Below are 144179 nucleotides of genomic sequence, written 5' to 3'. Positions count from 1 at the left end.
AATTGCCATATTGTAATCACAGCTCCTAAGATCATTTCTATTACATGCCGTAATAAGATCATTAGGTGATTTCTTAGGTTCCTATGATTATTCAGCTCAAAACGGAGCAGCTGTTATAACATAGCTGCACTCTGAGATTAATCTGTTTCTTACTATACACCCTTTACCGTGTGGACAACATAGCTCAAATAACAGGCGTAAAATAAATGGATTTATTTTTGGCTGATATTCAAGCACGACAGACTCTGGAGTCACCTTATGTTATTATAAAGTGGCTGTACTCAAGTATCTTTTTTCAAGATTCTGCATTTCGTGATACGTACAGGTTTTCTCTATACTCTAAAGCAAACCAAAAACTAGGGGCTTTTGTTAATTAGAATCATAGGATGGTTTTGGTTGGAAGGGACCTTTAACGATCATGTGGTCAAACCCTCCTGCAGTAAGCAGGGACATCTTTCACTAAGTCATGTTGTGAAACCTGACCTTGGACAATTCCAGTGACAGGGCATCCACAACTTCTCTGGGAAACCTACTACAGTCTCACCACCCTCATCGTAGAAAAATTCTTCTTTATGTCCAGTCTAAATCTACCCTCTTTCAGTTTAAAACCATTCCTCCTTGTCCTATCACTACAGGCCCTGGTAAAATGTCTCTTTCCATTTTTCTTATAAGGCTCCTTTATATATTGAAAGGCCACAGTGAGGTCTCTGGAAGCCTTCTCTTCTCCAGGCTGAACAGCCCCAACTCTCTCAGCCTGTTCTCACAGGAGAAGTGCTCCAGCCCTCTGACCATTTTTGTGGCCCTCCTCTGGACACGCTCCAACAGCTCCATGTCTTTCCTGTGCTGAGGGCTCCAGAGCTGGAAGCAGGACTCCAGGTGAGGTCTCACCAGAGCAGAGTAGAGGGGCAGAATCACGTACCTCGATCTGCTGGCCATACTGCTGGGGATGCAGCCCAGGATACAGCTGGCCTTCTTGGCTGTGAGTGCAGACTGTTGGCTCATGTCCAGCTTTTCATCCACCAGTACCCCTAAATCCTTCTTGGCAGGGCCGCTCTGAATCCATTCATCCTCCAGTCTGCATTGATACCTGGGCTTGCCCCGACCCACGTGTAGGGCCTTACACTTGGCCTTGTTGAACCTCATGAGGTTCACATGGGCCCACTCCTCAAGCCTGTCCAGGTTCCTCTGAATGTCATCCCGTCCCTCAAGCATATCAACTGCATGACTCAGCTTCTTGACACCATTTGACCTTACATCACAGCAGGCCTGAATTTCATCCCAGATTGAGGTCTGTGGCAATTTTAGAGGGCCAGAATGCAAAAAAGTCATGTGTAGAAGGAAGCACAAATGTCCAAGGGGTCAGCTATACATTTTCTGACTATTCTTAGGCAGGCCTCTGAAATTTATGTGCCTCACATCCCCACAGGGAAATCATATTGCTGCGGCTTGATTTGTCTGGGCTGGAGGCTCTTTAAGGCAGGAATACATTTTACCACATGTTTAGAGTTTGACCAAGTGTCACTCTGAGAGGTGGTGAAACTCTAATCCCAGGACTCATGCATGGGAAAACAGAGTTCACACAGTCTCTCCAAGCACTGGCTGCAGAGCCCCACCACAGCCAAAGCTGGGTGTCATCAGCTGATGAATCAAGAAGGTGCTAAATCAAACACTATGAGGACCTAATCTGGCTTTGGGCTTATATGTCCTCCTTTAGTATCAATTTTAAAAAAGATTAATGTAGGATGTAGACAGAAGCATGAACTGGGCTTTTTTCCTAAAGCTTATTTTAGTGGTTTAGAAACAGTGTTCCCGAAACAGTGTCATGGGGAAAGAACCACCTTATCTCCCTTCACCCCTTGCACTCCAACACTGCAGGGAAACACTTAAACAGTCATCTGAAAAATAAACCCATTATTAAATACAATCACATTGCTGTTAAGTGAGGGCTAACATTTGTCAAAGCTTTTTGCTAAAATGCAATCTTAGGTGCAATCCAAATGTTGAAACTGGTTTTTCAAAGGTACTATTAGCATTTTTTCTAATTTGAAACACTTTATTTCACCCCTATTAAGTGTTGTCAAACAATAAAAATATTTCACCAGAAATCATAGAAATAATGTCACAGACATCTTTGAAACTACAGATCAGCTCAAGGTAGGAGAAAATCAGAAATTCAAGGATGTATAAGTTCTACTCTAACCTGGAGTTTAGGGTCCGTCTTTAAAAAGCGAATGACCTGGAGCCCCATTATTTTTTTTTTTCCCTTGGCTCATAGAAATTAAATCAAAACACAATGTTTGCTCATGTCTTGCTCTCACGGTTACATGGGATCTGTCTATGAAGAATACATGACATTTGTATTTGTCGCTGTGCAAACAGGCACGAGGTCTAAATATTGTTTGTAGACAAAGAGCCTTCAGTCAGCGTTCAATCATGGTATTGCGAAACAGCATTGCAGTTGTCTCAGAAGTGGGTTTGCAGTGACCTCTGTAGGACAGACCTGAGACAGGGTCCATTCACGCTCCAGACTCACTTCTAGGAAGTCATAATCATGTTGGACACAGCTGTAGCTTCTCCAGCCTTTTCAGGGTGCAGATCTTCTACCTAGCCATACCAGGACAAGAAGCTGCTGACCTTCAGTCCATGATACCCCAACTGCCTGACAGCTCTGCTATGGCAGTGTAGTAGAGACCTCCCCACTGGTCTCTGGAGCCTTTAGACATGTAAGTTCCAGTTGTGACTACACTATGGTTTCTGAAGAATAATTTCGGTGCAACCACATGTTTTGCTAGGTTTCAAGGCTTACAGCATGCAGAGATCCCCCCCTCTGATGGCTGAGCCATTACAGGGAGATACAACCACCAACCACACAACATTCAATTCAGTCTGCCTATTGGGATTAGTTCTTTCATAACTGCTGCAAGACAGGGACAGTTTGTGTTGGATAACGAATATTTTGATCTCTGGCCTGCTGAGCATTTTTAACAGAGCAACAGTGTCTACTTGTTCCTCCACGTAAAAGTCAATGGGGAGAAAGCAAAGGTGAAAACATTGAGTTATGACTACACAGACTTCCAATCCCAGTCCTAGTTTCTAAACCAAAGATACAAAATTAATTCCAATGTGCATTCTTAGGCAAAATCTCTTTGACTAGTTCAGAATTTGTGCTCCTCAATGATCCAGACAAATTGCAGTAATTTATAATTTTTCATGACTGCCCTATGCAGCAGTACAGCCTTAGGGCCAGTCATCTGGGAAACAGCACTGCAGCAAAGAAGCCCAGCTGCATCCTTGGCTGTACTGGCAAGTGTTAAGGCAGCACATCCAGGGAAATTATCCTGCCCTGCTATTCCCTCAGCATTTGTGAGATGGCTTTGGATTGCTGGGTCGTTTTGGATCCCCAGCAACATAGGGAGGACACGGATACACTGGAACAAGTTCAGGAGAGGCCCCCAGCCCCCTGTCAACCTGGCAAAGGGATGGGAGATTTGAGGAAATTGGTTGCTTCTTCAACTTCACAGAGTCATAGAATAGTTTGGGTTGGAAGAGACCTTTACAGGTCAGCTAGTCAAAGGCCCCTGTAATCAGCAGGGATGTCTTCAGATAGGTGAGGTTGCTCAAAGCCCCATCCAACCTGACTTTCAATGTTTCCAGGGATGGGGCATCCACCAACTCCCTGGTCAACCTGTGCCAGTGTTTCACCAACCTCATTGTAAGAAATTTCTTCTTTATATCCAGTCAAAATCCAGCCTCTTTTAGTTTAAAACCATTACGCCTTGTCCTATTGCAACAGGCCCTGCTAAAAAGTTTGTCCCCATCTTTGTTATAAGCTCCTTTAAGTACTGAAAGTTCGCAATGAGTTCTCCCTGGAGCCTTCTCTTCTCCAGGCTGAACAGTCCCAACTCGCTCAGCCTTTCCTCACAGCAGAGGTGCTCTGACCATTTTTGTGGCCCTCCTCTGGACCTGCTCCAACAGGTCCATGTCTTTCCTGTGCTGAGGGCTCCAGAGCTGGACACAGGACTCCAGGTGAGGTCTCACCAGAGCAGAGTAGAGGGGCAGAATCGCCTCCCTTGACCTGCTGGCCACACTTTAGATTCAGCCCAGGATACAGTTTGCCTTCTTGGCTGCGAGTGCACATTCCTGGCTCATGTCCAGCTTTTCATCCACCAGTATCCACACATCCTTCTCAGCAGGGTTGCTCTCAATCCCTGTATCCTCCAGCCTGCATTGATACCTGGGCTTGCCCCGACCCAGGTGCAGGGCCTTGCACTTGGCCTTGTTGAACCTCATGAGGTTCACATGGGCCCACTTCTCACGTTTATTCAGGTCCTGCTGGATGGCATCCCATCCCTCAGGCATGTCAACTGCACCACTCAGCACCCTTTTGAAATATGATGGAAAGTGGCTTGGCAACTATGTCAGCCATTTCCCTCAGGACTCTGGGATGCATCTCGTCAGGTCCCATAGATTTATGTATGTTCAGATTGCTCAGGTGGTGTCAAACCTGATCTTCTCTTACAGTGGAAGTGACTTTGCTCCCCAAGTCTCCATCTTCCAGTCCATCTACTTGAGAGGGATGGGAAGAGAGATTGCCAGTGAAGAGTGAGGCAAAAAAGTTGTTGAGTACCTCAGCCTTCTCCTCATCCACTGTTACCAGTTCACCAGTCGTATTTATGGGGTTCAGCTTCCTGAGGATAGAGTGGTAGCATACAGAGAAGGCAGAGTGAAACTCTTCAGAACTGCACATCAATAGATGAAAAAGCAAGAGACACAAGCTGGAGCATGGAAAGTTCACACTAGAAATATGTAAAATGTTTTTCACCATGAGTGTGATCAAACACTCTGGAACAAAGAGATTGTGGAGGCTGTCTGCCTGTACAGGGCTGTTGACCATGGAGGATGGACAGGGTAATCTCCACAGGCGCTGACACGCTCCAGCCACATGTGGTTCTTTGAAATAGTTTCTACACAAGATCATGCCAAGTAAGTCAACACTGAATTTTTGAATTTGCTGCTGTTTTGCACAAACAAGCAAAAATCAGTACCTATGCAGTTCCTAATTCTAGATTCTCAGAAAAGAAATGCTACACTGGCAAGTACAGTGTGCCTTATGTTTGTGAAATGTAAAAACTTCAGGCAGCACTCAGAATTCCGAGGTTATGAATGACTAAGGGAAAAAATGTTGCATACTTTTTACAGTCGTAGTTACCATGAGCAGGCACTTGGTTTCCATGAAGATACCATCAAGATATAGTGAAAATGTGTACTGAACTGAGACATCTATATCAATCTTGCTTTTACTTCAAACAGTATCAATCTTGTCAGTGCTGAAAAACTCCACAGTTAATATTTAGTATTTAAGTGCTTTTAATGTTGAATTCACATTAATTAATGGCAATAAGGTGTTGAAAGGATGACCTCTATTTATAGATTAACAGCCTGGCTGAGCCTGGCTGTATTTATAGCCCCTCTCAGCAACCATAAGGTCAATACTGCAGTCTTTGCCTTGAGAGCTACCAATGAGCAGCACTTAAGGAGTCACCTGGAAGATTAGCAAGAACAGAAAAAGCTGTTTTCTTGCACTAGCACTTATCTCGCAAGTTCACATCATCATGCTTCACAAAATACATTGCTATTCCCACAGCAAATTGGGTGATCCTCTTGTGAAACCAGGAAAAGGGAGCATACCAGGAAGCAGGGCTCCTTGCACTACACAGTAAACTAGTGCCTGAATCTTGTTAGAGAAGACGATGTATCTGTTCTTGAATCAAACTCTCTCTCACCACCTCCACAGACAACCGCAGCAACACCAGCACTGTCCACCCAAAAATCCGGATTTCACAGCCTACCTTATTTTCCTTTCTGCTCAGAGTTTCAACTGGGCATTACCAACATAGCCCAAAGACTTAGGTCATCAAACAACTCCAGTCTCCTAACCAGCATCAAGCCCACAATGACATTCACTGAACACAGACCGCTTGTGTGGCTCGTACTGCATGAATGGAGGTGCTTAATGCCATTTTGCTCCTCTCCAGCCACTGTATAGAACATTACGTAGTCCCTGCCCAAGCACATCCCTATCCACTCTCGCACTGGAAGCAGAAGGTGCTGCACCCAGCTGCACCACTGCTGAACAAACAATAAGCTCTTCAGACAGCTGTTGCTCACCTACATTGAGACTTACAGGCCAATAGGGTAATAGGGCTTTTTATCTGAATAAAATATAGGCCCATGCCACCCCATCCTTTCTCACAAGTTAGTCAGGGCTCCACATACAAGTGCTGACTGGTGTACAGAGGTGTCCTAGGTTCCATATGAAAAAAGTGACTCAGGGACAACCAAGCTCTAGAAGACTTTGGCAGGGATGCCACGAGGACTAGTGAAATAGAGGCAGGACAATGTGCCACAAGAAAAGATGCCCTGTACAGTACATAGTGTTAACGTGACTAGGGTAGCATGGAAGACTTCAGTGGCTTCAAATGTGAACACCAATTTAATTTCTAATATCTGTTATCCCAGTTAACATAAGACTGCAAAAGACAGATTTCAGAAATCCAGTCACTTTCACAAATACTCCTTTAGTTTGTTTGCACACCGCTGATTTTTAAAAGCCATTTCTCTCAAGAGCACCTCTTTTTTTTTTTTGGTGAAAACAAAATGTAGTCTCATCAATAAAATGAAGTTATTCAGCAGATAAGGAACTTCTTGCAAAAAGGATTTGGACTTCTAAGCATAATTTTCCACATTAGAACAACAGATCCACTAATATATTATCCTACCACAGCTGATATTAATTAACATATTAAGTCTCTAATAAAAAGGCTATCCTTTGGCATTCAGATAGCCTGCAAGTAGGAGTGCCTCACAAACAGCTTCTGGTGACCGTGGTGTCTAAGACTGGGCAATGCCTTACTCAAAGTTCCCACCGTGGACTAACCACTCAGCTAATCCTGCAGAAATATTTCACATTTAGTTCACGTCCTCCTTCTGAGTGGTTGCGTAGAACCCTGGAGAAGACCAGAAGCCCTACCTGGCTAAACATCAGAAGCCTGTCCCCTAGTCATCATGCCCTGATCATATTTGTGTGGTGTACAGGTCGATGTTTCAAAACAGTGTATTCACAAAAGGTGTTTCTCTGCTGCTTCAAGCTACCTGTGAGACAGCAGTAAAGCCTTCTCTAAATGCTGATAACTATTTTTGAGCATCATTGTTCCCAGAGACAATCTTACACCTAATGCTAATTTTCACAGCAGATCTCTATAAAAATCTTTGTAAATTGTCAAACGTTTAATAGAAAAATTTCTATGACTTGTTTTAGACTTTTTAAAATATTTATTTTGTATGGAAGGTCTGTACTGACTTAATGGCTTTGAGGCTAGGCTGTATTTGTGTGAACAGATTAGAGGTGAGGTTAAATTTTCTTTACGCAAAAACCGAGTTACATCTCAGATGTGGCATGAATACCTGCATGGACAAATAGTGATGACTTTCAGTGGCAGAAGTTTGCGATGGGAAAGACACTTCTGGCAGGTGAAACAGTCCCTTTGGTGAAGTAGGATGTGGAAGATATCCAGCCTGAAGACACGTTAGTACTGCAGCAGCTGCCCTGACATTCAGTATGCTTCAGTCAAAATTGTGTTGTTTCATTTTAGTTTGTTGCTGTTCCCCTGTTATTTTCATAGATTTTTTTTTTTTTAAAGGAAAAAAGGAAGACAAAATTTTATATAAATCAGTGTTGAACAGCTGGGGAGGGAGGTAAGAGTTTCCTTATTACCGTAAAAGAGTAGGAAAGTAACATGAGAAGACACCAGAATCTGCCGTTTAGCTAGAGATTTCTCACTAAAACCCTCAGAGACACTCCTTAAGTTGTGTAAAAAGTAACAGGAATGCAGGTGTTCCTGACTCATTCCTAGCTCCTAGCTCTCTTAGGTAGTCTAGAAGGCAACATCTAGTACCTGGCTTTGTTCAGTTGCCTGCTAGGCAGAGTTTTCCCTGCCCTGTCTCTTCAGAGGTGCAAAGAGCAGGTAACCACAGAAGCAATTGCTTTGCAGCTGTGCGCCTGTTAGCAGGCCTGACTGACTAAACAGGTTTGGAAATGAATCTATCAGTTCTCAGCTGCTCTGACCCTGGAAACATCTTGAGGTAAATCCAAAAATCCTGCATACGTGGTGCAGGTGATTGAGTTACTGGCATGTCTTCCCATTTGAATGGCACTGAGTGAGACACTGCTGTGGTATCTATTGGTGTCAGCAGCCAGTGTAAGAGAAATGCTGAAATCTCTACATGGGGTAACATACGCTGTTGTTTGCAGTGTTACATCTTTGTAGAGCTTCAGCTCTACAGCTTTAGAGAGCTGCTGTCAGGCAATGAGGAGGTAAAGGGAGCCACAAGGGTGTGGTCATAAGGATGTGGGCCCAAGGAAGCTCTAGCAGCTTCTAATGAGCATCATCAGCTGCTCTTGACCCAGCATGCTTGAAGACTTTGTTGCAGCAGTTATTTAGGCGGGGCTAAGCAGCCTTTTAGCTGATGCTCAGGAGAGGCCCATGTAAGAGCCAGGGCTAGACCACAGGTCCCAGAGTGCAATCAACAAGTGGAGGAGTTTGTAAAGAAGGGGGCCTCAGTTGAATTTGTACCACTGTAACAGCCTCAGACATGGTACTCACATGCCACAGAGCACTTTCTCCAGCAGGTGTTGGAGCAGTTGTCCCTGCTAGGGTAGAGGCCTTGACACATAGATCATGCCTGGATCATAGGCTCTGGGAGAAGTGCCCAAAGACTGGAGGAAAGCAAATGTTACTCCTGTCTTCAAGAAGGGCAAAATGAAGGACCAGGGAACCAAAGGCTGGTCAGCCTAACCTTGATCCCTGGGAAGGTGATGGAGCTGCTAATCCTGGAAACCATTTCCAGATATATGAATGATGAGGAAATCATCCTGAGTAGCTAGCATGGCTTCACCAAAGGGAAGTCATGCTTGAACAACTTGATAAACTTCTACAGTGTAATGACTGGCCTGGGGGGTGAGGGGAGAACAGTGGATATGTTCCACCTGGACTTTAGAAAAAGGTGTTTAACACTGTCTGCCATAAGATCCTCATAAAGAAGCTGTTGATGTATAGCGTGGATGGGTGGATTAAAAACTGTCTGAATGCCTGGTTTCAGAGGGTGGTTATTTGTGGAAAATCTAGTTGGAGGCCAGTAACTAGTGGTGTACCCCAGGGGTCAATAGTGGGTCCACTCCTGTTTAACACCTTCATTGATGATCTGAATAGTGAGGCAGAGTGTGCCCTCAGCAAGTCTGCTGATGACACATAGCTGGGAGGAGTGGCTGATGCACCAGAGGTAGTGCTGCCCTCCAGATGGACCTCAGCGGGCTGGAGAAATGGGCTGACAGAAGCCTCATGAAGTTCATCAACGAGTGAAGGGCAAAGTCCTGCATCTGAGGGGGGAAGAAACCCATGCACCAGTGTGTGCTGCTGTTCATGTTCAACACCAAGTTGAACGTGAGCTAACAATGTGCCCTTGTGACAAAGGCAGCATATGGTATCCTGCATTGCATTAAGAGGAGTGCTGCCCGCAGGTCGAGAGAGGTGATCCTTGCCCTCTCCTCAGCACTGGTGAGGCCACACCTGGAGTGCTGTGTCCAGTTCTGGGCTCCCCAGTACAAGAGAGACGTGGACATACTAGAGAGAATCCAGTGAAGGGCCAGTAAGATGTTGAAGGGACTGGAGCATCACTCCTATGAGGAAGGGCTGAGAGAGCTGGGAGAGTGCAGCCTAGGCAAGAGAACGCACAGGAGGCGATCTCATCCATACACATAAATACCTGAAGGGAGGGTGCAAGGAAGGCAGAACCACGGTCTTGTCAGGGGTGCCCAGTGACAGAACCAGAGACAGTGGGTGCAGACTGAAACACAGGAGGTGCCCCTTGAACATCAGGAAACACTTTTTCACCATGAGAGTGACTGAGCCCTGGCACAGGTTGCCCAGAGAGGTTGTAGAGTCTCCCACCTTAGAGATATGCAAAAGCCACCTGAACAGGGTGCTGGGCAACTGGTTCTGGGTGGCCCTGCTGGAGCAGGAGGGTTGAACCAGATGACCTGCAGAGGTCCCTTCCAACCTTAATCATTCTGTGATTCTGTGTGTTTCATAGGGCTGATCAGTTATATAGCTTGAAAACAGAAATGACAATAACTTCCATTTCTTTTTCAAACTTAGGCCTCACATAGCGATAAATTGTGTAATGCTCCTGCTGAAAATGTCTCGAGCAGTGAAGAACCAGTAGCAACCAGGGTAAAGCTTTTTAACCAGTTAAAGGTGGTCTGTAAGGGAGCATAATTAGGCCAGTGATCAATCTTTATCAGATGAGTTTGCCATTGCTTTCAACAGGCTAGTATTTTAGATAAGCATCTCTGAGAGCTTATTTTGTAGTTTGCTTCTGCTGTCAGACCAAGATCAGATTCTTCTAAACACAGGCAGTTCAGACATTTAGTATTCTGTGCACAATATCTTAAGATATCAGATGTCAGAATCCCTGACTTTTCTAACACTTTTTTCCTTGTGGTCATGCAAAAGCTTTTGTGCAAATGTGTATCTTAATCATTCCCATGTTCCCAGAGTAGGACAACGTGCTTGCTCATCATATTGTGTCTGTATATGATACACTGTCTTACTAGTAAGGCTAAAGTATTCCAGCCCTAGATTCAGTGATGCTTTCTTTAGTGTTATGATGCTGCTGGTACCAGTGCAGACTGCCATTCCTACAAACGCTGATGACTTGCATTGTTTCTGCCCTGAGTGCTTGGGCTGTGACTTGGTAGGGGAATCTCCAGAGTCCTTCTCATTAAAATTTCAGCACCTAACTCAAATCCAAGACTGCACTGATGTTACAGGCATTACAGTTCCTGTGTTGCGAAGCATAATGCATCTGTGGGGCTCTTAAAAACACTTCTCAAAACCACACTGTTTGCCCTTCTGTTGAGCAACTCACAGGATCAGGTTTCCTTGGCCAGCATTCCTGTGAGCTGTACCTTACTACCCGTTTCCATTGCTAGCACTGCCACATATCTCTCTCTTTAAACAAAACAGATTGAATGCTAGAGAAAATTGGCTGGAATAACAACAAAAAATCTCAACCATGTGTCCTGAAGGGCCCCATAAAGCTGTACGTGTCACAAAGTCCATGCTAGGCAGCCACAAAGTTATCTGTGTCACTTGAAAATTTGGCCTACTCACTCGCTTACCTTACAGTGACACTTCCTTCCAGGTTAGTGACCAGGATAATGTGTTTTGGTCTAAAAGGGCAAACAAAACTGTCAGATTTTTACAGGCTTTGTCGGCTGATTTCTTTGTAATGTACTAATGCTGATAGTTCTAGTTTAACATTGGACTCACACTCTGACTTTGCGGAGGACAAAATATCCAAGCCATTTTATTGTAGCCAGATCACACAAGAGAGGAGGCTTAGGACTGTGACATTTTCAGTCCGCTTGGTCTGACAGTTACATAAATACTTCTCCATCCATCCCATAGCTTTATTAACCAGTTCTCTTCAGCAAGAAGTGTTTAGCTTTCCAGAGGTGAATCATGAACTTTCCAGTACACACTACTTACAACTATAACAGCATTTTTTTTCCTCCTTTCTTTCTGTGGCTAGAGTATGAGATTTCTTTTGACACTTAACTTACGCAGAGCTATAACAAGCTAAAGGAAATTTAGCAGCATAACAGACAAAGAAAATATATTTTTTCCGAAGAACTGCTGTCTACTTAGTAATTAACTGGCAGACAGAAGGATGACAGTTTTTGCCTAGACTGGGGAAGTAAAGATGCAATACTCATTTAGTCATCCCATGCACTAAGTGATGTCCCTTGAAGTTATTTTGGTAGTGCCACAAGCTGGCAGACTGCTGACTGACTCAGCTGACTTCCAAACCAAATGCAGTTCCTGTTGACTTAGATGGGAGCTGAATGAAGGTGGTGCTGAGGTCGTGCATCAGTGTTCAGCTGATAACCAGAAGAAGACAATCTTTTGATTCTCTTCTAACGAAAACACAGAGATCTACACAAGTCTATTGGCAATCACATGGCCCATGTTAGTATATTAATATGTTTATACTAAAATGCTGACAAGATTTCTGTCCAGGAACATAACAAGTATAAAATCTTAGCAGTTTTCACATTACTACCACTTTTATCTTACACAGCTTTTATACTATATGTAGATAATGCATCCTGGAGGGTGAATGAAGCCCAAACTATGGAAGGACAAATCTGAGATTCCAGTTTTGAATGCTTTCCACTAAACACAGTTACTTCCCTGTTGCTTATTCTGGAATTAAAAAAAAAAACATGGAGAAGACTGCAGGGTGCTTGTTAATACAGATGTCAGAAATTGGCTATGATGATTCACAGACAATAGAAAGAGCTGAAACTTGACATATGTAACAAAAAAAGCATACTGAGACACCTAGCTGGGTCTTTTTCTTGGCAGTGACCTAAACCAATTTTACTCTAGTTTAATTTTGTTCAAGTATGTAGTATCTTGGCAGTGTGAAGTTACACTCTGCAGTTTTACCGATTGCAGAACTCCATCACACAACAGTCAGCATGTCTCTGCAGAGCAAGGACAGCAAAAGCAACAGGTGCTGTTTACTGTGAGTCAGTGTACCACAAGATGTCACCAGTGTCAGGTGTCAAATATAAGAAAGTACAAAAAAAAACTTCATAGACTTACTATTCAGGAACTGTATTTGCAAAGCTGATTTACAAAATACACAACTTGTCAAAATCATCACTGTTGTAAAAATTTGGCCTATTAAAGCAAGAATTTTTATAATACATACAAGTTACTTATGCGGCACCAATGTATAATTTTTCTAAAATCTCATCTACCACTCTTACCTGTTTATTAAGTCAAAATGATTATAAACATGGTGGTTTTTATTTATGCCTCCTGCTCAGTATGTGCACATTGTGTCAATGATACCGTTGCTGTGAGTAAAACTAGAATAACCAGAAACACTTTTTTTTTTCCTAGAATTAATTTTGAAACAGCAAAGTGTATTCCTAGAGCAATTTTTATGGATGAGGTGTGAAACAATTTTCAGTGGTGCATATTGGCACGTCCCGTTAAGGTAAGCAATGACTATTCACAGTACTTATCCAAAACGAACTAAATGGTGCTATAAGTTTGTGGGGTAGTAGTCAGTCTCTTTACAGTTCCCTGCTTCCTCTTATATTGCTCTCAAATGGGAGCAAATTCCATGAAATAAATGCAGGAAGTTTTAATAACAGCTGTTAGCTCAAAACTGTACCCAGCTACAGCATTGTTAGATATGAAGAGTCATCATCACAGTTGTTTTAGTGGCAGGCATCTCCATTTATATAAGAGCAACGAGGCTGGTGAAGGGACTAGAGAACAAGTCTTATGAGGAGCGGCTGAGGGAACTGGGGCTGTTTAGCCTGGAGAAGAGGAGGCTGGAGGGGGGACCTTATTGCTCTCTATAACTACCCGAAAGGAGGCTGTAGTAAGGCAGGTGTTGATCTCTTCTCCCAAGTGACTACCGATAGGATGAGAGGCAATGGACTCAACTTGTGTCAGGGGAGGTTTAGATTGGATATTACAAAAAATTTCTTTACTGAAAGAGTGGTCAGACATTGGGATAGGCTGCCCAGGGAAGTGGTGGAGTCAGCCATCCCTGGAGGTGTTAAAAAAATGTGTAGATGTAGCACTTTGAGATATGGTTTAGTAGGCATGGTGGTGTTGGGTGGACGATTGGACTTGATGATCTTAGAGGTCTTTTCCAACCTATGATTCTATAATTTGTCTTTGCTTTCATACAAAAATAGGGAAAATAGGGTAAATTGATCCCAGACAGATATAAACAGGACCCTGTCCCCAGCACTGACCTATCAAATTATTTGAAGGGGGGTTGTCTTGTTCTTCAGTAGGCAAGACCAACAAAGTTAGAATGCCAGGAATGCAAATTGTGCTGTTCTACATCTAGTCCATACTCTCTTCTTCTTCCATACTTTAACCGTATCCACTCATGTTCACTTCAACAAGCCTCAGTCTTTTCAGATGTCTCCTTTTGATTCTTACCATACTCCTCGGAAAGCAATTTGGAAAGGAACTTCCGATGCAGCTGTGCACTTCTTTCCATTAAGACTGTTGTCAAAAGGCATTTGAACATTGCAGCTCAAATGGAGGTTCAGACATACACATTTCCGCCACCAACAGGGGATGTCCCTGCGCCCCCGTTTGGGTGACATGCTGAGTTAATTGTCATCATATGACTATGTTGATCCTCAAATGTAATGGTTAAGACTTGTGATATTTGTCCTAAGTTTAGAGCTATGTGAACCATTCAGAGAAGATGATCAAAAGGCCAAAAGCCAGGGAAGCTTCACTGAAGCAGGGAGCAGAAATTTATTACCAGAAAAAAGTCGTGAGGCTACAATACCAGTAATCTTCATATCTAACTGAAGATCCTGCAGTACCTGACTGGCAAGAAGAGGTAATACAGATGCCTGATTTCATAGTAAGACACGGGGCAAAGCCTTACCTGAGCCAAGAGCCAGGGAGGGACCAGAGCTCTAGGCTATGGAGGACTTAGAGTCTTTTGACTCTTTCATGCCATATACCTTTATGGCATGTCTCCAGCGTGGGTTCATCTGCTCCCTGCATGAGGGATGGAGGATAATCTTTCCTGTCCTGAGCCTGGAGTTGTCAGTTGGAACTGAGCTCACTGGGGATTGGGCTGAAGTGGACGTAAGGATGGGAAACCCACGTACACTTCAATCACTGCCAGAGATCTTCACTAGGAAGAGGATTTTTGGCAGTCATGTGTGCTAAGTCATGCCTCAGTGGCTGTCTCATTTCGTATGGGATTGCTGCATGCTACAGTCCTATTGCTTTTCCTTGTTGTTGCCATGTCCATAGAATCACAGAATCACAGAATGTTCGGGGTTGGAAGGGACCTCTGTGGGTCATCTAGTCCAACCCTCCTGCCGAAGCAGGGTCACCTACAGCAGGCAGTAGAGGACCTTGTCCAGGCGGGTCTTGAATATCTCCAGAGAAGGAGACTCCACAACCTCCCTGGGCAGCCTGTTCCAGTGCTCCATCACCCTCAGAGGGAAGAAATTGTTCCTCATCTTCAGACGGAACTTCCTGTGCTTCAGTTTGTGCCTGTTGCCCCTTGTCCTGTCGCTGGGAACTACTGAAAAGAGCTTGGCCCCATCCTCCTGACACCCACCCTTCAGATATTTGTAAGTATATATTAGGTCCCCTCGCAGCCTTCTCTTCTTCGGGCTGAACAAGCCCACCTCCCTCAGCCTTTCCTCGTAGGAGAGATGTTCCAGTCCCCTCACCATCCTCGTAGCCCTCCGCTGGACTCTCTCCAGCAGCTCCTCATCTTTCTTGAACTGGGGAGCCCATGTTCTTCTAAAGTTGGCGTTTTATTCTGCGTTTCCATTACTGCAGAAAGTGTTGCATCTCAAAGAACCATACAAAATTGTAAGTCTGCTGCAGTAACTCTGCATGACAAGCCTGTTTGGCTCTTATGGTGCCTGGCAAAAGTTGAGAGACCTGAATCTGCCTTTTATTTTCCTTAACTGCTTTCCATTCACATTTGAACTTTAATTATTCATTTCATTAGCTATTACTAAAGAATATTTTATCCACTTTATTGCTGTGCTTTATTGTTACAAGCACCTAAAAGTTCTTTATAAATATATATACAAACACACGTACACAGGTGTGTACATCTATAGTGTATCTAAATACAAATATAATACATATTTATACTTTTCTATATACTCCATTCTATAGACACATTTCTATATAGGTATATATATATCTTGGGTGCTCATGTGTCTGATTAAGGGTGCAGGTGAACAGTAGCCCCTTGGTACATAGTCATGGCTAATTTGGAAAGACCAGGCTTTACTGCAGAGCATGATGTTCTATGGCATGGAATAGGCCTTTAGTCATTGTGGGTTGACTGTCCCTGGCTGACCCTGGCCCAGAGATACACTGGCGGGATAAGGAGGGAGGATGGCATCCGGCAGGGCGGCAAAAGCAGAACGAAAGCTGCATTGGCCCCATGGCCATCTGGGTCCCTGGAGCTGCCTGGCTGCACCCGCCGAGCAGGCAGTGACAGGGAGGATGCCAGCACCTTGCCCCGGCCGCAGGACTTTCCCCGGGCCCTGCTGTCCCCGCACCAGAGCTGCCTGCCATTCTCTCTGAGGTGGGGCACGGGCGTTCTTTGCCACCTGGGTGGGAGAAGGGAAGCAGGGAGAAGCAGCTGCCTCAGCCAAGGCAGGAGCTGGTCCCAGAGCAGGGGCCAGGCTGGCAGAGGAAGACACGAGGACCCTCCTCTCACTCTTTACACCCCAGGAGTGACACTGCTTCTTGCTGTGGTTTCTTTGCAGAGTGGCATCCCCAGAGCCTTTCTCTTTTTGCAACTTGGCATACGGAGCAACTGGGGAAAACCAGGGTACACTTGCATTTATCGAGTGCAGGTGCATGGGAAGATCGTGGCAACAAATGCAGTCAGCCAGACACACGTGGAGACCTTCCCTCACTAAAATTAAAGAGGAAACTGAAGAAAGACAGCCGAAGGATGTGGATGTTAGTCTGGGGCAGAGCAACGTCATTTCAGAGGCCCTCTCAAAGCAGCCAGCTTCTGCCGTTCGCAGGCTGAGGCCTTTCTCCAGCTCTCCGCTTTCTGTGCAGCACGGGGATGTGTCCTGATCAAGCAAAAGGAGACGACGCTCCTGCAGCCTTTCCTTGCCTAAAGTCCTTGATGAAGTCCTTTGGCATGAAGGCCGCCCCGCCACTTTGCCCGAGGAAGGAGTTGTTGAAGTCAGGATCTCCAAAGCACAGTCCCATTCCATTCAGGGGCCACCTTGGCTCTGGGGACTGGGATGCAGCCATGTCTGGGACCCTTGAGGAGTCTGGAACTGCAGCAACAAGGCTTCTGCCAGTGTCACAGGCCCTGCATCTATACCATTTCCAGGCCACATCGGGTCTACGGTGGCTGATTGCTCATGGCAGGTGTTCCCTTGGCTCTTGCCTGACCATCCCGACCTGGCCAGCCAAACTTCTTGCAGTGGAAGAAGGGGACAGAAGCTCAGAGGAGGGCTTCATTTCTCCCCAAGACGAAGAGGAGAAAGGCTCCTCCAAGAGCACAAGGGGCATCACCAGAAGGAGAGGAGCTGGCAGCAACCTGGCAAGGTGTGCAGCTGGGCCCACTCAGGTCCTAGAGAAGAAGTACGAAGGTTTGTTACTCCTGGGGACATGAGCTGGTGGGTAGGACATGCAAAGCCTCCTGTGGGGTTGGGGGTTCAGGATGGGGAAGCTGGCAAGCGCTGTAGGCAAAGTAAAGGCCATGAGGCTTGAAAACCTTCAGCCCTACAGAACCAACGTCACCCTGCCCCGAGGGAGGCCTGCAGCCACCATGCCTACGTGACCATGTCAGAGCTTCCTGCCACGTCCCTGTCTTTGTTGGATACTACAGTAACGATGGGGTACCGCAGGACTCGTGCCACCCTCCTGCCCAGCTCCCCGCAGGGATCTGGCATGTGCTAAACTGCTGTCCTCAAGAAGGGTGCTCAGGCTTTTCTCCAGATTCTTTGCCCAGGATTGCTCTTCAGTCTGGTAGTGGCTGTGCACTTGCTTCAGAGATGCTTCAGCACAGGCCGCAGATGTAGCACGTAAGATTCTTCCTAATGACATCTTCCGAGTAGACACTGGGTTATGGTGTTGCATGTCTCGGAGCACTAGTTAGGTTTTGACTTCATTGAGAAACCAAGTCACCCAACCTGTGCTTGGGTTTTTTCTTTTGTTTTCCTTTCCCCGTACAAGTAACCCACCCAAATGCTCTGGAATTTTGAAAAAAAATGCATTTGTTTCTACGACGGGTAATTTTTCTCCCTTCTGCCTGAATATCTGCCAGGCTTTGATGAGATTTTTCTTCATGGCCTTGTCGGCCCTGGAGGTGGTCAGGCTGCCAAGCTATGAAGTTGCCCACTGAGCTAGCTCTGTGGCCAGAAGGGAAAAGACATATCCCATCGGAGGTGGTGAGCCCAAGCAAGAAGGAGCTCTGGACAGTGATTTGGCACCAGCAGCTTCCTCAAGAAGGCAAGCAAGAACTTTGTTTCCAAGGCTTTTTGGATGCTGTGTCTCTGTCCAGGAGACCTCAGTCCTCGGAGGAGCAGCAGCCTGCACTGGCTGTCTGAACAGTGTCGTGCCTAGTTCTTGTCTTGTAAAGACTGCACACTGCTGCTCTCCAAAGTGAGCCACTCGAGACCGAAGCTGCCTTCAGTGACAGCCTGTGGACATGAGGGGTCTGAGATGCAAACGTGTGCAAGCCATAGGGGGGCAAAGCAAGCCTTCACTCAAACATACATGGATGGGGAGCGAAGTGGGGAGAGACAGGTTGCAACAGCTGGGCCTGTGCTTGTTTTCAAGGTGTGAACAGCTGGCCGCTGCATCCAAGAGGCTTACAATCCATCGCCCCTCCAATGTGCTGACACTGTGCTTGATGAGATTTGACGCTTTCTCTGGCAGAAAGATTAACAAGGTACGTATACAAGTGCACTGCAACTTTGGTTGCTTGGAAGGAGACCCTTCCCAAAGGAGAATCCTTCCTTCATAGTTGTTACTGTCTGCACGCGATGGCTGTCGAGTGCAGCCATCGAAGAAAAATCAGTGCAATAGCTTGTACTATTGCTCTTTCCCTCGTGGTAAAAGGAAAGTTCCAATGGGAAGATCAGCACCTACTGTGCGCGAAACGGGCTGCTTTGGCCAGCAAGAGTTTGCTGCTGCTTCCAAGATGAAATAGCCACACTTTTTTCTGATGAACCAAGATTGTCTGTTTCTATTGCGCTAGTCTGTATTTAGTGACGAGATTTTCTCAGACTGCTTCCCAAAGAGTCTGAGGAGAATTTTGGAGTCTTCTTGGTCACTCTTTAGGTTGTGCGGTATCCAGAACACTTGGACATTGGCACATACTTGTCTGAGGTGGCTGAGGAACCACTCCTCTATAGCTTGTATGCCGTCCTGGTGCATGAAGGTTCCAGCTGCTGCAGAGGGCACTATTACTGCTTTGTAAAGGTAACAGTCAACTTTGTGATTTGCATTGGTGTATTGTGTCCTTCAGTTGTGTCCTGCCTGTGCTTTTGTTTTAAAAACCGTGCCGCTCCTCTGAAGATAGCATTGCCTTTCTTTGCAGGCCAGCGATGAACAGTGGTACGAGATGGATGATGAGTCTGTGGTTCTTTCTGACGTCAAGACGGTTCTCCGCCAGCGGGCGTATTTACTCTTCTACACCAAGTAAGAGCAAGGGCAAAAGGGTGTTCAGAACACACTGCCTCTCCTGTTGCTGATCTTGTAGTTGCTCTTCTTCTCTGGTGGGCTTTGCTTTCTGTCCTAGCAGAGAATGCCTCTTTGGCCAGGGGAGTGGTGTCTCTTCTGCAGTTCACCAGGTCCTTTCTTATCCCTCCTTGTCTAGAACGAAACTGTGGCACTTGTGTAGATTGCTAGCCGTCCGCTCTCTGAGACTTGCTAGCTGCGAAAAGGGCTGGAGGACCAAGAGGGTATAAAGATGAACTACTGCTCTGAAAGAGACAGACATGGCTGCAAGAGCAGGACCTAATTTCTTGCTTCTCGTGCTGATTCAGTCTCCTGTGTGTCGTATCAAGTGCTGCCAGAAAATGACGGGATGAGACTGAAGCCAGCAGGAGGCTGCAAGAACAACCCTAGGCTAAGATCACTGTTGTTTCTCCAGGCACCAAGATTTGACACCTGGAGCAGGCACGGAATGCCAAGAGACAAAGACCATTTGCACGGCAAAGCTGGGTCAGGTGCTGAAGAGTCCACCTTCTGGAGGCATCGTGGGACTGAGAAATGACGAAGGTGGAGAAAATCTGCAGAGGATCCAAGGGAAGAGAAAAGCTCGAGGCTCTGCAGGAACCCCCCCTCAGCACCGCAGCCGCAAGAGAGCTCTGACTCTGAGGAGTGGGAGAAGCTGACCAGAAGATGACCAGCAGCCAAACTGAGCGTCCGCCTCCCAGGCGCAGGCACACTTGCCGTGTGGAAAGGCAGACGTGCACTCACCATCGGCGGGTGTGTGGCAGGGGCAACCGGTGCAGCTCTTCCTGCAAGGAGAGAAACAGCCCTGGGGAGGGCAGAAGCTCTGGAGGGGAAGGTGTGCATGGCCTGAGCGGCCACGGAGCAGGCTCACAGCGGGTGTGGTAGGCGAGCAGCAACCGGGGAAACACTCACTGGAACAACCCGTGCTCCCACCACTGCCAGTTCACCCGGAGGTTGCAGGCTCTGTCCAGGCAAAGGAAAAACAAACATGCAGAAAGAGGAAACAGAGCTGTGCAGACGGGGGTGAAAGTGCACCCGAAAGAAGGCGGCGAAAGACAGAAGCCAGCGTTCTGGTGATCCGAAATGGAAAAAGAAAGGCAAGGAAGTGAAGAAGAAAAAGAAATCCAAAGAGACCTCGGGAGAGGAGCACCACCGAGTAATCGGCGTCTGCAGGATCACCAGGAAATGTTGCCACCCTGCCCTCCGCCAGGTGTTTCAGGTGCTTGCTTTACAGAGAGACGCGATCAGCGCTTGTGACTGAGCTTGCCATTCACAGCCTGCAACTGACTGTCCAAGGCCGCAGACAAGCATTCTGGAAAGAATGCAAACCATCAAACTTGACATTGATGAACAACAATACAATTGCTGTCATAACCAAACCCAGTTCTGAGCGGTGCTTCTGATTTCTGTAGAGAGGTTGACCGTGCAGGAAAGAGCAGAGGGGTCTGGGGTTTTATTGAAATGTTTGAACTTGAGACTTCCTTGTTGAAAGCCCCCCTGTGGTCCAGAAGGGTGGAAGCTTTCTACAGCTGCCGAGTATATTAAATTAGCATGTGGAGATCTCAGGGAAGCAGATGTCTGGGAACAGAACACCTCCAGTGCTACTTGGTTTGAGGCTCAGGTCACTTGTGTGTGATTCACGGTGTCTTCTCCCAGGTGCGACATTTGGTCCAAGAGAGACAACAAAAACAAGGCCTAACAAACATTGCCACTGAGGGTCTCCATCAACAGGGTCATCTCGTTAAGAAAATGGGTTCCCACTCTTGCTTCTTCCTCGTTTCCGTGAAGAGGATGGTTTCCTGGCAAAGTTGGGCAGTGGAGTTGGAGTACAAAAGAAAACACTTCACCTTGAAGATGCTTCTGCAGTGTCCCACAAGAGCTGCACTTCACACATCTTCTGGCCTCCGCCTGAGCCTGTTGCAAGGTGTTCGAGATAGGCAGGAAATCGGTTTCTGAGGCAAAACCAAGGAATACATGTGTATGCATTTCTCCTCACAGAAAGCATAAGAGACACAGCTCCCAAGCCTACCACAAGACTCACTGCAAAACGAGTGAAGACGTTTCTCCATCGGCATCCTCTTTCGTCTCCAAATGGCAGCGCTTGGGACTAGTGTGCCCTCTCGACATCGAATCCCATGAGGGAGGCTTTGGAAATGGGGAAGTGAGCAGGAACAGGGTCCAGGTGAGCAGCCAAGCACAGGGACCTTTCCTGGCAGCAATCCTGCTCTGGTGACCAGTGTAAAAGTCAGTTCCTCGCCGGCCAAGGAGAGAGGCAGGGACCCTTTAGCACAGAATTGCCAAGGGAATCTATTCTTTTTATCAAGCTATGCGAATAGCACCTGCCTAAAACAGTTCTCTGTGCCTGCCCTATCCTCTTCGCAGGCACGTATGGCATCAAAAACCACCTTCACAAATCACAGAGAGACTCCTGCCCTATCACCTACTCAGCCACCAGTAACACCACAAGCACCTGAGAGAGCAGCAGGCTAGTTCCTGCCAAGAACGACATCACAGACACCTCAGCAGGCCACGTGTCTTTTCTGCCTGTCTGCTACTCCGTCACAACTGGTATTTGCAGCATCCGCACAAGTAATGTCAAGACTCCTGCCCTGTCAGTGACACGTTTATCTCTATCTATACCTGCGCCTGTATCTGTATCTAAATTCCTTCATGGACGTTCAGTTCCTGTGTCCAGATCCTTCAGAAACAGGTGAAGGAGCACTGGCAGTAGAACGGAGCCCTGGGGAACCCCAGTGGGGACTGGCCGCCAGCCTGATGGAACCTCATTTCCCAGAACCCTTGGAGCCCTTTCGAGTCCCCGAAGGCTCATCTGGAGGGCCAAACCCCTCCTTTTCAGTGACCAAGCCTTTCTTTTGTCCCCCACAGCCTTCTTTAGAGCCCACAGTTTAATTGGGAGGATCTCAACCCTGACTATTAGGGCAGAAAGCCTTTTCTTAGGTCCCATAGCTACTATCTTGAGTGTCCACCCCCTCATTTTCATGGCGCAAACCCCTGTTTTAGGGCCTAGAGCCTCCTTTTCAGGTCTCATTTTTGGTGTCCAAGCCCTCATTTAGGAGCGCCAAGACACACTTTTCAGGTTCAGAGACTCATCTGAAGCATCCAGAGAGTCATTTGTAAGGCCTGAAATCTGATCTGGTAGGTGCAAAGCCTCTGCTTTCGAGTCCAAAGCTGCCTTCATAGGGTCCAAAGTCTCGTTTTCAGGCACCAACCATCATTTTTAGCTCCCAGAGCTGCCTTTTCAGGGACGAAATCCTTTCTGAGGGATCCCGGCTCCTCATTCAGGCTTCAAAGCCTCATTTTCATTTCCAAAGCCCCATTTCAGGGCCCAAAGCCCCATTCTTCAGGCCCAAACTGTCCCTCGGAGGGTCCCAACTCTCCCTTGGAGGGTCCCAAGCTCAAAGGCTCCACTCGAGTGCCAGAGCCCTCCGTTCGGGAGCAAAGCTCCACTCCTGGGGGCCACAGAGGCACCAAGAGGTTCTCTCCTTTGCGGGGAGGGGCCCAAAGCCACCTTTGTTGCACCCAGCCCGTCCTCTTCCCTGCCCAAAACCCCATTTCTAGGGCTGAAATCCTCATTTCGAGGGTCCAAGCCTGTCTTTCGTCACCCACAGCCCTTCCTCAGGGCCCACAGTCTCGGCTGAGGGGTCCAAGCCCCAGAGGCGGGGCCAGTCGCCTGGCCATGCCCAGCCAGACTTTGGTGGGGAGTCAGTCGCCCCAGGACAGCCAATCGCATTTGAGGAGGCGGGGGAAAGGCATGTGGTTTGGTGTGCAAACCACCAATCAAGCTTCGAAGCGTGCAGGAAAGGTGGGAAGAGTGGAAAAAGGTGGGCAAAATGCAGGGGCGGGGCATGCCACCTCCCCCAATCACAACTGGCAGGACAGCCTCCGAAGGGATGATTGGTAAGCTTTCTGATCTATCATTTGATGGGAGGAGCAAGGGGGAAATCTGAGTCAACCAATCAGAGGAAACATCACTTCAGGGAAGGCGGGCATTGGGGGGAAGTTACTCTTTCAGACAGCCAAAGACCACCTCCGGGGAGGGCAGGCTGCAAAGCATGGCAGAGTGACGGCCCAAGCGGCCAATCAGAGGCCATCGCCGCCAATGGAGGACGGGCACTGCAGCTCAGCAGCCTGAGCCCCTGGGGGCCAATCCCAGGCAGCATCACCTGCGGGGAGGAGACTGACAGCCCTCCCGACCTATGCCGGAGAAGGGTGGGGTAAGAAGACAGCGGGCTCTGCCGGCAGCCAGGCCGCGCTTCGCCATGGCGCCCATGGGGCCTGCCCTGAGGACGAGCAGCCCCCGGCCCAGCCCCCTCTTCCCCCCTCCCACCAGTGTCCCCTCTCGGCCCCCAGCCCTGGCAGCCCCCATGCTGTGGAACCCCCCATCTCCACGGAAGCTGACGGCTCACAGACAGTCAGCACCCCGTGGCTGCGCCACTGGAAGGCAGCCATGGGCCTGTCGCGTTAAACAGGGCGGGAGTAAGGGGAGTCTGATATTCAGCTCCCAAACTTGGACTGAGGTGTCTCTCGACTGAGGTGTCAAGAGCCGCAGAGATAACCAAGGAAGTAATTAACTGGTGCTTATCTTATCAGACAAAAGTAAGGGGGGATAGCCCATCACTGTAAACTCAGTGATCTGTGGGGCGCCGCGAAGGCTGCGCAGCCAGAGATTGCTTCAGAGATTGCTTTGGATAGAGCACAGATGGCCCCCAAATACACATACCAAGATGCCCGCTCCAAAGGCGTGTCACACTGCTGAGTCCCGCTTCTGACGACACAACATTCCATGCCAAGAGCCAATCGATACACAATAATTGACTTAGTCCCACCTCGCAAAAAGATTTCCAAACATATAAAAATTGGCACTTGAAAACTGTCTTTGGGAGGAGGAGCCAAGTGAGAACTTCACCTGACGGACGGGTCGACGGGCCTGAAGCTCTCTTCCCCCCCCCAAGAAGGGTCGCCTTTTTGGTAAGAGTCGCGCCTCTGACTTTGTCAGATGTATCCCCGGGAACACATTGTTAACTAAAGCGCTAAACTATTACTTTGAGCTCAACTTTTGTAGACAGTGAATTTATCAACGGCAATTCCGAACCTATGATAACTGTCGCTTGAATAAATTACCTGTTGTTTCAACTTTGTGAAACTGTTTCGGTGAAAGTCCTTGGAAGGGCTCTGCAGGCAAGTTGAATATCAGACTCCCCTTACCCCCCCCTTTAACGCAACACCAGCGAAGTGCATGAAGCCGGCGCTAGACAAGTAACAGGCAACGACAACAGACCCTGAAGTTCCTGCTGAAGCATCAGAAGACATTTTGAGTGATAACACACTGTTTGATGGGAAGTGATTCGTTTGAGACTGTAAGAAGTGGTGTATCAGGCCTCACTAGGCCGCAGGTGTCTATACGTTTAGTCTGTAAGCACTGTTGTGGATAAATTATTGCACATGATATATTTTGTAAAAGGTACTTGAGTTATTTTAATGGTAATCAACACATTTATCTGAATCGTACCTTAACACCATTGTGCATTTGCTGTAAAAGAATCAATACCATAAATAAGATCTATTCAATCTGCTATTTTTGCTGTAATGCAGATCAGTATATAGGATGGAAATGATAACGATCCTCTGAAGCTTGATTGGGTGTATACAAGCAATATGGGTGCCACCACAACCAAATCAAATGTGTGGGTCACGCTAGCAAATCTAACAGGACAAGATTCAATTTGCCTGTCCATTGCATCTCCAGGAAACCCCTTTTTCAACATGCCTTGTTGGTGTCCCTTTGGATGCATGGCCCATACACTGGCACTGACCAGTGTGGTCCCCCCGAACAACGGCACGGTCACTGATATGTGGGACCTATGGACAGTTCAACTGCCGTTGGCACAATTAGAGCCTCAGGAGACAGAGTTACTTGGCTCCATACGAATGGACTTTTGTTTGTTTTTTAACTCTACAGGGAGAAATCAAACACATGCAGGGAGCATTAATACATCGAACATTCTATATTGCAATGCGAGCGCTTGGTGCAACTATACCACAAGCAACATATCTAAATCGATTAATCAGCCACTTGCTTTACCCCATGGAGTATTTATCATTTGTAGGGACCATGCTTGGCTGGCCATCCCATCCCATGTAAAGGGAGGTCCCTGTAGTCTAGGGAGATTAACGCTTTTAACACCAAATCAGATCATAATTGGCCACTGAAATACATGATACTGAGGGAAAAGAGCAATTCATGCTTTTACCTCAGATTGCAAAGGCAATATCAGATTTTGGAATAGTGGTGTAATAATCTCTGCATCATTTATAGCTCCCAGGATTGCAGCCTCTCAGGCTCTAGCTACCCCAAAGAAACTGGGATGTTAGCTAACCAAGAAGACTAATGCTACTTCTCAGGCCTTAAGTAGTTTGCTTTTAGATGTTGATTTGCTTAGACACGCGACTTTACAAAATCGTGCAGTAATTGATTTTTTACTTTTAGCGCAAGGGGATGGATGTGAAGAATTTGAGAGTATGTGTTGTATAAATCTCTCCGATCACTTGGAATCTATTCATTGTAGCCTTCAATGACTGAAAGAGGAAGTTAAAAAGCTGCAGATTGATGATGGATGGGGTTGGAAAGTCTTTTTAGTGATTGGGGAATTAGTGGTTGGCTTAAAAGTTTGATGAAGATTGGGTTAATTCTATTGTGTGTTATCTATGGCCTCCTCATCATTCCGTGTTTGCTATTGTGTCTGCAAAAAGCCCTGCAGAGCATGGTAAACATGGCATTTTTGGTAGAAAAACAAGAAGGGGGAGATGTGGGAATCGGCTGGGCCGCGGGCAGCCTTGACGGTGTTGATGGAATAGAGCCATATCTATGAGCTAAATATTATGTGCACGTGCAGTTAAAAAACAGGAGAAAAGGAGCGAAGAAACAGGATGGTTTTGACATAGGTGGTAGCGCTCGCCCAGCTGAAGCCACAGCCCTCTGTGAAGCTGGAACAATCTTCTGCATCGCCACCACAAAATCCTTTGCTCTTATTTCAATAGAAGCGACATCTAACTGCAGTTTCTCACGACTTTGGTAGATCTGAGGATAGTGCCGGCGCAAAGCACACAGGGCAGCTTCAGCACACAAGGCTTTAATATCAGCGCCACAGTATCCTAATAAACAAAACAAGAATCAAAGGTTACGTTGGTCTCAGGCAACACAGAAGCCAAGATTGCCCAAGTGCAACACTGAAAGATTTTGTATGCAGCCACAAATTGAGAGGTTCAGAGAGAACTGACAGAGTTACTGCACTGCAGAGAAGTTCTGTTACGGGGCTCGCAGCCTGAGACCCAGCACCTTGGAAGCAGCCTCCTAAGCAAAGCTCTGCTCCTGAGGAAGATGCCCAAAACCCATTCAATGTTCTGAGAGACAAAGAAAATGAAAAGAAAAGAAGCGTCTGACTCTGCCCGCAGGGCGAGCCAGCTGCCTCACTGCCTCGCCCTGCGGCAAGGCACAAGAGCTCGGGGGCTGCCCAGTAGAAGCTCAGGTTCCTGAGGACTCAAGTCACGCGCAGCAACTCACTTGGTTTTCCAACTTACCAACGCATTTTTCAGCTAGCTCTTCCAGAAACGTGTCCAATGGTTTAGGGGTCCACTCTCGTGTGTGAATCTTGAAAATCTCTTTTCTAGCCTGGAAACAAAATGGTTGCCTTTGAGCTTGTCCTAAGTTTTCTCTTCAAATCCAATCATTCTCAACTTGTTACATTCAACTTTTTTCCTGGGGGCCTGCAGCCAAATAAAAGGCATTTATAGCTTCCACAAAAAGTTCGTTTCCACAGGTATCAAACCTAATGATCCTGAGGAAAAAAAACTGTAGTCCAAAGCTTCTCTGCAATCAGCGATTTTTCCTCACAGAAAATTCTCTCACATTTCTCTGATCTTAACAAGACTTTCACTGAAGGATTTCTTGCTACACAGATTAATTATGGCAGATTTCTAGAATTCTTCCCCGGCAGGGAATCACACTACTACATCTGTTCCATGGCACCTCCTCTGCTGTCCCGGAAACCAGATAAAAGCCGGAGACAAAGGTTTGTGTTAAATACACTCCTTGGTGCACTTCTACTGGCCTTCAACCCAACAAGCATTTTATCCTTTCCAAAAAGCGGTAGTAAAACAAGTAGCAGTGACAGCCAGAGAAAAACCACAAAAACAGGGTTCCGGTTTCGCACAGTATCTTCTCCCCCACACGTATTTTTTGCTTGCTTGATACATATTTTTTCATTGCTTAGCTGTCGCCATTGAACTAGAAGCTTCCCAAACCCTGCACCTGGGCAGTGTACCACATCCTTCTCCAACTCCCTGTTAGGAAGTGCCAGTGAGAAGGTCAGATCCGACAATACATGATTGGGGAATGAAAAATTTGAATTTGCTCCAGCTGGACCAGCCTCAAGAAGAGTTTTTTGTCAGCAAAAAGGAATTCTTGTGCACGCACCACGCCTTTCATTTTCAAGATGAGACTGCAGTAATTGATAGCTAATTCAGACATTCATCCTTACTTACACATTTCAGGGACTAGCAGCATCCCATTTTCCTGGCTGGTCCCAGTCAAACCAAAACTAGTTCTAAAACCAACTCCCTGTTGAAATCAGCTGAATCCTACATACTCAGTACCAGATCTCCCCTCCACAGTACGACACCGTCTCTCCAGATAGCCCTCCTTTGCCCAAGTTGCGCAACACTGATTGTGACTTTAACTGCTCCATGATACTGCATTGTCAGGTAGCTCTAGCATAAAGGTGGACTTGGCCACGTCAGCATTAAGGCTGAGCTGAAGTTCTGACCTCTTTATTCGGCAAGCTGAAGAGGAACTCTCGATCAAAGCGTCCGGATCTTCGCAAAGCCGGATCTATAGAATCCAGTCTGTTGGTGGCTCCGATGACCACAATTTCTCCTCTGCAGTCTAAGCCATCCATAAGTGCCAGAAGTGTTGATACAATAGAGCTAACAGAAAAATTACTAGTTTAGTAAATTTTGTTCTGTTCTACACACCACCTTCTCCAGTGATCTCTCAAAAATGACAAGCTTTTATTGATGAGACGCTGATTAGTGAAAGATTCATTTTAGCACTTGAAAAAACCAGACAAGGTAACACAGACCGCATGCTGTTATCAAGCTTAGTGAATTGTGTTCGATTATTGCTTAAAAATCATCTGACATTTTGTAGCACTCAGTTACTAGTTTTCAGGAGAAACGAGTGGGTCACATTAAGCTAAATAGGTTGGGGGCTTCTTTTCACAAAGATCAAGCAGCTTCTGTGTAGATACAAAAAATGTACTACCTGTGAATGTGGTCTTGTTTACTGGACTGCACTGGAGCAAGACCGTCTACCTCATCAAAGAAAATAATGGAAGGTCACATCTGGTAGGCCTAGAAGGAAAACACAGGAATATCGACTCCAGTAAAACAGCGCCATTTGAAATAGAAAATGCATGGAATACATGATGGTTGGAAAGTCATTGGAGCTAGATTTTTCACACTAGCATCAGGGATCTCTACTCATTGAGCTAATGCAGTAAGTGGCACGAGTAACACAAGACAGCAGCCTCTGTCAGCCCGCTGAGACGGGGTGACAGGGAGCAAATCACACCAGCAGTTCTTACAGCCATTTGGCAACCGCCGAGAACAGAGCCGGGACTTCATTCAATTACAGCTTCTGGAAGCAACCAAACAACCCTGCTTTCAGCCTGCATCTCTTTCCCTCTGATCTAAGGCCACCATCTCCTGCCTCCTGCAGCCTTTTTTGTGGCTGGACTGTTGTTTTTGGGTTATTTTTAAGGCTGGGGGAGGGGCTTGCTTTGCGAGGTTTTCTCATTGGTTTTATTAACCTTTCCCAGTACATCTGGAGATTTCAAGCCCCTAAGAATTCACTGAAAAACAAAACCCTGACAATCCCCTTTCAGTGACAAGAACCGGCGAAACACAAAAAATGAGTGAGTTCTCCTTAAAAACACTGACCGCAGAAAAGGACAGTTACGACTTGGACAGAACACACAGCGCATTTTGGCCTTACCTGATCAAATAATAAACGAAGCTGTCGTTCAGATTCTCCCACCAATTCATTCAGGCAGTCGGCACCATTTCTCATAAAAAAGGCTATTCTCCTGGCACCTTGGCTACATTCATTAGCAAGGGCACGAGCAACCAGTGTCTTTCCAGTCCCTGGTGGGCCATGGAATAGACAGCCTCTGCAATTGAAAGAAAAAAGATTCACCTAGGAAAAAAGCCTCGTGGAAAAGTAGCTCTTACTACCTCCACCCCTAAAACACCCAACTCTTCTCTCCTAACCGAAGCACTTCATGCATTAGACAGTGGTAGCAGCTCAAGTGTGAGAAAAGTCAAAACAGATGGAGGTTTTGTGTTCCTACACAATTCAAGAAGGCAGCAAACAAAAAGAGCACAGAGGACAAGGCAGACGTAGAAAACCTCGAGAATAGATGGCAGTGTCCCAGAAGGACCCTTCCAGAGCTGCTGACAAACTAACAGGGGTGCTTACAGCACCGCGGAGCCAAACAGGAACAAACGGCAGCACAGAATCGGAGACTGGGCTAACTCGCGAATCAGCAGCTCACTCTTCAGCGAGACACTGCCCATCCATTCGTGTGTCACAAAAGGCATGATCTGATAGCGAAGCATTGAATTCTCCCTTGAAAACTTGAAGTTGCTGGATTTGGTTTCCGGGGAATTCTAAAGCTGGGAAGGTATTCTGCATTTCCAGATAAATATAGCCATAAACTGGAAAAGCCAATGCACTGCTGTTTCAAAGAGCATTTCAACCAATAACGGAGCAAAACACAGATTTCATTTTGTTATTGGCAATACCTTGAACGTTACTGAAAGCAAAGAATTTAAAGTTGCACCTCAATATACCGTGATTGAGTTTTGCTGAGCAAGAACCTATCAAGTCAACAATTAAATCTCTAAAAATTGCATTTCATAATGCATAACGAGTTTAGCTGGGTAAGGAGCAGACCGATTCCTACTCAACCCAAGCACAACAAACACTACAAGATCCTATCCATTGGAAATCTGATACTTCCGCACTTCAAAAACAGAGTTGGTGGGAGAGCCAAGTGGACTTCGAAGAAACCAATTACAGTTGACTAGCAGGAGATAATTCCAATTAGAATTTTTAGGTTTAAACAGTCTCTGTTACCTTGGAGGCTGAATTTTGAATTTCTCAAAGACTTCCGGGTGAAGCAAGGGAAAAACGACCGTCTCTTTTAGAGATGAAATGTAGTCAGAAAGGCCACCCACGCCATCAAATCGTACCTAAAGATAAATTCAACAGAACACATTGGATAAGTTAAAGAAAGCTGCAACCTCGATAAGGTTCCATCAGAAATTATCTGTCAGCACAAAGGAAATGTCCTGGGCAATTTTCAAATTGCTCCAGAGAAAACTGTAAACCAAGGCATCTGTAGGCAGCACGCTACTGAAGGCTTTCACCAACACTGACACAATGAACTAGAAATACTTACCGAACAATCTATTTTCATTGGATGCACATCAGCCAAACTTGCTCCGATTTCCATTTGATCCTGGTGAATTCCCTTTAACTCCTCTTCCCCAAAGTTAAGTGGAAGACACCTGATTTCAATGAAGGACAAAGAGAAAGGCACTTTCTAACTTCAGATTTTTGCTTTCAGCATCATGGCAAGGGAATGCGGAAGACCTTATAAATGAGCATAAACTTCCCAAATAGTTAAATATACCTTCAGACTCTCTTGCATTTGATGTCCATGAGTAAATGCAAGAAAATAAAATTGTTCCAGACATTAAACTGAGTTAATGATTTTAACACGAATAGCCATGCTAGTCAGCACAGCACACGCATGAATGCAAGCTTAGAACAAGTTCTTCCGGATGCGGAGACCGTGAACTGACATTGCTTTGTGTGATGGAAGAACCCCCCACCAAAACACATCGACATCTTTTAAAGATTTTTTGCTCCTCCATTCAAAAAGTTACAGCCCGAGTGGATACTTCTTTCATGCGGATTAACATCGTACAGGCTGCCAAGCACTGCTGGTGCGTCCTGAGAACTCTGGGGTGTGTGTGCCAGGGGACACACGTCAGAGACATCAGCCTGAAAGCTTCTTTGTTAAGTCTGTTATCAACATACTTTTTCTAGAGCATTTGTTAAGTAACAAAACCTCCATCATTTCCTCTATCACATTTTCTGTTATGGTGGTCTTCTTTCTGAACAAACTCAATCTAAAGCACAGGAGCAGTAGAATTTCACATTAAAAAACTACATAAACATTTTCCTCCCCCTATTGCCACTTATCAATCAAACTGCTGATTATTAATCAATTCTAAAAATCCAATTGTAAAGAGTCCAGTTACAGCTGTCAGTGCTGACAGGTATGATTAAATATTGCCACAATGTAGAAAGTGTACAAGAGGAAAGTGTACAAGAGGAAGAGAATAACACACAGGGTTAGGCAGATGCAAGCTCCTCCCAGGTAGACCCCTCCCTCCCCTGTTCTCCAGTTTCATGAACCTCCTCAAAGCTCTGCTGCGGCTGCGCTTCCTGCGCCTCTCCAAATGCTCTTCATCATCACATGAGGAAGAGGATGTGGAGCCACTGTTGTGGACTCTGTGTCTCTGTCCGCAAACATTTAAACAAACAAAACTTAATTTTTCTTAGGAAGGTAGAACGCTTCACTGTTTCCCAAAGAAATTTCACAAAAATACCTACTCATTTTGTCCCATCCCTTCCTCTCACACACACACACAAATACAGAACCACAGAATCACAGAATGGTCGGGGTTGGAAGGGACCTCTGTGGGTCATCTAGTCCAACCCTCCTGCCGAAGCAGGGTCACCTACAGCAGGCTGCACAGGACCGCGTCCAGGGGGGGTCTTGAATGTCTCCAGAGAAGGAGACTCCACAACCTCCCTAGGCAGCCTGTGCCAGGGCTCCGTCACCCTCAGAGGGAAGAAGTTCTTCCTCATCTTCAGACGGAACTTCCTGTGCCTCAGTTTGTGCCCATTGCCCCTTGTCCTGTCACTGGGCACCACTGAAAAGAGCTTGGCCCCATCCTCCTGACACCCACCCTTTAGATATTGATAAGCATATATTACGTCCCCTCGCAGCCTTCTCTTCTTCGGGCTGAACAAGCCCACCTCCCTCAGCCTTTCCTCGTAGGAGAGATGCTCCAGTCCCCTCACCATCCTCGTAGCCCTCCGCTGGACTCTCTCCAGTAGCTCCGCATCTTTCTTGAAGTGGGGAGCCCAGAACTGGACAGAGTACTCTAGATGGGGCCTCACTAGGGCAGTGTAGAGGGGAAGGAGAGCCTCCCTCGACCTGCTGGCCACACTCCTCCTAATGCATCCCTCGCCCACCCCAGCCTCCCCCCGGACGCATACTCACTGCTGGCCAAGACTGTACTGGGGCAGTGCCGTTGGCTGGTACCCTTCTATATCCACCCCCATTGTGACGCGTCCCCTGTGATGTCATGGGTGTCTTAGCGCATCACAGTCTCGCCCGCCGGCCATTGGCCCCACCCCGGCTCAGCGACCCACAGCTGCCCTGGTGTACTGGTTGAGGCTGGCCTGCAGATCATGTTCTTCACAGGAGCTTGCACCATGCTTCATTCTGGAGATGTTATCACCTGCCTGCCACTCGGAATCTCCTAATCATACAATATCCTGAGTTGGAAGGGACCCACGAGGATTCCGAGTCCAACCCCTGAGTCCACACCGGGCAACCTTAAGTTTGATCAACGAATCGTAGAACCATCGCATCATTTAGGTTGGAAAAGATCCTTCAGATCATCGAGTCCAACCGCAAACCCGACACTGCCAACTCCATCACCATACCGTGTGCCAAAGCGCCACGTCCACACAACTTTCAAATACCTGCAGGCATGCTGCCTCAAGCACTTCCCTGGGCAGCCTGTTCCAATGCTTGGCAACCCTTTCAGGGAAGACAGTTTTCCTAATAGCCAACTGGAAAAAGTCTCCTTCTCTGGAGATATTCAAGACCCGCCTGGAGAAGGTCCTCTACAGCCTGCTGTAGGTGACCCTGCTTCGGCAGGAGGGTTGGACTAGATGACCCACAGAGGTGCCTTCCAACCCCAACCATTCTGTGGTTCCGTGATTCTGTGTGAAACCTCCCCTTGAGGGAGTCGGTTGGGCCGAGGGCGGCCTTGATGGTCTTGATGGAATAGAGTCATATCTCTGAGCTAATTATTTTGCGCACCTGTGGTTGAAAAGCAGGAGGAAAGGAGCGAAGAAACAGGATGGGAAAATCCACCTCTTTGATAAGCGTGAAGGTCGTGTGAACGGACACATGATGACCAATCAGAAGAACAAAGGAGTGTGACATGCCAAAAGACCCTCACCAGTGAGACTCTGGGGGTGGGGAACAAGGGGATATAAAACACTGTGAATACAGTGTAGTTTGTAATGCTGCAGTATCACCTCCTGTTTCCAAAACAACATTTTCAATTTTCTTGTGTCCTGCACACTCCAGAAAGTGCACGTCACGATGAAACCCGACGTAAGGAGCAGGTTTTCTTGTGCTTATGAGCAGGCTGGAACTCACACTGCCTTCTCCTCAAGCCTGCCAGGAATTCATAGCCTAGCCTGCTATTCGCACCGACCTCTTTTCACAAAACCCGCGGGAAATTCACTACCTTGGTGAAGATCCTCTCTTCTCACCATTTCAGCTGATTTTGGCTGATGAGGTCAGCAGTTTTGGGGGCCAAGTTAAACACACAGTGACCAAACGCAGCCCTTCTCAGAAACCAGGTTAAAAAGGCAATCCCTAAGGAATTACCAGTACTTACCTTCTCGATAGTCTTCTTTTTCTTGGCCTGATTTCAGCTTTGCCAGCTGCCTCCATGAAGAAAGAGGACAGAGGAAAGGAGAAAAGAATTCTTGTACAGAAGTATTCTATCGCATCATGCTGTATTGCATTGCATAGTTCCCCCTTAAGGCTGGGAACTTCACCAAGTTTACAACCCGGTGCTCCAGGTCATCCCAAGAAAAGCCTGGAGACAACAAAGAGGGTTCAGATCCCAAGTCTGCTGCGTACCACACACACAAAGTTTTCTCAGGACAGACATTCCCCAACCTGCGTGTCTTCAAGTCTCAACAGGGCAAGTAATATCTCTGTACCCAAAGTGGTGGAGAGATCTCCAAGCAGTTGGGAGAAGATGCATGTTTTTTATACAAGCACAAGATTTTGATGAAGAACAGTGATTCTTGTTCCGAGACACTGGCACTGACATTAACATAATCGTACTCCCCTGCAGATTTTTAGCTGTAGATTTATCACCATGTGACTCCTTGGGCACGCTTTCGCTTTTCCTTTTCATTCTATAAATCCAACAGAGATTAAACACTTAGAAATACCTTGTAAAGTGTCTTTGCTGGACATTTTCACTTAATATTTCCATGCTTTTGTCAAAGCTAGAGTCTGTACAGGGTGGCATGTTTTTTCTCATTGATCTTAAACAGCGTCCATTGAAACATTCAGTTTTGACAACGAATGTTTGGACAAACACATGAGGCAGAAGCAAAGAAAACGGAAACACACCTCCAAAACCAAGCCCACACGGAGGGATTGCACAGTTTGGCATTCAGCGTCACCGCACCTTGCGTATGGGAGGTGGCCTAACGCAACAGCCATGGATCCTGCCACACAGTTTATGGCAACTGAAAGAAAATTTGATTCTCGTAAAATTCAACTTTGCTTATGCTGTTATCAATTTAAAAAACAAAAATAACTGTCAAAGGAACTGAGAGACATTTTCTCTGCTCAAGAGGCATGCAGACATCTTCAAAACAGGGTACTGCTTTGCTTTGACTTAAATATAGGTATCACGATCCTCCAGCATCAAGAAGATTGTCACCGTTGCAAGCCAGACTCAACTTTACCTGAGAAAGTTACAGCAGTCAGTCTCGCTTTGTTTCAAGTCTGGTTGCTTGGACAGGCAAAAATATGCCATCGCAAAAGCTCTTCTGTTGGTGGAAAAAGGGTTTCTCCGAGATCTCGTCTTGAGATGGTGGATTCTGTGAAAGCCACCTGAGGTGCTACCAGGTCATTAAAAGAAATCACCTCTGAACTGCATGAAGAGGTTTCTAAAGCATTTACTTGTCACAAGCCTAAACGAGATTGCTTGAAAACTTTGATTTAATATGCAGTGGACTGTCCAGCACCACAGACCACTTCAGAAAACTCTATCGCCACAAGCTGAAAACAATGATAAAAGTTCATCAAGTTTTCCATCGTCTCCTTCTAAAGAGAGGCACTGAAACGTCTGGGAGATGTTCAGGTCTGCAGCGTTCCAAAGGCAATCACAGAGGGATGTCTCATAAAAATATGTACCTAGCTGTTGGGCAAAAATATCAAATAAATGCAGCCAAACGTCTACAGCTTTCTTAATAAATTTTAATATATATTTGGTATCTGTATAAATAAATATGTAGCAGTAATCTATTGAATTCTGCAGACAACAAACAGTGCGTCACGAAAAGAACACCTTCCAGAGCTGAAGTCAAGTCTGCTGAAATCCAGTGTCACTGTGTGCGCGTGAAGGCTGCAATTTCTTTCTTCATTTCCTAGTAAGAAAAACAGACAAGCCAGCAGTCAGCGTGAAGAAAAGCTCAAGCACCCTGTTTATTTCTTCATCAAAAGAATAGAGAGTCTGTACATACATACAACTGTTAGAAGCATTTAGCAAATACGTGTACTCCCACCACCAGCACAGTGTCCTTCCAGCGTCTCTCTAGCTTCAAACGCGTCCTTACGCATCCAAACTAGAGAGCAGGCCAGAGGGAGTGGAAGGATCTGTATCAGCAGTGGCTTCAACAGTTGGAAAGAGGAGCCAGTTCCTGAAAAGCCACAGCTAAAAGCTGGAAATTCTGTTTTCTGCATTCTGAATAATAATAAGAGAGACTTGTTCAAGTCTCTCTCTTTGTACGCTACAGCTTGCCCCTGAGCGACTTGCGCAGCCAAGGATCTGAGGATCCTGAATCGGCAGGCCGAAGATCGAACCCATCTAAATCGACTCAGTACTGGGAATGCCTGACTGGGACCACGGGTGCCTCTGCAAGATTTCTGCCACGTTCTGACAACTCAGAAAACCTCTCTTAGAGGAAGAGATCCGAGCATTTGACTCATCAGCATTAAAGCGGCATGGTTTTGCAATAGGGACCAACTTCTTCCAGACTGAAATGAGAAAGTCTTGAAACACAGGCACCTGAGCAGTACAGCGGAACGCTACATAGGCGTGACGTCCGGAGCGCACGCGTACATACCCGTAACACACACATGCGTCACAGTGATGGAAAGGGCTAGAAGACAAAAAAAATTTACCTTCACCAATTCAGTTTTGTCATCATCTTCCCGATGGCGGTAAATGCACTGACTGAGAATAGCGTACAGTCTTTCCAACTGAACTAGAGTGAAGTTGTTTGTTGTCTCAGTGACAAAATGCAGCAGTTGCTGAAGAAAGAAAAATGGAAACTGCAAGTTTAGAATAGCACAGGATCCTTTGAACAAACTCGTCATGTTTTCCAAAGCTAAACAATAACAGTACAACACAAGGGACATCCTGCTTTCTTATATTGCTAAATAAAATAGGAGTGACACTTCAGAGAACAGATGAAATCTCTCACAAGCTGTAACTGGAGAAAATGCGTTCATTTTTCGTGCTTCAAAGTGGCTCTGCCTGTAGCAGATCACCAGCTCTCACACAGTCCTTTCTGGGCCCAAAGGTGTGAATGGCATCGCCTCTGGGAAAGCAACCCCAACAAGCCAGCGGCAGCACCTGCTTCCACTGCGGCCGCTGTGCAGTGGCCACGTGTTGTGTGAGGCCGTAAAGACGGAGCTCAAGAGAGCAGCCACTCCAAAGGAAAATATTACTGCCTCGCCGCTGCCTGTCATCACACTCTGCCTCCCTCACATCAGCCAGCACAGAACCGGAGTATTCCCCTCAGCTTCCTTCTACACAACATGCAGGTTAAGACGCACACAAAACACGCAGCGTGCTTTCAGCTGCTGCAAACAGAAAAGGCAGGCTGTGACAGAGGCTTATGGTCAACGTCCCGTGGGAAACTACTTCTAACTGCTGCCACACAGACGACCGCATGCTCTTCTCTATCTTCCTAAAGTTCTAGTCCTACTGCCAAGCAAAGAAACAAACAAAACTCTCCCCCCAAAAAACCAAGCCGCTCCATTTGGGAGGTTCACCTCGCTTATTCACTGCAGGCAAGTTCCAAAGAGGCTGTCTGGTACGAGCAACTAGTTCCAGCGGCACCCATGTTAATGAGCAAAGTTTTCTAAAAGACGCGTTTCCTTACTGTAGCTCTGCTCAGAGCTGAAAGCTATAGAAGCTGAAACATATATACGGGCTCTACCGTAGCATTTCTCCAATGCAAAATTCTAACACTGGATTCTGAAAGAATTTCAGAAAAGGAGATAGCAGTATTTTCTCCTGCTGACTTCAGCGTTGAAGTCACCACTGCTAGAAATAAAGGTCCTTTTCAGGTTCTCAATACATGAAAACACGCAAAACCCAACCCAAACCCCCAAAGCCATCATAAAAACTGTCACCACATTAATAACCAACACTACTAGTACTAGTAGGCTGTCAGTGGGCTCTTTGAAAATTCAACAAGCCCTTCTAAATTAACAATCAGCAAGACAACCCAGTCTCCTCAAATGCAGTTCTCCAAAAGCCACAACAGCAGTCTGCACCAGGTGTGCAAACACAACACTCATAGGCCATTACAGGCTGACTTCTTTCACAAGCTCTATATCCTTCCCATACACTGTTTTAAGTGGCATTGGTTAACAACTGGCTTCATTTACAACTCTCCATGGAGCAAGAAAACGTTCTTCTTCAGTATTAACAAAATTGAAATGAGACTTACTTTCAGCTGGGTGAGAATTCCCTGTGCTTTCTCCACACCCATCACATGTTGCTCTTCCATGCAAGAACGTCTCGCCCGAGCCACACAGCGTACACACGAATCTGGAATGACACACAGCTCTTAGGCAGGGATTTTTGTTTCTCTGCCATACAGCATCAGTAAAGTGTCCTGCACCTGGAATGCAGTCTCTCTCTGCAATGACAGACACAGACCCCTTTTTTCCGCTGAGAAATCCCTGACTTGTACTTTCTTTCTGGTAAAAGTCCCTGTTCCATCAAAATTCCAAACTCGGACACAAAAGAAAACCCACCAGAGAAAAAGGCAGGGCAAAACCAGGAAAAAAAAACGACAGTCCTGTTGCCATTACAGCACTGCATGGTAAAACTCCAAGGTAATTTCGGTTAGGAGACACACCCTATCACAGAATCCCAGAATGGGAGGGTTGGAAGGGACCTCTGTGGGTCACCTAGTCCAACCCCCCTGCCGAAGCAGGGTCAGCCAGAGCAGGCTGCACAGGACCCCGCCTGCAACCACGTGGACATAAGTCTCCTATTCCACAGGCGACTCTGGACCCACACTGCTGCTGGAAGGACGTTTCCATTTTCTTCCAGAGAAGAATCCTGGGTGGACCCACCTTCAGTGAAAGTGATCTTAGGAACATGTTTTTCTGAAGGCTCTTCCTGACTCTCGGCTTCGTTTTGGTCTTCCGCAACATTCTTCTCTTTCTTGAACTGAAAATTCCTCCTCTTTGCTGCAATACCTGAAGATCTTTTGTTCATTCTGCGCTTTCTTTTTGACCTATCTACAAAGAGATATCAGAAAAAGTAAGCCATCACATTACGAGAACAGTCCTTCCTTCAAAATCCACCATCCTCATCTATGGTAGCAATTTAGAAGCCTTTAAAAGTCAGCTAGGCCGTCAAGGCCAGGGTCTCACACCGTAAAGCAACCACGGCACTTGAACTTCATAACCATCTGGAATGAATCGCCTCTGGCTTTACCTCACATTTTGAAACTTTTAGTCAACTTACGGTAGTCAGATACAAGCATATGAAAAAGTATTGATTACCACCAAAGCATGTACTTTCTAGCTGTTAAGTCACCATTAGCGAAGTTTTATACGTGGAATAACCTCACCTGCGTTGCTTTTTGACGCAGGACTTTTAGCAGCTTGATTGATAATGATGTCCTCAAAAAACATTCTTCTTTCTTCCTTGGTAGGCAGCTGGATTTTGAAAACTTGTCCATAAGCATTCATAAACAATTCTTTGATCTAAAGCATGAGGAGAAAATGTATTTCAGATAGAAGGCCACACAAATTCATATTCTATTCCAAAAAGATCAGTATCTCTCTACGTTAAGCTGAATAAACATCTGGATAAGACAAACTGGGAACAGTTATCTTCTTGGCCTCAAAAGGTGAATTAAAATATCTTCTCAAAGGAACACCTCAAGAGAACACGCTGCTCTGAGAAGGGACCTTATCATACACTGAGGAAGTGGTGACAGTCACCACCTCCAAGACTGCTTATTTTGTGTTTACCTGCCTCGCTGTCCTTTCGTTTCAATCGTTATGGCGGCTACAGAGGGAAGAGGCAGGCTTCAAACAAGTGCCAGGGCCTTTTGGTAAGGTGGCTTTTTGGTCTGGGCTTTGTTTTTTCTTTTTTCAATGCATTACTTCAAATGATGTGTCTGAAGTTGCATACTTCCAAGTTTTACTCCCATTTTTCAGTCTCTACTACCATCAGGTCTGGAAGGAATTCCAGTACTTAGATGATAAGGCATTTATTAGCAGCATGAAGAACTTCTGCAGAAAGTTAAGCTAACATATCTTTCACTTTTCAGAAACAATATTTTCGGTCCAAATAGCTTTTTCCCATTTCCATTTCAAGCACCGTGTATTCCTGACTAAGTACATACCGAACCACCTTGAGGTCACTGCAATTACTGTCTCAAGTCAATTTAGACATTTCTCTCCGAAGCATGACGGTGTGAGAAGGGGAGAAAGTTGGGTCAAAGCCAATCTCTTGACTCAGAAAACACTTCAGACACACGCTTTCAGCACTCTTTTGGTTAAGGAAATTTGAAGAGACCTGGTGAGGGTGCTTGAGTAATAGCAGCATGAATTTGCTGAAGAGTGCACCGTACTCCAATGCTTAAAGGATTTCTCCACTAACAGGAAGTCGAAGAAAAAAGCAAGAAAAGTATCGACAGAAATACCTCTTCTGGGAGATCTGCGTGACACACATCAGATGTTGCAAGCAGCAAAACCGGAGCAGAAGTCGGGATGTTCTGCAGTAGTGTCCTAAAAGTAAGTCTGAGTGGAATTCCAGCAGCCTCCCACCACAAATGGATATGGGGGATGTAAATTATACTTGGTGTCGTTCTTTGAGCATCTCGCATCATCTGGGAAAGTGAAAGCTTGGATCAGAACACTAAACCGTGTAGAACAGGACCTACGTATCGGTCAGATCTGAATCTCTGCCTGGTTTCAAAACTGCTTAGGAGGAAGATAACTCCTGGAGAGCCTCACAACTCAACCGGTGTGGTGGTCTGCCTGAAAGGACAAGACTGACCCTTCAGCAAGACCTAGACGTGGTAGTTACGTGACCGCAGATGCAAGCATCACAGAACAGAAAAGGGATTACTCCTCTGTGTGACAGAAAGAGTATCCAGCCATGTCATGTGTCTGTCCTTACTTGTACAGCTCTCAAATGCTGCTACAACAGGTCAAAATATTTGAATACAGTGATGCCATCCAGGGAAATGCATTTCCTGCCTAACAGGAAAAAAGAAGACAGCACTAATTCTGCTTCGATTTCCTTTTCCTAGTTAAGAAAAACACACCCGTGTACAAAAGGTCCATCAGTTTTAATGCATTTACTGCATATACTGCAGCAATACCAGCTGTACATTGTTCAGATAAGAAACACTTCTTTTCCCCAGAACCTTGATTGCCTTAGAAATACAACAAAAAAGAAGGCTACCAGAAGTGCCTGACCCGCAGTCAGGCTGATGCACAGCCATCTACTGGGAGCACAGAGCCTTAAAAAGCAAGGAAAACAACCTGCTGGGTCCCAGCAGGATGGGCAGCATTTCTTGCCCATGAAGAGCGGATTATCAGCAGCACCTCCCAGCTTCCTGAGCTGCTAGCAGCATCCTCACCGTTTCATTTGGAATGGAAAAAATGCGCATGTAAAGCATCCTTACTGGGTGTCATTCAGTCTAGAAGATAAGCGGATTCCCAGGACTAAACCTAACGGCACACTCAAACCAGGCCAGCTCCATGAACAATGACTTTTCCTTACTCTACAGACAGTTCATTCATCCCATGACATTAAAGAGAGAAAAAAAGATACCTGTGCACATGTTTCTTCCGGTGATGTGGTGCTAGCAAACAAAATGGATAGGTCTAGCGTATAAACGGGGAACTTCTCCAGGGCATGTATTACTGCAGGTGCCAGATGAGACGCTTGCCCATATCCTGCCTCTCCAACTAGTAAGAACCGTGGCTTCCAGGACATTGGCTGGTAATAAGCGTTTCTAGAACAACAACAAGAAAATACGTCTAAAAATGAAGTGGAAGTGATCAATAGGCACACAGATCTTCAAATGTTTTTCCTATCTATCTATCTATCTATCTATCTATTGAAATACTCTCCATATTCCAGCACCATATTAATATCCAGACGACTCTCAGAGCCCATTTTGTTACAAACTTGTACCATACCTCCCCGAAGAAATCCTGCCTGGGTGAAGTAACAGCTCTCAAATCACACAGGGGGATTGTCCAGCTAAACACACACACGACAAGCGGTCAGGAGCCTGAGATGGGCAAGAATAACCACTCTCTCTCTCTCTCTCTCAACACACACCAATCTGGATCTCTTCAGCGCCCGTACACACCAATTTTCAGTAGGTCGTGAGCTGAAGTAACTGTGAGATCTCTACACCTGTCAAGTGTAGCTCAAATTTGGCCATGGAGCTAGTGGGAAGAAAGGAGCAGAACAACATTTCTAGAGAAAAATCACCGTGGGCACTGAAACACGCTTGCTGTATCTGAAGAAGTACACAAATGGATTGGTTGAATTTGAGCAGTACTCTAAATAGGCAGAAGATTTATATCTATTCAGTCAGAAATTCTAACTGCTTAATCTTTGAAGCGTGTATTCATTTCCTACTCCTCTTGCTTGACTAGCATGAAACACATTTGTGAAGAGCACTTGTTTTTTCCACCACAATACTGTTGGACATTTGCTGGCTGAAATCCAAGATCCTACAGACCTATTCAAGCTCCGCACGTCAGAAGATTTTCTGGACAGCACAGCAATAGATACTGAGAAAAAGAACTGACCCAACAGTGATGACAACATTCTATTTCTTCAACCCTTGGCTTATATGACTTCCACAGTAAAATGTCAAAAGATTAACATCAGCTTAGGAGGCTAAAGGCACAAACCACAGACATGGTTTAGGTTTTTCTCACGCTGTTGTAACAAACCATTTCTCTATTTTGTTTCTGCTACAGAATTGACGAATGCTTCAACGATCTTGGGAGGCAGAAGGGCAGAAGATGGCTACACAAATCCATACAGCTTTTATCGTTAAAAGGACAGACAGCGCACTTCTTTGGTCATGAGTCTTTCAAGGAATACCATGGATCAAATCAACACGTTAGAATGGTCTGTGGACCACTCTGACTTCGGAGGAGAGGGCTGGGCCGTTCACTTGGATGGTTTCTGGCCATGTACTCCATTAGAACGTTAGCACCCAGCTGGATCTCCACACTTACTTCTTACAAATAGTGATCAACGCACACGCACACATTTTACTCCTTCAGCTACCACCCATCACACCAAAACTGCTTTCAGACCCAGCCATCTTTCAAATGGAAACATACAGCTGACAAATCTTTACCTGCTAAAATGGAGGCATTTTTTCTGCTGTGTACCAGGCACTTGATGTGTTGCCTGATCTTCAAAGATTGATGGTGATTTCTCATCACTGTCAACTGCACCGTTTCTTAAAACATCATGGAAAGTGTCTGAAAGACAAGAGAGGTTGGTTAACTTTCCTGAATAGTCTGTATCTGGCTCCTGCATTAATACAGCTTCTCAGTCGGTGCTGGAGACCTCTTAGCTTGTAGTTCTTCATTTGAGGGCACATGTTGATTGCTGAAGAGTTCATCCTACCACAGATCTAAGGAGACTGCACAAGTCTTTACAAAGCTGTCCTGCATCCCGTGATTTGCTTAAGGTGTATCTCGCTGGCGGTGAAAACTTGGAGGATTCTTCCTTAGAATAAAAATGACTGCGGACAAGGTCTGTAGTTCCTAGACACCTGAAAAACTCCACAAGGCCACTTCCTTCTGGAGCAGGCTCGCCCACTGGAAGTCGGGGAATTAAGTGAAGGTGATGGCCGCAGACTTCCATTTGTCTGCGACTGGCGAGTCAGAACATACAGACCAACCCATCTTCTAAAGAAGGCTCCTCAAAGATCACCGGGCAGGGAGATAACGGAAGGCGGACAACGGAGAGGGGACACAGTTACCAATCCGCCGGCCTCTCTGCTTTTATTTTGCTGGTGGATTTCTGCCTCTCTTTTACCAACGCAAACCTGTCTCCCAGCTCTACTGCGGTTGACACTGGTAGGATATTCTAAAGGGATCAGCATCCGAACTCCTCAGGGATCTCCACTAATCAGCAGTGGAGTGAGCTAAACAATTTATTTGCTCTCACCAACAGATAGACTAAACCTGATCCCGGCTGATGCAGTTAGGAGCGTGAACTCACATGTGCTATGCAAGCCAAGCCCCAGAGTACGCACTACTAAAACATTCGGAGCTCACATGCAAGTGCACAGTGTGATCCACAAACATCTAAACGACGAGAATGTGGTTAAAAATCATGAGAGCTAAAACAGTATTTAGCTGAAGCCATTTAGATTTGTATTGTGGTCCTGACATTCTCCAGGCAGGAATTAGAAGCATTCCTGGGAAGACGCCCTTCTCCCCCCCGATTTAGGTATTTGTTTTGAAGGAGGTGCCTCTCCTACACGAAGCCTTAAATCCCTCTCTACAAATGATACATCTCAGCTGCTGTCAGAAACAGGGTGCTCTAGCACAGAACGCATCCTTCTCTGCTGCTTTTTGCGAGGCATGCACAGCTCCCACCCAGCACTTCAGTGCAGAATCCAGCATAAAAACTACGCACGGTATTCCTGAAATAAAGGCGTGCACACGCACGCGATAGAATTCTACTGTCATCGCGCCTGGGAGGTTTGTGTATGTCAGTTGCACCAGTCAGAAGTTTTTGCTCTGGCAGAATTTGAAAGACGTGGATGTTACTGGTCTACCTTGCTGTTGGTTCTTCTCTAGCGCAAGCTCTGCGTGAGGAAATACTTCCTGCAAGGCTTCTAAAATTCTTGCTAGTGTGTTTTCCAGCAGTGGTTTTGACATAGGTGGTAGCGCTCGCCCAGCTGAAGCCACAGCCCTCTGTGAAGCTGGAACTATCTTCTGCATCGCCACCACAAAATCCTTTGCTCTTATTTCAATAGAAGCGACATCTAACTGCAGTTTCTCACGACTTTGGTAGATCTGAGGATAGTGCCGGCGCAAAGCACACAGGGCAGCTTCAGCACACAAGGCTTGAATATCAGCGCCACAGTATCCTAATAAACAAAACAAGAATCAAAGGTTACGTTGGTCTCGGGCAACACAGAAGCCAAGGTTGCCCAAGTGCAACACTGAAAGATTTTGTATGCAGCCACAAATTGAGAGGTTCAGAGAGAACTGACAGAGTTACTGCACTGCAGAGAAGTTCTGTTACGGGGCTCGCAGCCTGAGACCCAGCACCTTGGAAGCAGCCTCCTAAGCAAAGCTCTGCTCCTGAGGAAGATGCCCAAAACCCATTCAATGTTCTGAGAGACAAAGAAAATGAAAAGAAAAGAAGCATCTGACTTTGTCTGCCCGCAGGGCGAGCCAGCTGCCTCACTGCCTCGCCTTGCGGCAAGGCACAAGAGCTCGGGGCCTGCCCGGTAGAAGCTCAGGTTCCCGAGGACTCCAGTCACGCGCAGCAACTCACTTGGTTTTCCAACTTACCAACGCATTTTTCAGCTAGCTCTTCCAGAAACGTGTCCAATGGTTTAGGGGTCCACTCTCGTGTGTGAATCTTGAAAATCTCTTTTCTAGCCTGGAAACAAAATGGTTGCCTTTGAGCTTGTCCTAAGTTTTCTCTTCAAATCCAATCATTCTCAACTTGTTACATTCAACTTTTTTCCTGGGGGCCTGCAGCCAAATAAAAGGCATTTATAGCTTCCATAAAAAGTTCGTTTCCACAGGTATCAAACTTAATGATCCTGAGGAAAAAAAACTGTAGTCCAAAGCTTCTCTGCAGTCAGCGATTTTTCCTCACAGAAAATTCTCTCACATTTCTCTGATCTTAACAAGACTTTCACTGAAGGATTTCTTGCTACACAGAATAATTATGGCAGATTTCTAGAATTCTTCCCCAGCAGGGAATCGCACTACTACATCTGTTTCATGGCACCTCCTCTGCTGTCCCGGAAACCAGATAAAGCCGGAGACAAAGGTTTGTGTTAAATACCCTCCTTGGTGCACTTCTACTGGCCTTCCACCCAACAAGCGGTAGTAAAACAAGTAGCAGTGACAGCCAGAGAAAAACCACAAAAACAGGGTTCCGGTTTCGCACAGTATCTTCTCCCCCACACGTATTTTTTGCTTGCTTGATACATATTTTTTCATTGCTTAGCTGTCGCCATTGAACTAGAAGCTTCCCAAACCCTGCACCTGGGCAGTGTACCACATCCTTCTCCAACTCCCTGTTAGGAAGTGCCAGTGAGAAGGTCAGATCCGACAATACGTGATTGGGGAATGAAAAATTTGAATTTGCTCCAGCTGGACCAGCCTCAAGAAGAGTTTTTTGTCAGCAAAAAGGAATTCTTGTGCACACACCACGCCTTTCATTTTCAAGATGAGACTGCAGTAATTGATAGCTAATTCAGACATTCATCCTTACTTACACATTTCAGGGACTAGCAGCATCCCATTTTCCTGGCTGGTCCCAATCAAACCAAAACTAGTTCTAAAACCAACTCCCTGTTGAAATCAGCTGAATCCTACATACTCAGTACCAGATCTGCCCTCCACAGTACGACACCGTCTCTCCAGATAGCCCTCCTTTGCCCAAGTTGCGCAACACTGATTGTGACTTTAACTGCTCCATGATACTGCATTGTCAGGTAGCTCTAGCATAAAGGTGGACTTGGCCACGTCAGCATTAAGGCTGAGCTGAAGTTCTGACCTCTTTATTCGGCAAGCTGAAGAGGAGCTCTCGATCAAAGCGTCCGGGTCTTCGCAAAGCCGCATCTACACAATCCAGTCTGTTGGTGGCTCCGATGACCACAATTTCTCCTCTGCTGTCTAAGCCATCCATAAGTGTCAGAAGTGTTGATACAATAGAGCTAACAGAAAAATTACTAGTTTAGTAAATTTTGTTCTTTTCTACACACCACCACCTTCTCCAGTGATCTCACAAAAATGACAAGCTTTTGTTGATGAGACGCTGATTAGTGAAAGATTCATTTTAGCACTTGAAAAAAACAGACAAGGTAACACAGACCGCATGCTGTTATCAAGCTTAGTGAATTGTGTTCGATTATTGCTTAAAAATCATCTGACATTTTGTAGCACTCAGTTACTAGTTTTCAGGAGAAACGAGTGGGTCACATTAAGCTAAATAGGTTGGGGGCTTCTTTTCACAAAGATCAAGCAGCTTCTGTGTAGATACATAAAATGTACTACCTGTGAATGTGGTCTTGTCTACTGGACTGCACCGGAGCAAGACTATCTATCTCATCAAAGAAAATAATGGAAGGTCGCATCTGGTAGGCCTAGAAGGAAAACACAGGGATATCGACTCCAGTAAAACAGCGCCATTTGAAAGAGAAAATGCATGGAATACATGATGGTTGGAAAGTCATTGGAGCTAGATTTTTCACACTAGCATCAGGGATCTCTACTCATTGAGCTAATGCAGTAAGTGGCACGAGTAACACAAGACAGCAGCCTCTGTCAGCCCGCTGAGACGGGGTGACAGGGAGCAAATCACACCAGCAGTTCTTACAGCCATTTGGCAACCGCCGAGAACAGAGCCGGGACTTCATTCAATTACAGTTTCTGGAAGCAACCAAACAACCCTGCTTTCAGCCTGCATCTCTTTCCCTCTGATCTAAGGCCACCATCTCCTGCCTCCTGCAGCCTTTTTTGTGGCTGGACTGTTGTTTTTGGGTTATTTTTAAGGCTGGGGGAGGGGCTTGCTTTGCGAGGTTTTCTCATTGGTTTTATTAACCTTTCCCAATACATCTGGAGATTTCAAGCCCCTAAGAACCCACTGAAAAACAAAACCCTGACAATCCCCTTTCAGTGACAAGAACTGGTAAAACCAGAAAATGAGTGAGTTCTCCTTAAAAACACTGACCGCAGAAAAGGACAGTTACGACTTGGACAGAACACACAGCGCATTTTGGCCTTACCTGATCAAATAATAAACGAAGCTGTCGTTCAGATTCTCCCACCCATTCACTCAGGTAGTCGGCACCATTTCTCATAAAAAAGGCTATTCTCCTGGCACCTTGGCTACATTCATTAGCAAGGGCACGAGCAACCAGTGTCTTTCCAGTCCCTGGTGGGCCATGGAATAGACAGCCTCTGCAATTGAAAGAAAAAAGATTCACCTAGGAAAAAAGCCTCGTGGAAAAGCAGCTCTTACTACCTCCACCCCTAAAACACCCAACTCTTCTCTCCTAACCGAAGCACTTCAGGCATTAGACAGTGGTAGCAGCTCAAGTGTGAGAAAAGTCAAAACAGATGGAGGTTTTGTGTTCCTACACAATTCAAGAAGGCAGCAAACAAAAAGAGCACAGAGGACAAGGCAGACGTAGAAAACCTCGAGAATAGATGGCAGTGTCCCAGAAGGACCCTTCCAGAGCTGCTGACAAACTAACAGGGGTGCTTACAGCACCGCGGAGCCAAACAGGAACAAACGGCAGCACAGAATCGGAGACTGGGCTAACTCGCGAATCAGCAGCTCACTCTTCAGCGAGACACTGCCCATCCATTCGTGTGTCACAAAAGGCATGATCTGATAGCGAAGCATTGAATTCTCCCTTGAAAACTTGAAGTTGCTGGATTTGGTTTCCGGGGAATTCTAAAGCTGGGAAGGTATTCTGCATTTCCAGATAAATATAGCCATAAACTGGAAAAGCCAATGCACTGCTGTTTCAAAGAGCATTTCAACCAATAACGGAGCAAAACACAGATTTCATTTTGTTATTGGCAATACTTTGAACGTTACTGAAAGCAAAGAATTTAAAGTTGCTCCTCAATATACCGTGATTGAGTTTTGCTGACCAAGAACCTATCAAGTCAACAATTAAATCTCTCAAAATTGCATTTCATAATGCACAACGAGTTTAGCTGGGTAAGGAGCAGACCGATTCCTACTCAGCCCAAGCACAACAAACACTACAAGGTCCTATCCATTGGAAAACTGATACTTCCGCACTTCAAAAACAGAGTTGGTGGGAGAGCCAAGTGGACTTCGAAGAAACCAATTACAGTTGACTAGCAGGAGATAATTCCAATTAGAATTTTTAGGTTTAAACAATCTCTGTTACCTTGGAGGCTGAATTTTGCATTTCTCAAAGACTTCCTGGTGAAGCAAGGGAAAAACGACCGTCTCTTTTAGAGATGAAATGTGGTCAGAAAGGCCACCCACGCCATCAAATCGTACCTAAAGATAAATTCAACAGAACACATTGGATAAGTTAAAGAAAGCTGCAACCTCGATAAGGTTCCATCAGAAATTATCTGTCAGCACAAAGGAAATGTCCTGGGCAATTTTCAAATTGCTCCAGAGAAAACTGTAAACCAAGGCATCTGTAGGCAGCACGCTACTGAAGGCTTTCACCAACACTGACACAATGAACTAGAAATACTTACCGAACAATCTATTTTCATTGGATCCACATCAGCCAGACTTGCTCCGATTTCCATTTGATCCTGGTGAATTCCCTTTAACTCCTCTTCCCCAAAGTTAAGTGGAAGACACCTGATTTCAATGAAGGACAAAGAGAAAGGCACTTTCTAACTTCAGGTGCAGCAAGAAGATTTTTACTTTCAGCATCATGGCAAGGGAATGCGAAAGACCTTATAAATGAGCATAAACTTCCCAAATAGTTAAATATACCTTCAGACTCTCTTGCATTTGATGTCCATGAGTAAATGCAAGAAAATAAAATTGTTCCAGACATTAAACTGCATTAATGATTTTAACACGATTAGCCATGCTAGTCAGCACAGCACACGCATGAATGCAAGCTTAGAACAAGTTCTTCCGGATGCGGAGACCGTGAACTGACATTGCTTTGTGTGATGGAAGAACCCCCCCTCAAAACACATCGACATCTTTTAAAGATTTTTTGCTCCTCCATTCAAACAGTTACAGCCCGAGTGGATACTTCTTTCATGCGGATTAACATCGTACAGGCTGCCAAGCACTGCTGGTGCGTCCTGAGAACTCTGGGGTGTGTGTGCCAGGGGACACGCGTCAGAGACATCAGCCTGAAAGCTTCTTTGTTAAGTCTGTTATCAACATACTTTTTCTAGAGCATTTGTTAAGTAACAAAACCTCCATCATTTCCTCTATCACATTTTCTGTTATGATGGTCTTCTTTCTGAACAAACTCAATCTAAAGCACAGGAGCAGTAGAATTTCACATTAAAAAACTACATAAACGTTTTCCTCCCCCTATTGCCACTTATCAATCAAACTGCTGATTATCAATCAATTCTAAAAATCCAATTGTAAAGAGTCCAGTTACAGCTGTCAGTGCTGACAGGTATGATTAAATATTGCCACAATGTAGAAAGTGTACAAGAGGAAAGTGTACAAGAGGAAGAGAATAACACACAGGGTTAGGCAGATGCAAGCTCCTCCCAGGTAGACCCCTCCCTCCCCTGTTCTCCAGTTTCATGAACCTCCTCAAAGCTCTGCTGCGGCTGCGCTTCCTGCGCCTCTCCAAATGCTCTTCATCATCAGATGAGGAAGAGGATGTGGAGCCACTGTTGTGGACTCTGTGTCTCTGTCCGCAAACATTTAAACAAACAAAACTTAATTTTTCTTAGGAAGGTAGAACGCTTCACTGTTTCCCAAAGAAATTTCACAAAAATACCTACTCATTTTGTCCCATCCCTTCCTCTCACACACACACACAAATACAGAACCACAGAATCACAGAATGGTCGGGGTTGGAAGGGACCTCTGTGGGTCATCTAGTCCAACCCTCCTGCCGAAGCAGGGTCACCTACAGCAGGCTGCACAGGACCGCGTCCAGGGGGGGTCTTGAATGTCTCCAGAGAAGGAGACTCCACAACCTCCCTAGGCAGCCTGTGCCAGGGCTCCGTCACCCTCAGAGGGAAGAAGTTCTTCCTCATCTTCAGACGGAACTTCCTGTGCCTCAGTTTGTGCCCATTGCCCCTTGTCCTGTCACTGGGCACCACTGAAAAGAGCTTGGCCCCATCCTCCTGACACCCACCCTTTAGATATTGATAAGCATATATTACGTCCCCTCGCAGCCTTCTCTTCTTCGGGCTGAACAAGCCCACCTCCCTCAGCCTTTCCTCGTAGGAGAGATGCTCCAGTCCCCTCACCATCCTCGTAGCCCTCCGCTGGACTCTCTCCAGTAGCTCCGCATCTTTCTTGAAGTGGGGAGCCCAGAACTGGACAGAGTACTCTAGATGGGGCCTCACTAGGGCAGTGTAGAGGGGAAGGAGAGCCTCCCTCGACCTGCTGGCCACACTCCTCCTAATGCATCCCTCGCCCACCCCAGCCTCCCCCCGGACGCATACTCACTGCTGGCCAAGACTGTACTGGGGCAGTGCTGTTGGCTGGTACCCTTCTATATCCACCCCCATTGTGACGCGTCCCCTGTGATGTCACGGGTGTCTTAGCGCATCACAGTCTCGCCCGCCGGCCATTGGCCCCACCCCGGCTCAGCGACCCACAGCTGCCCTGGTGTACTGGTTGAGGCTGGCCTGCAGATCATGTTCTTCACAGGAGCTTGCACCATGCTTCATTCTGGAGATGTTATCACCTGCCTGCCACTCGGAATCTCCTAATCATACAATATCCTGAGTTGGAAGGGACCCACGAGGATTCCGAGTCCAACCCCTGAGTCCACACCGGGCAACCTTAAGTTTGATCATCGAATCGTAGAACCATCGAATCATTTAGGTTGGAAAAGATCCTTCAGATCATCGAGTCCAACCGCAAACCCGACACTGCCAACTCCATCACCATACCGTGTCCCAAAGCGCCACGTCCACACAACTTTCAAATACCTGCAGGCATGCTGCCTCAAGCACTTCCCTGGGCAGCCTGTTCCAATGCTCGGCAACCCTTTCAGGGAAGACAGTTTTCCTAATAGCCAACTGGAAAAAGTCTCCTTCTCTGGAGATATTCAAGACCCGCCTGGAGAAGGTCCTCTACAGCCTGCTGTAGGTGACCCTGCTTCGGCAGGAGGGTTGGACTAGATGACCCACAGAGGTGCCTTCCAACCCCTACTATTCTGTGATTCTGTGTGAAACCTCCCCTTGCGGGAGTCGGTTGGGCCGAGGGCGGCCTTGATGGTCTTGATGGAATAGAGTCATATCTCTGAGCTAATTATTTTGCGCACCTGTGGTTGAAAAACAGGAGGAAAGGAGCGAAGAAACAGGATGGGAAAATCCACCTCTTTGATAAGCGTGAATGTCGTGTGAACGGACACATGATGACCAATCAGAAGAACAAAGGAGTGTGACATGCCAAAAGACCCTCACCAGTGAGACTCTGGGGGTGGGGAACAAGGGGATATAAAAACGTTATGATTAACCATTACAGTGCTTCTGCTGCTGCTTCTGTTTGCTTTTGCTTGCCTTGTGACTGCCGTAACTTCTTGTGGCGTGTCGCCACAACTAACGATGACACGAAGTTTGGGCTCAGCAAGTAACGATTTGCATTGTGCAATTAGGACTTGAATTACAGGACACAAGCTGCGTTTCAGGCCCCTTCCCGCGTCCAGCCCGTGGCTGGCAGGATGCTGCCTGGAAGCAGGAAAGAAGGGGTTTTCCCGGCCGACAGCAAGCGGCCCCGTGGCACCAAGCCTGCCTGCGTACTCCGCACGGCGATTTGGCTCCAAGGCAAGCTACAGAACTCCCGCGACACCTCCCCAGCCTCCGCGCATCTCACTACTGAATTACCTTTTAACTCACATACAGTGTAGTTTGTAATGCTGCAGTATCACCTCCTGTTTCCAAAACAACATTTTCAATTTTCTTGTGTCCTGCACACTCCAGAAAGTGCACGTCACAACGAAACCCGACGTAAGGAGCAGGTTTTCTTGTGCTTATGAGCAGGCTGGAACTCACACTGCCTTCTCCTCAAGCCTGCAAGGAATTCATAGCCTAGCCTGCTATTCGCACCGACCTCTTTTCATAAAACTCGCGGGAAATTCACTACCTTGGTGAAGATTCTCTCTTCTCACCACTTCAGCTGATTTTGGCTGATGAGTTCAGCAGTTTTGGGGGCCAAGTTAAACACACAGTGACCAAACGCAGCCCTTCTCAGAAACCAGGTTAAAAAGGCAATCCCTAAGGAATTACCAGTACTTACCTTCTCGATAGTCTTCTTTTTCTTGGCCTGATTTCAGCTTTGCCAACTGCCTCCATGAAGAAAGAGGACAGAGGAAAGGAGAAAAGAATTCTTGTACAGAAGTATTCTATCGCATCATGCTGTATTGCATTGCATAGTTCCCCCTTAAGGCTGGGAACTTCACCAAGTTTACAACCTGGTGCTCCAGGTCATCCCAAGAAAAGCCTGGAGACAACAAAGAGGGTTCAGATCCCAAGTCTGCTGCGTACCACACACACAAAGTTTTCTCAGGACAGACATTCCCCAACCTGCATGTCTTCAAGTCTCAACAGGGCAAGTAATATCTCGGTACCCAAAGTGGTGGAGAGATCTCCAAGCAGTTGGGAGAAGATGCATGTTTTTTATACAAGCACAAGATTTTGATGAAGAACAGTGATTCTTGTTCCGAGACACTGGCACTGACATTAACATAATCGTACTCCCCTGCAGATTTTTAGCTGTAGATTTATCACCATGTGACTCCTTGGGCACGCTTTCGCTTTTCCTTTTCATTCTATAAATCCAACAGAGATTAAACACTTAGAAATACCTTGTAAAGTGTCTTTGCTGGACATTTTCACTTAATATTTCCATGCTTTTGTCAAAGCTAGAGTCTGTACAGGGTGGTATGTTTTTTCTCATTGATCTTAAACAGCGTCCATTGAAACATTCAGTTTTGACAACGAATGTTTGGACAAACACATGAGGCAGAAGCAAAGAAAACGGAAACACACCTCCAAAACCAAACCCACACGGAGGGATTGCACAGTTTGGCATTCAGCGTCACCGCACCTTGCGTATGGGAGGTGGCCTAACGCAACAGCCATGGATCCTGCCACACAGTTTATGGCAACTGAAAGAAAATTTGATTCTCATAAAATTCAACTTTGCTTATGCTGTTATCAATTTTTTAAAAAAATAACTGTCAAATGAACTGAGAGACATTTTCTCTGCTCAAGAGGCATGCAGACATCTTCAAAACAGGGTACTGCTTTGCTTTGACTTAAATATAGTTATCACGATGCTCCAGCATCAAGAAGATTGTCACCGTTACAAGCCAGACTCAACTTTACCTGAGAAAGTTACAGCAGTCAGTCTCGCTTTGTTTCAAGTCTGGTTGCTTGGACAGGCAAAAATATGCCATCGCAAAAGCTCTTCTGTTGGTGGAAAAAGGGTTTCTCCGAGATCTCGTCTTGAGATGGTGGATTCTGTGAAAGCCACCTGAGGTGCTACCAGGTCATTAAAAGAAATCACCTCTGAACTGCATGAAGAGGTTTCTAAAGCATTTACTTGTCACAAGCCTAAACGAGATTGCTTGAAAACTTTGATTTAATATGCAGTGGACTGTCCAGCACCACAGACCACTTCAGAAAACTCTATCGCCACAAGCTGAAAACAATGATAAAAGTTCATCAAGTTTTCCATCGTCTCCTTCTAAAGAGAGGCACTGAAACGTCTGGGAGATGTTCAGGTCTGCAGCGTTCCAAAGGCAATCACAGAGGGATGTCTCATAAAAATATGTACCTAGCTGTTGGGCAAAAATATCAAATAAATGCAGCCAAACGTCTACAGCTTTCTTAATAAATTTTAATATATATTTGGTATCTGTATAAATAAATATGTAGCAGTAATCTATTGAATTCTGCAGACAACAAACAGTGCGTCACGAAAAGAACACCTTCCAGAGCTGAAGTCAAGTCTGCTGAAATCCAGTGTCACTGTGTGCGCGTGAAGGCTGCAATTTCTTTCTTCATTTCCTAGTAAGAAAAACAGACAAGCCAGCAGTCAGCGTGAAGAAAAGCTCAAGCACCCTGTTTATTTCTTCATCAAAAGAATAGAGAGTCTGTACATACATACAACTGTTAGAAGCATTTAGCAAATACGTGTACTCCCACCACCAGCACAGTGTCCTTCCAGCGTCTCTCTAGCTTCAAACGCGTCCTTACGCATCCAAACTAGAGAGCAGGCCAGAGGGAGTGGAAGGATCTGTATCAGCAGTGGCTTCAACAGTTGGAAAGAGGAGCCAGTTCCTGAAAAGCCACAGCTAAAAGCTGGAAATTCTGTTTTCTGCATTCTGAATAATAATAAGAGAGACTTGTTCAAGTCTCCCTCTTTGTACGCTACAGCTTGCCCCTGAGCGACTTGCGCAGCCAAGGATCTGAGGATCCTGAATCGGCAGGCCGAAGATCGAACCCATCTAAATCGACTCAGTACTGGGAATGCCTGACTGGGACCACGGGTGCCTCTGCAAGATTTCTGCCACGTTCTGACAACTCAGAAAACCTCTCTTAGAGGAAGAGATCCGAGCATTTGACTCATCAGCATTAAAGCGGCATGGTTTTGCAATAGGGACCAACTTCTTCCAGACTGAAATGAGAAAGTCTTGAAACACAGGCACCTGAGCAGTACAGCGGAACGCTACATAGGCGTGACGTCCGGAGCGCACGCGTACATACCCGTAACACACACATGCGTCACAGTGATGGAAAGGGCTAGAAGACAAAAAAAATTTACCTTCACCAATTCAGTTTTGTCATCATCTTCCCGATGGCGGTAAATGCACTGACTGAGAATAGCGTACAGTCTTTCCAACTGAACTAGAGTGAAGTTGTTTGTTGTCTCAGTGACAAAATGCAGCAGTTGCTGAAGAAAGAAAAATGGAAACTGCAAGTTTAGAATAGCACAGGATCCTTTGAACAAACTCGTCATGTTTTCCAAAGCTAAACAATAACAGTACAACACAAGGGACATCCTGCTTTCTTATATTGCTAAATAAAATAGGAGTGACACTTCAGAGAACAGATGAAATCTCTCACAAGCTGTAACTGGAGAAAATGCGTTCATTTTTCGTGCTTCAAAGTGGCTCTGCCTGTAGCAGATCACCAGCTCTCACACAGTCCTTTCTGGGCCCAAAGGTGTGAATGGCATCGCCTCTGGGAAAGCAACCCCAACAAGCCAGCGGCAGCACCTGCTTCCACTGCGGCCGCTGTGCAGTGGCCACGTGTTGTGTGAGGCCGTAAAGACGGAGCTCAAGAGAGCAGCCACTCCAAAGGAAAATATTACTGCCTCGCCGCTGCCTGTCATCACACTCTGCCTCCCTCACATCAGCCAGCACAGAACCGGAGTATTCCCCTCAGCTTCCTTCTACACAACATGCAGGTTAAGACGCACACAAAACACGCAGCGTGCTTTCAGCTGCTGCAAACAGAAAAGGCAGGCTGTGACAGAGGCTTATGGTCAACGTCCCGTGGGAAACTACTTCTAACTGCTGCCACACAGACGACCGCATGCTCTTCTCTATCTTCCTAAAGTTCTAGTCCTACTGCCAAGCAAAGAAACAAACAAAACTCTCCCCCCAAAAAACCAAGCCGCTCCATTTGGGAGGTTCACCTCGCTTATTCACTGCAGGCAAGTTCCAAAGAGGCTGTCTGGTACGAGCAACTAGTTCCAGCGGCACCCATGTTAATGAGCAAAGTTTTCTAAAAGACGCGTTTCCTTACTGTAGCTCTGCTCAGAGCTGAAAGCTATAGAAGCTGAAACATATATACGGGCTCTACCGTAGCATTTCTCCAATGCAAAATTCTAACACTGGATTCTGAAAGAATTTCAGAAAAGGAGATAGCAGTATTTTCTCCTGCTGACTTCAGCGTTGAAGTCACCACTGCTAGAAATAAAGGTCCTTTTCAGGTTCTCAATACATGAAAACACGCAAAACCCAACCCAAACCCCCAAAGCCATCATAAAAACTGTCACCACATTAATAACCAACACTACTAGTACTAGTAGGCTGTCAGTGGGCTCTTTGAAAATTCAACAAGCCCTTCTAAATTAACAATCAGCAAGACAACCCAGTCTCCTCAAATGCAGTTCTCCAAAAGCCACAACAGCAGTCTGCACCAGGTGTGCAAACACAACACTCATAGGCCATTACAGGCTGACTTCTTTCACAAGCTCTATATCCTTCCCATACACTGTTTTAAGTGGCATTGGTTAACAACTGGCTTCATTTACAACTCTCCATGGAGCAAGAAAACGTTCTTCTTCAGTATTAACAAAATTGAAATGAGACTTACTTTCAGCTGGGTGAGAATTCCCTGTGCTTTCTCCACACCCATCACATGTTGCTCTTCCATGCAAGAACGTCTCGCCCGAGCCACACAGCGTACACACGAATCTGGAATGACACACAGCTCTTAGGCAGGGATTTTTGTTTCTCTGCCATACAGCATCAGTAAAGTGTCCTGCACCTGGAATGCAGTCTCTCTCTGCAATGACAGACACAGACCCCTTTTTTCCGCTGAGAAATCCCTGACTTGTACTTTCTTTCTGGTAAAAGTCCCTGTTCCATCAAAATTCCAAACTCGGACACAAAAGAAAACCCACCAGAGAAAAAGGCAGGGCAAAACCAGGAAAAAAAAACGACAGTCCTGTTGCCATTACAGCACTGCATGGTAAAACTCCAAGGTAATTTCGGTTAGGAGACACACCCTATCACAGAATCCCAGAATGGGAGGGTTGGAAGGGACCTCTGTGGGTCACCTAGTCCAACCCCCCTGCCGAAGCAGGGTCAGCCAGAGCAGGCTGCACAGGACCCCGCCTGCAACCACGTGGACATAAGTCTCCTATTCCACAGGCGACTCTGGACCCACACTGCTGCTGGAAGGACGTTTCCATTTTCTTCCAGAGAAGAATCCTGGGTGGACCCACCTTCAGTGAAAGTGATCTTAGGAACATGTTTTTCTGAAGGCTCTTCCTGACTCTCGGCTTCGTTTTGGTCTTCCGCAACATTCTTCTCTTTCTTGAACTGAAAATTCCTCCTCTTTGCTGCAATACCTGAAGATCTTTTGTTCATTCTGCGCTTTCTTTTTGACCTATCTACAAAGAGATATCAGAAAAAGTAAGCCATCACATTACGAGAACAGTCCTTCCTTCAAAATCCACCATCCTCATCTATGGTAGCAATTTAGAAGCCTTTAAAAGTCAGCTAGGCCGTCAAGGCCAGGGTCTCACACCGTAAAGCAACCACGGCACTTGAACTTCATAACCATCTGGAATGAATCGCCTCTGGCTTTACCTCACATTTTGAAACTTTTAGTCAACTTACGGTAGTCAGATACAAGCATATGAAAAAGTATTGATTACCACCAAAGCATGTACTTTCTAGCTGTTAAGTCACCATTAGCGAAGTTTTATACGTGGAATAACCTCACCTGCGTTGCTTTTTGACGCAGGACTTTTAGCAGCTTGATTGATAATGATGTCCTCAAAAAACATTCTTCTTTCTTCCTTGGTAGGCAGCTGGATTTTGAAAACTTGTCCATAAGCATTCATAAACAATTCTTTGATCTAAAGCATGAGGAGAAAATGTATTTCAGATAGAAGGCCACACAAATTCATATTCTATTCCAAAAAGATCAGTATCTCTCTACGTTAAGCTGAATAAACATCTGGATAAGACAAACTGGGAACAGTTATCTTCTTGGCCTCAAAAGGTGAATTAAAATATCTTCTCAAAGGAACACCTCAAGAGAACACGCTGCTCTGAGAAGGGACCTTATCATACACTGAGGAAGTGGTGACAGTCACCACCTCCAAGACTGCTTATTTTGTGTTTACCTGCCTCGCTGTCCTTTCGTTTCAATCGTTATGGCGGCTACAGAGGGAAGAGGCAGGCTTCAAACAAGTGCCAGGGCCTTTTGGTAAGGTGGCTTTTTGGTCTGGGCTTTGTTTTTTCTTTTTTCAATGCATTACTTCAAATGATGTGTCTGAAGTTGCATACTTCCAAGTTTTACTCCCATTTTTCAGTCTCTACTACCATCAGGTCTGGAAGGAATTCCAGTACTTAGATGATAAGGCATTTATTAGCAGCATGAAGAACTTCTGCAGAAAGTTAAGCTAACATATCTTTCACTTTTCAGAAACAATATTTTCGGTCCAAATAGCTTTTTCCCATTTCCATTTCAAGCACCGTGTATTCCTGACTAAGTACATACCGAACCACCTTGAGGTCACTGCAATTACTGTCTCAAGTCAATTTAGACATTTCTCTCCGAAGCATGACGGTGTGAGAAGGGGAGAAAGTTGGGTCAAAGCCAATCTCTTGACTCAGAAAACACTTCAGACACACGCTTTCAGCACTCTTTTGGTTAAGGAAATTTGAAGAGACCTGGTGAGGGTGCTTGAGTAATAGCAGCATGAATTTGCTGAAGAGTGCACCGTACTCCAATGCTTAAAGGATTTCTCCACTAACAGGAAGTCGAAGAAAAAAGCAAGAAAAGTATCGACAGAAATACCTCTTCTGGGAGATCTGCGTGACACACATCAGATGTTGCAAGCAGCAAAACCGGAGCAGAAGTCGGGATGTTCTGCAGTAGTGTCCTAAAAGTAAGTCTGAGTGGAATTCCAGCAGCCTCCCACCACAAATGGATATGGGGGATGTAAATTATACTTGGTGTCGTTCTTTGAGCATCTCGCATCATCTGGGAAAGTGAAAGCTTGGATCAGAACACTAAACCGTGTAGAACAGGACCTACGTATCGGTCAGATCTGAATCTCTGCCTGGTTTCAAAACTGCTTAGGAGGAAGATAACTCCTGGAGAGCCTCACAACTCAACCGGTGTGGTGGTCTGCCTGAAAGGACAAGACTGACCCTTCAGCAAGACCTAGACGTGGTAGTTACGTGACCGCAGATGCAAGCATCACAGAACAGAAAAGGGATTACTCCTCTGTGTGACAGAAAGAGTATCCAGCCATGTCATGTGTCTGTCCTTACTTGTACAGCTCTCAAATGCTGCTACAACAGGTCAAAATATTTGAATACAGTGATGCCATCCAGGGAAATGCATTTCCTGCCTAACAGGAAAAAAGAAGACAGCACTAATTCTGCTTCGATTTCCTTTTCCTAGTTAAGAAAAACACACCCGTGTACAAAAGGTCCATCAGTTTTAATGCATTTACTGCATATACTGCAGCAATACCAGCTGTACATTGTTCAGATAAGAAACACTTCTTTTCCCCAGAACCTTGATTGCCTTAGAAATACAACAAAAAAGAAGGCTACCAGAAGTGCCTGACCCGCAGTCAGGCTGATGCACAGCCATCTACTGGGAGCACAGAGCCTTAAAAAGCAAGGAAAACAACCTGCTGGGTCCCAGCAGGATGGGCAGCATTTCTTGCCCATGAAGAGCGGATTATCAGCAGCACCTCCCAGCTTCCTGAGCTGCTAGCAGCATCCTCACCGTTTCATTTGGAATGGAAAAAATGCGCATGTAAAGCATCCTTACTGGGTGTCATTCAGTCTAGAAGATAAGCGGATTCCCAGGACTAAACCTAACGGCACACTCAAACCAGGCCAGCTCCATGAACAATGACTTTTCCTTACTCTACAGACAGTTCATTCATCCCATGACATTAAAGAGAGAAAAAAAGATACCTGTGCACATGTTTCTTCGGGTGATGTGGTGCTAGCAAACAAAATGGATAGGTCTAGCGTATAAACGGGGAACTTCTCCAGGGCATGTATTACTGCAGGTGCCAGATGAGACGCTTGCCCATATCCTGCCTCTCCAACTAGTAAGAACCGTGGCTTCCAGGACATTGGCTGGTAATAAGCGTTTCTAGAACAACAACAAGAAAATACGTCTAAAAATGAAGTGGAAGTGATCAATAGGCACACAGATCTTCAAATGTTTTTCCTATCTATCTATCTATCTATCTATCTATTGAAATACTCTCCATATTCCAGCACCATATTAATATCCAGACGACTCTCAGAGCCCATTTTGTTACAAACTTGTACCATACCTCCCCGAAGAAATCCTGCCTGGGTGAAGTAACAGCTCTCAAATCACACAGGGGGATTGTCCAGCTAAACACACACACGACAAGCGGTCAGGAGCCTGAGATGGGCAAGAATAACCACTCTCTCTCTCTCTCTCTCAACACACACCAATCTGGATCTCTTCAGCGCCCGTACACACCAATTTTCAGTAGGTCGTGAGCTGAAGTAACTGTGAGATCTCTACACCTGTCAAGTGTAGCTCAAATTTGGCCATGGAGCTAGTGGGAAGAAAGGAGCAGAACAACATTTCTAGAGAAAAATCACCGTGGGCACTGAAACACGCTTGCTGTATCTGAAGAAGTACACAAATGGATTGGTTGAATTTGAGCAGTACTCTAAATAGGCAGAAGATTTATATCTATTCAGTCAGAAATTCTAACTGCTTAATCTTTGAAGCGTGTATTCATTTCCTACTCCTCTTGCTTGACTAGCATGAAACACATTTGTGAAGAGCACTTGTTTTTTCCACCACAATACTGTTGGACATTTGCTGGCTGAAATCCAAGATCCTACAGACCTATTCAAGCTCCGCACGTCAGAAGATTTTCTGGACAGCACAGCAATAGATACTGAGAAAAAGAACTGACCCAACAGTGATGACAACATTCTATTTCTTCAACCCTTGGCTTATATGACTTCCACAGTAAAATGTCAAAAGATTAACATCAGCTTAGGAGGCTAAAGGCACAAACCACAGACATGGTTTAGGTTTTTCTCACGCTGTTGTAACAAACCATTTCTCTATTTTGTTTCTGCTACAGAATTGACGAATGCTTCAACGATCTTGGGAGGCAGAAGGGCAGAAGATGGCTACACAAATCCATACAGCTTTTATCGTTAAAAGGACAGACAGCGCACTTCTTTGGTCATGAGTCTTTCAAGGAATACCATGGATCAAATCAACACGTTAGAATGGTCTGTGGACCACTCTGACTTCGGAGGAGAGGGCTGGGCCGTTCACTTGGATGGTTTCTGGCCATGTACTCCATTAGAACGTTAGCACCCAGCTGGATCTCCACACTTACTTCTTACAAATAGTGATCAACGCACACGCACACATTTTACTCCTTCAGCTACCACCCATCACACCAAAACTGCTTTCAGACCCAGCCATCTTTCAAATGGAAACATACAGCTGACAAATCTTTACCTGCTAAAATGGAGGCATTTTTTCTGCTGTGTACCAGGCACTTGATGTGTTGCCTGATCTTCAAAGATTGATGGTGATTTCTCATCACTGTCAACTGCACCGTTTCTTAAAACATCATGGAAAGTGTCTGAAAGACAAGAGAGGTTGGTTAACTTTCCTGAATAGTCTGTATCTGGCTCCTGCATTAATACAGCTTCTCAGTCGGTGCTGGAGACCTCTTAGCTTGTAGTTCTTCATTTGAGGGCACATGTTGATTGCTGAAGAGTTCATCCTACCACAGATCTAAGGAGACTGCACAAGTCTTTACAAAGCTGTCCTGCATCCCGTGATTTGCTTAAGGTGTATCTCGCTGGCGGTGAAAACTTGGAGGATTCTTCCTTAGAATAAAAATGACTGCGGACAAGGTCTGTAGTTCCTAGACACCTGAAAAACTCCACAAGGCCACTTCCTTCTGGAGCAGGCTCGCCCACTGGAAGTCGGGGAATTAAGTGAAGGTGATGGCCGCAGACTTCCATTTGTCTGCGACTGGCGAGTCAGAACATACAGACCAACCCATCTTCTAAAGAAGGCTCCTCAAAGATCACCGGGCAGGGAGATAACGGAAGGCGGACAACGGAGAGGGGACACAGTTACCAATCCGCCGGCCTCTCTGCTTTTATTTTGCTGGTGGATTTCTGCCTCTCTTTTACCAACGCAAACCTGTCTCCCAGCTCTACTGCGGTTGACACTGGTAGGATATTCTAAAGGGATCAGCATCCGAACTCCTCAGGGATCTCCACTAATCAGCAGTGGAGTGAGCTAAACAATTTATTTGCTCTCACCAACAGATAGACTAAACCTGATCCCGGCTGATGCAGTTAGGAGCGTGAACTCACATGTGCTATGCAAGCCAAGCCCCAGAGTACGCACTACTAAAACATTCGGAGCTCACATGCAAGTGCACAGTGTGATCCACAAACATCTAAACGACGAGAATGTGGTTAAAAATCATGAGAGCTAAAACAGTATTTAGCTGAAGCCATTTAGATTTGTATTGTGGTCCTGACATTCTCCAGGCAGGAATTAGAAGCATTCCTGGGAAGACGCCCTTCTCCCCCCCGATTTAGGTATTTGTTTTGAAGGAGGTGCCTCTCCTACACGAAGCCTTAAATCCCTCTCTACAAATGGTACATCTCAGCTGCTGTCAGAAACAGGGTGCTCTAGCACAGAACGCATCCTTCTCTGCTGCTTTTTGCGAGGCATGCACAGCTCCCACCCAGCACTTCAGTGCAGAATCCAGCATAAAAACTACGCACGGTATTCCTGAAATAAAGGCGTGCACACGCACGCGATAGAATTCTACTGTCATCGCGCCTGGGAGGTTTGTGTATGTCAGTTGCACCAGTCAGAAGTTTTTGCTCTGGCAGAATTTGAAAGACGTGGATGTTACTGGTCTACCTTGCTGTTGGTTCTTCTCTAGCGCAAGCTCTGCGTGAGGAAATACTTCCTGCAAGGCTTCTAAAATTCTTGCTAGTGTGTTTTCCAGCAGTGGTTTTGACATAGGTGGTAGCGCTCGCCCAGCTGAAGCCACAGCCCTCTGTGAAGCTGGAACTATCTTCTGCATCGCCACCACAAAATCCTTTGCTCTTATTTCAATAGAAGCGACATCTAACTGCAGTTTCTCACGACTTTGGTAGATCTGAGGATAGTGCCGGCGCAAAGCACACAGGGCAGCTTCAGCACACAAGGCTTGAATATCAGCGCCACAGTATCCTAATAAACAAAACAAGAATCAAAGGTTACGTTGGTCTCGGGCAACACAGAAGCCAAGGTTGCCCAAGTGCAACACTGAAAGATTTTGTATGCAGCCACAAATTGAGAGGTTCAGAGAGAACTGACAGAGTTACTGCACTGCAGAGAAGTTCTGTTACGGGGCTCGCAGCCTGAGACCCAGCACCTTGGAAGCAGCCTCCTAAGCAAAGCTCTGCTCCTGAGGAAGATGCCCAAAACCCATTCAATGTTCTGAGAGACAAAGAAAATGAAAAGAAAAGAAGCATCTGACTTTGTCTGCCCGCAGGGCGAGCCAGCTGCCTCACTGCCTCGCCTTGCGGCAAGGCACAAGAGCTCGGGGCCTGCCCGGTAGAAGCTCAGGTTCCCGAGGACTCCAGTCACGCGCAGCAACTCACTTGGTTTTCCAACTTACCAACGCATTTTTCAGCTAGCTCTTCCAGAAACGTGTCCAATGGTTTAGGGGTCCACTCTCGTGTGTGAATCTTGAAAATCTCTTTTCTAGCCTGGAAACAAAATGGTTGCCTTTGAGCTTGTCCTAAGTTTTCTCTTCAAATCCAATCATTCTCAACTTGTTACATTCAACTTTTTTCCTGGGGGCCTGCAGCCAAATAAAAGGCATTTATAGCTTCCATAAAAAGTTCGTTTCCACAGGTATCAAACTTAATGATCCTGAGGAAAAAAAACTGTAGTCCAAAGCTTCTCTGCAGTCAGCGATTTTTCCTCACAGAAAATTCTCTCACATTTCTCTGATCTTAACAAGACTTTCACTGAAGGATTTCTTGCTACACAGAATAATTATGGCAGATTTCTAGAATTCTTCCCCAGCAGGGAATCGCACTACTACATCTGTTTCATGGCACCTCCTCTGCTGTCCCGGAAACCAGATAAAGCCGGAGACAAAGGTTTGTGTTAAATACCCTCCTTGGTGCACTTCTACTGGCCTTCCACCCAACAAGCGGTAGTAAAACAAGTAGCAGTGACAGCCAGAGAAAAACCACAAAAACAGGGTTCCGGTTTCGCACAGTATCTTCTCCCCCACACGTATTTTTTGCTTGCTTGATACATATTTTTTCATTGCTTAGCTGTCGCCATTGAACTAGAAGCTTCCCAAACCCTGCACCTGGGCAGTGTACCACATCCTTCTCCAACTCCCTGTTAGGAAGTGCCAGTGAGAAGGTCAGATCCGACAATACGTGATTGGGGAATGAAAAATTTGAATTTGCTCCAGCTGGACCAGCCTCAAGAAGAGTTTTTTGTCAGCAAAAAGGAATTCTTGTGCACACACCACGCCTTTCATTTTCAAGATGAGACTGCAGTAATTGATAGCTAATTCAGACATTCATCCTTACTTACACATTTCAGGGACTAGCAGCATCCCATTTTCCTGGCTGGTCCCAATCAAACCAAAACTAGTTCTAAAACCAACTCCCTGTTGAAATCAGCTGAATCCTACATACTCAGTACCAGATCTGCCCTCCACAGTACGACACCGTCTCTCCAGATAGCCCTCCTTTGCCCAAGTTGCGCAACACTGATTGTGACTTTAACTGCTCCATGATACTGCATTGTCAGGTAGCTCTAGCATAAAGGTGGACTTGGCCACGTCAGCATTAAGGCTGAGCTGAAGTTCTGACCTCTTTATTCGGCAAGCTGAAGAGGAGCTCTCGATCAAAGCGTCCGGGTCTTCGCAAAGCCGGATCTATAGAATCCAGTCTGTTGGTGGCTCCGATGACCACAATTTCTCCTCTGCTGTCTAAGCCATCCATAAGTGTCAGAAGTGTTGATACAATAGAGCTAACAGAAAAATTACTAGTTTAGTAAATTTTGTTCTTTTCTACACACCACCACCTTCTCCAGTGATCTCACAAAAATGACAAGCTTTTGTTGATGAGACGCTGATTAGTGAAAGATTCATTTTAGCACTTGAAAAAAACAGACAAGGTAACACAGACCGCATGCTGTTATCAAGCTTAGTGAATTGTGTTCGATTATTGCTTAAAAATCATCTGACATTTTGTAGCACTCAGTTACTAGTTTTCAGGAGAAACGAGTGGGTCACATTAAGCTAAATAGGTTGGGGGCTTCTTTTCACAAAGATCAAGCAGCTTCTGTGTAGATACATAAAATGTACTACCTGTGAATGTGGTCTTGTCTACTGGACCGCACCGGAGCAAGACCGTCTATCTCATCAAAGAAAATAATGGAAGGTCGCATCTGGTAGGCCTAGAAGGAAAACACAGGAATATCGACTCCAGTAAAACAGCGCCATTTGAAAGAGAAAATGCATGGAATACATGATGGTTGGAAAGTCATTGGAGCTAGATTTTTCACACTAGCATCAGGGATCTCTACTCATTGAGCTAATGCAGTAAGTGGCACGAGTAACACAAGACAGCAGCCTCTGTCAGCCCGCTGAGACGGGGTGACAGGGAGCAAATCACACCAGCAGTTTTTACAGCCATTTGGCAACCGCCGAGAACAGAGCCGGGACTTCATTCAATTACAGTTTCTGGAAGCAACCAAACAACCCTGCTTTCAGCCTGCATCTCTTTCCCTCTGATCTAAGGCCACCATCTCCTGCCTCCTGCAGCCTTTTTTGTGGCTGGACTGTTGTTTTTGGGTTATTTTTAAGGCTGGGGGAGGGGCTTGCTTTGCGAGGTTTTCTCATTGGTTTTATTAACCTTTCCCAATACATCTGGAGATTTCAAGCCCCTAAGAACCCACTGAAAAACAAAACCCTGACAATCCCCTTTCAGTGACAAGAACTGGTAAAACCAGAAAATGAGTGAGTTCTCCTTAAAAACACTGACCGCAGAAAAGGACAGTTACGACTTGGACAGAACACACAGCGCATTTTGGCCTTACCTGATCAAATAATAAACGAAGCTGTCGTTCAGATTCTCCCACCCATTCACTCAGGTAGTCGGCACCATTTCTCATAAAAAAGGCTATTCTCCTGGCACCTTGGCTACATTCATTAGCAAGGGCACGAGCAACCAGTGTCTTTCCAGTCCCTGGTGGGCCATGGAATAGACAGCCTCTGCAATTGAAAGAAAAAAGATTCACCTAGGAAAAAAGCCTCGTGGAAAAGCAGCTCTTACTACCTCCACCCCTAAAACACCCAACTCTTCTCTCCTAACCGAAGCACTTCAGGCATTAGACAGTGGTAGCAGCTCAAGTGTGAGAAAAGTCAAAACAGATGGAGGTTTTGTGTTCCTACACAATTCAAGAAGGCAGCAAACAAAAAGAGCACAGAGGACAAGGCAGACGTAGAAAACCTCGAGAATAGATGGCAGTGTCCCAGAAGGACCCTTCCAGAGCTGCTGACAAACTAACAGGGGTGCTTACAGCACCGCGGAGCCAAACAGGAACAAACGGCAGCACAGAATCGGAGACTGGGCTAACTCGCGAATCAGCAGCTCACTCTTCAGCGAGACACTGCCCATCCATTCGTGTGTCACAAAAGGCATGATCTGATAGCGAAGCATTGAATTCTCCCTTGAAAACTTGAAGTTGCTGGATTTGGTTTCTGGGGAATTCTAAAGCTGGGAAGGTATTCTGCATTTCCAGATAAATATAGCCATAAACTGGAAAAGCCAATGCACTGCTGTTTCAAAGAGCATTTCAACCAATAACGGAGCAAAACACAGATTTCATTTTGTTATTGGCAATACTTTGAACGTTACTGAAAGCAAAGAATTTAAAGTTGCTCCTCAATATACCGTGATTGAGTTTTGCTGACCAAGAACCTATCAAGTCAACAATTAAATCTCTCAAAATTGCATTTCATAATGCACAACGAGTTTAGCTGGGTAAGGAGCAGACCGATTCCTACTCAGCCCAAGCACAACAAACACTACAAGGTCCTATCCATTGGAAAACTGATACTTCCGCACTTCAAAAACAGAGTTGGTGGGAGAGCCAAGTGGACTTCGAAGAAACCAATTACAGTTGACTAGCAGGAGATAATTCCAATTAGAATTTTTAGGTTTAAACAATCTCTGTTACCTTGGAGGCTGAATTTTGCATTTCTCAAAGACTTCCTGGTGAAGCAAGGGAAAAACGACCGTCTCTTTTAGAGATGAAATGTGGTCAGAAAGGCCACCCACGCCATCAAATCGTACCTAAAGATAAATTCAACAGAACACATTGGATAAGTTAAAGAAAGCTGCAACCTCGATAAGGTTCCATCAGAAATTATCTGTCAGCACAAAGGAAATGTCCTGGGCAATTTTCAAATTGCTCCAGAGAAAACTGTAAACCAAGGCATCTGTAGGCAGCACGCTACTGAAGGCTTTCACCAACACTGACACAATGAACTAGAAATACTTACCGAACAATCTATTTTCATTGGATCCACATCAGCCAGACTTGCTCCGATTTCCATTTGATCCTGGTGAATTCCCTTTAACTCCTCTTCCCCAAAGTTAAGTGGAAGACACCTGATTTCAATGAAGGACAAAGAGAAAGGCACTTTCTAACTTCAGGTGCAGCAAGAAGATTTTTACTTTCAGCATCATGGCAAGGGAATGCGAAAGACCTTATAAATGAGCATAAACTTCCCAAATAGTTAAATATACCTTCAGACTCTCTTGCATTTGATGTCCATGAGTAAATGCAAGAAAATAAAATTGTTCCAGACATTAAACTGCGTTAATGATTTTAACACGATTAGCCATGCTAGTCAGCACAGCACACGCATGAATGCAAGCTTAGAACAAGTTCTTCCGGATGCGGAGACCGTGAACTGACATTGCTTTGTGTGATGGAAGAACCCCCCCTCAAAACACATCGACATCTTTTAAAGATTTTTTGCTCCTCCATTCAAACAGTTACAGCCCGAGTGGATACTTCTTTCATGCGGATTAACATCGTACAGGCTGCCAAGCACTGCTGGTGCGTCCTGAGAACTCTGGGGTGTGTGTGCCAGGGGACACGCGTCAGAGACATCAGCCTGAAAGCTTCTTTGTTAAGTCTGTTATCAACATACTTTTTCTAGAGCATTTGTTAAGTAACAAAACCTCCATCATTTCCTCTATCACATTTTCTGTTATGGTGGTCTTCTTTCTGAACAAACTCAATCTAAAGCACAGGAGCAGTAGAATTTCACATTAAAAAACTACATAAACATTTTCCTCCCCCTATTGCCACTTATCAATCAAACTGCTGATTATCAATCAATTCTAAAAATCCAATTGTAAAGAGTCCAGTTACAGCTGTCAGTGCTGACAGGTATGATTAAATATTGCCACAATGTAGAAAGTGTACAAGAGGAAAGTGTACAAGAGGAAGAGAATAACACACAGGGTTAGGCAGATGCAAGCTCCTCCCAGGTAGACCCCTCCCTCCCCTGTTCTCCAGTTTCATGAACCTCCTCAAAGCTCTGCTGCGGCTGCGCTTCCTGCGCCTCTCCAAATGCTCTTCATCATCAGATGAGGAAGAGGATGTGGAGCCACTGTTGTGGACTCTGTGTCTCTGTCCGCAAACATTTAAACAAACAAAACTTAATTTTTCTTAGGAAGGTAGAACGCTTCACTGTTTCCCAAAGAAATTTCACAAAAATACCTACTCATTTTGTCCCATCCCTTCCTCTCACACACACACACAAATACAGAACCACAGAATCACAGAATGGTCGGGGTTGGAAGGGACCTCTGTGGGTCATCTAGTCCAACCCTCCTGCCGAAGCAGGGTCACCTACAGCAGGCTGCACAGGACCGCGTCCAGGGGGGGTCTTGAATGTCTCCAGAGAAGGAGACTCCACAACCTCCCTAGGCAGCCTGTGCCAGGGCTCCGTCACCCTCAGAGGGAAGAAGTTCTTCCTCATCTTCAGACGGAACTTCCTGTGCCTCAGTTTGTGCCCATTGCCCCTTGTCCTGTCACTGGGCACCACTGAAAAGAGCTTGGCCCCATCCTCCTGACACCCACCCTTTAGATATTGATAAGCATATATTACGTCCCCTCGCAGCCTTCTCTTCTTCGGGCTGAACAAGCCCACCTCCCTCAGCCTTTCCTCGTAGGAGAGATGCTCCAGTCCCCTCACCATCCTCGTAGCCCTCCGCTGGACTCTCTCCAGTAGCTCCGCATCTTTCTTGAAGTGGGGAGCCCAGAACTGGACAGAGTACTCTAGATGGGGCCTCACTAGGGCAGTGTAGAGGGGAAGGAGAGCCTCCCTCGACCTGCTGGCCACACTCCTCCTAATGCATCCCTCGCCCACCCCAGCCTCCCCCCGGACGCATACTCACTGCTGGCCAAGACTGTACTGGGGCAGTGCCGTTGGCTGGTACCCTTCTATATCCACCCCCATTGTGACGCGTCCCCTGTGATGTCATGGGTGTCTTAGCGCATCACAGTCTCGCCCGCCGGCCATTGGCCCCACCCCGGCTCAGCGACCCACAGCTGCCCTGGTGTACTGGTTGAGGCTGGCCTGCAGATCATGTTCTTCACAGGAGCTTGCACCATGCTTCATTCTGGAGATGTTATCACCTGCCTGCCACTCGGAATCTCCTAATCATACAATATCCTGAGTTGGAAGGGACCCACGAGGATTCCGAGTCCAACCCCTGAGTCCACACCGGGCAACCTTAAGTTTGATCAACGAATCGTAGAACCATCGCATCATTTAGGTTGGAAAAGATCCTTCAGATCATCGAGTCCAACCGCAAACCCGACACTGCCAACTCCATCACCATACCGTGTGCCAAAGCGCCACGTCCACACAACTTTCAAATACCTGCAGGCATGCTGCCTCAAGCACTTCCCTGGGCAGCCTGTTCCAATGCTTGGCAACCCTTTCAGGGAAGACAGTTTTCCTAATAGCCAACTGGAAAAAGTCTCCTTCTCTGGAGATATTCAAGACCCGCCTGGAGAAGGTCCTCTACAGCCTGCTGTAGGTGACCCTGCTTCGGCAGGAGGGTTGGACTAGATGACCCACAGAGGTGCCTTCCAACCCCAACCATTCTGTGGTTCCGTGATTCTGTGTGAAACCTCCCCTTGAGGGAGTCGGTTGGGCCGAGGGCGGCCTTGATGGTCTTGATGGAATAGAGTCATATCTCTGAGCTAATTATTTTGCGCACCTGTGGTTGAAAAGCAGGAGGAAAGGAGCGAAGAAACAGGATGGGAAAATCCACCTCTTTGATAAGCGTGAAGGTCGTGTGAACGGACACATGATGACCAATCAGAAGAACAAAGGAGTGTGACATGCCAAAAGACCCTCACCAGTGAGACTCTGGGGGTGGGGAACAAGGGGATATAAAACACTGTGAATACAGTGTAGTTTGTAATGCTGCAGTATCACCTCCTGTTTCCAAAACAACATTTTCAATTTTCTTGTGTCCTGCACACTCCAGAAAGTGCACGTCACGATGAAACCCGACGTAAGGAGCAGGTTTTCTTGTGCTTATGAGCAGGCTGGAACTCACACTGCCTTCTCCTCAAGCCTGCCAGGAATTCATAGCCTAGCCTGCTATTCGCACCGACCTCTTTTCACAAAACCCGCGGGAAATTCACTACCTTGGTGAAGATCCTCTCTTCTCACCACTTCAGCTGATTTTGGCTGATGAGTTCAGCAGTTTTGGGGGCCAAGTTAAACACACAGTGACCAAACGCAGCCCTTCTCAGAAACCAGGTTAAAAAGGCAATCCCTAAGGAATTACCAGTACTTACCTTCTCGATAGTCTTCTTTTTCTTGGCCTGATTTCAGCTTTGCCAGCTGCCTCCATGAAGAAAGAGGACAGAGGAAAGGAGAAAAGAATTCTTGTACAGAAGTATTCTATCGCATCATGCTGTATTGCATTGCATAGTTCCCCCTTAAGGCTGGGAACTTCACCAAGTTTACAACCCGGTGCTCCAGGTCATCCCAAGAAAAGCCTGGAGACAACAAAGAGGGTTCAGATCCCAAGTCTGCTGCGTACCACACACACAAAGTTTTCTCAGGACAGACATTCCCCAACCTGCGTGTCTTCAAGTCTCAACAGGGCAAGTAATATCTCTGTACCCAAAGTGGTGGAGAGATCTCCAAGCAGTTGGGAGAAGATGCATGTTTTTTATACAAGCACAAGATTTTGATGAAGAACAGTGATTCTTGTTCCGAGACACTGGCACTGACATTAACATAATCGTACTCCCCTGCAGATTTTTAGCTGTAGATTTATCACCATGTGACTCCTTGGGCACGCTTTCGCTTTTCCTTTTCATTCTATAAATCCAACAGAGATTAAACACTTAGAAATACCTTGTAAAGTGTCTTTGCTGGACATTTTCACTTAATATTTCCATGCTTTTGTCAAAGCTAGAGTCTGTACAGGGTGGCATGTTTTTTCTCATTGATCTTAAACAGCGTCCATTGAAACATTCAGTTTTGACAACGAATGTTTGGACAAACACATGAGGCAGAAGCAAAGAAAACGGAAACACACCTCCAAAACCAAGCCCACACGGAGGGATTGCACAGTTTGGCATTCAGCGTCACCGCACCTTGCGTATGGGAGGTGGCCTAACGCAACAGCCATGGATCCTGCCACACAGTTTATGGCAACTGAAAGAAAATTTGATTCTCGTAAAATTCAACTTTGCTTATGCTGTTATCAATTTAAAAAAAAAAAAAAAACTGTCAAAGGAACTGAGAGACATTTTCTCTGCTCAAGAGGCATGCAGACATCTTCAAAACAGGGTACTGCTTTGCTTTGACTTAAATATAGGTATCACGATCCTCCAGCATCAAGAAGATTGTCACCGTTGCAAGCCAGACTCAACTTTACCTGAGAAAGTTACAGCAGTCAGTCTCGCTTTGTTTCAAGTCTGGTTGCTTGGACAGGCAAAAATATGCCATCGCAAAAGCTCTTCTGTTGGTGGAAAAAGGGTTTCTCCGAGATCTCGTCTTGAGATGGTGGATTCTGTGAAAGCCACCTGAGGTGCTACCAGGTCATTAAAAGAAATCACCTCTGAACTGCATGAAGAGGTTTCTAAAGCATTTACTTGTCACAAGCCTAAACGAGATTGCTTGAAAACTTTGATTTAATATGCAGTGGACTGTCCAGCACCACAGACCACTTCAGAAAACTCTATCGCCACAAGCTGAAAACAATGATAAAAGTTCATCAAGTTTTCCATCGTCTCCTTCTAAAGAGAGGCACTGAAACGTCTGGGAGATGTTCAGGTCTGCAGCGTTCCAAAGGCAATCACAGAGGGATGTCTCATAAAAATATGTACCTAGCTGTTGGGCAAAAATATCAAATAAATGCAGCCAAACGTCTACAGCTTTCTTAATAAATTTTAATATATATTTGGTATCTGTATAAATAAATATGTAGCAGTAATCTATTGAATTCTGCAGACAACAAACAGTGCGTCACGAAAAGAACACCTTCCAGAGCTGAAGTCAAGTCTGCTGAAATCCAGTGTCACTGTGTGCGCGTGAAGGCTGCAATTTCTTTCTTCATTTCCTAGTAAGAAAAACAGACAAGCCAGCAGTCAGCGTGAAGAAAAGCTCAAGCACCCTGTTTATTTCTTCATCAAAAGAATAGAGAGTCTGTACATACATACAACTGTTAGAAGCATTTAGCAAATACGTGTACTCCCACCACCAGCACAGTGTCCTTCCAGCGTCTCTCTAGCTTCAAACGCGTCCTTACGCATCCAAACTAGAGAGCAGGCCAGAGGGAGTGGAAGGATCTGTATCAGCAGTGGCTTCAACAGTTGGAAAGAGGAGCCAGTTCCTGAAAAGCCACAGCTAAAAGCTGGAAATTCTGTTTTCTGCATTCTGAATAATAATAAGAGAGACTTGTTCAAGTCTCTCTCTTTGTACGCTACAGCTTGCCCCTGAGCGACTTGCGCAGCCAAGGATCTGAGGATCCTGAATCGGCAGGCCGAAGATCGAACCCATCTAAATCGACTCAGTACTGGGAATGCCTGACTGGGACCACGGGTGCCTCTGCAAGATTTCTGCCACGTTCTGACAACTCAGAAAACCTCTCTTAGAGGAAGAGATCCGAGCATTTGACTCATCAGCATTAAAGCGGCATGGTTTTGCAATAGGGACCAACTTCTTCCAGACTGAAATGAGAAAGTCTTGAAACACAGGCACCTGAGCAGTACAGCGGAACGCTACATAGGCGTGACGTCCGGAGCGCACGCGTACATACCCGTAACACACACATGCGTCACAGTGATGGAAAGGGCTAGAAGACAAAAAAAATTTACCTTCACCAATTCAGTTTTGTCATCATCTTCCCGATGGCGGTAAATGCACTGACTGAGAATAGCGTACAGTCTTTCCAACTGAACTAGAGTGAAGTTGTTTGTTGTCTCAGTGACAAAATGCAGCAGTTGCTGAAGAAAGAAAAATGGAAACTGCAAGTTTAGAATAGCACAGGATCCTTTGAACAAACTCGTCATGTTTTCCAAAGCTAAACAATAACAGTACAACACAAGGGACATCCTGCTTTCTTATATTGCTAAATAAAATAGGAGTGACACTTCAGAGAACAGATGAAATCTCTCACAAGCTGTAACTGGAGAAAATGCGTTCATTTTTCGTGCTTCAAAGTGGCTCTGCCTGTAGCAGATCACCAGCTCTCACACAGTCCTTTCTGGGCCCAAAGGTGTGAATGGCATCGCCTCTGGGAAAGCAACCCCAACAAGCCAGCGGCAGCACCTGCTTCCACTGCGGCCGCTGTGCAGTGGCCACGTGTTGTGTGAGGCCGTAAAGACGGAGCTCAAGAGAGCAGCCACTCCAAAGGAAAATATTACTGCCTCGCCGCTGCCTGTCATCACACTCTGCCTCCCTCACATCAGCCAGCACAGAACCGGAGTATTCCCCTCAGCTTCCTTCTACACAACATGCAGGTTAAGACGCACACAAAACACGCAGCGTGCTTTCAGCTGCTGCAAACAGAAAAGGCAGGCTGTGACAGAGGCTTATGGTCAACGTCCCGTGGGAAACTACTTCTAACTGCTGCCACACAGACGACCGCATGCTCTTCTCTATCTTCCTAAAGTTCTAGTCCTACTGCCAAGCAAAGAAACAAACAAAACTCTCCCCCCAAAAAACCAAGCCGCTCCATTTGGGAGGTTCACCTCGCTTATTCACTGCAGGCAAGTTCCAAAGAGGCTGTCTGGTACGAGCAACTAGTTCCAGCGGCACCCATGTTAATGAGCAAAGTTTTCTAAAAGACGCGTTTCCTTACTGTAGCTCTGCTCAGAGCTGAAAGCTATAGAAGCTGAAACATATATACGGGCTCTACCGTAGCATTTCTCCAATGCAAAATTCTAACAGTAGATTCTGAAAGAATTTCAGAAAAGGAGACAGTAGTATTTTCTCCTGCTGACTTCAGCGTTGAAGTCACCACTGCTAGAAATAAAGGTCCTTTTCAGGTTCTCAATACATGAAAACACGCAAAACCCAACCCAAACCCCCAAAGCCGTCATAAAAACTGTCACCACATTAATAACCAACACTACTACTACTAGTAGGCTGTCAGTGGGCTCTTTGAAAATTCAACAAGCCCTTCTAAATTAACAATCAGCAAGACAACCCAGTCTCCTCAAATGCAGTTCTCCAAAAGCCACAACAGCAGTCTGCACCAGGTGTGCAAACACAACACTCATAGGCCATTACAGGCTGACTTCTTTCACAAGCTCTATATCCTTCCCATACACTGTTTTAAGTGGCATTGGTTAACAACTGGCTTCATTTACAACTCTCCATGGAGCAAGAAAACGTTCTTCTTCAGTATTAACAAAATTGAAATGAGACTTACTTTCAGCTGGGTGAGAATTCCCTGTGCTTTCTCCACACCCATCACATGTTGCTCTTCCATGCAAGAACGTCTCGCCCGAGCCACACAGCGTACCCATGAATCTGGAATGACACACAGCTCTTAGGCAGGGATTTTTGTTTCTCTGCCATACAGCATCAGTAAAGTGTCCTGCACCTGGAATGCAGTCTCTCTCTGCAATGACAGACACAGACCCCTTTTTTCCGCTGAGAAATCCCTGACTTGTACTTTCTTTCTGGTAAAAGTCCCTGTTCCATCAAAATTCCAAACTCGGACACAAAAGAAAACCCACCAGAGAAAAAGGCAGGGCAAAACTAGGAAAAAAAAACGACAGTCCTGTTGCCATTACAGCACTGCATGGTAAAACTCCAAGGTAATTTCGGTTAGGAGACACACCCTATCACAGAATCCCAGAATGGGAGGGTTGGAAGGGACCTCTGTGGGTCACCTAGTCCAACCCCCCTGCCGAAGCAGGGTCAGCCAGAGCAGGCTGCACAGGACCCCGCCTGCAACCACGTGGACATAAGTCTCCTATTCCACAGGCGACTCTGGACCCACACTGCTGCTGGAAGGACGTTTCCATTTTCTTCCAGAGAAGAATCCTGGGTGGACCCACCTTCAGTGAAAGTGATCTTAGGAACATGTTTTTCTGAAGGCTCTTCCTGACTCTCGGCTTCGTTTTGGTCTTCCGCAACATTCTTCTCTTTCTTGAACTGAAAATTCCTCCTCTTTGCTGCAATACCTGAAGATCTTTTGTTCATTCTGCGCTTTCTTTTTGACCTATCTACAAAGAGATATCAGAAAAAGTAAGCCATCACATTACGAGAACAGTCCTTCCTTCAAAATCCACCATCCTCATCTATGGTAGCAATTTAGAAGCCTTTAAAAGTCAGCTAGGCCGTCAAGGCCAGGGTCTCACACCGTAAAGCAACCACGGCACTTGAACTTCATAACCATCTGGAATGAATCGCCTCTGGCTTTACCTCACATTTTGAAACTTTTAGTCAACTTACGGTAGTCAGATACAAGCATATGAAAAAGTATTGATTACCACCAAAGCATGTACTTTCTAGCTGTTAAGTCACCATTAGCGAAGTTTTATACGTGGAATAACCTCACCTGCGTTGCTTTTTGACGCAGGACTTTTAGCAGCTTGATTGATAATGATGTCCTCAAAAAACATTCTTCTTTCTTCCTTGGTAGGCAGCTGGATTTTGAAAACTTGTCCATAAGCATTCATAAACAATTCTTTGATCTAAAGCATGAGGAGAAAATGTATTTCAGATAGAAGGCCACACAAATTCATATTCTATTCCAAAAAGATCAGTATCTCTCTACGTTAAGCTGAATAAACATCTGGATAAGACAAACTGGGAACAGTTATCTTCTTGGCCTCAAAAGGTGAATTAAAATATCTTCTCAAAGGAACACCTCAAGAGAACACGCTGCTCTGAGAAGGGACCTTATCATACACTGAGGAAGTGGTGACAGTCACCACCTCCAAGACTGCTTATTTTGTGTTTACCTGCCTCGCTGTCCTTTCGTTTCAATCGTTATGGCGGCTACAGAGGGAAGAGGCAGGCTTCAAACAAGTGCCAGGGCCTTTTGGTAAGGTGGCTTTTTGGTCTGGGCTTTGTTTTTTCTTTTTTCAATGCATTACTTCAAATGATGTGTCTGAAGTTGCATACTTCCAAGTTTTACTCCCATTTTTCAGTCTCTACTACCATCAGGTCTGGAAGGAATTCCAGTACTTAGATGATAAGGCATTCATTAGCAGCATGAAGAACTTCTGCAGAAAGTTAAGGTAACATATCTTTCACTTTTCAGAAACAATGTTTTCGGTCCAAATAGCTTTTTCCCATTTCCATTTCAAGCACCGTGTATTCCTGACTAAGTACATACCGAACCACCTTGAGGTCACTGCAATTACTGTCTCAAGTCAATTTAGACATTTCTCTCCGAAGCATGACGGTGTGAGAAGGGGAGAAAGTTGGGTCAAAGCCAATCTCTTGACTCAGAAAACACTTCAGACACACGCTTTCAGCACTCTTTTGGTTAAGGAAATTTGAAGAGACCTGGTGAGGGTGCTTGAGTAATAGCAGCATGAATTTGCTGAAGAGTGCACCGTACTCCAATGCTTAAAGGATTTCTCCACTAACAGGAAGTCGAAGAAAAAAGCAAGAAAAGTATCGACAGAAATACCTCTTCTGGGAGATCTGCGTGACACACATCAGATGTTGCAAGCAGCAAAACCGGAGCAGAAGTCGGGATGTTCTGCAGTAGTGTCCTAAAAGTAAGTCTGAGTGGAATTCCAGCAGCCTCCCACCACAAATGGATATGGGGGATGTAAATTATACTTGGTGTCGTTCTTTGAGCGTCTCGCATCATCTGGGAAAGTGAAAGCTTGGATCAGAACACTAAACCGTGTAGAACAGGACCTACGTATCGGTCAGATCTGAATCTCTGCCTGGTTTCAAAACTGCTTAGGAGGAAGATAACTCCTGGAGAGCCTCACAACTCAGCCGGTGTGGTGGTCTGCCTGAAAGGACAAGACTGACCCTTCAGCAAGACCTAGACGTGGTAGTTACGTGACCGCAGATGCAAGCATCACAGAACAGAAAAGGGATTACTCCTCTGTGTGACAGAAAGAGTATCCAGCCATGTCATGTGTCTGTCCTTACTCGTACAGCTCTCAAATGCTGCTACAACAGGTCAAAATATTTGAATACAGTGATGCCATCCAGGGAAATGCATTTCCTGCCTAACAGGAAAAAAGAAGACAGCACTAATTCTGCTTCGATTTCCTTTTCCTAGTTAAGAAAAACACACCCGTGTACAAAAGGTCCATCAGTTTTAATGCATTTACTGCATATAGTGCAGCAATACCAGCTGTACATTGTTCAGATAAGAAACACTTCTTTTCCCCAGAACCTTGATTGCCTTAGAAATACAACAAAAAAGAAGGCTACCAGAAGTGCCTGACCCGCAGTCAGGCTGATGCACAGCCATCTACTGGGAGCACAGAGCCTTAAAAAGCAAGGAAAACAACCTGCTGGGTCCCACCAGGATGGGCAGCATTTCTTGCCCATGAAGAGCGGATTATCAGCAGCACCTCCCAGCTTCCTGAGCTGCTAGCAGCATCCTCACCGTTTCATTTGGAATGGAAAAAATGCGCATGTAAAGCATCCTTACTGGGTGTCATTCAGTCTAGAAGATAAGCGGATTCCCAGGACTAAACCTAACAGCACACTCAAACCAGGCCAGCTCCATGAACAATGACTTTTCCTTACTCTACAGACAGTTCATTCATCCCATGACATTAAAGAGAGAAAAAAAGATACCTGTGCACATGTTTCTTCCGGTGATGTGGTGCTAGCAAACAAAATGGATAGGTCTAGCGTATAAACGGGGAACTTCTCCAGGGCATGTATTACTGCAGGTGCCAGATGAGACGCTTGCCCATATCCTGCCTCTCCAACTAGTAAGAACCGTGGCTTCCAGGACATTGGCTGGTAATAAGCGTTTCTAGAACAACAACAAGAAAATACGTCTAAAAATGAAGTGGAAGTGATCAATAGGCACACAGATCTTCAAATGTTTTTCCTATCTATCTATCTATCTATTGAAATACTCTCCATATTCCAGCACCATATTAATATCCAGACGACTCTCAGAGCCCATTTTGTTACAAACTTGTACCATACCTCCCCGAAGAAATCCTGCCTGGGTGAAGTAACAGCTCTCAAATCACACAGGGGGATTGTCCAGCTAAACACACACACGACAAGCGGTCAGGAGCCTGAGATGGGCAAGAATAACCACTCTCTCTCTCTCTCTCTCAACACACACCAATCTGGATCTCTTCAGCGCCCGTACACACCAATTTTCAGTAGGTCGTGAGCTGAAGTAACTGTGAGATCTCTACACCTGTCAAGTGTAGCTCAAATTTGGCCATGGAGCTAGTGGGAAGAAAGGAGCAGAACAACATTTCTAGAGAAAAATCACCGTGGGCACTGAAACACGCTTGCTGTATCTGAAGAAGTACACAAATGGATTGGTTGAATTTGAGCAGTACTCTAAATAGGCAGAAGATTTATATCTATTCAGTCAGAAATTCTAACTGCTTAATCTTTGAAGCGTGTATTCATTTCCTACTCCTCTTGCTTGACTAGCATGAAACACATTTGTGAAGAGCACTTGTTTTTTCCACCACAATACTGTTGGACATTTGCTGGCTGAAATCCAAGATCCTACAGACCTATTCAAGCTCCGCACGTCAGAAGATTTTCTGGACAGCACAGCAACAGATACTGAGAAAAAGAACTGACCCAACAGTGATGACAACATTCTATTTCTTCAACCCTTGGCTTATATGACTTCCACAGTAAAATGTCAAAAGATTAACATCAGCTTAGGAGGCTAAAGGCACAAACCACAGACATGGTTTAGGTTTTTCTCACGCTGTTGTAACAAACCATTTCTCTATTTTGTTTCTGCTACAGAACTGACGAATGCTTCAACGATCTTGGGAGGCAGAAGGGCAAAAGATGGCTACACAAATCCATACAGCTTTTATCGTTAAAAGGACAGACAGCGCACTTCTTTGGTCTTGAGTCTTTCAAGGAATACCGTGGATCAAATCAACACGTTAGAATGGTCTGTGGACCAGTCTGACTTCGGAGGAGAGGGCTGGGCCATTCACTTGGATGGTTTCTGGCCATGTACTCCATTAGAACGTTAGCACCCAGCTGGATCTCCACACTTACTTCTTACAAATAGTGATCAACGCACACGCACACATTTTACTCCTTCAGCTACCACCCATCACACCAAAACTGCTTTCAGACCCAGCCATCTTTCAAATGGAAACATACAGCTGACAAATCTTTACCTGCTAAAATGGAGGCATGTTTTCTGCTGTGTACCAGGCACTTGATGTGTTGCCTGATCTTCAAAGATTGATGGTGATTCCTCATCACTGTCAACTGCACCATTTCTTAAAACATCATGGAAAGTGTCTGAAAGACAAGAGAGGTTGGTTAACTTTCCTGAATAGTCTGTATCTGGCTCCTGCATTAATACAGCTTCTCAGTAGGTGCTGGAGACCCCTTAGCTTGTAGTTCTTCATTTGAGGGCACATGTTGATTGCTGAAGAGTTCATCCTACCACAGATCTAAGGAGACTGCACAAGTCTCTACAAAGCTGTCCTGCATCCCGTGATTTGCTTAAGGTGTATCTCGCTGGCGGTGAAAACTTGGAGGATTCTTCCTTAGAATAAAAATGACTGCGGACAAGGTCTGTAGTTCCTAGACACCTGAAAAACTCCACAAGGCCACTTCCTTCTGGAGTAGGCTCGCCCACTGGAAGTCGGGGAATTAAGTGAAGGTGATGGCCGCAGACTTCCATTTGTCTGCGACTGGCGAGTCAGAACATACAGACCAACCCATCTTCTAAAGAAGGCTCCTCAAAGATCACCGGGCAGGGAGATAACGGAAGGCAGACAACGGAGAGGGGACACAGTTACCAATCCGCCGGCCTCTCTGCTTTTATTTTGCTGGTGGATTTCTGCCTCTCTTTTACCAACGCAAACCTGTCTCCCAGCTCTACTGCGATTGACACTGGTAGGATATTCTCAAGGGATCAGCATCCGAACTCCTCAGGGATCTCCATTAATCAGCAGTGGAGTGAGCTAAACAATTTATTTGCTCTCACCAACAGACACACTAAACCTGATCCCGGCTGATGCAGTTAGGAGCGTGAACTCACATGTGCTATGCAAGCCAAGCCCCAGAGTACACACTACTAAAACATTCGGAGCTCACATGCAAGTGCACAGTGTGATCCACAAACATCTAAACGACGAGAATGTGGTTAAAAATCATGAGAGCTAAAACAGTATTTAGCTGAAGCCATTTAGATTTGTATTGTGGTCCTGACATTCTCCAGACAGGAATTAGAAGCATTCCTGGGAAGACGCCCTTCTCCCCCCTGATTTAGGTATTTGTTTTGAAGGAGGTGCCTCTCCTACATGAAGCCTTAAATCCCTCTCTACAAATGGTACATCTCAGCTGCTGTCAGAAACAGGGTGCTCTAGCACAGAACGCATCCTTCTCTGCTGCTTTTTGCGAGGCATGCACAGCTCCCACCCAGCACTTCAGTGCAGAATCCAGCATAAAAACTACGCACGGTATTCCTGAAATAAAGGCGTGCACACGCACACGATAGAATTCTACTGTCATCGCGCCTGGGAGGTTTGTGTATGTCAGTTGCACCAGTCAGAAGTTTTTGCTCTGGCAGAATTTGAAAGAAGTGGATGTTACTGGTCTACCTTGCTGTTGGTTCTTCTCTAGCGCAAGCTCTGCGTGAGGAAATACTTCCTGCAAGGCTTCTAAAATTCTTGCTAGTGTGTTTTCCAGCAGTGGTTTTGACATAGGTGGTAGCGCTCGCCCAGCTGAAGCCACAGCCCTCTGTGAAGCTGGAACAATCTTCTGCATCGCCACCACAAAATCCTTTGCTCTTATTTCAATAGAAGCGACATCTAACTGCAGTTTCTCACGACTTTGGTAGATCTGAGGATAGTGCCGGCGCAAAGCACACAGGGCAGCTTCAGCACACAAGGCTTTAATATCAGCGCCACAGTATCCTAATAAACAAAACAAGAATCAAAGGTTACGTTGGTCTCAGGCAACACAGAAGCCAAGGTTGCCCAAGTGCAACACTGAAAGATTTTGTATGCAGCCACAAATTGAGAGGTTCAGAGAGAACTGACAGAGTTACTGCACTGCAGAGAAGTTCTGTTACGGGGCTCGCAGCCTGAGACCCAGCACCTTGGAAGCAGCCTCCTAAGCAAAGCTCTGCTCCTGAGGAAGATGCCCAAAACCCATTCAATGTTCTGAGAGACAAAGAAAATGAAAAGAAAAGAAGCATCTGACTTTGTCTGCCCGCAGGGCGAGCCAGCTGCCTCACTGCCTCACCCTGTGGCAAGGCACAAGAGCTCGGGGGCTGCCCGGTAGAAGCTCAGGTTCCCGAGGACTCCAGTCACGCGCAGCAACTCACTTGGTTTTCCAACTTACCAACGCATTCTTCAGCTAGCTCTTCCAGAAACGTGTCCAATGGTTTAGGGGTCCACTCTCGTGTGTGAATCTTGAAAATCTCTTTTCGAGCCTGGAAACAAAATGGTTGCCTTTGAGCTTGTCCTAAGTTTTCTCTTCAAATCCAATCATTCTCAACTTGTTACATTCAACTTTTTTCCTGGGGGCCTGCAGCCAAATAAAAGGCATTTATAGCTTCCATAAAAAGTTCGTTTCCACAGGTATCAAACTTAATGATCCTGAGGAAAAAAAACTGTAGTCCAAAGCTTCTCTGCAATCAGCGATTTTTCCTCACAGAAAATTCTCTCACATTTCTCTGATCTTAACAAGACTTTCACTGAAGGATTTCTTGCTACACAGAATAATTATGGCAGATTTCTAGAATTCTTCCCCAGCAGGGAATCGCACTACTACATCTGTTTCATGGCACCTCCTCTGCTGTCCCGGAAACCAGATAAAGCCGGAGACAAAGGTTTGTGTTAAATACCCTCCTTGGTGCACTTCTACTGGCCTTCAACCCAACAAGCGGTAGTAAAACAAGTAGCAGTGACAGCCAGAGAAAAACCACAAAAACAGGGTTCCGGTTTCGCACAGTATCTTCTCCCCCACACGTATTTTTTGCTTGCTTGATACATATTTTTTCATTGCTTAGCTGTCGCCATTGAACTAGAAGCTTCCCAAACCCTGCACCTGGGCAGTGTACCACATCCTTCTCCAACTCCCTGTTAGGAAGTGCCAGTGAGAAGGTCAGATCCGACAATACGTGATTGGGGAATGAAAAATTTGAATTTGCTCCAGCTGGACCAGCCTCAAGAAGAGTTTTTTGTCAGCAAAAGGGAATTCTTGTGCACACACCACGCCTTTCATTTTCAAGATGAGACTGCAGTAATTGATAGCTAATTCAGACATTCATCCTTACTTACACATTTCAGGGACTAGCAGCATCCCATTTTCCTGGCTGGTCCCAATCAAACCAAAACTAGTTCTAAAACCAACTCCCTGTTGAAATCAGCTGAATCCTACATACTCAGTACCAGATCTGCCCTCCACAGTACGACACCGTCTCTCCAGATAGCCCTCCTTTGCCCAAGTTGCGCAACACTGATTGTGACTTTAACTGCTCCATGATACTGCATTGTCAGGTAGCTCTAGCATAAAGGTGGACTTGGCCACGTCAGCATTAAGGCTGAGCTGAAGTTCTGACCTCTTTATTCGGCAAGCTGAAGAGGAGCTCTCGATCAAAGCGTCCGGGTCTTCGCAAAGCCGGATCTATAGAATCCAGTCTGTTGGTGGCTCCGATGACCACAATTTCTCCTCTGCTGTCTAAGCCATCCATAAGTGTCAGAAGTGTTGATACAATAGAGCTAACAGAAAAATTACTAGTTTAGTAAATTTTGTTCTTTTCTACACACCACCACCTTCTCCAGTGATCTCACAAAAATGACAAGCTTTTGTTGATGAGACGCTGATTAGTGAAAGATTCATTTTAGCACTTGAAAAAAACAGACAAGGTAACACAGACCGCATGCTGTTATCAAGCTTAGTGAATTGTGTTCGATTATTGCTTAAAAATCATCTGACATTTTGTAGCACTCAGTTACTAGTTTTCAGGAGAAACGAGTGGGTCACATTAAGCTAAATAGGTTGGGGGCTTCTTTTCACAAAGATCAAGCAGCTTCTGTGTAGATACATAAAATGTACTACCTGTGAATGTGGTCTTGTCTACTGGACCGCACCGGAGCAAGACCGTCTATCTCATCAAAGAAAATAATGGAAGGTCGCATCTGGTAGGCCTAGAAGGAAAACACAGGAATATCGACTCCAGTAAAACAGCGCCATTTGAAAGAGAAAATGCATGGAATACATGATGGTTGGAAAGTCATTGGAGCTAGATTTTTCACACTAGCATCAGGGATCTCTACTCATTGAGCTAATGCAGTAAGTGGCACGAGTAACACAAGACAGCAGCCTCTGTCAGCCCGCTGAGACGGGGTGACAGGGAGCAAATCACACCAGCAGTTCTTACAGCCATTTGGCAACCACCGAGAACAGAGCCGGGACTTCATTCAATTACAGCTTCTGGAAGCAACCAAACAACCCTGCTTTCAGCCTGCATCTCTTTCCCTCTGATCTAAGGCCACCATCTCCTGCCTCCTGCAGCCTTTTTTGTGGCTGGACTGTTGTTTTTGGGTTATTTTTAAGGCTGGGGGAGGGGCTTGCTTTGCGAGGTTTTCTCATTGGTTTTATTAACCTTTCCCAATACATCTGGAGATTTCAAGCCCCTAAGAACCCACTGAAAAACAAAACCCTGACAATCCCCTTTCAGTGACAAGAACTGGTAAAACCAGAAAATGAGTGAGTTCTCCTTAAAAACACTGACCGCAGAAAAGGACAGTTACGACTTGGACAGAACACACAGCGCATTTTGGCCTTACCTGATCAAATAATAAACGAAGCTGTCGTTCAAATTCTCCCACCCATTCACTCAGGTAGTCGGCACCATTTCTCATAAAAAAGGCTATTCTCCTGGCACCTTGGCTACATTCATTAGCAAGGGCACGAGCAACCAGTGTCTTTCCAGTCCCTGGTGGGCCATGGAATAGACAGCCTCTGCAATTGAAAGAAAAAAGATTCACCTAGGAAAAAAGCCTCGTGGAAAAGCAGCTCTTACTACCTCCACCCCTAAAACACCCAACTCTTCTCTCCTAACCGAAGCACTTCAGGCATTAGACAGTGGTAGCAGCTCAAGTGTGAGAAAAGTCAAAACAGATGGAGGTTTTGTGTTCCTACACAATTCAAGAAGGCAGCAAACAAAAAGAGCACAGAGGACAAGGCAGACGTAGAAAACCTCGAGAATAGATGGCAGTGTCCCAGAAGGACCCTTCCAGAGCTGCTGACAAACTAACAGGGGTGCTTACAGCACCGCGGAGCCAAACAGGAACAAACGGCAGCACAGAATCGGAGACTGGGCTAACTCGCGAATCAGCAGCTCACTCTTCAGCGAGACACTGCCCATCCATTCGTGTGTCACAAAAGGCATGATCTGATAGCGAAGCATTGAATTCTCCCTTGAAAACTTGAAGTTGCTGGATTTGGTTTCCGGGGAATTCTAAAGCTGGGAAGGTATTCTGCATTTCCAGATAAATATAGCCATAAACTGGAAAAGCCAATGCACTGCTGTTTCAAAGAGCATTTCAACCAATAACGGAGCAAAACACAGATTTCATTTTGTTATTGGCAATACTTTGAACGTTACTGAAAGCAAAGAATTTAAAGTTGCTCCTCAATATACCGTGATTGAGTTTTGCTGAGCAAGAACCTATCAAGTCAACAATTAAATCTCTCAAAATTGCATTTCATAATGCACAACGAGTTTAGCTGGGTAAGGAGCAGACCGATTCCTACTCAGCCCAAGCACAACAAACACTACAAGGTCCTATCCATTGGAAAACTGATACTTCCGCACTTCAAAAACAGAGTTGGTGGGAGAGCCAAGTGGACTTCGAAGAAACCAATTACAGTTGACTAGCAGGAGATAATTCCAATTAGAATTTTTAGGTTTAAACAATCTCTGTTACCTTGGAGGCTGAATTTTGCATTTCTCAAAGACTTCCTGGTGAAGCAAGGGAAAAACGACCGTCTCTTTTAGAGATGAAATGTGGTCAGAAAGGCCACCCACGCCATCAAATCGTACCTAAAGATAAATTCAACAGAACACATTGGATAAGTTAAAGAAAGCTGCAACCTCGATAAGGTTCCATCAGAAATTATCTGTCAGCACAAAGGAAATGTCCTGGGCAATTTTCAAATTGCTCCAGAGAAAACTGTAAACCAAGGCATCTGTAGGCAGCACGCTACTGAAGGCTTTCACCAACACTGACACAATGAACTAGAAATACTTACCGAACAATCTATTTTCATTGGATGCACATCAGCCAGACTTGCTCCGATTTCCATTTGATCCTGGTGAATTCCCTTTAACTCCTCTTCCCCAAAGTTAAGTGGAAGACACCTGATTTCAATGAAGGACAAAGAGAAAGGCACTTTCTAACTTCAGGTGCAGCAAGAAGATTTTTACTTTCAGCATCATGGCAAGGGAATGCGAAAGACCTTATAAATGAGCATAAACTTCCCAAATAGTTAAATATACCTTCAGACTCTCTTGCATTTGATGTCCATGAGTAAATGCAAGAAAATAAAATTGTTCCAGACATTAAACTGCGTTAATGATTTTAACACGATTAGCCATGCTAGTCAGCACAGCACACGCATGAATGCAAGCTTAGAACAAGTTCTTCCGGATGCGGAGACCGTGAACTGACATTGCTTTGTGTGATGGAAGAACCCCCCCTCAAAACACATCGACATCTTTTAAAGATTTTTTGCTCCTCCATTCAAACAGTTACAGCCCGAGTGGATACTTCTTTCATGCGGATTAACATCGTACAGGCTGCCAAGCACTGCTGGTGCGTCCTGAGAACTCTGGGGTGTGTGTGCCAGGGGACACGCGTCAGAGACATCAGCCTGAAAGCTTCTTTGTTAAGTCTGTTATCAACATACTTTTTCTAGAGCATTTGTTAAGTAACAAAACCTCCATCATTTCCTCTATCACATTTTCTGTTATGGTGGTCTTCTTTCTGAACAAACTCAATCTAAAGCACAGGAGCAGTAGAATTTCACATTAAAAAACTACATAAACATTTTCCTCCCCCTATTGCCACTTATCAATCAAACTGCTGATTATCAATCAATTCTAAAAATCCAATTGTAAAGAGTCCAGTTACAGCTGTCAGTGCTGACAGGTATGATTAAATATTGCCACAATGTAGAAAGTGTACAAGAGGAAAGTGTACAAGAGGAAGAGAATAACACACAGGGTTAGGCAGATGCAAGCTCCTCCCAGGTAGACCCCTCCCTCCCCTGTTCTCCAGTTTCATGAACCTCCTCAAAGCTCTGCTGCGGCTGCGCTTCCTGCGCCTCTCCAAATGCTCTTCATCATCAGATGAGGAAGAGGATGTGGAGCCACTGTTGTGGACTCTGTGTCTCTGTCCGCAAACATTTAAACAAACAAAACTTAATTTTTCTTAGGAAGGTAGAACGCTTCACTGTTTCCCAAAGAAATTTCACAAAAATACCTACTCATTTTGTCCCATCCCTTCCTCTCACACACACACACAAATACAGAACCACAGAATCACAGAATGGTCGGGGTTGGAAGGGACCTCTGTGGGTCATCTAGTCCAACCCTCCTGCCGAAGCAGGGTCACCTACAGCAGGCTGCACAGGACCGCGTCCAGGGGGGGTCTTGAATGTCTCCAGAGAAGGAGACTCCACAACCTCCCTAGGCAGCCTGTGCCAGGGCTCCGTCACCCTCAGAGGGAAGAAGTTCTTCCTCATCTTCAGACGGAAGTTCCTCTGCTTCATTTTGTGCCCGTTGCCCCTTGTCCTGTCACTGGGCACCACTGAAAAGAGCTTGGCCCCATCCTCCTGACACCCACCCTTTAGATATTGATAAGCATATATTACGTCCCCTCGCAGCCTTCTCTTCTTCGGGCTGAACAAGCCCACCTCCCTCAGCCTTTCCTCGTAGGAGAGATGCTCCAGTCCCCTCACCATCCTCGTAGCCCTCCGCTGGACTCTCTCCAGTAGCTCCGCATCTTTCTTGAAGTGGGGAGCCCAGAACTGGACAGAGTACTCTAGATGGGGCCTCACTAGGGCAGTGTAGAGGGGAAGGAGAGCCTCCCTCGACCTGCTGGCCACACTCCTCCTAATGCATCCCTCGCCCACCCCAGCCTCCCCCCGGACGCATACTCACTGCTGGCCAAGACTGTACTGGGGCAGTGCCGTTGGCTGGTACCCTTCTATATCCACCCCCATTGTGACGCGTCCCCTGTGATGTCATGGGTGTCTTAGCGCATCACAGTCTCGCCCGCCGGCCATTGGCCCCACCCCGGCTCAGCGACCCACAGCTGCCCTGGTGTACTGGTTGAGGCTGGCCTGCAGATCATGTTCTTCACAGGAGCTTGCACCATGCTTCATTCTGGAGATGTTATCACCTGCCTGCCACTCGGAATCTCCTAATCATACAATATCCTGAGTTGGAAGGGACCCACGAGGATTCCGAGTCCAACCCCTGAGTCCACACCGGGCAACCTTAAGTTTGATCATCGAATCGTAGAACCATCGCATCATTTAGGTTGGAAAAGATCCTTCAGATCATCGAGTCCAACCGCAAACCCGACACTGCCAACTCCATCACCATACCGTGTCCCAAAGCGCCACGTCCACACAACTTTCAAATACCTGCAGGCATGCTGCCTCAAGCACTTCCCTGGGCAGCCTGTTCCAATGCTTGGCAACCCTTTCAGGGAAGACAGTTTTCCTAATAGCCAACTGGAAAAAGTCTCCTTCTCTGGAGATATTCAAGACCCGCCTGGAGAAGGTCCTCTACAGCCTGCTGTAGGTGACCCTGCTTCGGCAGGAGGGTTGGACTAGATGACCCACAGAGGTGCCTTCCAACCCCAACCATTCTGTGGTTCTGTGATTCTGTGTGAAACCTCCCCTTGCGGGAGTCGGTTGGGCCGAGGGCGGCCTTGATGGTCTTGATGGAATAGAGTCATATCTCTGAGCTAATTATTTTGTGCACCTGTGGTTGAAAAGCAGGAGGAAAGGAGCGAAGAAACAGGATGGGAAAATCCACCTCTTTGATAAGCGTGAAGGTCGTGTGAACGGACACATGATGACCAATCAGAAGAACAAAGGAGTGTGACATGCCAAAAGACCCTCACCAGTGAGACTCTGGGGGTGGGGAACAAGGGGATATAAAACACTCACATACAGTATAGTTTGTAATGCTGCAGTATCACCTCCTGTTTCCAAAACAACATTTTCAATTTTCTTGTGTCCTGCACGCTCCAGAAAGTCCACGTCACGACGAAACCCGACGTAAGGAGCAGGTTTTCTTGTGCTTATGAGCAGGCTGGAACTCACACTGCCTTCTCCTCAAACCTGCAAGGAATTCATAGCCTAGCCTGCTATTCGCACCGACCTCTTTTCACAAAACCCGCGGGAAATTCACTACCTTGGTGAAGATCCTCTCTTCTCACCACTTCAGCTGATTTTGGCTGATGAGTTCAGCAGTTTTGGGGGCCAAGTTAAACACACAGTGACCAAACACAGCCCTTCTCAGAAACCAGGTTAAAAAGGCAATCCCTAAGGAATTACCAGTACTTACCTTCTCGATAGTCTTCTTTTTCTTGGCCTGATTTCAGCTTTGCCAGCTGCCTCCATGAAGAAAGAGGACAGAGGAAAGGAGAAAAGAATTCTTGTACAGAAGTATTCTATCGCATCATGCTGTATTGCATTGCATAGTTCCCCCTTAAGGCTGGGAACTTCACCAAGTTTACAACCCGGTGCTCCAGGTCATCCCAAGAAAAGCCTGGAGACAACAAAGAGGGTTCAGATCCCAAGTCTGCTGCGTACCACACACACAAAGTTTTCTCAGGACAGACATTCCCCAACCTGCGTGTCTTCAAGTCTCAACAGGGCAAGTAATATCTCTGTACCCAAAGTGGTGGAGAGATCTCCAAGCAGTTGGGAGAAGATGCATGTTTTTTATACAAGCACAAGATTTTGATGAAGAACAGTGATTCTTGTTCCGAGACACTGGCACTGACATTAACATAATCGTACTCCCCTGCAGATTTTTAGCTGTAGATTTATCACCATGTGACTCCTTGGGCACGCTTTCGCTTTTCCTTTTCATTCTATAAATCCAACAGAGATTAAACACTTAGAAATACCTTGTAAAGTGTCTTTGCTGGACATTTTCACTTAATATTTCCATGCTTTTGTCAAAGCTAGAGTCTGTACAGGGTGGCATGTTTTTTCTCATTGATCTTAAACAGCGTCCATTGAAACATTCAGTTTTGACAACGAATGTTTGGACAAACACATGAGGCAGAAGCAAAGAAAACGGAAACACACCTCCAAAACCAAGCCCACACGGAGGGATTGCACAGTTTGGCATTCAGCGTCACCGCACCTTGCGTATGGGAGGTGGCCTAACGCAACAGCCATGGATCCTGCCACACAGTTTATGGCAACTGAAAGAAAATTTGATTCTCATAAAATTCAACTTTGCTTATGCTGTTATCAATTTTTTAAAAAAATAACTGTCAAATGAACTGAGAGACATTTTCTCTGCTCAAGAGGCATGCAGACATCTTCAAAACAGGGTACTGCTTTGCTTTGACTTAAATATAGTTATCACGATCCTCCAGCATCAAGAAGATTGTCACCGTTACAAGCCAGACTCAACTTTACCTGAGAAAGTTACAGCAGTCAGTCTCGCTTTGTTTCAAGTCTGGTTGCTTTGACAGGCAAAAATATGCCATCGCAAAAGCTCTTCTGTTGGTGGAAAAAGGGTTTCTCCGAGATCTCGTCTTGAGATGGTGGATTCTGTGAAAGCCACCTGAGGTCCTACCAGGTCATTAAAAGAAATCACCTCTGAACTGCATGAAGAGGTTTCTAAAGCATTTACTTGTCACAAGCCTAAACGAGATTGCTTGAAAACTTTGATTTAATATGCAGTGGACTGTCCAGCACCACAGACCACTTCAGAAAACTCTATCGCCACAAGCTGAAAACAATGATAAAAGTTCATCAAGTTTTCCATCGTCTCCTTCTAAAGAGAGGCACTGAAACGTCTGGGAGATGTTCAGGTCTACAGCGTTCCAAAGGCAATCACAGAGGGATGTCTCATAAAAATATGTACCTAGCTGTTGGGCAAAAATATCAAATAAATGCAGCCAAACGTCTTCAGCTTTCTTAATAAATTTTAATATATATTTGGTATCTGTATAAATAAATATGTAGCAGTAATCTATTGAATTCTGCAGACAACAAACAGTGCGTCACGAAAAGAACACCTTCCAGAGCTGAAGTCAAGTCTGCTGAAATCCAGTGTCACTGTGTGCGCGTGAAGGCTGCAATTTCTTTCTTCATTTCCTAGTAAGAAAAACAGACAAGCCAGCAGTCAGCATGAAGAAAAGCTCAAGCACCCTGTTTATTTCTTCATCAAAAGAATAGAGAGTCTGTACATACATACAACTGTTAGAAGCATTTAGCAAATACGTGTACTCCCACCCCCAGCACAGTGTCCTTCCAGCGTCTCTCTAGCTTCAAACGCGTCCTTACGCATCCAAACTAGAGAGCAGGCCAGAGGGAGTGGAAGGATCTGTATCAGCAGTGGCTTCAACAGTTGGAAAGAGGAGCCAGTTCCTGAAAAGCCACAGCTAAAAGCTGGAAATTCTGTTTTCTGCATTCTGAATAATAATAAGAGAGACTTGTTCAAGTCTCTCTCTTTGTACGCTACAGCTTGCCCCTGAGCGACTTGCGCAGCCAAGGATCTGAGGATCCTGAATCGGCAGGCCGAAGATCGAACCCATCTAAATCGACTCAGTACTGGGAATGCCTGACTGGGACCACGGGTGCCTCTGCAAGATTTCTGCCACGTTCTGACAACTCAGAAAACCTCTCTTAGAGGAAGAGATCCGAGCATTTGACTCATCAGCATTAAAGCGGCATGGTTTTGCAATAGGGACCAACTTCTTCCAGACTGAAATGAGAAAGTCTTGAAACACAGGCACCTGAGCAGTACAGCGGAACGCTACATAGGCGTGACGTCCGGAGCGCACGCGTACATACCCGTAACACACACATGCGTCACAGTGATGGAAAGGGCTAGAAGACAAAAAAAATTTACCTTCACCAATTCAGTTTTGTCATCATCTTCCCGATGGCGGTAAATGCACTGACTGAGAATAGCGTACAGTCTTTCCAACTGAACTAGAGTGAAGTTGTTTGTTGTCTCAGTGACAAAATGCAGCAGTTGCTGAAGAAAGAAAAATGGAAACTGCAAGTTTAGAATAGCACAGGATCCTTTGAACAAGCTCGTCATGTTTTCCAAAGCTAAACAATAACAGTACAACACAAGGGACATCCTGCTTTCTTATATTGCTAAATAAAATAGGAGTGACACTTCAGAGAACAGATGAAATCTCTCACAAGCTGTAACTGGAGAAAATGCGTTCATTTTTCGTGCTTCAAAGTGGCTCTGCCTGTAGCAGATCACCAGCTCTCACACAGTCCTTTCTGGGCCCAAAGGTGTGAATGGCATCGCCTCTGGGAAAGCAACCCCAACAAGCCAGCGGCAGCACCTGCTTCCACTGCGGCCTCTGTGCAGTGGCCACGTGTTGTGTGAGGCCGTAAAGACGGAGCTCAAGAGAGCAGCCACTCCAAAGGAAAATATTACTGCCTCGCCGCTGCCTGTCATCACACTCTGCCTCCCTCACATCAGCCAGCACAGAACCGGAGTATTCCCCTCAGCTTCCTTCTACACAACATGCAGGTTAAGACGCACACAAAACACGCAGCGTGCTTTCAGCTGCTGCAAACAGAAAAGGCAGGCTGTGACAGAGGCTTATGGTCAACGTCCCGTGGGAAACTACTTCTAACTGCTGCCACACAGACGACCGCATGCTCTTCTCTATCTTCCTAAAGTTCTAGTCCTACTGCCAAGCAAAGAAACAAACAAAACTCTCCCCCCAAAAAACCAAGCCGCTCCATTTGGGAGGTTCACCTCGCTTATTCACTGCAGGCAAGTTCCAAAGAGGCTGTCTGGTACGAGCAACTAGTTCCAGCGGCACCCATGTTAATGAGCAAAGTTTTCTAAAAGACGCGTTTCCTTACTGTAGCTCTGCTCAGAGCTGAAAGCTATAGAAGCTGAAACATATATACGGGCTCTACCGTAGCATTTCTCCAATGCAAAATTCTAACACTGGATTCTGAAAGAATTTCAGAAAAGGAGATAGCAGTATTTTCTCCTGCTGACTTCAGCGTTGAAGTCACCACTGCTAGAAATAAAGGTCCTTTTCAGGTTCTCAATACATGAAAACACGCAAAACCCAACCCAAACCCCCAAAGCCGTCATAAAAACTGTCACCACATTAATAACCAACACTACTAGTACTAGTAGGCTGTCAGTGGGCTCTTTGAAAATTCAACAAGCCCTTCTAAATTAACAATCAGCAAGACAACCCAGTCTCCTCAAATGCAGTTCTCCAAAAGCCACAACAGCAGTCTGCACCAGGTGTGCAAACACAACACTCATAGGCCATTACAAGCTGACTTCTTTCACAAGCTCTATATCCTTCCCATACACTGTTTTAAGTGGCATTGGTTAACAACTAACTTCATTTACAACTCTCCATGGAGCAAGAAAACGTTCTTCTTCAGTATTAACAAAATTGAAATGAGACTTACTTTCAGCTGGGTGAGAATTCCCTGTGCTTTCTCCACACCCATCACATGTTGCTCTTCCATGCAAGAACGTCTCGCCCGAGCCACACAGCGTACCCATGAATCTGGAATGACACACAGCTCTTAGGCAGGGATTTTTGTTTCTCTGCCATACAGCATCAGTAAAGTGTCCTGCACCTGGAATGCAGTCTCTCTCTGCAATGACAGACACAGACCCCTTTTTTCCGCTGAGAAATCCCTGACTTGTACTTTCTTTCTGGTAAAAGTCCCTGTTCCATCAAAATTCCAAACTCGGACACAAAAGAAAACCCACCAGAGAAAAAGGCAGGGCAAAACTAGGAAAAAAAAACGACAGTCCTGTTGCCATTACAGCACTGCATGGTAAAACTCCAAGGTAATTTCGGTTAGGAGACACACCCTATCACAGAATCCCAGAATGGGAGGGTTGGAAGGGACCTCTGTGGGTCACCTAGTCCAACCCCCCTGCCGAAGCAGGTTCAGCCAGAGCAGGCTGCACAGGACCCCGCCTGCAACCACGTGGACATAAGTCTCCTATTCCACAGGCGACTCTGGACCCACACTGCTGCTGGAAGGACGTTTCCATTTTCTTCCAGAGAAGAATCCTGGGTGGACCCACCTTCAGTGAAAGTGATCTTAGGAACATGTTTTTCTGAAGGCTCTTCCTGACTCTCGGCTTTGTTTTGGTCTTCCGCAACATTCTTCTCTTCCTTGAACTGAAAATTCCTCCTCTTTGCTGCAATACCTGAAGATCTTTTGTTCATTCTGCACTTTCTTTTTGACCTATCTACAAAGAGATATCAGAAAAAGTAAGCCATCACATTACGAGAACAGTCCTTCCTTCAAAATCCACCATCCTCATCCATGGTAGCAATTTAGAAGCCTTTAAAAGTCAGCTAGGCCGTCAAGGCCAGGGTCTCACACCGTAAAGCAACCACGGCACTTGAACTTCATAACCATCTGGAATGAATCGCCTCTGGCTTTACCTCACATTTTGAAACTTTTAGTCAACTTACGGTAGTCAGATACAAGCATATGAAAAAGTATTGATTACCACCAAAGCATGTACTTTCTAGCTGTTAAGTCACCATTAGCGAAGTTTTATACGTGGAATAACCTCACCTGCGTTGCTTTTTGACGCAGGACTTTTAGCAGCTTGATTGATAATGATGTCCTCAAAAAACATTCTTCTTTCTTCCTTGGTAGGCAGCTGGATTTTGAAAACTTGTCCATAAGCATTCATAAACAATTCTTTGATCTAAAGCATGAGGAGAAAATGTATTTCAGATAGAAGGCCACACAAATTCATATTCTATTCCAAAAAGATCAGTATCTCTCTACGTTAAGCTGAATAAACATCTGGATAAGACAAACTGGGAACAGTTATCTTCTTGGCCTCAAAAGGTGAATTAAAATATCTTCTCAAAGGAACACCTCAAGAGAACACGCTGCTCTGAGAAGGGACCTTATCATACACTGAGGAAGTGGTGACAGTCACCACCTCCAAGACTGCTTATTTTGTGTTTACCTGCCTCGCTGTCCTTTCGTTTCAATCGTTATGGCGGCTACAGAGGGAAGAGGCAGGCTTCAAACAAGTGCCAGGGCCTTTTGGTAAGGTGGCTTTTTGGTCTGGGCTTTGTTTTTTCTTTTTTCAATGAATTACTTCAAATGATGTGTCTGAAGTTGCATACTTCCAAGTTTTACTCCCATTTTTCAGTCTCTACTACCATCAGGTCTGGAAGGAATTCCAGTACTTAGATGATAAGGCATTCATTAGCAGCATGAAGAACTTCTGCAGAAAGTTAAGCTAACATATCTTTCACTTTTCAGAAACAATATTTTCGGTCCAAATAGCTTTTTCCCATTTCCATTTCAAGCACCGTGTATTCCTGACTAAGTACATACCGAACCACCTTGAGGTCACTGCAATTACTGTCTCAAGTCAATTTAGACATTTCTCTCCGAAGCATGACGGTGTGAGAAGGGGAGAAAGTTGGGTCAAAGCCAATCTCTTGACTCAGAAAACACTTCAGACACACGCTTTCAGCACTCTTTTGGTTAAGGAAATTTGAAGAGACCTGGTGAGGGTGCTTGAGTAATAGCAGCATGAATTTGCTGAAGAGTGCACCGTACTCCAATGCTTAAAGGATTTCTCCACTAACAGGAAGTCGAAGAAAAAAGCAAGAAAAGTATCGACAGAAATACCTCTTCTGGGAGATCTGCGTGACACACATCAGATGTTGCAAGCAGCAAAACCGGAGCAGAAGTCGGGATGTTCTGCAGTAGTGTCCTAAAAGTAAGTCTGAGTGGAATTCCAGCAGCCTCCCACCACAAATGGATATGGGGGATGTAAATTATACTTGGTGTCGTTCTTTGAGCGTCTCGCATCATCTGGGAAAGTGAAAGCTTGGATCAGAACACTAAACCGTGTAGAACAGGACCTACGTATCGGTCAGATCTGAATCTCTGCCTGGTTTCAAAACTGCTTAGGAGGAAGATAACTCCTGGAGAGCCTCACAACTCAGCCGGTGTGGTGGTCTGCCTGAAAGGACAAGACTGACCCTTCAGCAAGACCTAGACGTGGTAGTTACGTGACCGCAGATGCAAGCATCACAGAACAGAAAAGGGATTACTCCTCTGTGTGACAGAAAGAGTATCCAGCCATGTCATGTGTCTGTCCTTACTCGTACAGCTCTCAAATGCTGCTACAACAGGTCAAAATATTTGAATACAGTGATGCCATCCAGGGAAATGCATTTCCTGCCTAACAGGAAAAAAGAAGACAGCACTAATTCTGCTTCGATTTCCTTTTCCTAGTTAAGAAAAACACACCCGTGTACAAAAGGTCCATCAGTTTTAATGCATTTACTGCATATACTGCAGCAATACCAGCTGTACATTGTTCAGATAAGAAACACTTCTTTTCCCCAGAACCTTGATTGCCTTAGAAATACAACAAAAAAGAAGGCTACCAGAAGTGCCTGACCCGCAGTCAGGCTGATGCACAGCCATCTACTGGGAGCACAGAGCCTTAAAAAGCAAGGAAAACAACCTGCTGGGTCCCACCAGGATGGGCAGCATTTCTTGCCCATGAAGAGCGGATTATCAGCAGCACCTCCCAGCTTCCTGAGCTGCTAGCAGCATCCTCACCGTTTCATTTGGAATGGAAAAAATGCGCATGTAAAGCATCCTTACTGGGTGTCATTCAGTCTAGAAGATAAGCGGATTCCCAGGACTAAACCTAACGGCACACTCAAACCAGGCCAGCTCCATGAACAATGACTTTTCCTTACTCTACAGACAGTTCATTCATCCCATGACATTAAAGAGAGAAAAAAAGATACCTGTGCACATGTTTCTTCCGGTGATGTGGTGCTAGCAAACAAAATGGATAGGTCTAGCGTATAAACGGGGAACTTCTCCAGGGCATGTATTACTGCAGGTGCCAGATGAGACGCTTGCCCATATCCTGCCTCTCCAACTAGTAAGAACCGTGACTTCCAGGACATTGGCTGGTAATAAGCGTTTCTAGAACAACAACAAGAAAATACGTCTAAAAATGAAGTGGAAGTGATCAATAGGCACACAGATCTTCAAATGTTTTTCCTATCTATCTATCTATCTATCTATCTATTGAAATACTCTCCATATTCCAGCACCATATTAATATCCAGACGACTCTCAGAGCCCATTTTGTTACAAACTTGTACCATACCTCCCCGAAGAAATCCTGCCTGGGTGAAGTAACAGCTCTCAAATCACACAGGGGGATTGTCCAGCTAAACACACACACGACAAGCGGTCAGGAGCCTGAGATGGGCAAGAATAACCACTCTCTCTCTCTCTCTCTCAACACACACCAATCTGGATCTCTTCAGCGCCCGTACACACCAATTTTCAGTAGGTCGTGAGCTGAAGTAACTGTGAGATCTCTACACCTGTCAAGTGTAGCTCAAATTTGGCCATGGAGCTAGTGGGAAGAAAGGAGCAGAACAACATTTCTAGAGAAAAATCACCGTGGGCACTGAAACACGCTTGCTGTATCTGAAGAAGTACACAAATGGATTGGTTGAATTTGAGCAGTACTCTAAATAGGCAGAAGATTTATATCTATTCAGTCAGAAATTCTAACTGCTTAATCTTTGAAGCGTGTATTCATTTCCTACTCCTCTTGCTTGACTAGCATGAAACACATTTGTGAAGAGCACTTGTTTTTTCCACCACAATACTGTTGGACATTTGCTGGCTGAAATCCAAGATCCTACAGACCTATTCAAGCTCCGCACGTCAGAAGATTTTCTGGACAGCACAGCAACAGATACTGAGAAAAAGAACTGACCCAACAGTGATGACAACATTCTATTTCTTCAACCCTTGGCTTATATGACTTCCACAGTAAAATGTCAAAAGATTAACATCAGCTTAGGAGGCTAAAGGCACAAACCACAGACATGGTTTAGGTTTTTCTCACGCTGTTGTAACAAACCATTTCTCTATTTTGTTTCTGCTACAGAATTGACGAATGCTTCAACGATCTTGGGAGGCAGAAGGGCAGAAGATGGCTACACAAATCCATACAGCTTTTATCGTTAAAAGGACAGACAGCGCACTTCTTTGGTCATGAGTCTTTCAAGGAATACCATGGATCAAATCAACACGTTAGAATGGTCTGTGGACCACTCTGACTTCGGAGGAGAGGGCTGGGCCGTTCACTTGGATGGTTTCTGGCCATGTACTCCATTAGAACGTTAGCACCCAGCTGGATCTCCACACTTACTTCTTACAAATAGTGATCAACGCACACGCACACATTTTACTCCTTCAGCTACCACCCATCACACCAAAACTGCTTTCAGACCCAGCCATCTTTCAAATGGAAACATACAGCTGACAAATCTTTACCTGCTAAAATGGAGGCATTTTTTCTGCTGTGTACCAGGCACTTGATGTGTTGCCTGATCTTCAAAGATTGATGGTGATTTCTCATCACTGTCAACTGCACCGTTTCTTAAAACATCATGGAAAGTGTCTGAAAGACAAGAGAGGTTGGTTAACTTTCCTGAATAGTCTGTATCTGGCTCCTGCATTAATACAGCTTCTCAGTCGGTGCTGGAGACCTCTTAGCTTGTAGTTCTTCATTTGAGGGCACATGTTGATTGCTGAAGAGTTCATCCTACCACAGATCTAAGGAGACTGCACAAGTCTTTACAAAGCTGTCCTGCATCCCGTGATTTGCTTAAGGTGTATCTCGCTGGCGGTGAAAACTTGGAGGATTCTTCCTTAGAATAAAAATGACTGCGGACAAGGTCTGTAGTTCCTAGACACCTGAAAAACTCCACAAGGCCACTTCCTTCTGGAGCAGGCTCGCCCACTGGAAGTCGGGGAATTAAGTGAAGGTGATGGCCGCAGACTTCCATTTGTCTGCGACTGGCGAGTCAGAACATACAGACCAACCCATCTTCTAAAGAAGGCTCCTCAAAGATCACCGGGCAGGGAGATAACGGAAGGCGGACAACGGAGAGGGGACACAGTTACCAATCCGCCGGCCTCTCTGCTTTTATTTTGCTGGTGGATTTCTGCCTCTCTTTTACCAACGCAAACCTGTCTCCCAGCTCTACTGCGGTTGACACTGGTAGGATATTCTAAAGGGATCAGCATCCGAACTCCTCAGGGATCTCCACTAATCAGCAGTGGAGTGAGCTAAACAATTTATTTGCTCTCACCAACAGATAGACTAAACCTGATCCCGGCTGATGCAGTTAGGAGCGTGAACTCACATGTGCTATGCAAGCCAAGCCCCAGAGTACGCACTACTAAAACATTCGGAGCTCACATGCAAGTGCACAGTGTGATCCACAAACATCTAAACGACGAGAATGTGGTTAAAAATCATGAGAGCTAAAACAGTATTTAGCTGAAGCCATTTAGATTTGTATTGTGGTCCTGACATTCTCCAGGCAGGAATTAGAAGCATTCCTGGGAAGACGCCCTTCTCCCCCCCGATTTAGGTATTTGTTTTGAAGGAGGTGCCTCTCCTACACGAAGCCTTAAATCCCTCTCTACAAATGATACATCTCAGCTGCTGTCAGAAACAGGGTGCTCTAGCACAGAACGCATCCTTCTCTGCTGCTTTTTGCGAGGCATGCACAGCTCCCACCCAGCACTTCAGTGCAGAATCCAGCATAAAAACTACGCACGGTATTCCTGAAATAAAGGCGTGCACACGCACGCGATAGAATTCTACTGTCATCGCGCCTGGGAGGTTTGTGTATGTCAGTTGCACCAGTCAGAAGTTTTTGCTCTGGCAGAATTTGAAAGAAGTGGATGTTACTGGTCTACCTTGCTGTTGGTTCTTCTCTAGCGCAAGCTCTGCGTGAGGAAATACTTCCTGCAAGGCTTCTAAAATTCTTGCTAGTGTGTTTTCCAGCAGTGGTTTTGACATAGGTGGTAGCGCTCGCCCAGCTGAAGCCACAGCCCTCTGTGAAGCTGGAACAATCTTCTGCATCGCCACCACAAAATCCTTTGCTCTTATTTCAATAGAAGCGACATCTAACTGCAGTTTCTCACGACTTTGGTAGATCTGAGGATAGTGCCGGCGCAAAGCACACAGGGCAGCTTCAGCACACAAGGCTTGAATATCAGCGCCACAGTATCCTAATAAACAAAACAAGAATCAAAGGTTACGTTGGTCTCAGGCAACACAGAAGCCAAGGTTGCCCAAGTGCAACACTGAAAGATTTTGTATGCAGCCACAAATTGAGAGGTTCAGAGAGAACTGACAGAGTTACTGCACTGCAGAGAAGTTCTGTTACGGGGCTCGCAGCCTGAGACCCAGCACCTTGGAAGCAGCCTCCTAAGCAAAGCTCTGCTCCTGAGGAAGATGCCCAAAACCCATTCAATGTTCTGAGAGACAAAGAAAATGAAAAGAAAAGAAGCATCTGACTTTGTCTGCCCGCAGGGCGAGCCAGCTGCCTCACTGCCTCGCCTTGCGGCAAGGCACAAGAGCTCGGGGGCTGCCCGGTAGAAGCTCAGGTTCCCGAGGACTCCAGTCACGCGCAGCAACTCACTTGGTTTTCCAACTTACCAACGCATTTTTCAGCTAGCTCTTCCAGAAACGTGTCCAATGGTTTAGGGGTCCACTCTCGTGTGTGAATCTTGAAAATCTCTTTTCTAGCCTGGAAACAAAATGGTTGCCTTTGAGCTTGTCCTAAGTTTTCTCTTCAAATCCAATCATTCTCAACTTGTTACATTCAACTTTTTTCCTGGGGGCCTGCAGCCAAATAAAAGGCATTTATAGCTTCCATAAAAAGTTCGTTTCCACAGGTATCAAACTTAATGATCCTGAGGAAAAAAAACTGTAGTCCAAAGCTTCTCTGCAATCAGCGATTTTTCCTCACAGAAAATTCTCTCACATTTCTCTGATCTTAACAAGACTTTCACTGAAGGATTTCTTGCTACACAGAATAATTATGGCAGATTTCTAGAATTCTTCCCCAGCAGGGAATCGCACTACTACATCTGTTTCATGGCACCTCCTCTGCTGTCCCGGAAACCAGATAAAGCCGGAGACAAAGGTTTGTGTTAAATACTCTCCTTGGTGCACTTCTACTGGCCTTCCACCCAACAAGCGGTAGTAAAACAAGTAGCAGTGACAGCCAGAGAAAAACCACAAAAACAGGGTTCCGGTTTCGCACAGTATCTTCTCCCCCACACGTATTTTTTGCTTGCTTGATACATATTTTTTCATTGCTTAGCTGTCGCCATTGAACTAGAAGCTTCCCAAACCCTGCACCTGGGCAGTGTACCACATCCTTCTCCAACTCCCTGTTAGGAAGTGCCAGTGAGAAGGTCAGATCCGACAATACGTGATTGGGGAATGAAAAATTTGAATTTGCTCCAGCTGGACCAGCCTCAAGAAGAGTTTTTTGTCAGCAAAAAGGAATTCTTGTGCACACACCACGCCTTTCATTTTCAAGATGAGACTGCAGTAATTGATAGCTAATTCAGACATTCATCCTTACTTACACATTTCAGGGACTAGCAGCATCCCATTTTCCTGGCTGGTCCCAATCAAACCAAAACTAGTTCTAAAACCAACTCCCTGTTGAAATCAGCTGAATCCTACATACTCAGTACCAGATCTGCCCTCCACAGTACGACACCGTCTCTCCAGATAGCCCTCCTTTGCCCAAGTTGCGCAACACTGATTGTGACTTTAACTGCTCCATGATACTGCATTGTCAGGTAGCTCTAGCATAAAGGTGGACTTGGCCACGTCAGCATTAAGGCTGAGCTGAAGTTCTGACCTCTTTATTCGGCAAGCTGAAGAGGAGCTCTCGATCAAAGCGTCCGGGTCTTCGCAAAGCCGCATCTACACAATCCAGTCTGTTGGTGGCTCCGATGACCACAATTTCTCCTCTGCTGTCTAAGCCATCCATAAGTGTCAGAAGTGTTGATACAATAGAGCTAACAGAAAAATTACTAGTTTAGTAAATTTTGTTCTTTTCTACACACCACCACCTTCTCCAGTGATCTCACAAAAATGACAAGCTTTTGTTGATGAGACGCTGATTAGTGAAAGATTCATTTTAGCACTTGAAAAAAACAGACAAGGTAACACAGACCGCATGCTGTTATCAAGCTTAGTGAATTGTGTTCGATTATTGCTTAAAAATCATCTGACATTTTGTAGCACTCAGTTACTAGTTTTCAGGAGAAACGAGTGGGTCACATTAAGCTAAATAGGTTGGGGGCTTCTTTTCACAAAGATCAAGCAGCTTCTGTGTAGATACATAAAATGTACTACCTGTGAATGTGGTCTTGTCTACTGGACTGCACCGGAGCAAGACTATCTATCTCATCAAAGAAAATAATGGAAGGTCGCATCTGGTAGGCCTAGAAGGAAAACACAGGGATATCGACTCCAGTAAAACAGCGCCATTTGAAAGAGAAAATGCATGGAATACATGATGGTTGGAAAGTCATTGGAGCTAGATTTTTCACACTAGCATCAGGGATCTCTACTCATTGAGCTAATGCAGTAAGTGGCACGAGTAACACAAGACAGCAGCCTCTGTCAGCCCGCTGAGACGGGGTGACAGGGAGCAAATCACACCAGCAGTTCTTACAGCCATTTGGCAACCGCCGAGAACAGAGCCGGGACTTCATTCAATTACAGCTTCTGGAAGCAACCAAACAACCCTGCTTTCAGCCTGCATCTCTTTCCCTCTGATCTAAGGCCACCATCTCCTGCCTCCTGCAGCCTTTTTTGTGGCTGGACTGTTGTTTTTGGGTTATTTTTAAGGCTGGGGGAGGGGCTTGCTTTGCGAGGTTTTCTCATTGGTTTTATTAACCTTTCCCAATACATCTGGAGATTTCAAGCCCCTAAGAACCCACTGAAAAACAAAACCCTGACAATCCCCTTTCAGTGACAAGAACTGGTAAAACCAGAAAATGAGTGAGTTCTCCTTAAAAACACTGACCGCAGAAAAGGACAGTTACGACTTGGACAGAACACACAGCGCATTTTATCCTTACCTTACGAAATAATAAACGAAGCTGTCGTTCAGATTCTCCCACCCATTCACTCAGGCAGTCGGCACCATTTCTCATAAAAAAGGCTATTCTCCTGGCACCTTGGCTACATTCATTAGCAAGGGCACGAGCAACCAGTGTCTTTCCAGTCCCTGGTGGGCCATGGAATAGACATCCTCTGCAATTGAAAGAAAATAGATTCACCTAGGAAAAAAGCCTCGTGGAAAAGTAGCTCTTACTACCTCCATTCCTAAAACACCCAACTCTTCTCTCCTAACCGAAGCACTTCATGCATTAGACAGTGGTAGCAGCTCAAGTGTGAGAAAAGTCAAAACAGATGGAGGTTTTTGTTCCTACACAATTCAAGAAGGCAGCAAACAAAAAGAGCACAGAGGACAAGGCAGACGTAGAAAAACTCGAGAATAGATGGCAGTGTCCCAGAAGGACCCTTCCAGAGCTGCTGACAAACTAACAGGGGTGCTTACAGCACCGCGGAGCCAAACAGGAACAAACAGCAGCACAGAATCGGAGACTGGGCTAACTCGCGAATCAGCAGCTCACTCTTCAGCGAGACACTGCCCATCCATTCGTGTGTCACAAAAGGCAAGATCTGATAGCGAAGCATTGAATTCTCCCTTGAAAAGCTTGAAGTTGCTGGATTTGGTTTCCGGGGAATTCTAAAGCTGGGAAGGTATTCTGCATTTCCAGATAAATATAGCCATAAACTGGAAAAGCCAATGCACTGCTGTTTCAAAGAGCATTTCAACCAATAACGGAGCAAAACACAGATTTCATTTTGTTATTGGCAATACTTTGAACGTTACTGAAAGCAAAGAACTTAAAGTTGCACCTCAATATACCGTGATTGAGTTTTGCTGACCAAGAACCTATCAAGTCAAGTATTAAATCTCTAAAAATTGCATTTCATAATGCACAACGAGTTTAGCTGGGTAAGGAGCAGACCGATTCCTACTCAGCCCAAGCACAACAAACACTACAAGGTCCTATCCATTGGAAAACTGATACTTCCGCACTTCAAAAACAGAGTTGGTGGGAGAGCCAAGTGGACTTCGAAGAAACCAATTACAGTTGACTAGCAGGAGATAATTCCAATTAGAATTTTTAGGTTTAAACAATCTCTGTTACCTTGGCGGCTGAATTTTGAATCTCTCAAAGACTTCCGGGTAAAGCAAGGGAAAAATGACCGTCTCTTTTAGAGATGAAATGTGGTCAGAAAGGCCACCCACGCCATCAAATCCTACCTAAAGATAAATTCAACAGAACACATTGGATAAGTTAAAGAAAGCTGCAACCTCGATAAGGTTCCATCAGAAATTATCTGTCAGCACAAAGGAAATGTCCTGGGCAATTTTCAAATTGCTCCAGAGAAAACTGTAAACCAAGGCATCTGTAGGCAGCACGCTACTGAAGGCTTTCACCAACACTGACACAATGAACTAGAAATACTTACCGAACAATCTATTTTCATTGGATCCACATCAGCCAGACTTGCTCCGATTTCCATTTGATCCTGGTGAATTCCCTTTAACTCCTCTTCCCCAAAGTTAAGTGAAGACACCTGATTTCAATGAAGGACAAAGAGAAAGGCACTTTCTAACTTCAGGTGCAGCAAGAAGATTTTTACTTTCAGCATCATGGCAAGGGAATGCGAAAGACCTTATAAATGAGCATAAACTTCCCAAATAGTTAAATATACCTTCAGACTCTCTTGCATTTGATGTCCATGAGTAAATGCAAGAAAATAAAATTGTTCCAGACATTAAACTGCGTTAATGATTTTAACACGATTAGCCATGCTAGTCAGCACAGCACACGCATGAATGCAAGCTTAGAACAAGTTCTTCCGGATGCGGAGACCGTGAACTGACATTGCTTTGTGTGATGGAAGAACCCCCCCTCAAAACACATCGACATCTTTTAAAGATTTTTTGCTCCTCCATTCAAACAGTTACAGCCCGAGTGGATACTTCTTTCATGCGGATTAACATCGTACAGGCTGCCAAGCACTGCTGGTGCGTCCTGAGAACTCTGGGGTGTGTGTGCCAGGGGACACGCGTCAGAGACATCAGCCTGAAAGCTTCTTTGTTAAGTCTGTTATCAACATACTTTTTCTAGAGCATTTGTTAAGTAACAAAACCTCCATCATTTCCTCTCTCACATTTTCTGTTATGGTGGTCTTCTTTCTGAACAAACTCAATCTAAAGCACAGGAGCAGTAGAATTTCACATTAAAAAACTACATAAACGTTTTCCTCCCCCTATTGCCACTTATCAATCAAACTGCTGATTATCAATCAATTCTAAAAATCCAATTGTAAAGAGTCCAGTTACAGCTGTCAGTGCTGACAGGTATGATTAAATATTGCCACAATGTAGAAAGTGCACAAGAGGAAAGTGTACAAGAGGAAGAGAATAACACACAGGGTTAGGCAGATGCAAGCTCCTCCCAGGTAGACCCCTCCCTCCCCTGTTCTCCAGTTTCATGAACCTCCTCAAAGCTCTGCTGCGGCTGCGCTTCCTGCGCCTCTCCAAATGCTCTTCATCATCACATGAGGAAGAGGATGTGGAGCCACTCTTGTGGACTCTGTGTCTCTGACCGCAAACATTTAAACAAACAAAACTTAATTTTTCTTAGGAAGGTAGAACGCTTCACTGTTTCCCAAAGAAATTTCACAAAAATACCTACTCATTTTGTCCCATCCCTTCCTCTCACACACACACACAAATACAGAACCACAGAATCACAGAATGGTCGGGGTTGGAAGGGACCTCTGTGGGTCATCTAGTCCAACCCTCCTGCCGAAGCAGGGTCACCTACAGCAGGCTGCACAGGACCGCGTCCAGGGGGGGTCTTGAATGTCTCCAGAGAAGGAGACTCCACAACCTCCCTAGGCAGCCTGTGCCAGGGCTCCGTCAGCCTCAGAGGGAAGAAGTTCTTCCTCATCTTCAGACGGAAGTTCCTCTGCTTCAGTTTGTGCCCGTTGCCCCTTGTCCTGTCACTGGGCACCACTGAAAAGAGCTTGGCCCCATCCTCCTGACACCCACCCTTTAGATATTGATAAGCATATATTACGTCCCCTCGCAGCCTTCTCTTCTTCGGGCTGAACAAGCCCACCTCCCTCAGCCTTTCCTCGTAGGAGAGATGCTCCAGTCCCCTCACCATCCTCGTAGCCCTCCGCTGGACTCTCTCCAGTAGCTCCGCATCTTTCTTGAAGTGGGGAGCCCAGAACTGGACAGAGTACTCTAGATGGGGCCTCACTAGGGCAGTGTAGAGGGGAAGGAGAGCCTCCCTCGACCTGCTGGCCACACTCCTCCTAATGCATCCCTCGCCCACCCCAGCCTCCCCCCGGACGCATACTCACTGCTGGCCAAGACTGTACTGGGGCAGTGCCGTTGGCTGGTACCCTTCTATATCCACCCCCATTGTGACGCGTCCCCTGTGATGTCATGGGTGTCTTAGCGCATCACAGTCTCGCCCGCCGGCCATTGGCCCCACCCCGGCTCAGCGACCCACAGCTGCCCTGGTGTACTGGTTGAGGCTGGCCTGCAGATCATGTTCTTCACAGGAGCTTGCACCATGCTTCATTCTGGAGATGTTATCACCTGCCTGCCACTTGGAATCTCCTAATCATACAATATCCTGAGTTGGAAGGGACCCACGAGGATTCCGAGTCCAACCCCTGAGTCCACACCGGGCAACCTTAAGTTTGATCATCGAATCGTAGAACCATCGCATCATTTAGGTTGGAAAAGATCCTTCAGATCATCGAGTCCAACCGCAAACCCGACACTGCCAACTCCATCACCATACCGTGTGCCAAAGCGCCACGTCCACACAACTTTCAAATACCTGCAGGCATGCTGCCTCAAGCACTTCCCTGGGCAGCCTGTTCCAATGCTTGGCAACCCTTTCAGGGAAGACAGTTTTCCTAATAGCCAACTGGAAAAAGTCTCCTTCTCTGGAGATATTCAAGACCCGCCTGGAGAAGGTCCTCTACAGCCTGCTGTAGGTGACCCTGCTTCGGCAGGAGGGTTGGACTAGATGACCCACAGAGGTGCCTTCCAACCCCAACCATTCTGTGGTTCCGTGATTCTGTGTGAAACCTCCCCTTGAGGGAGTCGGTTGGGCCGAGGGCGGCCTTGATGGTCTTGATGGAATAGAGTCATATCTCTGAGCTAATTATTTTGCGCACCTGTGGTTGAAAAGCAGGAGGAAAGGAGCGAAGAAACAGGATGGGAAAATCCACCTCTTTGATAAGCGTGAAGGTCGTGTGAACGGACACATGATGACCAATCAGAAGAACAAAGGAGTGTGACATGCCAAAAGACCCTCACCAGTGAGACTCTGGGGGTGGGGAACAAGGGGATATAAAACACTGTGAATACAGTGTAGTTTGTAATGCTGCAGTATCACCTCCTGTTTCCAAAACAACATTTTCAATTTTCTTGTGTCCTGCACACTCCAGAAAGTCCACGTCACGATGAAACCCGACGTAAGGAGCAGGTTTTCTTGTGCTTATGAGCAGGCTGGAACTCACACTGCCTTCTCCTCAAGCCTGCCAGGAATTCATAGCCTAGCCTGCTATTCGCACTGACCTCTTTTCACAAAACCCGCGGGAAATTCACTACCTTGGTGAAGATCCTCTCTTCTCACCACTTCAGCTGATTTTGGCTGATGAGTTCAGCAGTTTTGGGGGCCAAGTTAAACACACAGTGACCAAACGCAGCCCTTCTCAGAAACCAGGTTAAAAAGGCAATCCCTAAGGAATTACCAGTGCTTACCTTCTCGATAGTCTTCTTTTTCTTGGCCTGATTTCAGCTTTGCCAGCTGCCTCCATGAAGAAAGAGGACAGAGGAAAGGAGAAAAGAATTCTTGTACAGAAGTATTCTATCGCATCATGCTGTATTGCATTGCATAGTCCCCCCTTAAGGCTGGGAACTTCACCAAGTTTACAACCCGGTGCTCCAGGTCATCCCAAGAAAAGCCTGGAGACAACAAAGAGGGTTCAGATCCCAAGTCTGCTGCGTACCACACACACAAAGTTTTCTAAGGACAGACATTCCCCAACCTGCGTGTCTTCAAGTCTCAACAGGGCAAGTAATATCTCTGTACCCAAAGTGGTGGAGAGATCTCCAAGCAGTTGGGAGAAGATGCATGTTTTTTATACAAGCACAAGATTTTGATGAAGAACAGTGATTCTTGTTCCGAGACACTGGCACTGACATTAACATAATCGTACTCCCCTGCAGATTTTTAGCTGTAGATTTATCACCATGTGACTCCTTGGGCACGCTTTCGCTTTTCCTTTTCATTCTATAAATCCAACAGAGATTAAACACTTAGAAATACCTTGTAAAGTGTCTTTGCTGGACATTTTCACTTAATATTTCCATGCTTTTGTCAAAGCTAGAGTCTGTACAGGGTGGCATGTTTTTTCTCATTGATCTTAAACAGCGTCCATTGAAACATTCAGTTTTGACAACGAATGTTTGGACAAACACATGAGGCAGAAGCAAAGAAAACGGAAACACACCTCCAAAACCAAGCCCACACGGAGGGATTGCACAGTTTGGCATTCAGCGTCACCGCACCTTGCGTATGGGAGGTGGCCTAACGCAACAGCCATGGATCCTGCCACACAGTTTATGGCAACTGAAAGAAAATTTGATTCTCATAAAATTCAACTTTGCTTATGCTGTTATCAATTTTTTAAAAAAATAACTGTCAAATGAACTGAGAGACATTTTCTCTGCTCAAGAGGCATGCAGACATCTTCAAAACAGGGTACTGCTTTGCTTTGACTTAAATATAGTTATCACGATCCTCCAGCATCAAGAAGATTGTCACCGTTACAAGCCAGACTCAACTTTACCTGAGAAAGTTACAGCAGTCAGTCTCGCTTTGTTTCAAGTCTGGTTGCTTTGACAGGCAAAAATATGCCATCGCAAAAGCTCTTCTGTTGGTGGAAAAAGGGTTTCTCCGAGATCTCGTCTTGAGATGGTGGATTCTGTGAAAGCCACCTGAGGTCCTACCAGGTCATTAAAAGAAATCACCTCTGAACTGCATGAAGAGGTTTCTAAAGCATTTACTTGTCACAAGCCTAAACGAGATTGCTTGAAAACTTTGATTTAATATGCAGTGGACTGTCCAGCACCACAGACCACTTCAGAAAACTCTATCGCCACAAGCTGAAAACAATGATAAAAGTTCATCAAGTTTTCCATCGTCTCCTTCTAAAGAGAGGCACTGAAACGTCTGGGAGATGTTCAGGTCTACAGCGTTCCAAAGGCAATCACAGAGGGATGTCTCATAAAAATATGTACCTAGCTGTTGGGCAAAAATATCAAATAAATGCAGCCAAACGTCTACAGCTTTCTTAATAAATTTTAATATATATTTGGTATCTGTATAAATAAATATGTAGCAGTAATCTATTGAATTCTGCAGACAACAAACAGTGCGTCACGAAAAGAACACCTTCCAGAGCTGAAGTCAAGTCTGCTGAAATCCAGTGTCACTGTGTGCGCGTGAAGGCTGCAATTTCTTTCTTCATTTCCTAGTAAGAAAAACAGACAAGCCAGCAGTCAGCGTGAAGAAAAGCTCAAGCACCCTGTTTATTTCTTCATCAAAAGAATAGAGAGTCTGTACATACATACAACTGTTAGAAGCATTTAGCAAATACGTGTACTCCCACCCCCAGCACAGTGTCCTTCCAGCGTCTCTCTAGCTTCAAACGCGTCCTTACGCATCCAAACTAGAGAGCAGGCCAGAGGGAGTGGAAGGATCTGTATCAGCAGTGGCTTCAACAGTTGGAAAGAGGAGCCAGTTCCTGAAAAGCCACAGCTAAAAGCTGGAAATTCTGTTTTCTGCATTCTGAATAATAATAAGAGAGACTTGTTCAAGTCTCTCTCTTTGTACGCTACAGCTTGCCCCTGAGCGACTTGTGCAGCCAAGGATCTGAGGATCCTGAATCGGCAGGCCGAAGATCGAACCCATCTAAATCGACTCAGTACTGGGAATGCCTGACTGGGACCACGGGTGCCTCTGCAAGATTTCTGCCACGTTCTGACAACTCAGAAAACCTCTCTTAGAGGAAGAGATCCGAGCATTTGACTCATCAGCATTAAAGCGGCATGGTTTTGCAATAGGGACCAACTTCTTCCAGACTGAAATGAGAAAGTCTTGAAGCACAGGCACCTGAGCAGTACAGCGGAACGCTACATAGGCGTGACGTCCGGAGCGCACGCGTACATACCCGTAACACACACATGCGTCACAGTGATGGAAAGGGCTAGAAGACAAAAAAAATTTACCTTCACCAATTCAGTTTTGTCATCATCTTCCCGATGGCGGTAAATGCACTGACTGAGAATAGCGTACAGTCTTTCCAACTGAACTAGAGTGAAGTTGTTTGTTGTCTCAGTGACAAAATGCAGCAGTTGCTGAAGAAAGAAAAATGGAAACTGCAAGTTTAGAATAGCACAGGATCCTTTGAACAAGCTCGTCATGTTTTCCAAAGCTAAACAATAACAGTACAACACAAGGGACATCCTGCTTTCTTATATTGCTAAATAAAATAGGAGTGACACTTCAGAGAACAGATGAAATCTCTCACAAGCTGTAACTGGAGAAAATGCGTTCATTTTTCGTGCTTCAAAGTGGCTCTGCCTGTAGCAGATCACCAGCTCTCACACAGTCCTTTCTGGGCCCAAAGGTGTGAATGGCATCGCCTCTGGGAAAGCAACCCCAACAAGCCAGCGGCAGCACCTGCTTCCACTGCGGCCGCTGTGCAGTGGCCACGTGTTGTGTGAGGCCGTAAAGACGGAGCTCAAGAGAGCAGCCACTCCAAAGGAAAATATTACTGCCTCGCCGCTGCCTGTCATCACACTCTGCCTCCCTCACATCAGCCAGCACAGAACCGGAGTATTCCCCTCAGCTTCCTTCTACACAACATGCAGGTTAAGACGCACACAAAACACGCAGCGTGCTTTCAGCTGCTGCAAACAGAAAAGGCAGGCTGTGACAGAGGCTTATGGTCAACGTCCCGTGGGAAACTACTTCTAACTGCTGCCACACAGACGACCGCATGCTCTTCTCTATCTTCCTAAAGTTCTAGTCCTACTGCCAAGCAAAGAAACAAACAAAACTCTCCCCCCAAAAAACCAAGCCGCTCCATTTGGGAGGTTCACCTCGCTTATTCACTGCAGGCAAGTTCCAAAGAGGCTGTCTGGTACGAGCAACTAGTTCCAGCGGCACCCATGTTAATGAGCAAAGTTTTCTAAAAGACGCGTTTCCTTACTGTAGCTCTGCTCAGAGCTGAAAGCTATAGAAGCTGAAACATATATACGGGCTCTACCGTAGCATTTCTCCAATGCAAAATTCTAACACTGGATTCTGAAAGAATTTCAGAAAAGGAGATAGCAGTATTTTCTCCTGCTGACTTCAGCGTTGAAGTCACCACTGCTAGAAATAAAGGTCCTTTTCAGGTTCTCAATACATGAAAACACGCAAAACCCAACCCAAACCCCCAAAGCCGTCATAAAAACTGTCACCACATTAATAACCAACACTACTAGTACTAGTAGGCTGTCAGTGGGCTCTTTGAAAATTCAACAAGCCCTTCTAAATTAACAATCAGCAAGACAACCCAGTCTCCTCAAATGCAGTTCTCCAAAAGCCACAACAGCAGTCTGCACCAGGTGTGCAAACACAACACTCATAGGCCATTACAGGCTGACTTCTTTCACAAGCTCTATATCCTTCCCATACACTGTTTTAAGTGGCATTGGTTAACAACTAACTTCATTTACAACTCTCCATGGAGCAAGAAAACGTTCTTCTTCAGTATTAACAAAATTGAAATGAGACTTACTTTCAGCTGGGTGAGAATTCCCTGTGCTTTCTCCACACCCATCACATGTTGCTCTTCCATGCAAGAACGTCTCGCCCGAGCCACACAGCGTACCCATGAATCTGGAATGACACACAGCTCTTAGGCAGGGATTTTTGTTTCTCTGCCATACAGCATCAGTAAAGTGTCCTGCACCTGGAATGCAGTCTCTCTCTGCAATGACAGACACAGACCCCTTTTTTCCGCTGAGAAATCCCTGACTTGTACTTTCTTTCTGGTAAAAGTCCCTGTTCCATCAAAATTCCAAACTCGGACACAAAAGAAAACCCACCAGAGAAAAAGGCAGGGCAAAACTAGGAAAAAAAAACGACAGTCCTGTTGCCATTACAGCACTGCATGGTAAAACTCCAAGGTAATTTCGGTTAGGAGACACACCCTATCACAGAATCCCAGAATGGGAGGGTTGGAAGGGACCTCTGTGGGTCACCTAGTCCAACCCCCCTGCCGAAGCAGGGTCAGCCAGAGCAGGCTGCACAGGACCCCGCCTGCAACCACGTGGACATAAGTCTCCTATTCCACAGGCGACTCTGGACCCACACTGCTGCTGGAAGGACGTTTCCATTTTCTTCCAGAGAAGAATCCTGGGTGGACCCACCTTCAGTGAAAGTGATCTTAGGAACATGTTTTTCTGAAGGCTCTTCCTGACTCTCGGCTTTGTTTTGGTCTTCCGCAACATTCTTCTCTTCCTTGAACTGAAAATTCCTCCTCTTTGCTGCAATACCTGAAGATCTTTTGTTCATTCTGCACTTTCTTTTTGACCTATCTACAAAGAGATATCAGAAAAAGTAAGCCATCACATTACGAGAACAGTCCTTCCTTCAAAATCCACCATCCTCATCCATGGTAGCAATTTAGAAGCCTTTAAAAGTCAGCTAGGCCGTCAAGGCCAGGGTCTCACACCGTAAAGCAACCACGGCACTTGAACTTCATAACCATCTGGAATGAATCGCCTCTGGCTTTACCTCACATTTTGAAACTTTTAGTCAACTTACGGTAGTCAGATACAAGCATATGAAAAAGTATTGATTACCACCAAAGCATGTACTTTCTAGCTGTTAAGTCACCATTAGCGAAGTTTTATACGTGGAATAACCTCACCTGCGTTGCTTTTTGACGCAGGACTTTTAGCAGCTTGATTGATAATGATGTCCTCAAAAAACATTCTTCTTTCTTCCTTGGTAGGCAGCTGGATTTTGAAAACTTGTCCATAAGCATTCATAAACAATTCTTTGATCTAAAGCATGAGGAGAAAATGTATTTCAGATAGAAGGCCACACAAATTCATATTCTATTCCAAAAAGATCAGTATCTCTCTACGTTAAGCTGAATAAACATCTGGATAAGACAAACTGGGAACAGTTATCTTCTTGGCCTCAAAAGGTGAATTAAAATATCTTCTCAAAGGAACACCTCAAGAGAACACGCTGCTCTGAGAAGGGACCTTATCATACACTGAGGAAGTGGTGACAGTCACCACACCTCCAAGACTGCTTATTTTGTGTTTACCTGCCTCGCTGTCCTTTCGTTTCAATCGTTATGGCGGCTACAGAGGGAAGAGGCAGGCTTCAAACAAGTGCCAGGGCCTTTTGGTAAGGTGGCTTTTTGGTCTGGGCTTTGTTTTTTCTTTTTTCAATGAATTACTTCAAATGATGTGTCTGAAGTTGCATACTTCCAAGTTTTACTCCCATTTTTCAGTCTCTACTACCATCAGGTCTGGAAGGAATTCCAGTACTTAGTTGAGAAGGCATTTATTAGCAGCATGAAAAACTTCTGCAGAAAGTTAAGCTAACATATCTTTCACTTTTCAGAAACAATGTTTTCGGTCCAAATAGCTTTTTCCCATTTCCATTTCAAGCACCGTGTATTCCTGACTAAGTACATACCGAACCACCTTGAGGTCACTGCAATTACTGTCTCAAGTCAATTTAGACATTTCTCTCCGAAGCATGACGGTGTGAGAAGGGGAGAAAGTTGGGTCAAAGCCAATCTCTTGACTCAGAAAACACTTCAGACACACGCTTTCAGCACTCTTTTGGTTAAGGAAATTTGAAGAGACCTGGTGAGGGTGCTTGAGTAATAGCAGCATGAATTTGCTGAAGAGTGCACCGTACTCCAATGCTTAAAGGATTTCTCCACTAACAGGAAGTCGAAGAAAAAAGCAAGAAAAGTATCGACAGAAATACCTCTTCTGGGAGATCTGCGTGACACACATCAGATGTTGCAAGCAGCAAAACTGGAGCAGAAGTCGGGATGTTCTGTAGTAGTGTCCTAAAAGTAAGTCTGAGTGGAATTCCAGCAGCCTCCCACCACAAATGGATATGGGGGATGTAAATTATGCTTGGTGTCGTTCTTTGAGCGTCTCGCATCATCTGGGAAAGTGAAAGCTTGGATCAGAACACTAAACCGTGTAGAACAGGACCTACGTATCGGTCAGATCTGAATCTCTGCCTGGTTTCAAAACTGCTTAGGAGGAAGATAACTCCTGGAGAGCCTCACAACTCAGCCGGTGTGGTGGTCTGCCTGAAAGGACAAGACTGACCCTTCAGCAAGACCTAGACGTGGTAGTTACGTGATCGCAGATGCAAGCATCACAGAACAGAAAAGGGATTACTCCTCTGTGTGACAGAAAGAGTATCCAGCCATGTCATGTGTCTGTCCTTACTCGTACAGCTCTCAAATGCTGCTACAACAGGTCAAAATATTTGAATACAGTGATGCCATCCAGGGAAATGCATTTCCTGCCTAACAGGAAAAAAGAAGACAGCACTAATTCTGCTTCGATTTCCTTTTCCTAGTTAAGAAAAACACACCCGTGTACAAAAGGTCCATCAGTTTTAATGCATTTACTGCCTATACTACAGTAATACCAGCTGTACATTGTTCAGATAAGAAACACTTCTTTTCCCCAGAACCTTGATTGCCTTAGAAACACAACAAAAAAGAAGGCTACCAGAAGTGCCTGACCCGCAGTCAGGCTGATGCACAGCCATCTACTGGGAGCACAGAGCCTTAAAAAGCAAGGAAAACAACCTGCTGGGTCCCAGCAGGATGGGCAGCATTTCTTGCCCATGAAGAGCGGATTATCAGCAGCACCTCCCAGCTTCCTGAGCTGCTAGCAGCATCCTCACCGTTTCATTTGGAATGGAAAAAATGCGCATGTAAAGCATCCTTACTGGGTGTCATTCAGTCTAGAAGATAAGCGGATTCCCAGGACTAAACCTAACAGCACACTCAAACCAGGCCAACTCCATGAACAATGACTTTTCCTTACTCTACAGACAGTTCATTCATCCCATGACATTAAAGAGAGAAAAAAAGATACCTGTGCACATGTTTCTTCCGGTGGTGTGGTGCTAGCAAACAAAATGGATAGGCCTAGCGTATAAACGGGGAACTTCTCCAGGGCATGTATTACTGCAGGTGCCAGATGAGACACTTGCCCATATTCTGCCTCTCCAACTAGTAAGAACCGTGGCTTCCAGGGCGTTGGCTGGTAATAAGCGTTTCTAGAACAACAACAAGAAAATACGTCTAAAAATGAAGTGGAAGTGATCAATAGGCACACAGATCTTCAAATGTTTTTCCTATCTATCTATCTATCTATCTATTGAAATACTCTCCATATTCCAGCACCATATTAATATCCAGACGACTCTCAGAGCCCATTTTGTTACAAACTTGTACCATACCTCCCCGAAGAAATCCTGCCTGGGTGAAGTAACAGCTCTCAAATCACACAGGGGGATTGTCCAGCTAAACACACACACGACAAGCGGTCAGGAGCCTGAGATGGGCAAGAATAACCACTCTCTCTCTCTCTCTCTCAACACACACCAATCTGGATCTCTTCAGCGCCCGTACACACCAATTTTCAGTAGGTCGTGAGCTGAAGTAACTGTGAGATCTCTACACCTGTCAAGTGTAGCTCAAATTTGGCCATGGAGCTAGTGGGACGGAAGGAGCAGAACAACATTTCTAGAGAAAAATCACCGTGGGCACTGAAACACGCTTGCTGTATCTGAAGAAGTACACAAATGGATTGGTTGAATTTGAGCAGTACTCTAAATAGGCAGAAGATTTATATCTATTCAGTCAGAAATTCTAACTGCTTAATCTTTGAAGCGTGTATTCATTTCCTACTCCTCTTGCTTGACTAGCATGAAACACATTTGTGAAGAGCACTTGTTTTTTCCACCACAATACTGTTGGACATTTGCTGGCTGAAATCCAAGATCCTACAGACCTATTCAAGCTCCGCACGTCAGAAGATTTTCTGGACAGCACAGCAATAGATACTGAGAAAAAGAACTGACCCAACAGTGATGACAACATTCTATTTCTTCAACCCTTGGCTTATATGACTTCCACAGTAAAATGTCAAAAGATTAACATCAGCTTAGGAGGCTAAAGGCACAAACCACAGACATGGTTTAGGTTTTTCTCACGCTGTTGTAACAAACCATTTCTCTATTTTGTTTCTGCTACAGAATTGACGAATGCTTCAACGATCTTGGGAGGCAGAAGGGCAAAAGATGGCTACACAAATCCATACAGCTTTTATCGTTAAAAGGACAGACAGCGCACTTCTTTGGTCATGAGTCTTTCAAGGAATACCATGGATCAAATCAACACGCTAGAATGGTCTGTGGACCACTCTGACTTCGGAGGAGAGGGCTGGGCCGTTCACTTGGATGGTTTCTGGCCATGTACTCCATTAGAACGTTAGCACCCAGCTGGATCTCCACACTTACTTCTTACAAATAGTGATCAACGCACACGCACACATTTTACTCCTTCAGCTACCACCCATCACACCAAAACTGCTTTCAGACCCAGCCATCTTTCAAATGGAAACATACAGCTGACAAATCTTTACCTGCTAAAATGGAGGCATGTTTTCTGCTGTGTACCAGGCACTTGATGTGTTGCCTGATCTTCAAAGATTGATGGTGATTCCTCATCACTGTCAACTGCACCGTTTCTTAAAACATCATGGAAAGTGTCTGAAAGACAAGAGAGGTTGGTTAACTTTCCTCAATAGTCTGTATCTGGCTCCTGCATTAATACAGCTTCTCAGTAGGTGCTGGAGACCCCTTAGCTTGTAGTTCTTCATTTGAGGGCACATGTTGATTGCTGAAGAGTTCATCCTACCACAGATCTAAGGAGACTGCACAAGTCTCTACAAAGCTGTCCTGCATCCCGTGATTTGCTTAAGGTGTATCTCGCTGGCGGTGAAAACTTGGAGGATTCTTCCTTAGAATAAAAATGACTGCGGACAAGGTCTGTAGTTCCTAGACACCTGAAAAACTCCACAAGGCCACTTCCTTCTGGAGCAGGCTCGCCCACTGGAAGTCGGGGAATTAAGTGAAGGTGATGGCCGCAGACTTCCATTTGTCTGCGACTGGCGAGTCAGAACATACAGACCAACCCATCTTCTAAAGAAGGCTCCTCAAAGATCACCGGGCAGGGAGATAACAGAAGGCGGACAGCGGAGAGGGGACACAGTTACCAATCCGCCGGCCTCTCTGCTTTTATTTTGCTGGTGGATTTCTGCCTCTCTTTTACCAACGCAAACCTGTCTCCCAGCTCTACTGCGGTTGACACTGGTAGGATATTCTCAAGGGATCAGCATCCGAACTCCTCAGGGATCTCCACTAATCAGCAGTGGAGTGAGCTAAACAATTTATTTGCTCTCACCAACAGACAGACTAAATTTGATCCCAGCTGATGCAGTTAGGAGCGTGAACTCACATGTGCTATGCAAGCCAAGCCCCAGAGTACGCACTACTAAAACATTCGGAGCTCACATGCAAGTGCACAGTGTGATCCACAAACATCTAAACGACGAGAACGTGGTTAAAAATCATGAGAGCTAAAACAGTATTTAGCTGAAGCCATTTAGATTTGTATTGTGGTCCTGACATTCTCCAGACAGGAATTAGAAGCATTCCTGGGAAGACGCCCTTCTCCCCCCCGATTTAGGTATTTGTTTTGAAGGAGGTGCCTCTCCTACATGAAGCCTTAAATCCCTCTCTACAAATGATACATCTCAGCTGCTGTCAGAAACAGGGTGCTCTAGCACAGAACGCATCCTTCTCTGCTGCTTTTTGCGAGGCATGCACAGCTCCCACCCAGCACTTCAGTGCAGAATCCAGCATAAAAACTACGCACGGTATTCCTGAAATAAAGGCGTGCACATGCACGCGATAGAATTCTACTGTCATCGCGCCTGGGAGGTTTGTGTATGTCAGTTGCACCAGTCAGAAGTTTTTGCTCTGGCAGAATTTGAAAGAAGTGGATGTTACTGGTCTACCTTGCTGTTGGTTCTTCTCTAGCGCAAGCTCTGCGTGAGGAAATACTTCCTGCAAGGCTTCTAAAATTCTTGCTAGTGTGTTTTCCAGCAGTGGTTTTGACATAGGTGGTAGCGCTCGCCCAGCTGAAGCCACAGCCCTCTGTGAAGCTGGAACAATCTTCTGCATCGCCACCACAAAATCCTTTGCTCTTATTTCAATAGAAGCGACATCTAACTGCAGTTTCTCACGACTTTGGTAGATCTGAGGATAGTGCCGGCGCAAAGCACACAGGGCAGCTTCAGCACACAAGGCTTGAATATCAGCGCCACAGTATCCTAATAAACAAAACAAGAATCAAAGGTTACGTTGGTCTCAGGCAACACAGAAGCCAAGGTTGCCCAAGTGCAACACTGAAAGATTTTGTATGCAGCCACAAATTGAGAGGTTCAGAGAGAACTGACAGAGTTACTGCACTGCAGAGAAGTTCTGTTACGGGGCTCGCAGCCTGAGACCCAGCACCTTGGAAGCAGCCTCCTAAGCAAAGCTCTGCTCCTGAGGAAGATGCCCAAAACCCATTCAATGTTCTGAGAGACAAAGAAAATGAAAAGAAAAGAAGCATCTGACTTTGTCTGCCCGCAGGGCGAGCCAGCTGCCTCACTGCCTCGCCCTGCGGCAAGGCACAAGAGCTCGGGGGCTGCCCGGTAGAAGCTCAGGTTCCCGAGGACTCCAGTCACGCGCAGCAACTCACTTGGTTTTCCAACTTACCAACGCATTTTTCAGCTAGCTCTTCCAGAAACGTGTCCAATGGTTTAGGGGTCCACTCTCGTGTGTGAATCTTGAAAATCTCTTTTCTAGCCTGGAAACAAAATGGTTGCCTTTGAGCTTGTCCTAAGTTTTCTCTTCAAATCCAATCATTCTCAACTTGTTACATTCAACTTTTTTCCTGGGGGCCTGCAGCCAAATAAAAGGCATTTATAGCTTCCATAAAAAGTTCGTTTCCACAGGTATCAAACTTAATGATCCTGAGGAAAAAAAACTGTAGTCCAAAGCTTCTCTGCAATCAGCGATTTTTCCTCACAGAAAATTCTCTCACATTTCTCTGATCTTAACAAGACTTTCACTGAAGGATTTCTTGCTACACAGAATAATTATGGCAGATTTCTAGAATTCTTCCCCAGCAGGGAATCGCACTACTACATCTGTTTCATGGCACCTCCTCTGCTGTCCCGGAAACCAGATAAAGCCGGAGACAAAGGTTTGTGTTAAATACCCTCCTTGGTGCACTTCTACTGGCCTTCAACCCAACAAGCGGTAGTAAAACAAGTAGCAGTGACAGCCAGAGAAAAACCACAAAAACAGGGTTCCGGTTTCGCACAGTATCTTCTCCCCCACACGTATTTTTTGCTTGCTTGATACATATTTTTTCATTGCTTAGCTGTCGCCATTGAACTAGAAGCTTCCCAAACCCTGCACCTGGGCAGTGTACCACATCCTTCTCCAACTCCCTGTTAGGAAGTGCCAGTGAGAAGGTCAGATCCGACAATACGTGATTGGGGAATGAAAAATTTGAATTTGCTCCAGCTGGACCAGCCTCAAGAAGAGTTTTTTGTCAGCAAAAGGGAATTCTTGTGCACACACCACGCCTTTCATTTTCAAGATGAGACTGCAGTAATTGATAGCTAATTCAGACATTCATCCTTACTTACACATTTCAGGGACTAGCAGCATCCCATTTTCCTGGCTGGTCCCAATCAAACCAAAACTAGTTCTAAAACCAACTCCCTGTTGAAATCAGCTGAATCCTACATACTCAGTACCAGATCTGCCCTCCACAGTACGACACCGTCTCTCCAGATAGCCCTCCTTTGCCCAAGTTGCGCAACACTGATTGTGACTTTAACTGCTCCATGATACTGCATTGTCAGGTAGCTCTAGCATAAAGGTGGACTTGGCCACGTCAGCATTAAGGCTGAGCTGAAGTTCTGACCTCTTTATTCGGCAAGCTGAAGAGGAGCTCTCGATCAAAGCGTCCGGGTCTTCGCAAAGCCGGATCTATAGAATCCAGTCTGTTGGTGGCTCCGATGACCACAATTTCTCCTCTGCTGTCTAAGCCATCCATAAGTGTCAGAAGTGTTGATACAATAGAGCTAACAGAAAAATTACTAGTTTAGTAAATTTTGTTCTTTTCTACACACCACCACCTTCTCCAGTGATCTCACAAAAATGACAAGCTTTTGTTGATGAGACGCTGATTAGTGAAAGATTCATTTTAGCACTTGAAAAAAACAGACAAGGTAACACAGACCGCATGCTGTTATCAAGCTTAGTGAATTGTGTTCGATTATTGCTTAAAAATCATCTGACATTTTGTAGCACTCAGTTACTAGTTTTCAGGAGAAACGAGTGGGTCACATTAAGCTAAATAGGTTGGGGGCTTCTTTTCACAAAGATCAAGCAGCTTCTGTGTAGATACATAAAATGTACTACCTGTGAATGTGGTCTTGTCTACTGGACCGCACCGGAGCAAGACCGTCTATCTCATCAAAGAAAATAATGGAAGGTCGCATCTGGTAGGCCTAGAAGGAAAACACAGGAATATCGACTCCAGTAAAACAGCGCCATTTGAAAGAGAAAATGCATGGAATACATGATGGTTGGAAAGTCATTGGAGCTAGATTTTTCACACTAGCATCAGGGATCTCTACTCATTGAGCTAATGCAGTAAGTGGCACGAGTAACACAAGACAGCAGCCTCTGTCAGCCCGCTGAGACGGGGTGACAGGGAGCAAATCACACCAGCAGTTCTTACAGCCATTTGGCAACCACCGAGAACAGAGCCGGGACTTCATTCAATTACAGCTTCTGGAAGCAACCAAACAACCCTGCTTTCAGCCTGCATCTCTTTCCCTCTGATCTAAGGCCACCATCTCCTGCCTCCTGCAGCCTTTTTTGTGGCTGGACTGTTGTTTTTGGGTTATTTTTAAGGCTGGGGGAGGGGCTTGCTTTGCGAGGTTTTCTCATTGGTTTTATTAACCTTTCCCAATACATCTGGAGATTTCAAGCCCCTAAGAACCCACTGAAAAACAAAACCCTGACAATCCCCTTTCAGTGACAAGAACTGGTGAAACACAAAAAATGAGTGAGTTCTCCTTAAAAACACTGACCGCAGAAAAGGACAGTTACAACTTGGACAGAACACACAGCGTATTTTGGCCTTACCTGATCAAATAATAAACGAAGCTGTCGTTCAGATTCTCCCACCACTTCACTCAGGTAGTCGGCACCATTTCTCATAAAAAAGGCTATTCTCCTGGCACCTTGGCTACATTCATTAGCAAGGGCACGAGCAACCAGTGTCTTTCCAGTTCCTGGTGGACCATGGAATAGAAAGCCTCTGCAATTGAAAGAAAAAAGATTCACCTAGGAAAAAAGCCTCGTGGAAAAGTAGCTCTTACTACCTCCACCCCTAAAACACCCAACTCTTCTCTCCTAACCGAAGCACTTCATGCATTAGACAGTGGTAGCAGCTCAAGTGTGAGAAAAGTCAAAACAGATGGAGGTTTTTGTTCCTACACAATTCAAGAAGGCAGCAAACAAAAAGAGCACAGAGGACAAGGCAGACGTAGAAAAACTCGAGAATAGATGGCAGTGTCCCAGAAGGACCCTTCCAGAGCTGCTGACAAACTAACAGGGGTGCTTACAGCACCGCGGAGCCAAACAGGAACAAACGGCAGCACAGAATCGGAGACTGGGCTAACTCGCGAATCAGCAGCTCACTCTTCAGCGAGACACTGCCCATTCATTTGGGTGTCACAAAAGGCAAGATCTGATATTGAAGCATTGAATTCTCCCTTGAAAAGCTTGAAGTTGCTGGATTTGGTTTCCGGGGAATTCTAAAGCTGGGAAGGTATTCTGCATTTCCAGATAAATATAGCCATAAACTGGAAAAGCCAATGCACTGCTGTTTCAAAGAGCATTTCAACAAATAACGGAGCAAAACACAGATTTCATTTTGTTATTGGCAATACTTTGAACGTTACTGAAAGCAAAGAACTTAAAGTTGCACCTCAATATACCGTGATTGAGTTTTGCTGAGCAAGAACCTATCAAGTCAAGTATTAAATCTCTAAAAATTGCATTTCATAATGCACAACGAGTTTAGCTGGGTAAGGAGCAGATCGATTCCTACTCAGCCCAAGCACAACAAACACTACAAGGTCCTATCCATTGGAAAACTGATACTTCCGCACTTCAAAAACAGAGTTGGTGGGAGAGCCAAGTGGACTTCGAAGAAACCAATTACAGTTGACTAGCAGGAGATAATTCCAATTAGAATTTTTAGGTTTAAACAATCTCTGTTACCTTGGCGGCTGAATTTTGAATCTCTCAAAGACTTCCGGGTAAAGCAAGGGAAAAACGACCGTCTCTTTTAGAGATGAAATGTGGTCAGAAAGGCCACCCACGCCATCAAATCGTACCTAAAGATAAATTCAACAGAACACATTGGATAAGTTAAAGAAAGCTGCAACCTCGATAAGGTTCCATCAGAAATTATCTGTCAGCACAAAGGAAATGTCCTGGGCAATTTTCAAATTGCTCCAGAGAAAACTGTAAACCAAGGCATCTGTAGGCAGCACGCTACTGAAGGCTTTCACCAACACTGACACAATGAACTAGAAATACTTACCGAACAATCTATTTTCATTGGATCCACATCAGCCAGACTTGCTCCGATTTCCATTTGATCCTGGTGAATTCCCTTTAACTCCTCTTCCCCAAAGTTAAGTGGAAGACACCTGATTTCAATGAAGGACAAAGAGAAAGGCACTTTCTAACTTCAGATTTTTGCTTTCAGCATCATGGCAAGGGAATGCGGAAGACCTTATAAATGAGCATAAACTTCCCAAATAGTTAAATATGCCTTCAGACTCTCTTGCATTTGATGTCCATGAGTAAATGCAAGAAAATAAAATTGCTCCAGACATTAAACTGAGTTAATGATTTTAACACGAATAGCCATGCTAGTCAGCACAGCACACGCATGAATGCAAGCTTAGAACAAGTTCTTCCGGATGCGGAGACCGTGAACTGACATTGCTTTGTGTGATGGAAGAACCCCCCCTCAAAACACATCGACATCTTTTAAAGATTTTTTGCTCCTCCATTCAAAAAGTTACAGCCCGAGTGGATACTTCTTTCATGCGGATTAACATCGTACAGGCTGCCAAGCACTGCTGGTGCGTCCTGAGAACTCTGGGGTGTGTGTGCCAGGGGACACACGTCAGAGACATCAGCCTGAAAGCTTCTGTGTTAAGTCTGTTATCAACATACTTTTTCTAGAGCATTTGTTAAGTAACAAAACCTCCATCATTTCCTCTATCACATTTTCTGTTATGGTGGTCTTCTTTCTGAACAAACTCAATCTAAAGCACAGGAGCAGTAGAATTTCACATTAAAAAACTACATAAACGTTTTCCTCCCCCTATTGCCACTTATCAATCAAACTGCTGATTATCAATCAATTCTAAAAATCCAATTGTAAAGAGTCCAGTTACAGCTGTCAGTGCTGACAGGTATGATTATATATTGCCACAATGTAGAAAGTGTACAAGAGGAAAGTGTACAAGAGGAAGAGAATAACACACAGGGTTAGGCAGATGCAAGCTCCTCCCAGGTAGACCCCTCCCTCCCCTGTTCTCCAGTTTCATGAACCTCCTCAAAGCTCTGCTGCGGCTGCGCTTCCTGCGCCTCTCCAAATGCTCTTCATCATCACATGAGGAAGAGGATGTGGAGCCACTCTTGTGGACTCTGTGTCTCTGACCGCAAACATTTAAACAAACAAAACTTAATTTTTCTTAGGAAGGTAGAACGCTTCACTGTTTCCCAAAGAAATTTCACAAAAATACCTACTCATTTTGTCCCATCCCTTCCTCTCACACACACACACAAATACAGAACCACAGAATCACAGAATGGTCGGGGTTGGAAGGGACCTCTGTGGGTCATCTAGTCCAACCCTCCTGCCGAAGCAGGGTCACCTACAGCAGGCTGCACAGGACCGCGTCCAGGGGGGGTCTTGAATGTCTCCAGAGAAGGAGACTCCACAACCTCCCTAGGCAGCCTGTGCCAGGGCTCCGTCAGCCTCAGAGGGAAGAAGTTCCTCCTCATCTTCGGACGGAAGTTCCTCTGCTTCAGTTTGTGCCCGTTGCCCCTTGTCCTGTCACTGGGCACCACTGAAAAGAGCTTGGCCCCATCCTCCTGACACCCACCCTTTAGATATTGATAAGCATATATTACGTCCCCTCGCAGCCTTCTCTTCTTCGGGCTGAACAAGCCCACCTCCCTCAGCCTTTCCTCGTAGGAGAGATGCTCCAGTCCCCTCACCATCCTCGTAGCCCTCCGCTGGACTCTCTCCAGTAGCTCCGCATCTTTCTTGAAGTGGGGAGCCCAGAACTGGACAGAGTACTCTAGATGGGGCCTCACTAGGGCAGTGTAGAGGGGAAGGAGAGCCTCCCTCGACCTGCTGGCCACACTCCTCCTAATGCATCCCTCGCCCACCCCAGCCTCCCCCCGGACGCATACTCACTGCTGGCCAAGACTGTACTGGGGCAGTGCTGTTGGCTGGTGCCCTTCTATATCCACCCCCATTGTGACGCGTCCCCTGTGATGTCACGGGTGTCTTAGCGCATCACAGTCTCGCCCGCCGGCCATTGGCCCCACCCCGGCTCAGCGACCCACAGCTGCCCTGGTGTACTGGTTGAGGCTGGCCTGCAGATCATGTTCTTCACAGGAGCTTGCACCATGCTTCATTCTGGAGATGTTATCACCTGCCTGCCACTCGGAATCTCCTAATCATACAATATCCTGAGTTGGAAGGGACCCACGAGGATTCCGAGTCCAACCCCTGAGTCCACACCGGGCAACCTTAAGTTTGATCATCGAATCGTAGAACCATCGAATCATTTAGGTTGGAAAAGATCCTTCAGATCATCGAGTCCAACCGCAAACCCGACACTGCCAACTCCATCACCATACCGTGTCCCAAAGCGCCACGTCCACACAACTTTCAAATACCTGCAGGCATGCTGCCTCAAGCACTTCCCTGGGCAGCCTTTTCTAATGCTTGGCAACCCTTTCAGGGAAGACAGTTTTCCTAATAGCCAACTGGAAAAAGTCTCCTTCTCTGGAGATATTCAAGACCCGCCTGGAGAAGGTCCTCTACAGCCTGCTGTAGGTGACCCTGCTTCGGCAGGAGGGTTGGACTAGATGACCCACAGAGGTGCCTTCCAACCCCAACCATTCTGTGGTTCTGTGATTCTGTGTGAAACCTCCCCTTGCAGGAGTCGGCTGGGCCGAGGGCGGCCTTGATGGTCTTGATGGAATAGAGTCATATCTCTGAGCTAATTATTTTGCGCACCTGTGGTTGAAAAGCAGGAGGAAAGGAGCGAAGAAACAGGATGGGAAAATCCACCTCTTTGATAAGCGTGAAGGTCATGTGAACGGACACATGATGACCAATCAGAAGAACAAAGGAGTGTGACATGCCAAAAGACCCTCACCAGTGAGACTCTGGGGGTGGGGAACAAGGGGATATAAAAATGTTATGATTAACCATTACAGTGCTTCTGCTGCTGCTTCTGTTTGCTTTTGCTTGCCTTGTGACTGCCGTAACTTCTTGTGGCGTGTCGCCACAACTAACGATGACACGAAGTTTGGGCTCAGCAAGTAACGATTTGCATTGTGCAATTAGGACTTGAATTACAGGACACAAGCTGCGTTTCAGGCCCCTTCCCGCGTCCAGCCCGTGGCTGGCAGGATGCTGCCTGGAAGCAGGAATGAAGGGGTTTTCCCGGCCGACAGCAAGCGGCCCTGTGGCACCAAGCCTGCCTGCGTACTCCGCACGGCGATTTGGCTCCAAGGCAAGCCACAGAACTCCCGCGACACCTCCCCAGCCTCCGCGCATCTCACTACTGAATTACCTTTTAACTCACATACAGTGTAGTTTGTAATGCTGCAGTATCACCTCCTGTTTCCAAAACAACATTTTCAATTTTCTTGTGTCCTGCACACTCCAGAAAGTCCATGTCACGACGAAACCCGACGTAAGGAGCGGGTTTTCTTGTGCTTATGAGCAGGCTGGAACTCACACTGCCTTCTCCTCAAGCCTGCAAGGAATTCATAGCCTGGCCTGCTATTCGCACCGACCTCTTTTCACAAAACTCGCGGGAAATTCACTACCTTGGTGAAGATCCTCTCTTCTCACCACTTCAGCTGATTTTGGCTGATGAGTTCAGCAGTTTTGGGGGCCAAGTTAAACACACAGTGACCAAACGCAGCCCTTCTCAGAAACCAGGTTAAAAAGGCAATCCCTAAGGAATTACCAGTACTTACCTTCTCGATAGTCTTCTTTTTCTTGGCCTGATTTCAGCTTTGCCAACTGCCTCCATGAAGAAAGAGGACAGAGGAAAGGAGAAAAGAATTCTTGTACAGAAGTATTCTATCGCATCATGCTGTATTGCATTGCATAGTTCCCCCTTAAGGCTGGGAACTTCACCAAGTTTACAACCCGGTGCTCCAGGTCATCCCAAGAAAAGCCTGGAGACAACAAAGAGGGTTCAGATCCCAAGTCTGCTGCGTACCACACACACAAAGTTTTCTCAGGACAGACATTCCCCAACCTGCGTGTCTTCAAGTCTCAGCAGGGCAAGTAATATCTCTGTACCCAAAGTGGTGGAGAGATCTCCAAGCAGTTGGGAGAAGATGCATGTTTTTTATACAAGCACAAGATTTTGATGAAGAACAGTGATTCTCGTTCCGAGACACTGGCACCGATATTAACATAATCGTACTCCCCTGCAGATTTTTAGCTGTAGATTTATCACCATGTGACTCCTTGGGCATGCTTTCGCTTTTCCTTTTCATTCTATAAATCCAACAGAGATTAAACACTTAGAAATACCTTGTAAAGTGTCTTTGCTGGACATTTTCACTTAATATTTCCATGCTTTTGTCAAAGCTAGAGTCTGTACAGGGTGGCATGTTTTTTCTCATTGATCTTAAACAGCGTCCATTGAAGCATTCAGTTTTGACAACGAATGTTTGGACAAACACATGAGGCAGAAGCAAAGAAAACGGAAACACACCTCCAAAACCAAGCCCACACGGAGGGATTGCACAGTTTGGCATTCAGCGTCACCGCACCTTGCGTATGGGAGGTGGCCTAACGCAACAGCCATGGATCCTGCCACACAGTTTATGGCAACTGAAAGAAAATTTGATTCTCGTAAAATTCAACTTTGCTTATGCTGTTATCAATTTAAAAAAAAAAAAAAAACTGTCAAAGGAACTGAGAGACATTTTCTCTGCTCAAGAGGCATGCAGACATCTTCAAAACAGGGTACTGCTTTGCTTTGACTTAAATATAGTTATCACGATCCTCCAGCATCAAGAAGATTGTCACCGTTACAAGCCAGACTCAACTTTATCTCAGAAAGTTACAGCAGTCAGTCTCGCTTTGTTTCAAGTCTGGTTGCTTTGACAGGCAAAAATATGCCATCACAAAAGCTCTTCTGTTGGTGGAAAAAGGGTTTCTCCGAGATCTCGTCTTGAGATGGTGGATTCTGTGAAAGCCACCTGAGGTGCTACCAGGTCATTAAAAGAAATCACCTCTGAACTGCATGAAGAGGTTTCTAAAGCATTTACTTGTCACAAGCCTAAACGAGATTGCTTGAAAACTTTGATTTAATATGCAGTGGACTGTCCAGCACCACAGACCACTTCAGAAAACTCTATCGCCACAAGCTGAAAACAATGATAAAAGTTCATCAAGTTTTCCATCGTCTCCTTCTAAAGAGAGGCACTGAAACGTCTGGGAGATGTTCAGGTCTGCAGCGTTCCAAAGGCAATCACAGAGGGATGTCTCATAAAAATATGTACCTAGCTGTTGGGCAAAAATATCAAATAAATGCAGCCAAACGTCTACAGCTTTCTTAATAAATTTTAATATATATTTGGTATCTGTATAAATAAATATGTAGCAGTAATCTATTGAATTCTGCAGACAACAAACAGTGCGTCACGAAAAGAACACCTTCCAGAGCTGAAGTCAAGTCTGCTGAAATCCAGTGTCACTGTGTGCGCGTGAAGGCTGCAATTTCTTTCTTCATTTCCTAGTAAGAAAAACAGACAAGCCAGCAGTCAGCGTGAAGAAAAGCTCAAGCACCCTGTTTATTTCTTCATCAAAAGAATAGAGAGTCTGTACATACATACAACTGTTAGAAGCATTTAGCAAATACATGTACTCCCACCACCAGCACAGTGTCCTTCCAGCGTCTCTCTAGCTTCAAACGCGTCCTTACGCATCCAAACTAGAGAGCAGGCCAGAGGGAGTGGAGGGATCTGTATCAGCAGTGGCTTCAACAATTGGAAAGAGGAGCCAGTTCCTGAAAAGCCACAGCTAAAAGCTGGAAATTCTGTTTTCTGCATTCTGAATAATAATAAGAGAGACTTGTTCAAGTCTCTCTCTTTGTACGCTACAGCTTGCCCCTGAGCGACTTGCGCAGCCAAGGATCTGAGGATCCTGAATCGGAAGGCCAAAGATCCATCCCATCTAAATCGACTCAGTACTGGGAATGCCTGACTGGGACCACGGGTGCCTCTGCAAGATTTCTGCCACGTTCTGACAACTCAGAAAACCTCTCTTAGAGGAAGAGATCCGAGCATTTGACTCATCAGCATTAAAGCGGCATGGTTTTGCAATAGGGACCAACTTCTTCCAGACTGAAATGAGAAAGTCTTGAAACACAGGCACCTGAGCAGTACAGAGGAACGCTACATAGGCGTGACGTCCGGAGCGCACGCGTACATACCCGTAACACACACATGCGTCACAGTGATGGAAAGGGCTAGAAGACAAAAAAAATTTACCTTCACCAATTCGGTTTTGTCATCATCTTCCCGATGGCGGTAAATGCACTGACTGAGAATAGCGTACAGTCTTTCCAACTGAACTAGAGTGAAGTTGTTTGTTGTCTCAGTGACAAAATGCAGCAGTTGCTGAAGAAAGAAAAATGGAAACTGCAAGTTTAGAATAGCACAGGATCCTTTGAACAAGCTCGTCATGTTTTCCAAAGCTAAACAATAACAGTACAACACAAGGGACATCCTGCTTTCTTATATTGCTAAATAAAATAGGAGTGACACTTCAGAGAACAGATGAAATCTCTCACAAGCTGTAACTGGAGAAAATGCGTTCATTTTTCGTACTTCAAAGTGGCTCTGCCTGTAGCAGATCACCAGCTCTCACACAGTCCTTTCTGGGCCCAAAGGTGTGAATGGCATCGCCTCTGGGAAAGCAACCCCAACAAGCCAGCGGCAGCACCTGCTTCCACTGCGGCCGCTGTGCAGTGGCCACGTGTTGTGTGAGGCTGTAGAGACGGAGCTCAAGAGAGCAGCCACTCCAAAGGAAAATATTACTGCCTCGCCGCTGCCTGTCATCACACTCTGCCTCCCTCACATCAGCCAGCACAGAACCGGAGTATTCCCCTCAGCTTCCTGCTACACAACATAGCAGGTTAAGACGCACACAATACACGCAGCGTGCTTTCAGCTGCTGCAAACAGAAAAGGCAGGCTGTGACAGAGGCTTATGGTCAACGTCCCGTGGGAAACTAGTTCTAACTGCTGCCACACAGACGACCGCATGCTCTTCTCTATCTTCCTAAAGTTCTAGTCCTACTGCCAAGCAAAGAAACAAACAAAACTCTCCCCCCAAAAAACCAAGCCGCTCCATTTGGGAGGTTCACCTCGCTTATTCACTGCAAGCAAGCTCCAAAGAGGCTGTCTGGTACGAGCAACTAGTTCCAGCGGCACCCATGTTAATGAGCAAAGTTTTCTAAAAGACGCGTTTCCTGACTGTAGCTCTGCTCAGAGCTGAAAGCTATAGAAGCTGAACCATATATACGGGCTCTACTGTAGCATTTCTCCAATGCAAAATTCTAACAGTAGATTCTGAAAGAATTTCAGAAAAGGAGACAGTAGTATTTTCTCCTGCTGACTTCAGCGTTGAAGTCACCACTGCTAGAAATAAAGGTCCTTTTCAGGTTCTCAATACATGAAAACACGCAAAACCCAACCCAAACCCCCAAAGCCGTCATAAAAACTGTCACCACATTAATAACCAACACTACTACTACTAGTAGGCTGTCAGTGGGCTCTTTGAAAATTCAACAAGCCCTTCTAAATTAACAATCAGCAAGACAACCCAGTCTCCTCAAATGTAGTTCTCCAAAAGCCACAACAGCAGTCTGCACCAGGTGTGCAAACACAACACTCATAGGCCATTACAGGCTGACTTCTTTCACAAGCTCTATATCCTTCCCATACACTGTTTTAAGTGGCATTGGTTAACAACTGACTTCATTTACAACTCTCCATGGAGCAAGAAAACGTTCTTCTTCAGTATTAACAAAATTGAAATGAGACTTACTTTCAGCTGGGTGAGAATTCCCTGTGCTTTCTCCACACCCATCACATGTTGCTCTTCCATGCAAGAACGTCTCGCCCGAGCCACACAGCGTACCCACGAATCTGCAATGACACACAGCTCTTAGGCAGGGATTTTTGTTTCTCTGCCATACAGCATCAGTGAAGTGTCCTGCACCTGGAATGCAGTCTCTCTCTGCAATGACAGACACAGACCCCTTTTTTCCGCTGAGAAATCCCTGACTTGTACTTTCTTTCTGGTAAAAGTCCCTGTTCCATCAAAATTCCAAACTCGGACACAAAAGAAAACCCACCAGAGAAGAAGGCAGGGCAAAACCAGGAAAAAAAAAACGACAGTCCTGTTGCCATTACAGCACTGCATGGTAAAACTCCAAGGTAATTTCGGTTAGGAGACACACCCTATCACAGAATCCCAGAATGCGAGGGTTGGAAGGGACCTCTGTGGGTCACCTAGTCCAACCCCCCTGCCGAAGCAGGGTCACCCAGAGCAGGCTGCACAGGACCCCGCCTGCAACCACGTGGACATAAGTCTCCTATTCCACAGGCGACTCTGGACCCACACTGCTGCTGGAAGAACGTTTCCATTTTCTTCCAGAGAAGAATCCTGGGTGGACCCACCTTCAGTGAAAGTGATCTTAGGAACATGTTTTTCTGAAGGCTCTTCCTGACTCTCAGCTTCATTTTGGTCTTCCAGAACATTCTTCTCTTTCTTGAACTGAAAATTCCTCCTCTTTGCTGCAATACGGGGCTCAGGCGGGGCTCATTGAGAGGGTTTTAAAGTAGGTTCGAAGGGGGAAGGGGATATTGCCCAGCTCACTAGGGATGAGCATAGGCTTGGCGTGCCAAGGCCAGGGGTGAGATTGACAGCCCAGCTCAAGTGTGTTTACACCAATGCACGTAGCATGGGCAATAAACAGGAGGAGCTGGAAGCCATTATACAGCAGGACTGCTACGACTTGGTCGCCATCACAGAAACGTGGTGGGACAACTTGCATGACTGGCATGCTGTCATAGATGGCTACAGACTCTTTAGGAAAGACAGACCAACAAGGAGAGGTGGGGGAGTTGCTCTATATGTGAGGGAGCAAGCAGAATGCATTGAGCTTGGCGTGGGGGCAAATGAGGAACAAGTTGAAAGCTTGTGGGTTAGAATTAAGGGACAGGCTCATAAGGGTGACATTACAGTGGGTGTGTACTACAGGCCACCTGAGCAGGAGGAGGAGGTTGATGAGGCCTTCTACAGGCAGCTGCAAGCAGCCTCACAGTCACAGGCCCTGGTTCTCATGGGGGACTTCAACCACCCTGACATCAGCTGGGAAGACCATACAGCTAGGCAGGCGCAATCCAGGAGGTTCCTACAGAGCATTGATGATAACTTTCTGATGCAAGTGGTGGAGGAACCAACAAGGAAAGGCGCGCTGCTGGACCTTGTGTTAACAAACAAGGAGGGACTGGTGGAGGATGTGAAGGTTGGAGGTAGACTCAGCTGCAGTGACCATGAAATGCTCGAGTTCAGGATCCTGCGTGGAGGAAGCAGGGCAATAAGCAGGATCAAAACGCTGGACCTCAGCAGGGCTGACTTTGCCCTCTTCAAGGAGCTACTGGGAGGAATCCCGTGGGCCAGGGCTCTCGAAGGCAGGGGGGTCCATGAGTACTGGTCGCTCTTTAAACAACACTTCTTCCATGCACAGGAGCAATGCATCCCCCTGAGAAAGAAATCTAGCAAAGGAGGCAGGAGACCTGCATGGTTAAACAAGGAGCTTCTAGCAGAGATCAGGCAGAAGAGAAAGGTCCATGGAATGTGGAAAGAGGGGCAGGCCACTTGGGAAGAGTACAGAAACGTGGTGAGAGCATGCAGGGATGCGACGAGGAAGGCCAAGGCCCACCTGGAATTGAAGCTGGCAAGGGATGTCAAAAACAACAAGAAGGGCTTCTTCAACTACATCAGCAGCAAAAGGAAGACTAGGGACAATGTGTGGCCACTGCTGAATGAGGCGGGTGTCCTGGTGACGGAGGATGCGGAGAAGGCAGAGCTACTGAATGCCTTCTTTGCTTCAGTCTTCAGTGCTAAGACTGGCCCTCAGGAATCCCAGGCCCCGGAGGTAAGAGAAGAAGCCTACAAAGAGGATGACTTTCCCTTGGTCGAGGAGGACTGTGTGAGGGATCGCTTAAGCGATCTGGATGTCCACAAATCCATGGGCCCCGATGGAATGCACCCACGAGTGCTGAGAGAGCTGGCGGATGTCATGGATTCACCAAGGGGAAATCATGCCTGACCAATCTAATAGCTTTCTACGATGACATGACTGGCTGTGTAGACGAAGGGAGAGCCGTGGATGTTGTCTACCTGGACTTCAGCAAGGCTTTCGACACAGTCTCCCATGATATCCTCCTAGGGAAGCTGAGGAAGTGTGGGCTGGATGAGTGGTCGGTGAAGTGGATAGAGAACTGGCTGAATGGCAGAACTCAGAGGGTTGTCATCAGCAGCGCTGAGTCTAGTTGGAGGCTGGTAACAAGTGGTGCCCCCCAGGGGTCAGTACTGGGCCCAGTCTTGTTTAACTTCTTCATCAACAACCTGGATGAAGAGTTAGAATGTAACCTCAGCAGGTTTGCTGATGACACCAAACTGGGAGGTGTGGTAGACACACCGGAAGGCTGTGCTGCCATTCAGTGTGACCTGTGATAGGCTGGAAAGCTGGGCAGAGAGGAACCTGATGAGGTTCAACAAAGGCAAACGCAGGGTCCTGCACCTGGGGAGGAACAACCTCATGCACCAGTACAGGCTTGGGACGGACCTGCTGGAGTGCAGCTCTGCGGAGAGGGGCCTGGGTATCCTGGTGGACGACAGGTTAACCATGAGCCAGCAGTGTGACCTGGCTGCCAAGAAAGCCAATGGAATCCTGGGGTGCATCAAGAAGAGTGTGGCCAGCAGGACGAGGGAGGTTCTCCTTCCCCTCTACACTGCCCTGGTGAGGCCCGATCTGGAGTACTGTGTCCAGTTCTGGGCTCCCCAGTTCAAGAAAGATGAAGAGCTACTGGAGAGAGTCCAGCGGAAGGCTACGAGGATGATGAGGGGACTGGAACATCTCCCCTACGAGGAGAGGCTGAGGGAGCTGGGCTTGTTCAGCCTGAAGAAGAGAAGGCTGCGAGGGGACCTAATAAATGCTTATAAATATCTGAAGGGTGGGTGTCAGGAGGATGGGGCCAAGCTCTTTTCAGTGGTGCCCAGTGACAGGACAAGGGGCAATGGGCACAAACTGAGGCACAGGAAGTTCCGTCTGAAGATGAGGAAGAACTTCTTCCCTCTGAGGGTGACAGAGCACTGGAACAGGCTGCCCAGGGAGGTTGTGGAGTCTCCTTCTCTAGAGATATTCAAGACCCGCCTGGACGAGGTCCTGTGCAGCCTGCTGCAGGTGACCCTGCTTCAGCAGGAGGGTTGGACTAGATGACCCACAGAGGTCCCTTCCAACCCCTACTATTCTGTGATTCTGTGATTCTGTGATTCTGTAATACCTGAAGATGTTTTGTTCATTCTGCGCTTTCTTTTTGACCTATCTACAAAGAGATATCAGAAAAAGTAAGCCATCACATTACGAAAACAGTCCTTCCTTCAAAATCCACCATCCTCATCCATGGTAGCAATTTAGAAGCCTTTAAAAGTCAGCTAGGCCGTCAAGGCCAGGGTCTCACACCGTAAAGCAACCACGGCACTTGAACTTCATAACCATCTGGAATGAATCCCCTCTGGCTTTACCTCACATTTTGAAACTTTTAGTCAACTTACGGTACTCAGACACAAGCATATGAAAAAGTATTGATTACCACCAAAGCATGTACTTTCTAGCTGTTAAGTCACCATTAGCAAAGTTTTATACGTGGAATAACCTCACCTGCGTTGCTTTTTGACGCAGGACTTTTAGCAGCTTGATTGATAATGATGTCCTCAAAAAACATTCTTCTTTCTTCCTTGGTAGGCAGCTGGATTTTGAAAACTTGTCCATAAGCATTCATAAACAATTCTTTGATCTAAAGCATGAGGAGAAAATGTATTTCAGATAGAAGGCCACACAAATTCATATTCTATTCCAAAAAGATCAGTATCTCTCTATGTTAAGCTGAATAAACATCTGGATAAGACAAACTGGGAACAGTTATCTTCTTGGCCTCAAAAGGTGAATTAAAATATCTTCTCAAAGGAACACCTCAAGAGAACACGCTGCTCTGAGAAGGGACCTTATCATACACTGAGGAAGTGGTGACAGTCACCACACCTCCAAGACTGCTTATTTTGTGTTTACCTGCCTCGCTGTCCTTTCGTTTCAATCGTTATGGCGGCTACAGAGGGAAGAGGCAGGCTTCAAACAAGTGCCAGGGCCTTTTGGTAAGGTGGCTTTTTGGTCTGGGCTTTGTTTTTTCTTTTTTCAATGCATTACTTCAAATGATGTGTCTGAAGTTGCATACTTCCAAGTTTTACTCCCATTTTTCAATCTCTACTACCATCAGGTCTGGAAGGAATTCCAGTACTTAGTTGAGAAGGCATTTATTAGCAGCATGAAAAACTTCTGCAGAAAGTTAAGCTAACATATCTTTCACTTTTCAGAAACAATGTTTTCGGTCCAAATAGCTTTTTCCCATTTCCATTTCAAGCACCGTGTATTCCTGACTAAGTACATACCGAACCACCTTGAGGTCACTGCAATTACTGTCTCAAGTCAATTTAGACATTTCTCTCCGAAGCATGACGGTGTGAGAAGGGGAGAAAGTTGGGTCAAAGCCAATCTCTTGACTCAGAAAACACTTCAGACACACGCTTTCAGCACTCTTTTGGTTAAGGAAATTTGAAGAGACCTGGTGAGGGTGCTTGAGTAATAGCAGCATGAATTTGCTGAAGAGTGCACCGTACTCCAATGCTTAAAGGATTTCTCCACTAACAGGAAGTCGAAGTTAAAGCAAGAAAAGTATCGACAGAAATACCTCTTCTGGGAGATCTGCGTGACACACATCAGATGTTGCAAGCAGCAAAACTGGAGCAGAAGTCGGGATGTTCTGCAGTAGTGTCCTAAAAGTAAGTCTGAGTGGAATTCCAGCAGCCTCCCACCACAAATGGATATGGGGGATGTAAATTATGCTTGGTGTCGTTCTTTGAGCGTCTCGCATCATCTGGGAAAGTGAAAGCTTGGATCAGAACACTAAACCGTGTAGAACAGGACCTACGTATCGGTCAGATCTGAATCTCTGCCTGGTTTCAAAACTGCTTAGGAGGAAGATAACTCCTGGAGAGCCTCACAACTCAGCCGGTGTGGTGGTCTGCCTGAAAGGACAAGACTGACCCTTCAGCAAGACCTAGACGTGGTAGTTACGTGACCGCAGATGCAAGCATCACAGAACAGAAAAGGGATTACTCCTCTGTGTGACAGAAAGAGTATCCAGCCATGTCATGTGTCTGTCCTTACTCGTACAGCTCTCAAATGCTGCTACAACAGGTCAAAATATTTGAATACAGTGATGCCATCCAGGGAAATGCATTTCCTGCCTAACAGGAAAAAAGAAGACAGCACTAATTCTGCTTCGATTTCCTTTTCCTAGTTAAGAAAAACACACCCGTGTACAAAAGGTCCATCAGTTTTAATGCATTTACTGCATATACTGCAGCAATACCAGCTGTACATTGTTCAGATAAGAAACACTTCTTTTCCCCAGAACCTTGATTGCCTTAGAAACACAACAAAAAAGAAGGCTACCAGAAGTGCCTGACCCGCAGTCAGGCTGATGCACAGCCATCTACTGGGAGCACAGAGCCTTAAAAAGCAATGAAAACAACCTGCTGGGTCCCACCAGGATGGGCAGCATTTCTTGCCCATGAAGAGCGGATTATCAGCAGCACCTCCCAGCTTCCTGAGCTGCTAGCAGCATCCTCACCGTTTCATTTGGAATGGAAAAAATGCGCATGTAAAGCATCCTTACTGGGTGTCATTCAGTCTAGAAGATAAGCGGATTCCCAGGACTAAACCTAACAGCACACTCAAACCGGGCCAGCTCCATGAACAATGACTTTTCCTTACTCTACAGACAGTTCATTCATCCCATGACATTAAAGAGAGAAAAAAAGATACCTGTGCACATGTTTCTTCCGGTGGTGTGGTGCTAGCAAACAAAATGGATAGGCCTAGCGTATAAACGGGGAACTTCTCCAGGGCATGTATTACTGCAGGTGCCAGATGAGACACTTGCCCATATTCTGCCTCTCCAACTAGTAAGAACCGTGTCTTCCAGGGCGTTGGCTGGTAATAAGCGTTTCTAGAACAACAACAAGAAAATACGTCTAAAAATGAAGTGGAAGTGATCAATAGGCACACAGATCTTCAAATGTTTTTCCTATCTATCTATCTATCTATCTATTGAAATACTCTCCATATTCCAGCACCATATTAATATCCAGACGACTCTCAGAGCCCATTTTGTTACAAACTTGTACCATACCTCCCCGAAGAAATCCTGCCTGGGTGAAGTAACAGCTCTCAAATCACACAGGGGGATTGTCCAGCTAAACACACACACGACAAGCGGTCAGGAGCCTGATATGGGCAAGAATAACCACTCTCTCTCTCTCTCTCTCAACACACACCAATCTGGATCTCTTCAGCGCCCGTACACACCAATTTTCAGTAGGTCGTGAGCTGAAGTAACTGTGAGATCTCTACACCTGTCAAGTGTAGCTCAAATTTGGCCATGGAGCTAGTGGGAAGGAAGGAGCAGAACAACATTTCTAGAGAAAAATCACCGTGGGCACTGAAACACGCTTGCTGTATCTGAAGAAGTACACAAATGGATTGGTTGAATTTGAGCAGTACTCTAAATAGGCAGAAGATTTATATCTATTCAGTCAGAAATTCTAACTGCTTAATCTTTGAAGCGTGTATTCATTTCCTACTCCTCTTGCTTGACTAGCATGAAACACATTTGTGAAGAGCACTTGTTTTTTCCACCACAATACTGTTGGACATTTGCTGGCTGAAATCCAAGATCCTACAGACCTATTCAAGCTCCGCACGTCAGAAGATTTTCTGGACAGCACAGCAATAGATACTGAGAAAAAGAACTGACCCAACAGTGATGACAACATTCTATTTATTCAACCTTTGGTTTATATGACTTCCACAGTAAAATGTCAAAAGATTAACATCAGCTTAGGAGGCTAAAGGCACAAACCACAGACATGGTTTAGGTTTTTCTCACGCTGTTGTAACAAACCATTTCTCTATTTTGTTTCTGCTACAGAATTGACGAATGCTTCAACGATCTTGGGAGGCAGAAGGGCAAAAGATGGCTACACAAATCCATACAGCTTTTATTGTTAAAAGGACAGACAGCGCACTTGTTTGGTCTTGAGTCTTTCAAGGAATACCATGGATCAAATCAACACGCTAGAATGGTCTGTGGACCACTCTGACTTCGGAGGAGAGGGCTGGGCCGTTCACTTGGATGGTTTCTGGCCATGTACTCCATTAGAACGTTAGCACCCAGCTGGATCTCCACACTTACTTCTTACAAATAGTGATCAACGCACACGCACACATTTTACTCCTTCAGCTACCACCCATCACACCAAAACTGCTTTCAGACCCAGCCATCTTTCAAATGGAAACATACAGCTGACAAATCTTTACCTGCTAAAATGGAGGCATGTTTTCTGCTGTGTACCAGGCACTTGATGTGTTGCCTGATCTTCAAAGATTGATGGTGATTCCTCATCACTGTCAACTGCACCGTTTCTTAAAACATCATGGAAAGTGTCTGAAAGACAAGAGAGGTTGGTTAACTTTCCTCAATAGTCTGTATCTGGCTCCTGCATTAATACCGCTTCTCAGTAGGTGCTGGAGACCCCTTAGCTTGTAGTTCTTCATTTGAGGGCACATGTTGATTGCTGAAGAGTTCATCCTACCACAGATCTAAGGAGACTGCACAAGTCTTTACAAAGCTGTCCTGCATCCCGTGATTTGCTTAAGGTGTATCTCGCTGGCGGTGAAAACTTGGAGGATTCTTCCTTAGAATAAAAATGACTGCGGACAAGGTCTGTAGTTCCTAGACACCTGAAAAACTCCACAAGGCCACTTCCTTCTGGAGCAGGCTCGCCCACTGGAAGTCGGGGAATTAAGTGAAGGTGATGGCCGCAGACTTCCATTTGTCTGCGACTGGCGAGTCAGAACATACAGACCAACCCATCTTCTAAAGAAGGCTCCTCAAAGATCACCGGGCAGGGAGATAACAGAAGGCGGACAGCGGAGAGGGGACACAGTTACCAATCCGCCGGCCTCTCTGCTTTTATTTTGCTGGTGGATTTCTGCCTCTCTTTTACCAACGCAAACCTGTCTCCCAGCTCTACTGCGGTTGACACTGGTAGGATATTCTCAAGGGATCAGCATCCGAACTCCTCAGGGATCTCCACTAATCAGCAGTGGAGTGAGCTAAACAATGTATTTGCTCTCACCAACAGATAGACTAAACCTGATCCCGGCTGATGCAGTTAGGAGCGTGAACTCACATGTGCTATGCAAGCCAAGCCCCAGAGTACGCACTACTAAAACATTCGGAGCTCACATGCAAGTGCACAGTGTGATCCACAAACATCTAAACGACGAGAATGTGGTTAAAAATCATGAGAGCTAAAACAGTATTTAGCTGAAGCCATTTAGATTTGTATTGTGGTCCTGACATTCTCCAGGCAGGAATTAGAAGCATTCCTGGGAAGACGCCCTTCTCCCCCCCGATTTAGGTATTTGTTTTGAAGGAGGTGCCTCTCCTACACGAAGCCTTAAATCCCTCTCTACAAATGATACATCTCAGCTGCTGTCAGAAACAGGGTGCTCTAGCACAGAACGCATCCTTCTCTGCTGCTTTTTGCGAGGCATGCACAGCTCCCACCCAGCACTTCAGTGCAGAATCCAGCATAAAAACTACGCACGGTATTCCTGAAATAAAGGCGTGCACACGCACGCGATAGAATTCTACTGTCATCGCGCCTGGGAGGTTTGTGTATGTCAGTTGCACCAGTCAGAAGTTTTTGCTCTGGCAGAATTTGAAAGAAGTGGATGTTACTGGTCTACCTTGCTGTTGGTTCTTCTCTAGCGCAAGCTCTGCGTGAGGAAATACTCTCTGCAAGGCTTCTAAAATTCTTGCTAGTGTGTTTTCCAGCAGTGGTTTTGACATAGGTGGTAGCGCTCGCCCAGCTGAAGCCACAGCCCTCTGTGAAGCTGGAACAATCTTCTGCATCGCCACCACAAAATCCTTTGCTCTTATTTCAATAGAAGCGACATCTAACTGCAGTTTCTCACGACTTTGGTAGATCTGAGGATAGTGCCGGCGCAAAGCACACAGGGCAGCTTCAGCACACAAGGCTTGAATATCAGCGCCACAGTATCCTAATAAACAAAACAAGAATCAAAGGTTACGTTGGTCTCAGGCAACACAGAAGCCAAGGTTGCCCAAGTGCAACACTGAAAGATTTTGTATGCAGCCACAAATTGAGAGGTTCAGAGAGAACTGACAGAGTTACTGCACTGCAGAGAAGTTCTGTTACGGGGCTCGCAGCCTGAGACCCAGCACCTTGGAAGCAGCCTCCTAAGCAAAGCTCTGCTCCTGAGGAAGATGCCCAAAACCCATTCAATGTTCTGAGAGACAAAGAAAATGAAAAGAAAAGAAGCATCTGACTTTGTCTGCCCGCAGGGCGAGCCAGCTGCCTCACTGCCTCGCCCTGCGGCAAGGCACAAGAGCTCGGGGGCTGCCCGGTAGAAGCTCAGGTTCCCGAGGACTCCAGTCACGCGCAGCAACTCACTTGGTTTTCCAACTTACCAACGCATTTTTCAGCTAGCTCTTCCAGAAACGTGTCCAATGGTTTAGGGGTCCACTCTCGTGTGTGAATCTTGAAAATCTCTTTTCTAGCCTGGAAACAAAATGGTTGCCTTTGAGCTTGTCCTAAGTTTTCTCTTCAAATCCAATCATTCTCAACTTGTTACATTCAACTTTTTTCCTGGGGGCCTGCAGCCAAATAAAAGGCATTTATAGCTTCCACAAAAAGTTCGTTTCCACAGGTATCAAACCTAATGATCCTGAGGAAAAAAAACTGTAGTCCAAAGCTTCTCTGCAATCAGCGATTTTTCCTCACAGAAAATTCTCTCACATTTCTCTGATCTTAACAAGACTTTCACTGAAGGATTTCTTGCTACACAGAATAATTATGGCAGATTTCTAGAATTCTTCCCCAGCAGGGAATCGCACTACTACATCTGTTTCATGGCACCTCCTCTGCTGTCCCGGAAACCAGATAAAAGCCGGAGACAAAGGTTTGTGTTAAATACACTCCTTGGTGCACTTCTACTGGCCTTCAACCCAACAAGCGGTAGTAAAACAAGTAGCAGTGACAGCCAGAGAAAAACCACAAAAACAGGGTTCCGGTTTCGCACAGTATCTTCTCCCCCACACGTATTTTTTGCTTGCTTGATACATATTTTTTCATTGCTTAGCTGTCGCCATTGAACTAGAAGCTTCCCAAACCCTGCACTTTGGGCAGTGTACTACATCCTTCTCCAACTCCCTGTTAGGAAGTGCCAGTGAGAAGGTCAGATCCGACAATACGTGATTGGGGAATGAAAAATTTGAATTTGCTCCAGCTGGACCAGCCTCAAGAAGAGTTTTTTGTCAGCAAAAAGGAATTCTTGTGCACACACCACGCTTTTCATTTTCAAGATGAGACTGCAGTAATTGATAGCTAATTCAGACATTCATCCTTACTTACACATTTCAGGGACTAGCAGCATCCCATTTTCCTGGCTGGTCCCAATCAAACCAAAACTAGTTCTAAAACCAACTCCCTGTTGAAATCAGCTGAATCCTACATACTCAGTACCAGATCTGCCCTCCACAGTACGACACCATCTCTCCAGATAGCCCTCCTTTGCCCAAGTTGCACAACACTGATTGTGACTTTAGCTGCTCCATGATACTGCATTGTCAGGTAGCTCTAGCATAAAGGTGGACTTGGCCACGTCAGCATTAAGGCTGAGCTGAAGTTCTGACCTCTTTATTCGGCAAGCTGAAGAGGAACTCTTGATCAAAGCGTCCGGGTCTTCGCAAAGCCGCATCTACACAATCCAGTCTGTTGGTGGCTCCGATGACCACAATTTCTCCTCTGCTGTCTAAGCCATCCATAAGTGCCAGAAGTGTTGATACAATAGAGCTAACAGAAAAATTACTAGTTTAGTAAATTTTGTTCTGTTCTACACACCACCTTCTCCAGTGATCTCACAAAAAATGACAAGCTTTTATTGATGAGACGCTGATTAGTGAAAGATTCATTTTAGCACTTGAAAAAAACAGACAAAGTAACACAGACCGCATGCTGTTATCAAGCTTAGTGAATTGTGTTCGATTATTGCTTAAAAATCATCTGACATTTTGTAGCACTCAGTTACTAGTTTTCAGGAGAAACGAGTGGGTCACATTAAGCTAAATAGGTTGGGGGCTTCTTTTCACAAAGATCAAGCAGCTTCTGTGTAGATACATAAAATGTACTACCTGTGAATGTGGTCTTGTCTACTGGACTGCACCGGAGCAAGACCGTCTATCTCATCAAAGAAAAAAATGGAAGGTCGCATCTGGTAGGCCTAGAAGGAAAACACAGGAATATCGACTCCAGTAAAACAGCGCCATTTGAAAGAGAAAATGCATGGAATACATGATGGTTGGAAAGTCATTGGAGCTAGATTTTTCACACTAGCATCAGGGATCTCTACTCATTGAGCTAATGCAGTAAGTGGCACGAGTAACACAAGACAGCAGCCTCTGTCAGCCCGCTGAGACGGGGTGACAGGGAACAAATCACACCAGCAGTTCTTACAGCCATTTGGCAACCGCCGAGAACAGAGCCGGGACTTCATTCAATTACAGCTTCTGGAAGCAACCAAACAACCCTGCTTTCAGCCTGCATCTCTTTCCCTCTGATCTAAGGCCACCATCTCCTGCCTCCTGCAGCCTTTTTTGTGGCTGGACTGTTGTTTTTGGGTTATTTTTAAGGCTGGGGGAGGGGCTTGCTTTGCGAGGTTTTCTCATTGGTTTTATTAACCTTTCCCAATACATCTGGAGATTTCAAGCCCCTAAGAACCCACTGAAAAACAAAACCCTGACAATCCCCTTTCAGTGACAAGAACTGGTGAAACACAAAAAATGAGTGAGTTCTCCTTAAAAACACTGACCGCAGAAAAGGACAGTTACAACTTGGACAGAACACACAGCGTATTTTGGCCTTACCTGATCAAATAATAAACGAAGCTGTCCTTCAGATTCTCCCACCACTTCACTCAGGTAGTCGGCACCATTTCTCATAAAAAAGGCTATTCTCCTGGCACCTTGGCTACATTCATTAGCAAGGGCACGAGCAACCAGTGTCTTTCCAGTTCCTGGTGGACCATGGAATAGAAAGCGTCTGCAATTGAAAGAAAAAAGATTCACCTAGGAAAAAAGCCTTGTGGAAAAGCAGCTCTTACTACCTCCACCCCTAAAACACCCAACTCTTCTCTCCTAACCGAAGCACTTCATGCATTAGACAGTGGTAGCAGCTCAAGTGTGAGAAAAGTCAAAACAGATGGAGGTTTTGTGTTCCTACACAATTCAAGAAGGCAGCAAACAAAAAGAGCACAGAGGACAAGGCAGACGTAGAAAAACTCGAGAATAGATGGCAGTGTCCCAGAAGGACCCTTCCAGAGCTGCTGACAAACTAACAGGGGTGCTTACAGCACCGCGGAGCCAAACAGGAACAAACGGCAGCACAGAATCGGAGACTGGGCTAACTCGCGAATCAGCAGCTCACTCTTCAGCGAGACAC

This window comes from Opisthocomus hoazin, chromosome Z, assembly GCF_030867145.1.
Source record: "Opisthocomus hoazin isolate bOpiHoa1 chromosome Z, bOpiHoa1.hap1, whole genome shotgun sequence".
Classification (NCBI taxonomy): domain Eukaryota; kingdom Metazoa; phylum Chordata; class Aves; order Opisthocomiformes; family Opisthocomidae; genus Opisthocomus; species Opisthocomus hoazin.
This window is presented reverse-complemented; position numbering follows the sequence as displayed.